This window comes from Pempheris klunzingeri, chromosome 11, assembly GCF_042242105.1.
Source record: "Pempheris klunzingeri isolate RE-2024b chromosome 11, fPemKlu1.hap1, whole genome shotgun sequence".
Taxonomy (NCBI): Eukaryota; Metazoa; Chordata; class Actinopteri; order Acropomatiformes; family Pempheridae; genus Pempheris; species Pempheris klunzingeri.
In genome coordinates, this window is record NC_092022.1 from 2,140,001 (window position 1) to 2,255,117 (window position 115,117).

At 44.2% G+C, this 115,117-nt stretch overlaps 2 protein-coding genes across 3 annotated transcripts; both read left to right on the forward strand.

Annotated features, from left to right (window-relative positions):
- Positions 1–34,772: 34,772 nt before the first annotated feature.
- Positions 34,773–48,584, forward strand: LOC139209235 (phosphatidylinositol 4,5-bisphosphate 3-kinase catalytic subunit gamma isoform). Its single transcript, XM_070838873.1, has 12 exons — positions 34,773–35,006; positions 36,371–37,563; positions 38,337–38,976; positions 42,270–42,335; positions 43,456–43,681; positions 45,022–45,116; positions 45,226–45,369; positions 45,449–45,539; positions 46,748–46,878; positions 47,366–47,477; positions 47,558–47,715; positions 48,078–48,584. Exons 1-12 carry the CDS (start codon positions 34,773–34,775, stop codon positions 48,333–48,335), a joined length of 3,348 nt encoding a protein of 1,115 aa, XP_070694974.1. The 3' UTR covers positions 48,336–48,584.
- A 21,506-nt stretch (positions 48,585–70,090) lies between these two features.
- lamb2l (laminin, beta 2-like) lies at positions 70,091–114,097 on the forward strand. Of its 2 annotated transcripts, none has more exons than XM_070838791.1 (35): positions 70,091–70,223; positions 74,718–74,773; positions 83,963–84,132; positions 88,697–88,832; positions 89,106–89,179; positions 89,427–89,615; positions 90,689–90,752; positions 91,226–91,428; positions 91,552–91,672; positions 91,767–91,955; positions 92,775–92,954; positions 93,053–93,165; positions 93,469–93,548; positions 93,690–93,846; positions 97,133–97,273; positions 98,822–98,983; positions 100,038–100,159; positions 102,950–103,070; positions 103,501–103,693; positions 103,781–103,924; positions 104,730–104,961; positions 105,046–105,209; positions 105,334–105,558; positions 105,800–106,014; positions 106,825–106,921; positions 107,882–108,254; positions 108,454–108,638; positions 108,792–109,039; positions 110,178–110,393; positions 110,507–110,651; positions 110,783–110,990; positions 111,895–112,036; positions 112,293–112,469; positions 112,586–112,751; positions 113,368–114,097. In XM_070838791.1, exons 2-35 carry the CDS (start codon positions 74,731–74,733, stop codon positions 113,502–113,504), a joined length of 5,532 nt encoding a protein of 1,843 aa, XP_070694892.1. In that variant the 5' UTR covers positions 70,091–70,223; positions 74,718–74,730; the 3' UTR covers positions 113,505–114,097. The 2 variants fall into 2 exon arrangements, with proteins under 2 accessions (XP_070694892.1, XP_070694893.1); XM_070838792.1 differs by lacking the exon at positions 70,091–70,223 and adding an exon at positions 72,773–72,793.
- The last annotated feature ends 1,020 nt before the right edge of the window (positions 114,098–115,117 follow it).

Here is a 115,117-nt window from a genome sequence, read left to right on the forward strand (position 1 = left end):
CACGGCATCTTCTCTACGATCTGGACCTCCTCCAGAAGTTTGATAGCCGGAGCATTCGGAATGGCTTCCTCCTGCTCACACGGCTTCTTCTCTGGGACGTCAACATCGGTTTCCTGTGTCATGGCCGGAGCATTCGGAATGGCTTCCTCCTGCCCGCACGGTATCTTCTCTAAGATCTCGACCTCCTCCAGAAGTTTGATAGCCGGAGCATTCGGAATGGCTTCCTCCTGCCCGCACGGCATCTTCTCTAAGATCTCGACCTCCTCCAGAAGTTTGATAGCCGGAGCATTCGGAATGGCTTCCTCCTGCTCGCACGGCATCTTCTCTGGGACGTCAACATCGGTTTCCTGTGTCATGGCCGGAGCATTCGGAATGGCTTCTTCCTGCCCGCACGGCATCTTCTCTAAGATCTCGACCTCCTCCAGAAGTTTGATAGCCGGAGCATTCGGAATGGCTTCCTCCTGCCCGCACGGCATCTTCTCTAAGATCTCGACCTCCTCCAGAAGTTTGATAGCCGGAGCATTCGGAATGGCTTCCTCCTGCTCGCACGGCTTCTTCTCTGGGACGTCAACATCAGTTTTGTGTGTCATGGCCGGAGCATTCGGAATGGCCTCCCTCTGCCCGCACGGCTCCTCCTCTGAGACCTCAGCCTCCTTCAGAGGTTTGATAGCCGGAGCATTTGGGATGGCCTCCCTCTGCCCGCACGGCCCCTCTTCTGAGACCTTCTGACGGAGGGCGTCCAGCTCAGCCCTCAAGGTCTGGATCAGACGCTGGTCCTCTGACACCCTGTCTGCGTGACACCTGATTTCCTTCTCAAGCTCACACTGACGGGTTTCAGCCTGCTGTCTGACAGTGGTCAGGACCCTTTCATAGCGGACGCTGACCTCATGGTGTGAAGCGCTCATCTTCTCCAGTTCTTCTTTGAGACGACTGATCTCCGTCTGGAGCTCAGCCGTGTACTTCTCGTAGCTAGTTATCACCAATTTAAGCTCTTTAAAATCATCTTCAAGAAGAATCTTCTTCTTATGCCGGCTGGTGTCCCTCACCTGAGCAGCAGCCTCTGCAGCGAGTACAGTTTCTTGATCGCAGCACTCCTGCAGCCTCTCTAGCTGTCTTCTGGTTTCCTTTTCCCTGTTGATATACATTTCTTTCAGGGTTTTCTGCTCGGTCAGTTTCACCTTTATGTCATCCAACTCTTGGACTCTGATTTCTTTATCACTCAAATTGCGGGCTTTCTCTCTCTCCAAGAGTTCATTAAGCCTCGCAACTTCAGAACGAAGTGAATCAGACTCCATTGGGACATCGGTTTTGTGTGTCATGGCCGGAGCATTCGGAATGGCCTCCCTCTGCCCGCACGGCACCTCTTCTGAGACATTCTGACGGAGGGTGTCCCGCTCAGCCCTCAAGGTCTGGATCAGACGCTGGTCCCTTTCATAGCGGACGCTGACCTCATGTTGTGAAGCGCTCATCCTTTCCCGTTCTTCTTTGAGACGGTTGATCTCCAGACGGAGATCAGCCGTCTTCTTATGCTGGCTGGTGTCCCTCACCTGAGCAGCAACCTCTGCAGTGCGTAGAGTTTCTTGAAGCCTCTCTAGCTCTCTTCTGGTTTCCTTTCCCCTGTTGATATACATTTCTTTCAGGGTTTTCTGCTTGGTCAGTTTCACCTTGATGTCATCCAACTCTTGGTCAAGTTGGACTCTGATTTCTTTCTCACTCAAATTGCGGGCTTTCTCTCTCTCCAAGAGTTCATTAAGCCTCGCAACTTCAGAACGAAGTGAATCAGACTCCATTGGGACGTCAACATCGGTTTTGTGTGTCATGGCCGGAGCATTCGGAATGGCCTCCCTCTGCCCGCACGGCACCTCTTCTGAGACCTTCTGACGGAGGGCGTCCTGCTCAGCCCTCAAGGTCTGGATCAGACGCTGGTCCCTTTCATAGCGGGCGCTGACCTCATGGTGTGAAGCGCTCATCCTTTCCAGTTCTTCTTTGAGACGGTTGATCTCCAGACGGAGATCAGCCGTCTTCTTATGCTGGCTGGTGTCCCTCCCCTGAGCAGCAACCTCTGCAGTGCGCAGAATTTCTTGATCGCTGCACTGCTGCAGCCTCTCTAGCTGTCTTCTGGTTTCCTTTTCCCTGTTGATATACATTTCTTTCAGGGTTTTCTGCTTGGTCAGTTTCACCTTGATGTCATCCAACTCTTGGTCAAGTTGGACTCTGATTTCTTTTTCATTCAAATTGCGGGCTTTCTCTCTCTCCAAGAGTTCATTAAGCCTCGCAACTTCAGAACGAAGTGAATCAGACTCCATCGGGACGTTGTGGCGAGACACGCCTGGGGCCTGCTGACTGGCGTCCCTGTTGTATCGCCTTGGCTCGCGTACTGGCTGCATTTCCTTTGGCTGGAAGAACCAATTTAAAAGAAATGCTGTCGTGTAAAGTTGCAGTTGGGCTCTGATGAACAGATGTCGTCTGTATCAGTGGTCTGCGTTGTCAATTCTTCCAAGATATCCTCGTCTCACAGTGCTGTTGAACGGGTTGAAATGAAATGACGTGACTGCCTGAAGAAATGTCACCTACTTATATACTCTTCAGAACCTCACGGAATTCTGTCTTTGATGATGCGAGAACATTCCATCCTGTCGGCGTGTGTCCATTCAAAATCTGCGATTCAAATGTAAATACAAGAGCTGCCCCAATAACAAGCTTCCAAACAGCTATTAATGACGCAGGAGCTAATATGGTTGCCTCTGTCAGAAGTTTAAATCTAAGACATGCACTTTGCTTTGCTCATTCACTAAATTTAGTGGTGAAGAAGTCTCTTGATGCAACTTCTGGCCTACAAGACCTACGCACAATGGCACAAAAAGTAGGCACATTCTTCTAAACCAGCACAACAGCAAAAGAGAAGCTCAGAGAAGTGCAGGAGCAGATGAATCACCCAGTGATGAAGCCTATTCAGGAGGTGGATACACGCTGGAACAGCACCTTCCTCATGCTACAACGCCTTTTCGAAGCGAGACAGTCAGAACAGACGTGACACCTCTGTCCTCTGAGGACTATGAAACAGCTGCTGCATGCCTGCCATTGCTTGCCCCCTTTTACCAGGCAACAGTACAACTGAGAAGAGAGTCTCAGGGTCAAAGGTTATCCCAATGACGAAAATGTTAATGTTATACTTGTATGACACAATGGGGAAAATAAGCCACAACACAGCTAAACTACTGGGACAGAACTTGGTGTCAGTGATGCAAAAGTTTGACACTACGGAGAACCAAACAGCACTGACCCTTTCAACGCTGCTGGATCCTAGATTCAAAACCATTGGATTCTACAATCAAGTACAGGCACAGGCATCAGTAAAATGACTGACAGCACAATGCTCACAATTGATAAGATACACACCACCTGACACACCTACAGAAGCAAGCACCAACCAGCACCAGCAAATGTTGAAAATCCATCATCCACAGGTAATGTTATTGATAAAATGCAGGACAAGATACATACAAACAAAAAAGGATACAAATTGAAACCTTTCAGTACTGATGATTACCTTTACTTTTGTCTTTTAGGTATTAACCTTTGGGAAACTCTGAACAGAGATGCTTCTGAAGCAAGGAGGACAAGGAATGCCACAGCGGATGCTACAGTGGAGGTGCAGTGACTGATCCACCGCTGGAAAGATCAGAAGACCCACTGGCTTACTGGTTGATCCATCAAAAAGTGTACCCTCATCTGTTCAAACTAGCCAGACGATTTTTATGCACGCCAGCATAAGCTGCTCCTTGTGAGCGATCCAAATTTCCAAATGTGGAGAAGTTGTGAGCAAAAAAAAAAGAAACTGGCTCAATCCAAAAACAGTTGAAAAACAAATGTACCTCAATAAAAATCTTTGAGTGTTCCCCATCCCACATAATCACCCCAATCTATGCCATATTTTCCCAGCACTCTCTCCTCAATAACACAATACACACATTCATCAATCTTTATTTGTAAATAGAACATGATACTTCAAAACCACTGCACTCGCACTTCACCAGGAGAGGTCACTGTAACTGAAGCTTCGAGTAATTAACCCATTTTCTAAACAACTGGCTCAAGTGGTTCAGTGCTTCACAAAAGCTTAATTTGCCCATCAGTACTTTGGATATCTTTTAATGTCCTTTTCCTGATTTATAAAGCTCAACTACCTTTTACTGTGCAGCTCTGGATGAAATGTGCAGGGCTCTCTCCAGATCTAAGAAACCCACTGACTATTTATACACAGACACTAATTACAATCAAACAAGTCACAGGTGTGGACACTTTCCCCTAATAGCCATTTAAACCCCTGTGTGTCAACCTGTGTGAATATCATCAGGCCAAACCTTCAAGGGTATGTAAACTTTTGATCAGGGCCATTTGGGTGATTTAAGTTATCATTATGATTTAAAAAGATAATAAATGGTTTCACCTGACCACTATCTCTACATAAAGGAAAAGTTTTCTGCATGATCAGTCATAATTTCCAAAATAAAAGCCAGGGTATGTAAACTTATGAGCACAGCCATATATGACATTGACGCAAACTCTCTAGCTGATCAATACTCAGCCGATAGTTGCCATTTCTGACGATAGACTTACCCAGTGATCAACCCCAGCGTGCTGGACACAGTCGGCCATCTAAATCTGCTGGACCTGGGTGCAGCAATTAACAAGAAAGACATTAATAGCATGTGCAGTATGGGGAACAAGCTTGACTTTACAATACTTCCTACACTACAATACAATACAATACAATACAATACTTTACTACACTGTACTACATTTTCACTATTAGCGCTGGGTTAGTACACCTACTATGTTGATTTAAATAACCATATAATGTTTTCAGCTAATATAAAAGTGTAAAAATAAAGTACAACCTCATACCCTTCTAGCCAGGCATCATTTGAACCATTTACTTTAGCTTTGTCTTTACCAGTCAGCAAAAGGTCGGTGTCACCTGTGTCCTCAGTCCGCCATAATATTAATAATAATAATAATAATAAAACACTTTTAATGCCACTTAACGTTAACAGTAGCTTTACTGCTTTCTCTAACGTTAATAATTAATACGCCAGACTCAGGACACGGTTTATGTAACGGTTAGTTAAGGCTAGCTAGCTTAGCTTAGCTTCCCTGTGTGTTGTGTGTGTGTGTTTAGCTAACGTTAGCTTAACGTAACCTACAGTTAGCTGTCACTCACCAGTTGATGCTAACCATTACCGTTAGCATCACGATGCGTTGCAAAGTTGGCGACTTTCCCGCTAAATCTGGCGACTTTCAAAATCCTCTTGGCGAGTTGTTTTTTTTTTTTTGTCAAAAGCTACTAGCGACTAATCTGGCGGCCCTTTCTGGTGTTTTTGGAGACTTTTCTGGTGTTTTGGAAACTCTGGCGTGAAAACACGTACTGCCGTGAGCTCCTCCCCCCTCCCCCGTCCCAAAGCACGGCAGGGTTGCCAGATCTGACTGACAGTTTCCGGCCCAAATCACAGCCTCTCCAGAAACTAGTGTTAAAACCGTAAAACTATGACATGATAATACTGATTTCATGATAAAGAGCACGCCATAAGCACAAAAACCTCCACAACTGCACTAAATAACCAAAGAGTGCAACCTGGCAACCAAACAGCCAACACAGGTTGCCTTCCCACTCATCCACCAACATGAAATGTGAGCAACCAAACACCTGGATCCAACTTACTGTAAAATTATGCATTTTGAATGCTCCCACCTCGCCTTGAATAATATCCGACAGGCCATCAACTCCACTGATAGACGTGTGACAGGCGACATAAGTTGCAATCCTTAGTTCATGGTGATTTAGATAATCTTTTATCGTGTTTTGACCAGCACCAGCTGTCGCTAAACGCCAACAACTCCAAGCTTGAGAGGAAAGGCCTCCGGGCCGACGCGCCTCAGTGCAGCTTGGTTGAACTCTTAGCCCCTCTCTATCTCTGATGATGATGTCAAGTTGAGCAGATTCTCTCTCATGTCAAAATAAATGAACTAATGATATGTCTGTGAAGATCATCCTGGTCCTTCGGAGTTGAGCAAAAGTCAACTGGACTTGTTGAAGACGTTTCGCCTCCCATCCACGATGACAGACTTTTGCTCAACTCCTAAGAAATAACTAATGATTTGCCACATAATGGGAACTATTTTCTTAATATTTCCTCCGGGTTATTTTCTAAAAACCCAACATGTTGTGAAAAGCAGCCAAAATTTTTATCTTCTATGTTTTCCAGCCCAACGTGTTCAAAAGAAGCCCAACTGGGCCGCCGCTGATGTAAATGTAAATATTTCTTTCAAAATAAATCATTGCATTTGACTCACACAGCCTCAGTCACTTACTCACCTCGTCCACTGTGTGTGTGTGTGTGTGTGTGTGTGTGTGTGTGTGTGTGTGACATAAGCTAAACATCTAGCTGGCTAGCTTATCATGTCTCTGCAGAAAAGGCTGCAGTCACCATGGCATTAGCTATTGGCTAAGAAACAGCAAAAATAGTAGGCTGCTACATAAACATCAAATATGATGTATGATGGTGTGGGGAATTTTATTATTACTTTTGATCACTACTTATAAAAGGCCAATTATACAATACTGAGCCTCAAATTTGTACTAACTGTGCTAAATATATATGTAACAGAGTAAGTACTAACAACATCATATATAACCAATTACAGAACACTGGATTTGAATTAACACTATTAATGTATTGATTAACGTTACCACAAACTGTATAACCTTTATTTGAACTAACTAAATGACCTGTGAGTGAACTAATAACACTATATAACCAACCATTAGAATCATTTGTGTTGCTGACATTGGAAGCTCAGTTCTTACTGACAATGTATGCTCTATGTTAATCAGCAGGGAGAGACTTATTAATGCAATGCACCGCCACAGGGAAGAGCCATACCCCATAGTTGCTAAAGAGGGGAACAAGCACTGGCCCCAGGTTCTGAAGGGTCAGACACATGACGATCAGGTGGGACATTTATGACAAGAAAGCACAAGCACGCTTACATGCACTACAATACACACCTCATAAACCACATCTCGCACCATATACTGGGAGCTCCAAGGGCAAGGTTGGTGGAAGGCCGTGATTGTAACGGGAGGATAAGATAGCAGGCAGGGGAGGATGCTCTCAGAAAGACTCCATTGTAAGAAGCTCTCACATGATAGGGAAAGGTCATTAGGGAGGATACTTCGTTTACAGGTACGGCTACTGGTCAAGGTCGTGATGCCATGAGGCTGGGACCAGCCTGTGCACCAACGAAGGGAGGGCCAAGTCTAAACCGCGGTTACTCCCCAACTAGACAACCAATCAAAAATAATTGTATTCTTGCTGGAATGTATATACTGTTACTGCACATGTGTTTCGGGGCTCACTCTGGGACCTGTTGGCTGCAGACTAACAGCTTGCTGACTGTGGTTTTCAGAGCTCAGACTGAGTCCTTGATCAAGCTCAATACTTATTCACACAGAAAATAAAACACCTTAAATGAGAGAAGTTGCCTGTCCTTCATCGAAAAAAACGAACGCGCTGACAATGGGAACTAACAGGTTTTTCACCAGACTTTTCCACTGGTGATTATCGCAGAGAAAACCACATGAAACAATAGAGAGTTTCTTTATTATTGGTAGTTTTGGCCAATATGAATTCTAGTCAGAAAATGTGTTTTGGGTTGTTCTGCAGTCAAAAGACACCAATTCTTTGGTGATGGTACTGAAAACATGATTTATGGTGTAAATCACACAAAGTTAATCACAGAAGTCTATAAGAGACTCGAAAACTAATCAGAATGATCAAATTCTTGAGGGAAACAAACTGTGAACGCTGTGATTTAACCAAACAATGGAGAAGGAGCACTGAGGAATTTTGGCTTTCAGGAAGTTGATGATAATCGAGGAAAAATGTGTAATATTGTGTTTGAGCTCTATAACTGGGCCTGAATTCTGTTTGTGCAAAAATATAAAAAGAAAATCATCTATATGTAACCCAGAGGCGCCGTCAAGGGGGGGCCAGGGGAGGCCGCGGCCACCCGTGAAAAATGCTTGCCCCCCCGCCGTGGCCCCCCCACTTCTGATAGGTCAAGTTCACATTCGAAAATTTCGGAAATTGTAACTACAGTGTCCAAATGCAAGTGAATGCAGCACTGCAGCAGCTGCTGCCCAAACTCAGAGACGGACAGTGGAAGTCATTTTCAATGGCAGCTGTTGAGACAACCAGACTACCAACAGGTAAGTCAGTCATATTGTACTTACACACGTGGACAAAATTGTTGGTACCCCTCTGTTAATGAAAGAAAAACCCACAATGGTCACTGAAATCACTTGAAACTTACAAAAGTAACAATAGATAAAAATTTACTGGAAATTAACCATTGAAAATCAGCCATTACTTTTGAATTGTGGTTCAACAGAATTATTTAAAAAAACAAACTAATGAAACAGGCCTGGACAAAAATGATGGTACCTCTATAAAAGATTGAAAATAATTTGACCAGAGGGACATGTTTAACTCAGGTGTGTCCTTTAATTGGCATCACAGGTGTCTTCAAACTCATAATCAGTCAGTCTGCCTATTTAAAGGGTGACAAATAGTCACTGTGCTGTTTGGTGACATGGTGTGTACCACACTGAACATGGACCACAGAAAGCGAAGGAGAGAGTTGTCTCAGGAGATTAGAAAGAAAATTATAGACAAGCATGTTAAAGGTAAAGGCTATAAGACCATCTCCAAGCAGCTTGATGTTCCTGTGACAACAGTGGCACATGTTATTCAGAAGTTTAAGATCCATGGGACTGTAGCCAACCTCCCTGGACATGGCCGCAAGAGGAAAATTGATGAGAAATTGAAGAGACGGATAGTTTGAATGGTATCCAAAGAGCCCAGAACAACCTCCAAAGAAATTAAAGGTGAACTCCAAGGCCAAGGTACATCAGTGTCAGATCGCACCATTCGTCGTTGTTTGAGTCAAAGTGGACTTCATGGGAGACGACCAAGGAGGACACCACTGTTGAAAGCAAATCATAAAAAAGCGAGACTGGAATTCGCGAAAATGCATATTGACAAGCCACAAAGCCTCTGGGAGAATGTCCTTTGGACAGATGAGACAAAACTGGAGCTTTTTGGTAAGGCACATCAACTCTATGTTCATAGACGCAAAAATGAAGCATACCAAGAAAAGAACACTGTCCCTACTGTGAAACATGGAGGAGGCTCGGTTATGTTCTGGGGCTGCTTTGCTGCATCTGGCACAGGGTGTCTTGAATCTGTGCAAGGTACAATGAAATCTCAAGACTATCAAGGCATTCTGGAGAGAAATGTAATGCCTAGTGTCAGAAAGCTTGGTCTCAGTCACAGGTCATGGGTCTTCCAACAGGATAACGACCCAAAACACACAGCCAAAAACACCCAAGAATGGCTAAGAGAAAAGCATTGGACTATTCTGAAGTGGCCTTCTATGAGCCCAGATCTAAATCCCATTGAACATCTGTGGAAGGAGCTGAAACATGCCATCTGGAGAAGACACCCTTCAAACCTGAGACAACTGGAGCAGTTTGCTCACGAGGAGTGGGCCAAAATACCTGTTGACAGGTGCAGAAGTCTCATTGACAGTTACAGAAATCGTTTGATTGCAGTGATTGCCTCAAAAGGTTGTGCAACAAAATATTAAGTTATGGGTACCATCATTTTTGTCCAGGCCTGTTTCATTAGTTTGTTTTTTTAAATAATTCTGTTGAACAACAATTCAAAAGTAATGGCTGATTTTGATTGTTTAATTTTCAATAAATTTTTATTTATTGTTACTTTTGTAAGTTTCAAGTGATTTCAGTGACCATTGTGGGTTTTTCTTTCATTAACAGAGGGGTACCAACAATTTTGTCCACGTGTGTACTTTTAGAACAAATAGTATGTGTTTGGTAAACTGTGTCTGTGTTGAACCTCCTGCTGGCTGCTCTCCGTTACTGAGCATCTCATTAGCTTGTGTTAAGGGCCGCTAGCATCGGATCACCAGCACCTGTGCCGTGATGCTACGGCAATTTGCAGACAATGAAGAGAAAGTCTACGGACATCTCTTCCATATGTGTGATGATACAGGCCAAGATAACACCGCCGAGCAAACCCATGAACAGACAGGGACAGAGACAGAGCAGGGCAGAGGAGCAGGTTCAGGCAGCGACAGGTCCAGAGAACAGGGAAGAAGTAAGGCAGCAGGTCAGACAGGACACAGCTGTTCATCCTACTGCTGGACCAACAGGTGAGAGAAGGTGACAGAAAGCTTCTTATTCGTGTTTACTGGTAGAAGAGTTTGAACAGTCAGAACAGAACTGACTGTGGGTCCATAATACAACTGTAATCTGGGATTACTATGGACAGCTACTCATGTTATTACTGTTGTTTTTGCTGCTGCTATTTTAAATTCAGAGTAACTTATTTTCCTCATGTTTCATCACAGATATTTCCCAGGCAAGATCAGAGGGCCCAATCAATCAATCAATCAATCAATTCAATCAATTCACCTTTATTGATCCCCCAAGGGGGGAAATTCCATTTTTACAGTGGTGGGGAAAGTGGGGGGAGAAAACAAGAGGAGAGAGAGGGGAGGAGAAAAAACATGCGACACCAGACTGTACTCATGTGGAGTGCAGTGTGGGACCGGTAAAAAAACCTCAGCACATATTTTTGCACATCACATGACAATAACAACAACAACAAACAGCTGCATCTCAAGTTTTTCCCTCGTACTCTTCAAGGGGACAGAAGACGGGGCTTCCAGAAAGACTGGTACAGTGCTCACACATGGCTCTCAGAGCTGTGGTCAAATGTCTGCTGTCAAAGACAATGCTTTAGTGGACATAGTCTGTTCCATGTTTACAGCAGAATAAAGCTATTGAAAACAATCAAAGGCCTCTGTGTGGTGCTTTTAAACTAGAGTAGACTTGTTCCCTGTAACTGTTTAGTTCATTACATGAATGTACTCCCTAATAGTAAAGCTGTATAATACAACTACCCTATTAGAACAATGACTTTCCTAACTCATAAATAAAACAACACTTAATGAAACAGGCTTGTATTAGTCCATGTACATCTAAGGAACATTAACTGTAAAATTAGAAAGTATATGAGTACGTGATTCCTTAACTCTCATATTGACACTGATCTTGACTAGCCTCAATACTTACAACAGCTTTTCTTCTTGAAATTCCGTTATTGTTTTTGGTTTTGGTGTGTCACCCCAGGATTTTCACTGGCCCTATCTGGCCCCCCCTGTGAAAAATTTCCGGGGGCGCCCCTGATGTAACCCCCATTAATTTCGCCCTATACAAATTAATTGATAGTTAAATGTGTTTTTAAGAACTATCAGCATTTATAGGGTTAATTTGGAAACATCTTCTGGCTCTTGTCGGCTCCTCTCAGCTCTCAGCACAATGTTCGTTTTCGCGCTGTTGGGAATGTGAGAGAAACTGTCTGAGAAACCCCATTGTATTTAGAGAGCATTTTTATTTGTAACCTTTATGTTTGAAAGTTGAATTGAAGTAGATTTCCAAGTAGATTTCCACTTCTGAAGAGTTGATTGACAAGAGACATCCCTGTTATTGTTTGTTTTTTCCTCTTCAAGCTCCGGTGAGTTTCATGGTCATTAGCTTAGCTTAGCCTGCTAGCTAACATCACTATGTGCTGTATTTATATTGTGTCGCTGTTGTAAGTTATGCATCCTGTTATGGCTAAAAAAAGAAACCAATCAGAGACAAACTGTATGGATGTAGTGATACATATGAGTATGGTCATGATCTTGTTTTGAGGGGAAAAAAAATACATAAATGCTGTTGAGATGTATGTAATTGATGCCATGAAAGCTAAGGTTAGCAGAGCTAGTTAGCTATATATTCAAATGCATTGAGTTCAATTACCAATTGAATTTATTCATTGTGAATAGAGGAAAACTGTAGAGAGATATAGATATTAATTTAGAAAAACAACAACAAGGTTGTTTTTTTTTGGGGGGGGGGTTAGTTTTTTTTTTTAGTGTGGACACCAGAACGGCGAGCCAGAGCCCAAAACAGTTTTGTGGAGGAGCAGAGTAGAGGACCAGCGTGCGTGGAGGACGCAACGTCCAGCTTTTGCTGTATCCAGTGCCAGAGGAAGGAGAGCACATCACTCCATAACACCCAGCTAGGGATCTTTTGGTGCAAACAAAATCATACTACCTGGGTAGATGTAATGACTGGACTGGACTGAACACACACACACACACACACACACACACACACACACACACACACACACACACTTTTCTTTTGGGACACTTTACTATTTATTTCTATAACAGTGTAATTAAATTGTTTATATTTACCTGTTCCGTTACACTGAAGGTCATTTAAATTTCAAAATAAATGTAAATATTAATTTAAACAGTTGTCCTTGTCACTATATTCTCCCTGAGCGTACCTAACGTTATCATTGCCATAAAGAAAGCCCACAGATAATTTGATTTTATTGACCATACCAGACCATATTCACTCTTTATTGCTACAAGTTAAAGTGATATCGAGTGTGGCACAGACGAAGTTTCCCCCAAACACACGACACAACTCCCCCCTATCTAATCATATAATTAACCATCCGTATACTCTTCGATTATGGGGTGCTCCGGGTGTGGTGCAGTTCCACATCTGCGCCCTCTGAACCCCGTGATGGCAGCAGGGGCAGAGGCTGTCACAGACCATATGTGTGGCCAGATGTGTGCGTATCCTGCCGTGTGCTTGGGGGGCTGGCAGGTCACAGGTGGACGGACAGAGACGCAGGAGTCGAGCGCGCCAAAGCCTCTGCGAGGACAGTGGGCGATTAGTGAAGCTACAACAGGAAGGAGAAGGAAAATGCCAACAGCACTCATGACGACGATCATGCACAACCTCACCGAGCAGTGCGCATGGCTCAGCGAGGAGAACCGGACTGAGCTGCACGTAACGGAGCGGCTGGACTCTGCCGGGTGCCTCTTTCTTTCCATACTGCCCTACGGGCGGGCAGTTTCAACTATAGTGTGGGGTTTTGTGCTGTTGACTCTCCTCTCTTTTCTGATTAACGGGCTCACCCTGTTCGGACTCAAACGGTCAGACGACCTCTCCTGGGAGCCGCGCATTGCTTTGTTTAAGAATCTGATTTTGAGCGACCTCATGCAGACCGCCTCCTTAGCTCTGGTGGTCATCCACTCACTCGTCCAGCGCCGGACGATGGCGTTCAGCACCTGGTGTTACGTCCAGTACTTTGTGGGCACCGCCAGCATTTTCTCCAGCCTGGTCACCATCACCTGCATGGCGCTGGAGCGCTACCTGTACGTGTGCCACGCCATCCACTACTTGGTCATCATCACTCAGGTGCGCCTGCGGCTCACCCTCGGCCTCATTTGGGTCTTCTCCATCTCCATCAGCACCATCAACGTGGCGTTGCTGCACACTGGGACGGGGCAAAAGAATGAGCCGGTCACCAAGGGGCTACTGTGCGAGCCGGACATGATGGAGCAGCACATGGGTTTCCCCCGTGCCTCGGCCATCTTCCGCAAAGTAACAGGCACCGTTACGCTCCTGCTGTGCCTGCTGGTCTACGCGTTCTCCTACTTGAGGATGTACCAGGACGCGCGCAACGCAGTGATCCTGTTCAACGCTGTCAACACCACAGCGCGCAGGACTGTGCTGTTCTACTGCGGGATGCTCTTCCTGCAGCTGCTGCCGCTGTTCCTCAAAACCATCTCCGACGCGCTGTGGGAGGTTGAGGGGACCGAGGCCATGATGGCACTGTCCTCTCGGTCCCAAGGCAAGGCGGCGCCGGTCCCCTCGGTGAAGGCGGCCGTGCTCCACCTGTCCTTGCTGGTCGTGCTTCTCGTGCCGCCGTGCATTAACCCGCTGGTGTACGGGCTGAGGAACGTGGAGACGAGGCGGGCGCTGTTCGGGCTGTGCCGGAGGTGGAGAAAGAGGAGAGGCGTCGGTGTGCCCGGAGTGGAGCTGAGGAGAGTTGGGAACGTGCGTCCAAGCAGCTCAGGAGTTGCAGACTGAGCTCAGAGGACAACAAGAGGAGCGGAATGAACTGTTTCTGCACAAACATTTGCTTTGTTGGTGTTTTTCTATGTGTAAAGGTAGCGGGGATTTTAGCCCGCCGTGGTGCGTGCGACGTCCGTATTGCTAAACAGACCTCACTTTGAGCGCCACCACAGATCGCTCAAGACGTGTGAGTGAGTGAGTGAGTGTGTGTGTGTGTGTGTGAGAGAGAGAGAGAGAGAGAGAGTGTGTATGTGAGTGTGAGTGAGTGTGTGTGTGTCTGAGTGTGAGTGAGTGAGTGAGTGAGTGTGTGTGTGTGTGTGAGTGAGTGAGTGAGTGTGTGTGTGTGTGAGACCAACACAAATTGAAGTTGAGGGATGTGCATATGAACAATCTGATTAAATTTATTTTGAAAAACACAGGGCATTTATTTTGAAAATCAGAGTGTCTGTGTGTGTGAGAGAGTGAGTGACAGTTCAATTTGTGTTGGTCTTCGAAATATACCACCTGATTATATCACCTGATTTCATCCAACTGAGCATGTGTGTGTGTGAGTGAGTGTGAGTATGAGTGTGTGTGTGTGTGTGTGTGTGTGTGTGTGCGTGTGTGTGCGCGCACCGTTTATGAGCACATTAATGTCCCCGCAATGTCTGTTTATAAACACATTAATGTCCCCGCAATGTCTGTTTATGAACACATTAATGTCCCTGCAATGTCCCAACTTCAATCTGTCCCAATTGTCCCAATGTCCCAACTACAATCTGTGCTGGTCTTTGACCACATTAATGTCCCCACAATGTCTGTTTGCGAGTGCACTAATGTCCCCGCAATGACTGTTTACGAGCGCACTAATGTCCCCGCAATGTCTGTTTACGAGCGCATTAATGTCCCCGCAATGTCTGTTTACGAGCGCATTAATGTCCCCGCAATGTCCGTTTATGAGCACATTAATGTCCCCGCAATGTCCGTTTATGAGCACATCAATGTCCCCATAATGTCTGTTTATGAAAAGACGAGAAGAGAGAGACAGAGAGACATAGAGAGAGTGAATGTGTGTGTGTGAGACAGTTCAATTTGTCTTCACTTCAAAGCTCTGCTGGTCAAATCACCTGATTCCCTACAACTGAGCATGTCTGTGTCTCTGTGGGGGTCAGAGGTCACTGATCATTCAATTCAACTTCAACTTCAATTTGTACAGATGTACAGATGAACAATCTGATGAAATTTATTTTGAAAAACACAGGGCTTTTATTTTGAAAATTGGACTCGGAAGAGTTCCTGTGACTGTTGTGAGTCAACATGTGTAGTTGTTTGTATGTATGTCTGTCTGTGTGAGCGAGTGTGTAAGTGTGTGTGTGCGTGTGTGAGAGAGAGTGTGTGTGTGTGTGTGAGTGTATGTGTGTGTGTGAGAGAGTGTGTGTGTGTGAGAGAGTGAGTGTGTGTGTGTGTGTGTGTGTGTGTGAGAGAGAGAGAGAGTGAGTGTATGTGTGTGTGTGTGAGAGAGAGTGAGTGAGTGTATGTGTGTGTGTGAGAGAGAGTGAGTGTGTGCGTGTGTGAGAGAGAGAGAGTGTGTGTGTGTGTGTGAGAGAGAGAGAGAGAGTGAGTGAGTCAGTGTGTGTGTGTGTATGTGAGAGAGTGAGTGAGTGTATGTGTGTGTGTGTGTGAGAGTGAGTGTGTGCGTGTGTGAGAGAGAGAGAGAGCGTGTGTGTGTGTGAGAGAGAGAGAGAGAGTGAGTGAGTGAGTGTATGTGTGTGTGTGAGAGAGAGAGAGAGAGAGTGAGTGAGTGTGACAGTTGAATTTGTTCAGTTCAAATCTCTGCTGGTCACCTGATTCCCACCAACTGAGCATGCTCAGTGTCTCTGTGGGGCTCAGAGGTCACTCATCACCTGATGGTTGCTATGGTGATGTTGCCTAATGAGCCACTCTGGGGAGACACAGCTCTTTTCATGGAGATTTGAGCTGTGATATGCCTCTGAAAATGAGGGTTTTACTTGAGTGTCATAGCTTTGGCGTGTGGACCAGTGGACAGACGAGGGTCTGCTGAACACGTACGTGTAGTTTGGAGGTCTCTAACTTGTGAGATGAGAGAGCTGGAGCAGGTTAGAAAAGTGGTTGCGTCTGCCTCCCTCCTCAGATTTGAGCTGTCAGTTTACATGGCAGTTGATGCGGCAGTTGGTCTCACTTCCCGTCGCTTGGAGGCTCGTAGCGGGTAGCTGCGTGCGTTTCTGTGTGTCCAAAGTCACACCGTTGCGACCGGCCCGAGCAGTCCTACGTTTTGATGTATGAATCATGAGTCTGAGTGACACGCTGTGGGCGTGAGCGCGAGCTTTTCACAAATTTTTCTGACAATTTTTCTGCTCCTCTCCACTCTAGCGATGACATCACCCACTCTAGCTCCTCATTGACTTTGTATGGAGCGATTTTTGGTGCGTTTTTTGTGTGTGGTGCGAAAGCTCTGGGAGGAGTAGCGTGGCAAAAAATCATACGGAAGAAATAAAAATAAGCTTGCTTGCAAGCGGCCCACTAATAATCTGGATTCCATAAAAGTGATACCTCCGATCAGGGCCGGCTCTTCCAATAGGCAATATAGGCAAATGCTAAGGGCGCCGTGGCCTCCAGGGGGCGCCTGAAAAGGACGAAAAAATACCTTAAATATAATTATATTAAAACTAGTTATTACTATTAACTCTTAAAATGGAAAAGCTCACATTGATTCAAATGTAAAGCAATGCGGCGGCGGCCGTGACGGGGGCGCCCCCCCCCCCCCCCCACTGATCGTTACCTGCTCGCTCTCTGTGGTTGGAGGGGCGAATTTATTGATGTGACCCCAGAGAACCTCGTAAACATGTCAAAACGACCGAAACTGTCCAGAGCACAGGGAAGAAAAAAAAGAAAAGAAGAAGAGGAAAAACGGGAGAAAGAAAGAGGTAAAGTAAAGATACAGTCATGACATGAAGCAGCATCAGGTGTAGCAGTTATCACAGTGTAACATCAGGTGTAGCAGTTATCACAGTGTAACATCAGGTGTAGCAGTTATCACAGGTGTAGCAGTTATCACAGTATAACATCAGGTGTAGCAGTTATCACAGGTGTAGCAGTTATCACAGTGTAACATCAGGTGTAGCAGTTATCACAGTGTAACATCAGGTGTAGCAGTTATCACAGGTGTAGCAGTTATCACAGTGTAACAGCAGGTTGTTCACTTGCTTCTGAGCGATCAGCCTCAACATCGTATGCTAATCAGTAAATAAGCAGTTTGATATCTCTGTAGCTGAGCGGCATGGAGAGGTCTTTACTGTTAGGATCATCTGGATAGATTAAACCTACTCAGTAGGTGTCTACACTGGCCTAATCTATGCTTGTTTTATTTCCATCTGGCATTCTGGCTAGCTAACGGTTTTCCTGCTTTTAATAGTCAGTCAAAATGCTGTTCCATTTTCAACCCTTCATGTATCTGATTTTTAACGCTAGTTGTTGGTTGTGTTCATATTATCTAAAGCATGTTCATTGTTTTAAACTTCCCGTCAGTCTTAAAGTACACATTATTATTATTATTATTATTATTCTTTATTCACTTATTTACAGGCTTTTATTTTGTGGTAAGGGTATTTATATTGTATTTCACATTTTTTTGTATTAATTTGTGATTTGTTAAGTATGTAAGTTTGGTGACATGTTACCTTACAAATTAAAGACAATGATAAAAGCAATGCTATTCGATTTCTTTTGTAAGTGCATGTAAATCGCTTGGAGGGGGGTGCCATCTAAAATCACCACACCCGGAGCGCCCCATAATCGAAGAGTATATGGATGGTTAATTATATGATTAGATACCATGAGGAGGGGGGAGTTGTGTCGTGTGTTTGGGGGAAACTTCGTCTATGCCACACTCGATGGAAAATATAGATGATTTTCTTTTTATATTTTTGCACAAACAGAATTCAGGCCCAGTTATAGAGCTCAAACACAATATTACACATTTTTCCTCGATTATCATCAACTTCCTGAAAGCCAAAATTCCTCAGTGCTCCTTCTCCATTGTTTGGTTAAATCACAGCGTTCACAGTTTGTTTCCCTCAAGAATTTGATCATTCTGATTAGTTTTTGAGTCTCTTATAGACTTCTGTGATTAACTTTGTGTGATTTACACCATAAATCATGTTTTCAGTACCATCACCAAAGAATTGGTGTCTTTTGACTGCAGAACAACCCAAAACACATTTTCTGACTAGAATTCATATTGGCCAAAACTACCAATAATAAAGAAACTCTCTATTGTTTCATGTGGTTTTCTCTGCGATAATCACCAGTGGAAAAGTCTGGTGAAAAACCTGTTAGTTCCCATCATACATCATATTTGATGTTTATGTAGCAGCCTACTATTTTTGCTGTTTCTTAGCCAATAGCTAATGCCATGGTGACTGCAGCCTTTTCTGCAGAGACGTGATGAGCTAGCCAGCTAGATGTTTAGCTTATGTCACACACACACACACACACACACATACACACACACACACACACACACACACACACACACACACACACACAGTGGACGAGGTGAGTAAGTGACTGAGGCTGTGTGAGTCAAATGCAATGATTTATTTTGAAAGAAATATTTACATTTACATCAGCGGCGGCCCAGTTGGGCTTCTTTTGAACACGTTGGGCTGGAAAACATAGAAGATAAAAATTTTGGCTGCTTTTCACAACATTTGTTGGGTTTTTAGAAAATAACCCGGAGGAAATATTAAGAAAATAGTTCCCATTATGTGGCAAATCATTAGTTATTTCTTAGGAGTTGAGCAAAAGTCTGTCATCGTGGATGGGAGGCGAAACGTCTTCAACAAGTCCAGTTGACTTTTGCTCAACTCCGAAGGACCAGGATGATCTTCACAGACATATCATTAGTTCATTTATTTTGACATGAGAGCGAATCTGCTCAACTTGACATCATCATCAGAGATAGAGAGGGGCTAAGAGTTCAACCAAGCTGCACTGAGGCGCATCGGCCCGGAGGCCTTTCCTCTCAAGCTTGGAGTTGTTGGCGTTTAGCGACAGCAACACGCCGAAGCGGGGAAAATACAAGAAATTATACAGGAAGGAATGGGAGACAGATCCAGCACTAAACACGTGGGTCACCCCTGTGCCAGAGGATGACTCTAAACTTAACATGGCGCTACAAAACAACATGGGTTTCATTGTGTGCCTAGTGGGATGGATGGGATCTGGTGCTGGTCAAAACACGATAAAAGATTATCTAAATCACCATGAACTAAGGATTGCAACTTATGTCGCCTGTCACACGTCTATCAGTGGAGTTGATGGCCTGTCGGATATTATTCAAGGCGAGGTGGGAGCATTCAAAATGCATAATTTTACAGTAAGTTGGATCCAGGTGTTTGGTTGCTGACATTTCATGTTGGTGGATGAGTGGGAAGGCAACCTCTGTTGGCTGTTTGGTTGCCAGGTTGCACTCTTTGGTTATTTAGTGCAGTTGTGGAGGTTTTTGTGCTTATGGCGTGCTCTTTATCATGAAATCAGTATTATCATGTCATAGTTTTACGGTTTTAACACTAGTTTCTGGAGAGGCTGTGATTTGGGCCGGAAACTGTCAGTCAGATCTGGCAACCCTGCCGTGCTTTGGGACGGGGGAGGGGGGAGGAGCTCACGGCAGTACGTGTTTTCACGCCAGAGTTTCCAAAACACCAGAAAAGTCTCCAAAAACACCAGAAAGGGCCGCCAGATTAGTCGCTAGTAGCATTTGACAAAAAAAAAACAACAACTCGCCAAGAGGATTTTGAAAGTCGCCAGATTTAGCGGGAAAGTCGCCAACTTTGCAACGCATCGTGATGCTAACGGTAATGGTTAGCATCAACTGGTGAGTGACAGCTAACTGTAGGTTACGTTAAGCTAACGTTAGCTAAACACACACACACACACACAACACACAGGGAAGCTAAGCTAAGCTAGGTAGCCTTAACTAACCGTTACATAAACCGTGTCCTGAGTCTGGCGTATTAATTATTAACGTTAGAGAAAGCAGTAAAGCTACTGTTAACGTTAAGTGGCATTAAAAGTGTTTTATTATTATTATTATTATTATTATTAATATTATGGCGGACTGAGGACACAGGTGACACCGACCTTTTGCTGACTGGTAAAGACAAAGCTAAAGTAAATGGTTCAAATGATGCCTGGCTAGAAGGGTATGAGGTTGTACTTTATTTTTACACTTTTATATTAGCTGAAAACATTATATGGTTATTTAAATCAACATAGTAGGTGTACTAACCCAGCGCTAATAGTGAAAATGTAGTACAGTGTAGTAAAGTATTGTATTGTATTGTATTGTAGTGTAGGAAGTATTGTAAAGTCAAGCTTGTTCCCCATACTGTACATGCTATTAATGTCTTTCTTGTTAATTGCTGCACCCAGGTCCAGCAGATTTAGATGGCTGACTGTGTCCAGCACGCTGGGGTTGATCACTGGGTAAGTCTATCGTCAGAAATGGCAACTATCGGCTGAGTATTGATCAGCTAGAGAGTTTGCGTCAATGTCATATATGGTTGTGCTCATAAGTTTACATACCCTGGCTTTTATTTTGGAAATTATGACTGATCATGCAGAAAACTTTTCCTTTATGTAGAGATAGTGGTCAGGTGAAGCCATTTATTATCTTTTTAAATCATAATGATAACTGAAATCACCCAAATGGCCCTGATCAAAAGTTTACATACCCTTGAAGGTTTGGCCTGATGATATTCACACAGGTTGACACACACGGGTTTAAATGGCTATTAGGGGAAAGTGTCCACACCTGTGACTTGTTTGATTGTAATTAGTGTCTGTGTATAAATAGTCAGTGGGTTTCTTAGATCTGGAGAGAGCCCTGCACATTTCATCCAGAGCTGCACAATAAAAGGTAGTTGAGCCTTATAAATCAGGAAAAGGACATTAAAAGATATCCAAAGTACTGATGGGCAAATTAAGCTTTTGTGAAGCACTGAACCACTTGAGCCAGTTGTTTAGAAAATGGGTTAATTACTCGAAGCTTCAGTTACAGTGACCTCTCCTGGCGAAGTGCGAGGCTGCAGTGGATTTGAAGTATCACGTTCTATTTACAAATAAAGATTGATGAATGTGTGTATTGTGTTATTGAGTAGAGAGTGCTGGGAAAATATGGCATAGATTGGGGTGATTATGTGGGATGGGGAACACTCAAAGATTTTTATTGAGGTACATTTGTTTTTCAACTGTTTTTGGATTGAGCCAGTTTCTTTTTTTTTGCTCACAACTTCTCCACATTTGGAAAATACTCGCTCACAAGGAGCAGATTATGCTGGCGTGCATAAAATCGTCTGGCTAGTTTGAACAGATGAGGGTACACTTTTTGATGGATCAACCAGTAAGCCAGTGGGTCTTCTGATCTTTCCAGCGGTGGATCAGTCACTGCACCTCCACTGTAGCATCCGCTGTGGCATTCCTTGTCCTCCTTGCTTCAGAAGCATCTCTGTTCAGAGTTTCCCAAAGGTTAATACCTAAAAGACAAAAGTAAAGGTAATCATCAGTACTGAAAGGTTTCAATTTGTATCCTTTTTTGTTTGTATGTATCTTGTCCTGCATTTTATCAATAACATTACCTGTGGATGATGGATTTTCAACATTTGCTGGTGCTGGTTGGTGCTTGCTTCTGTAGGTGTGTCAGGTGGTGTGTATCTTATCAATTGTGAGCATTGTGCTGTCAGTCATTTTACTGATGCCTGTGCCTGTACTTGATTGTAGAATCCAATGGTTTTGAATCTAGGATCCAGCAGCGTTGAAAGGGTCAGTGCTGTTTGGTTCTCCGTAGTGTCAAACTTGTTTTGCATCACTGACACCAAGTTCTGTCCCAGTAGTTTAGCTGTGTTTTGGCTTATTTTCCCCATTGTGTCATACAAGTATAACATTAACATTTTCGTCATTGGGATAACCTTTGACCCTGAGACTCTCTTCTCAGTTGTACTGTTGCCTGGTAAAAGGGGGCAAGCAATGGCAGGCATGCAGCAGCTGTTTCATAGTCCTCAGAGGACAGAGGTGTCACGTCTGTTCTGACTGTCTCGCTTCGAAAAGGCGTTGTAGCATGAGGAAGGTGCTGTTCCAGCGTGTATCCACCTCCTGAATAGGCTTCATCACTGGGTGATTCATCTGCTCCTGCACTTCTCTGAGCTTCTCTTTTGCTGTTGTGCTGGTTTTGAAGAATGTGACTACTTTTTGTGCCATTGTGCGTAGGTCTTGTAGGCCAGAAGCTGCATCAAGAGACTTCTTCACCACTAAATTTAGTGAATGAGCAAAGCAAAGTGCATGTCTTAGATTTAAACTTCTGACAGAGGCAGCCATATTAGCTCCTGCGTCATTAATAGCTGTTTGGAAGCTTGTTATTGGGGCAGCTCTTGTATTTACATTTGAATCGCAGATTTTGAACGGACACATGCCGACAGGATGGAATGTTCTCGCATCATCAAAGACAGAATTCCGTGAGGTTCTGAAGAGTATATAAGTAGGTGACATTTCTTCAGGCAGTCACGTCATTTCATTTCAACCCGTTCAACAGCACTGTGAGACGAGGATATCTTGGAAGAATTGACAGCGCAGACCACTGATACAGACGACATCTGTTCATCAGAGCCCAACTGCAACTTTACACGACAGCATTTCTTTTAAATTGGTTCTTCCAGCCAAAGGAAATGCAGCCAGTACGCGAGCCAAGGCGATACAACAGGGACGCCAGTCAGCAGGCCCCAGGCGTGTCTCGCCACAACGTCCCGATGGAGTCTGATTCACTTCGTTCTGAAGTTGCGAGGCTTAATGAACTCTTGGAGAGAGAGAAAGCCCGCAATTTGAATGAAAAAGAAATCAGAGTCCAACTTGACCAAGAGTTGGATGACATCAAGGTGAAACTGACCAAGCAGAAAACCCTGAAAGAAATGTATATCAACAGGGAAAAGGAAACCAGAAGACAGCTAGAGAGGCTGCAGCAGTGCAGCGATCAAGAAACTCTACGCACTGCAGAGGTTGCTGCTCAGGGGAGGGACACCAGCCAGCATAAGAAGACGGTTGATCTCCGTCTGGAGATCAGCCGTCTCAAAGAAGAACTGGAAAGGATGAGCGCTTCACACCATGAGGTCAGCGTCCGCTATGAAAGGGACCAGCATCTGATCCAGACCTTGAGGGCTGAGCAGGACGCCCTCCGTCAGAAGGTCTCAGAAGAGGTGCCGTGCGGGCAGAGGGAGGCCATTCCGAATGCTCCGGCCATGACACACAAAACCGATGTTGACGTCCCAATGGAGTCTGATTCACTTCGTTCTGAAGTTGCGAGGCTTAATGAACTCTTGGAGAGAGAGAAAGCCCGCAATTTGAGTGAGAAAGAAATCAGAGTCCAACTTGACCAAGAGTTGGATGACATCAAGGTGAAACTGACCAAGCAGAAAACCCTGAAAGAAATGTATATCAACAGGGGAAAGGAAACCAGAAGAGAGCTAGAGAGGCTTCAAGAAACTCTACGCACTGCAGAGGTTGCTGCTCAGTTGAGGGACACCAGCCAGCATAAGAAGACGGCTGATCTCCGTCTGGAGATCAACCGTCTCAAAGAAGAGCTGAAGAAGATGTGCGCTTCACACCATAAGGTCAGCATCCGCTATGAAAGGGTCCTGACCACTGTCAGACAGCAGGCTGAAACCCGTCAGTGTGAGCTTGAGAAGGAATTCAGGTGTCACGCAGACAGGGTGTCAGAGGACCAGCGTCTGATCCAGACCTTGAGGGCTGAGCTGGACACCCTCCGTCAGAAGGTCTCAGAAGAGGGGCCGTGCGGGCAGAAGGAGGCCATCCCAAATGCTCCGGCTATCAAACCTCTGGAGGAGGCTGAGGTCTCAGAGGAGGAGCCGTGCGGGCAGAGGGAGGCCATCCCAAATGCTCCGGCTATCAAACCTCTGGAGGAGGCTGAGGTCTCAGAAGAGGGGCCGTGCGGGCAGAGGGAGGCCATCCCAAATGCTCCGGCTATCAAACCTCTGGAGGAGGCTGAGGTCTCAGAGGAAGAGCCGTGCGGGCAGAGGGAGGCCATCCCAAATGCTCCGGCTATCAAACCTCTGGAGGAGGCTGAGGTCTCAGAAGATGGGCCGTGCGGGCAGAGGGAGGCCATCCCAAATGCTCCGGCTATCAAACCTCTGGAGGAGGCTGAGGTCTCAGAGGAGGAGCCGTGCGGGCAGAGGGAGGCCATCCCAAATGCTCCGGCTCTCAAACCTCTGAAGGAGGCTGAGGTCTCAGAAGATGGGCCGTGCGGGCAGAGGGAGGCCATCCCAAATGCTCCGGCTATCAAACCTCTGGAGGAGGCTGAGGTCTCAGAAGATGGGCCGTGCGGGCAGAGGGAGGCCATCCCAAATGCTCCGGCTATCAAACCTCTGGAGGAGGCTGAGGTCTCAGAGGAGGAGCCGTGCGGGCAGAGGGAGGCCATCCCAAATGCTCCGGCTCTCAAACCTCTGAAGGAGGCTGGTGTCCCAGAGAAGATGCCGTACGAGCAGGAGGAAGCCATTCCGAATGCTCCGGCCATGACACACAAAACCGATGTTGACGTCCCAGAGAAGATGCCGTGCGAGCAGGAGGAAGCCATTCCGAATGCTCCGGCTATCAAACTTCTGGAGGAGGTCGAGATCGTAGAGAAGATGCCGTGCGGGCAGGAGGAAGCCATTCCGAATGCTCCGGCTATCAAACTTCTGGAGGAGGTCGAGATCTTAGAGAAGATGCCGTGCGGGCAGGAGGAAGCCATTCCGAATGCTCCGGCTATCAAACTTCTGGAGGAGGTCGAGATCTTAGAGAAGATGCCGTGCGGGCAGGAGGAAGCCATTCCGAATGCTCCGGCCATGACACAGGAAACCGATGTTGACGTCCCAGAGAAGAAGCCGTGCGGGCAGGAGGAAGCCATTCCGAATGCTCCGGCTATCGATGCCCTGAAGAAAGCTGATGTCTCTCAGGAGAATCTCCCAGAGACGAAGCAGATTTCAGGCTGGAAAAGATTTCGGCACTTTCTGGGTTTGAGAAAACCAAAGTGCTGGAAGAAAAAGAAAGAAGAAAACGTGTCTCCATCCAACTGAGGCACCTTACCGGACTTTACCCCCCCCCCCACCTACTGAGGCCAAGAAGTCCATAGGCCCTTTTCACAGCAAACATTTTGTCTTGTCATAGTACGGCAAGCCAAAATGTCTGCAGTGAAAAAGGTTTATTTGATAACATGATGAAAACCATACACCCAAACAAGGCAACATCATGTCATTTCACATCGGCATGGAGGTGCAGTGGTCTTCCACGGAGAGAACCTGCCAAACGGCTGGTGTATTTCTGTGTGGAGGTCTTATGTTCCCCCCGTGCCTGTTGGGGTTTTCTCCGGGTGCTCCGGTTCCCCCCACACCACAATAATAATAATAATAAATAGATAATAAGATAGAATTCCTGTATATGTATTTGTGTTTTGTTGTTGCTGTCCAGTCAAGTTTTTAAAGAATCTGTTCTCCAATTTAGGGTCACGTCTCTCTTGAGGTGGGGATACGCATTACCACTGTTGACCTGATTATGAGTATAATTGCCATTCCCAATAAGCATCTGTCAGCTTAGAAATTACACGATGTACAAAGGTGCTGGTTGCCTGGAAACTAATGTCTTCAGATGTTGTACACTGTAAAAAAAAATTCGTAGATTTTACGATGAAAAACTGTCAAACCATGACAGTAAAAATCTGTAAACACTCAGTTTGATACTGTTTATACAACACTGAATCACCGTAAATAAGTTAATCAGGAAAAAAATGTATTTTTTACAGTCTTTCTCTCGAAAAAATACATTTCCCTACTCTTACACAGTTTTTTTAATGGAAAAATGCCGTAATATGTATAACATTCAATACTGTGATTTTTGCATTAATTTCTAGAAAAGAATAAAATTTTTCACAGTTAAATGAACATACTATTGTGCTAATAACGGAAACCTGCAAGTAACATGACGATTTTTGCATTTATTTTACGTAAACAATACAATTTGTACCTGTCAAATTGATCTACTTTTGTGTTAATAACGGACATTATTGTACATGATTTAATATTCATGACAGCTATAACCGCAATTTTTGCATACACGTCATGCTAAAAATACATATATTAAATGTTAAATACACTAACTGTTGTGCTGATAATGGAAAAATGCTGTAATATTTACAACAGGTCACATTGCAGTTTTTACATTCATTTCTTGTAAAGAATGCAGTTTGTAACTACTATTCTACTATACTATTGTGCAGATAACAGAACTATGCCATAATAAACTCAGCAAAAATTGTCTGAAAACTTCTATTTTGTAGATTATTTCTCTGTTGTTATAATGCTAATTGTCATTGTTTTTCATACGGTTGGAGAGCATGTTTATTTGCCTTTACAATGAATTACATTAACAATTTCCATCCTAAAAAATAAAATATTGCCTTAAATGTTGTTTAAATTCATATCTTGAAAGTAACTCTCATACGTGAATCTCTCATGAACTTTTGGAATTAAAGCATGCATACATTTTGCAATTTTTTGTTGGTGTCAGGTTATTCAACTTCTGTGTAGACTCCATTGTTCCCGTGGAGACTGTTCACTGTTACCCAAACAACAAGCCGTGGGTAACAAAGGACATCAAGGCCCTCCTGAATGATAAGAAGAGGGATTTCAGGGCTGGCAACAAGGAGGAGATGAGAATCACACAGAGACACCTGAAGTACAAGATCAGAGAGGCTAAGGAGGAATATAGGAAGAAGTTGGAGCGGAAACTCCAACAAAATAACAACAGAGAGGTCTGGAGAGGGATGAGAACAATCACTGGTTTTAAGTCAGCTGGCAACAGTGGAGTTGAAGGCAGTGTGGAATGGGCCAATGAACTTAATCTGTTCTTCAACAGATTTGATGCCCAGGCCCCTGCACTCCCTATAGACACTAACATCAACACCTCGATTATTCTGCCCCCAACAACACCTACTCCACTCTCTCCCCCTCACCCTCTTTACAGCCTCTCATCTTCAAGGGAAGGCCACTCTCTCACGTCTAACCCCACCCCCCCACCCCCATCTTCAGTGACTATCACAGCTGAAGATGTTAGAAGACAGCTGGGGAAACTTCACTCTGGCAAGGCTGCAGGTCCTGATGGTATCAGCCCCAGGGTGCTCAAAACCTGTGCCATCCAGCTCTGTGGAGTTCTTCAGCACGTCTTCAGCATGAGTTTGAGTCTGCGGAGGGTCCCGGTGATGTGGAAGACGTCCTGCCTAGTTCCTGTGCCAAAGAAGCCGCGCCCCGGTGACTCTAAAGACTACAGACCTGTGGCGCTGACCTCCCACATCATGAAGACCCTGGAGAGACTCATCTTGGAGCAGCTCCGGCCCATGGTCAAATCATTTTTGGACCCCCTACAGTTCTGTCCTCTCTCCTTTCCTCTTCACCCTCTACACCACAGACTTCAACTACTGCACAGAGACCTGTCATCTCCAGAAGTTTTCTGATGACTCGGTGGTGGTTGGATGTATCAGCAAGGGTGATGAGGTCGAGTACAGGGCTGTTGTGGACAACTTTGTCACATGGTGTGAGCAGATCTACAGCTCACAGACCATCTACAGCTCAATGTGACAAAGACAAAGGAACTGGTGGTGGATCTGAGGAGGACCAAGGTGCCGGTGTCCCCTGTTTTCATTCAGGGGGTCAGTGTGGACATTGTTGAGTATTATAAGTACTTGGGGGTACACATTGATAACAAACTGGACTGGGGGAGGAACATTGATGCCCTTTATAGGAAGGGCCAGAGCCATCTCTATTTTCTGAGGCGGTTGAGGTCCTTCAACATCTGCAGGACTATGCTCAGGATGTTCTATGAGTCTGTGGTAGCCAATGCTATCTTCTATGCTGTGGTATGCTGGGGCAGCAGGCTGAGGGTAGAGGATGTCAATAGACTGAACAGACTGATCGGCAGGGCCAGTGACATTGTAGGAGTGAAGCTCGACTCTCTGACGGTGGTGTCAGAGAGGAGAATGCTTCACAAAGTGGGAGCTATTTTGGACAATGTGTCCAACCCACTCCATGAAGTGCTGGTTAGATATAGGAGTTCTTTCAGTGCCAGACTAATTGTACCACGATGCACTAAAGAGCGCCACAGGAAATCATTCCTGCCTGTGGCCATCAATCTATACAACTCCTCACTCTGTGTGTACATGTTGTTGTATGTTATTACTATTATTATTATTATTATTATCATTATTATTATTATATGATTCAGCTCCTCACTCTGTGTGTACATGTTGTTGTCCATCCGTCCATCCATTTTCTATACCGCTTATCCGTCAGGGTCGCAGGGGGAGCTGGAGCCTATCCCAGCTGACTTCGGGCGAGAGGCGGGGTACACCCTGGACTGGTCGCCAGCCAATCACAGGGCCACATACAGAGACAGAGACAGACAGACAACCTTTCACTCTCACACTCACACCTACGGGCAATTTAGAATTACCAATTAACCTAATGTGCATGTCTTTGGATTGTGGGAGGAAGCCGGAGTACCCGGAGAGAACCCACGCTAGCATGGGGAGAACATGCAAACTCCACACAGAAACACCACCATGCTGCCTACATGTTGTTGTATATATTATATTATTATTATTATCATTATTATTATTATTATTATCATTATTATTATAATTTATATAATACATCTCCTCATTCTGAGTGTACATGTTATATATTATTGTTGGTAATAGTAGTAGTAGTAGTAGTATTAGTATTATATAACACATCTCCTCACTCTGAAGGTACATGTTGTTATATATTATTATTAGTAGTAGTGGTATTATTTGTATCATTATTATTATTATTATAATATGGTACAGCGCCTCACTCTGACTGTACATGTTGTTATGTGTTATTGCTGGTGGTAGTAGTAGTAGTGGTAGTATTATTAGTATTATATAATACATCTTCTCACTCTGAGTGTACATGTTGTTATGTGTTATTGCTGGTGGTAGTAGTAGTAGTGGTAGTATTATTAGTATTATATAATACATCTTCTCACTCTGAGTGTACATGTTGTTATGTGTTATTGTTGGTGGTAGTAGTAGTTGTGGTAGTATTATTAGTATTATATAATACATCTTCTCACTCTGAGTGTACATGTTGTTATATATTATTGTTGGTAGTAGTAGTAGTGGTAGTAGTATTATTGGTATTATATAGTACAGCGCCTTACTATGATTGATGGTTGTGCATGTTATATATTTTTATTAGTATTATTATTATTATTATTAGTAGTAGTAGTGGTATTATTAATATTATTATTCTAAGACTCTGGACTCACCTGGTGCAGTAATTTACCTCTGTGTAATAATTTGTATATATTTGTAATAATAATTTTTAATACATCTTTTTTTTAATTCATACTTTTATATATTTATATTTTACTCTGTGTTTGAAGTGTATTCTTATTCTTATTCTTATTCTTTTGGAGCTGTGTGTAACAAAAAGCAATTTCCCCCTGGGGATTATTAAAGTAATTCTGATTCTGATTCTGATAAAAGTCTCACCATGCAGCACTACAGTACATCTAGTACACAAAAACTGCCACAAATACACTTGCAGTGTGCACTTAAGTATCAGAGAAGACCAACGGACCTTTGATCTTACAGCTCCCTCCTGTCATATCTGCAGCAGAGGAGTCAACTAAAAGAAAGCAGCACAGGACCTTGAAGAGTTAACACAGAAATAAAATACTTTCCAGCGCCGCTCGGTCGAACCCTGTGTGACTCTGCCACAGTCAGAGAAATCCAATAAATCACACTGTAAATCGATGCTACTTCCTGACTGTGACTTTGAGTTCTAGTTTTATTTCTTCCACAGTTCCTGCACCTCGGAGTGAATGTTTTACCTTTACTCTAATTCAGTTAGTGATTTACTTTGTCACTGATGTTGGCTTTCAGCAACCCCAAGAGACCGGGGCGGAGATCTCTCAGGTCAGAGCAGTAGTAATACTAACATAAATAAATAAAGGATTTAATTGCCCTGAAAAACTGGCATCAGAAGCGTTAAGCGTATGTTAATAGATTTTATTTTATACTGCTCTTTCTCCCGGTACTTCTTTTTATATTTTCTATATTTAATCTATATATTTATCGTGGCTTAAACCGGGACCTGAGAACGTAATTTCGTACCTCCCCATGTGTAAATGTGTGTATGACAAATAAAGTTCCTTGAATCCTTGAATCCTTGCTCCGCATTCATAGTTAAAATTTCCAAAAAAAAACAAGAGCGGAAAAGGACAAACAGAGGTGTAAAGTTTTCTGGAAGCCAGAGGCGTCACAAGCTTCCTTCACCTTAAAGTTCTGAGCCACTCATTTATACAAAATATAGCAGCCGTCACCTGTTAGAGTCGCTGAGAAAACAAGACATCATATACATTTATAGAAATCCTCATTTAAGAATATTGACGCTGCTACCGAGCGTCAGGTGCACGACCACTGATTGATTATGTGTTAGAGTCTGTCGCATGTATGTCTGTGAGTGACAGGATGGTCAACAGTAGCTGATTCTAACTGAAACAACCTGCTCATTGATCTTTTTTCAATTTTTTTTTACCATATATATTAGTTTTGACACAGCCTCTTATTACATGCTAAAGGTATTAGTGGGTTAACTAATGATGATGGAAAATATCAAATTATTAATAATAATAGCAGATTTTGTTGTAAAAGTTATACTTAGACTACGTTAAACAACAGAAAGACGTCCATTAGGGCAAAAGTGGAACAACAAACAACATATCACCAGATACGCTGAAAATGATGATGACACAAATTAGAGTTAAATTAGCTCCACAGTTCCCCAGAGGCAGAACTCGTAGACAGGAAGAAAGGAGCAAAAGAGACAGAGGGCGCAGCGGTAATCAGTCGCTCTCGTCAGCGTGCTGCAAACAAGGGCTTGATTTATATCAGAGGACGAGATCATGAGCGTCTCGGCCTGCAGAGGCCCCGACGGAGGATCGTATATCAAAGACACACTCGTAGAGCGCAAGGTGGCTGACGGCAGCGAGGAGACTTTGCAGAGGCCTCCTGATCTGCAGACTACACACACACACACACACACACACCAACCTGACCTCTGTGTTTGCCCACCTTCTCAACACCCGTGTGCTTACAACCATTTCCTGGGTGGTGTCATTCTCCCACCTCCTACCTGCCTGAGGCCCACTGGCTTCTGCTCAGAGTTCACTGGGGAGGAAGAGGTGCTGCGGAGACTCTGCAGCTTCATCATCATCATCATCATCAGCCACAACACGAGCCTCTAGAGCTAGAAGAGTTGTGACACAACGACTAACCATGAGTGTCTTTGCTCTGGTATGGCGGTCAGCTCGGCTTCACTCCAGGGCCGCAGACCAATTAGGTTCTATCACACTTCTTTGTTTCTGTGTGGTTTTAACTATAAATTAGTTTGCCCATGTGTTTCCCATTCTTTGTCCACTGTGACGGTCATCACTATAAACTGTATAGAAGAAGTCTGAAAAGTGGAGCCAATCCCTAAAGCCAGTCAAACATTTTCCTGACGAGTTCATGGTCGCAGTCGCTAGTTTGCAGCAGGACGTCCACGGTGCCATTTAGAGTAAAATATATAGGCATAAAGCAGGGTAAGCAATCAATGCATCTCTTCTGGCTCCAAAACCAAGATGGCGATTTTGAAAATGCCAAACTCGAGGCTTCAAAACCAACATGCGACATCAACCTTGGCCATGTCCGCTTTTTATCTAACCTGTCTTATGTTCATCATGACATCAAAATCAATATATTGGTCAATCTATAATCAGTTGATAGAGGGGAGAAGCTGCCACCCACCAGTGCCCCCCCCCCCTCTCCCAGCTCTACCAGTCGGGGTCGGACCTACTCGTGGGTCCTCTTAACCCTTCAGGTTAGAGTTGATCTCAGCGGAGGGGCGAGAGGCCAGGTCCTTGAGCTGATTAAAGCTAGACTAAGCCTATAAGGGCCATGGGAACATGCACCTCCAAACACACACACACACACACACACACACACACACACACGTCTAAATACCCTGACAAGCTGGTGAAAAGAATGAATGAGGATACAGCGTTCTTAAATTGAAGGGAGAGAAACAAAAAAAAGCAAGAATGCTCCAACCAGAAATAGAGATGTGCACTTTTCTGGGGGCGGCGCTCAACTAAAGAGCACCAGTTAGGAGAAGATGCTTTTCAGGGTTAAACTTATTGGTGTTTATTGGAATCTGACTTGAGTCAAAACGACCGAAAACTGTCCGGAGCACAGGGAAGAAAAAAAAGAAAAGAAGAAGAGGAAAAACGGGAGAAAGAAAGAAGTAAAGTAAAGATACAGTCATGACATGAAGCAGCATCAGGTGTAGCAGTTATCACAGGTGTAGCAGTTATCACAGTGTAACATCAGGTGTAGCAGTTATCACAGTCAGCATCAGGTGTAGCAGTTATCACAGTGTAACAGCAGGTGTAGCAGTTATCACAGTGTAACATCAGGTGTAGCATCAGGTGTAGCAGTTATCACAGTGTAACATCAGGTGTAGCAGTTATCACAGGTGTAGCAGTTATCACAGTGTAACATCAGGTGTAGCAGTTATCACAGGTGTAGCAGTTATCACAGTGTAACAGCAGGTGTAGCAGTTATCACAGTGTAACAGCAGGTGTAGCAGTTATCACAGGTGTAGCAGTTATCACAGTGTAACATCAGGTGTAGCATCAGGTGTAGCAGTTATCACAGTTATCACAGGTGTAGCAGTTATCACAGTGTAACAGCAGGTGTAGCAGTTATCACAGGTGTAGCAGTTATCACAGTGTAACAGCAGGTTGTTCACTTGCTTCTGAGCGATCAGCCACAACATCGTATGCTAATCAGTAAATAAGCAGCAGCGGCATGGAGAGGTCTTTACTGTTAGGATCATCTGGATAGATTAAACCTACTCAGTAGGTGTCTACACTGGCCTAATCTATGCTTGTTTTATTTCCATCTGGCATTCTGGCTAGCTAACGGTTTTCCTGCTTTTAATAGTCAGTCAAAATGCTGTTCCATTTTCAACCCTTCATGTATCTGATTTTTAACGCTAGTTGTTGGTTGTGTTCATATTATCTAAAGCATGTTCATTGTTTTAAACTTCCCGTCAGTCTTAAAGTACACATTATTATTATTATTATTATTATTCTTTATTCACTTATTTACAGGCTTTTATTTTGTGGTAAGGGTATTTATGTATTTCAGATTTTTTTGTATTAATTTGTGATTTGTTAAGTATGTAAGTTTGGTGACATGTTACCTTACAAATTAAAGACAATGATAAAAGCAATGCTATTCGATTTCTTTTGTAAGTGCATGTAAATCGCCGATGGAGGGGGGCACCATCTAAAATCTCGCCTAGGGCGCCACATTGGGTAGAGCTGGCTCTGCTCTGCACTGAATGTTAAACAACATTTTTGGCCATTTTCTTGCTGTGCTGAAGATGCAAAGACAGCAAATGGAGAGAGAGAAATGAAATGGAATTTAAAAAAAGTAGGTGGGAACACGTGTTGTGTTTTCATTCCATGAGGTGGAAACTTCAACTTTCCTCAACCAGTGCTGCTGTTTATCCTGAAAATGCCAGTCCCACAACAGTGGCCGTGTGATGACAGAGAAAGATCTGCTTTAGTGCCTGAGCAGGTATCAATAACACCTCAATGATTCAAACAAACATCAGGTATCTCAATATATTATGACACAGGTAGAAATCAGAAACACAAGAACAGACCGACAACTATCAAAGGAGAACTACAGAACTTCCTCTTCTCGGTTATACTAATATTATCATACAGCACAAAGCCTCCACTAAAAGTGTACTTCCCTTTGATTCAACTCACAGAAAAGGCAAAGATCATTATAAATGTAATATTGACTTACTGTTCTGCCAATTTGAAACTTTACTTCATTTGTTTTCACTACAGTTTCTGCTCTACTAGACTAAATCCTGATTAAACTTCTTCATGGTTATGTTTAAGCCCTCACAAAAAGTGATTCATGACTTCACACACAGAAAGGGTTTACTTTATAAGATTTAACCTAAATCTTTCCCCAGCTGTCACCAAAAATTAACCTTTCACCTAAAAACAGGTGACTTTAAGCTGCATCCACATTCCTCTCTTCAGTGCCTTTGCAAGCAAAAACACCCAGACAGGTTTGAGCTTTCTGGTGAGACACACTGCTCCCTTTTCACTGTAATGATTATGAATTAAAATACCGTAATGATGTTTTCCACTATCCTATTGTGAAGCGTTAACAGTGAGAATATCAGAAAAAATCTCACAGAAGTTTGTTATCTAAGTGCAAGAAGGGAACAAGGAAGTCAAACCTTTTCCAATGTCAGTAAACGCTTTCTTATTGTCTATCTCTCTGCTGGCGTTTGACAACTGTAGTATAAAAGAATGAGGAAGTCCCCAAACAATCAAAAAGAAAAAAAACAGGAAGCACATAGTTTCACACGGCCAAACAGGTACAGACTCACATGGACTCCACCTGAGACTGTTTTCTGACTGATTTGCTCTGTTAGCGCACAACATCTGCTGTGTACCTCACAGAAACGTATCACAGTTCAGGTTTTTCTCTCCCAAAGTCCACATGGATCCTGCTTTGCTCTTGAATCTGCCTGCTGTGGACTGTCTGTCTGGGATATCGACTCAAAGCTGCTCCGAGAACAACCTGAAGTTCATCTGTGAGTTTCAGCCGGGGCCTGGTCCACCGCAGGTGTCCGCTGATGAGGGTTACAGTGTCAGTGTGGACTGTGAGTCGGTGTCAGTCATCCTCCCGGCGCAGTGCAGCGTTTACCAGCTGCGGCTACGCATCTGTATGCAGGTAGGAAAACCCCTATTGGACGGGGTAATGCTCAAAAGTCTGATTCAATTTTTTGTTTTTATGCATGCTTTAATATTTATATACGCTTTATAGATGAAGTCTTTGCTACTTGAACATTTACTAAAGCACACACACACACACACACACACACACACAGATTGTATAAACAACCTGATCCTGAAAAGTAAAACATATGTGGCCTAAACATGGATTCCCTCAAATGTCCAGCAGGGGGCGACTCCACTGATGTATGAAAGTCTATGAGACAATGAGCCGACTTCCCACTTGGTTTATTACCTCAGTAAATATCTTCCTGATGACGTTTTGTTTAAAGTCCTCTTCAACACATCATGATGTTCATTTTCTACAGTGTGGTCCCATTTAGAGTAAAATAGACAATGGGTGTGACCACCCAACCATTGGCAGGTCATGCCTAAGCCTAACCAATCAAAAAAATGTCATCTGCCTCCAAAACCAACATGGCAACAGCAGTAAAACCAAGATGCTGATTTTGTAAATGACAAACTTCCACTCCTTATATACATTCTGTGAGCACATAAAGCATTTTGGTCAGGTTGGGTTGGAGGTTAGGAACAGAGAGAGGAGACAGGACCTTGTGACGCTAGCAGTGGCTTAACGTACAGCAACGACCACATTTGTTACAACCAGAAGCACAAACAGGAGGCTAAACAAATAGATACTAACCTGACTAGACTCGAGAAACTCTCCCTAACTCTGACTAAAGACGCTGGAAAATAAACACAAGGATGACAAGATGATCTGGCACAGGACGGGGGAAAACACAGACAATATATACACCAGTGGAGGTGGAAACAATCAGGGCGGGGCAGATAATCACAGGAGCAGGAAACACACAAGGGCAGAAAGTCAAGGGGCCTGAAATGAGAAGGGAAAAGCTGAACGCCACAATAAAACAGGAAGCAACAAAAAACACAAGAACTAAACTTAACAAACTTGACGACTTTGTACCAAACTAAAATGTTGCATGAATTCTTTTGACATAAAAATATTTATTGTACCCATTACAGATCCAGGGTACCCATAAAAATGTTTACCTTTAGGGACCTGAGGTTGACATTTGTGGTTTTTGGTCTAACTTTTCATTTAATCCATCATCAGTTTAATGTTTTTATTTGTTTAATACTTGGTTACTCACAAATACAGCTAACAACATTCCCATCAGCCTCAGCTGTGTGTACTGCTAATTAGCAAATGTTAGCATGCTAACACGCTGAGCTAAGATGGTAAACATGGTAAACATTACACTTGTGAGACATCAGCATGCCATGATATTTAATCATGCTGCAACAGCAGTTTTTAAATATTTATCTCAATGCTTTCAGGCCCAGGGACAGAATTGCCATCCGGACCCACTTGCAGTACTGGACCCAGAGAAATACTCTCTGCTTTATGCCAGGGGGGAGGACTGGTATGAGGCCTATGATGACTGTCAGGTTATCAGGACGTTAGACATTCCCTGGTTGTGCGACGACTCTGGCCGTCTGTCGGCACATATAGTGGTAAAACCACTCGTGGCGGTTGTTTCAGAGGAAGAGAGGAAACAACAGCAACTCCTCTCCCACCTGATTGGACACAACCTGCAGAAAGAGGCGTCTGACAGACTTGGCGAGCTCACGTTCACCCGCAGGAAACTGGCAGCTCCGAGGAGACAAGAGCTCAGGAAACGGGACGACAAGCTGTACGCCACAGAGCCTTGGATCACATGCGCCCCCATTCCAAACGACCTACAGGAACAGCTACACAGAAAGTTCCCCATCACCCTCCATTACATGAACATGATCAGCTTCAGCATACAAGTCAATTTCAGCACCAAGCCAGACATTCTTGTTAAGGTTTTTAAAAGAGTGATGGTGGATCAGGGGCTTGAATATGACACTGCTGATGATCTGGTTTTGAAAGTCTGCGGGAGGGAAGAGTTTTTATCTGGAGACCACTCCCTCACCGATTTCTCCTGGGTTCGACACTGCTTGAAAACCAACCAAGACCTCCACCTCTCTGTGGTTCCCGCGTCACAGCTTCTTGATGAGACCGTCAAGTTCGTGGACTGGCCGCTTGTCGACGGTTTCAGTGGCCAGTTCAGCTACCAAGATGATCTCCGCCTGGAAGGGAAGGATCTGGAAGACATCTTCATGGTATCCTTGTGGGACTGCAACAGAAGACTCAGAGTCAAACTGCTTGGCTTTGACATCCCAAAACTTCCGAGCAAATGCCCTCAGGCCGTTTACGTTACAGCCTCCATACTTTATGGCAACAAGGTTTTCTCCTCAGTGTCCTCCCCTCCCAAACCCTTCGCAGATGAAGTGCTGTGGAACGAGTGGCTGGACTTTGATGTTCTCCTCAGGGATCTGCCACGTGGAGCCAAGCTGGGCTTCACCATTAATGCTGTTGGCGGCGACACCTCCCCAGTTAGCAAAGACTCAAAGCTGTCATCGTCTTCAGTCAACAAAGCACCAGACCTGCAGAAGGGGAAGGGGAAAGTGCTCTACTTTGTCAATCTTCTCCTCATAGACCACAGGTCAGATCTTAAATATAATTCAAGTATATATATACAGTGCTTATCAAATTTATCAGACCACCTGTCATAAAAACGAGAAAACACAAATATTTTAGAAATCTGTCAAAAACTTGTTTCAAATGAAACATTGTATTATTATTTATTAGGCAAATAACAAACTAGAACAACTAAATAGTCCTTATTCACATATTTTAACCAAAAATCTTGATATCTAGTTTGACCTCCTTTGGCCCTGATTGTTTTCATGGACTTTTCGAGCGTCTCTTTTGTTATTGAGCTCCAAATAGTTCCTAGCTGTTCCCAGAGACTTGCTTTGGATTAAATTTGTGTGTGATCTATTTTTTTAATTCAATAAATCCCAGATCTGTTCAGTCCATCAGTTCCTCTACTCCAGATTCCTTTTACATCATTTCAAATACATAATTGTGATTAAAGAGCTGCACATACTGGCGGGTTAACCATTACAGAAACTAAAAAAATATTCTGGTGATCAGCAATACTGTTAATTTAGGGCAGGGGAGGCAAACACCTTCCACTGGGTGGTGGTCTAATACATTTGTTAAGCATTGTATATATTTTAGCTTATATTCAATTTTATCTTATTCTGTTCTAAATTTAATTATCTGTATATACATTATGTTGCACAGTGTGTGTGTAGCATGAAGGGTGAGTGTTTTTATGAGTCTAAAACACAAAAACACAGAAATAAAATACCATAACTGTAAAGTAGAATTCATCAGTATATCAGTAATTAATCATAAATGCCCTTGCAGGTCCATCCTTAGCCAGGGCCCCTGCACCCTGCACATGTGGTCCTACCCTGACCTGGAGGACGAGGCCATCACCTACCAGGCAGACAAACTGTCCTCTGCTACCAACCCAGACGTAGCTGACTCCATGGCCATCAGCTTCCTCTTAGACCGCTACAGCTTCCCTGTGGTTCTCCCAAACAGCTTCAGCCCACCTGACTGCTCCAACAGTCCCGACTCCAGCTCCAAGTCTACTGCTTCCTCCCATCCGCGCTCCTCCTCACCCTCCCCACCCAGGACAGAGCCCTCTTGTCTGCATCTGAAACCTCTCCAGGACCGATCGACTGACAGCGTAACTATCAGAGACCCGTCTCCAGTCGCCAGCACCCGCAAGGTTTGCCTCAAAAGGTTCCGGGAGGAGAGCATCCGCTACGCCTCCAATCTACCACACTACCTGCGCAATGTTGATTGGATGAACCGCCGAGTGGTTGAGGACGTCCACTGGCTGCTGGGAAACTGGGATCCAGGAGAACTGGATATAACAGTTGCCCTGGAGCTGTTAAGCATGGACTTTGCTGACGTGACGGTCAGGAGGCTGGCAGTCCAGAGGTTGGAGAGCCTGTCCAATGATGATGTATTGAAGTATCTGCTGCAGCTGGTGCAGGTTTGTGTGTGTGTCTGAATAAAAGTGTGTGCAGCTGATTTGCAGCTGACAATCAGTAGACCAACAAACTGTATTTGTGGAGCAGATTTTTGAACATATTCTTTTATTGGAAGCTTTGACTAATACTAAACAGTCCTGACACTCATGAGCTCAAAAGTTAAAAATGTTCACCCATAGCTGGATTACCGCTCCTCCTGTTAGTGGATTGTCTCACATTTCTGTTTGCAGTCTCTGAGAGCTGCTGGAGGGTGGAGCTGGGAGTGTCGCCTTGTCTCCTACCCATCTGGGTGTGGCCTCCAGAAAGGATAAAGGTCCCGCCTTCCTGGGAGCTCAGTTTCTCTCAGCTAGGCCAGCAACCACCAGCACAGCCTGTCTTCTCTTTGTTTGGTTTGCTGCAGCTATCCAACATCAACTACGCACATTTCCAGCCATCCACACACTGCTGACACAATTGATTCCCTGCTGTCTTCCACACTCCATCTCGGTATCATTATGTGGGAGGATTTATGTTAAATAAATCGTGTTCTTTTACAGCCTTAGCTGTATGTTGCTCCCCTTCTTGTTATCATCTGTGAGCCAGGTGGTAACAAATGGGGGCTTGTTCACGATTTCGTTCCCTTGTTTGTTGTTCAGTGGAAGTTGGTGCTGGGAACAGTTGAGGTGTAAAGGGCAGCATTGCACACAGGTTGTTTACTCTGGTGGTTGTTGTGTACAGAGGCTGGCTGTTTTCTCATCAGTTGGTGAAGGCTGTGGTGTTTGGAACCCATATTCCTGTGAGGTACAAGCAATGAAGGGCACAAGTGGTCCTCATTTACCCTTTTAGTTTAGTTTTAGTTTGTTTTGTTTGTGCAGCAGGTGGTTAGCACAGATGCTAGTGTGCACTCATGACTGTCTAGGTTACTTTTATCTTGCTGGAAGTCAACTGGGCTACAGTGTATTGCTATTCAAAAGCTGTTTTCTTGTATATGCATGAGTTTTGATGGCATAGTTGCACATCAGCCACTACAGTGGATGCTATTGCATCATCTCATACACTGCTACCCAGTGGGAAGCCATTGCAAGTGAAAAAGAGTGAAAGATGGCCGACAGGCAGCCAAGAACACAAAGTTGCTCTTTTTTTTTTCTGTTCAAACCTTCTATAAAAAGAGACCCTTGCAGGTAAGAAAAATATGGGGACCTCAAGTAACATCTAAGGAGTCATGCAATTGGTACATTTTCCAACTACTGATTTTAAATTGGGAGGAAATGATTAAGCACTGAATTGTACATCAACATGAATCACTAGCTATATTTCAACTACTGGACATGTAAATATATTTTTATAAAATACTTCATTGCCCAAAGATGAATAAAAAAACACTTAGTAAAAAAATCCTGACTGAGGTCATCATAACTCATGCATGAAAGGGTTAATTTATCCTGCCGTTGGCCTGCATGAAGACTAAGGGTGAGAGAGACGGCTAGTATTGGTTAGGCAGTTAACCAGAGGGATATGGTTCCATAGTTTTGTTAAAACAGCCGTTCATCATCTTGATGGTGTGAAAATTGTGGCTTGTTGAGCTGGTCTCTTTAGTGTAAGTAAAGGAATCAATACTGGTAAGTAAAATGTGACGTGGCCTCTATTGAGGAGTTTGTTCGGTTCCCCAGCAAAAGCCTGCCTAACATTCACAAAGAAGAGCAGCTCTTGAAGGTAGTTGACCATTTTGAGGATGAAATTTCCAGGAAGTTGGGCAAAGATGACTTACTGGTCACATTAAAGGAGCAGTTAGTGAAAACATATCTTGCCTGTAGCGAGTGCAAAGGCCCCAGTGGTGAGTTTTAGCAGAGAAGGTGCCCACTGTTGCTCCTGGTTTGGCTGGGTTTGGTTCTGGATTGTCATTTGAGCAGCGAAAAGCTTGTTTTGGAGTTGGAGAAGTTGAGACATGAAGCTGAATTGGCTCGGGCCAGACAGCAGGTTGAGGTGGAGAAGCTGGAGTTTAAGAGTCAGGACAAGCTTCAGGGATTTCCTCCCACACCGTCCTTTGACGTTGCTGATAGCTTGAGGTTGGTTCCAAAGTTTAAAGAGACCCTGATATTTTATTTGTGCTTTTTGAATGTTTAGCAGAGGCTCAAAACTGGTCTGACAATGAGCGGACACTGCTGCTGCAATGTGTATAGAGGATGTTGGATATCTGCGGCAAACCAAACAAAGAAGACGGGCGGTGCTGGTGGGTGCTGGCCTAGCTCAGAGAGAGTGAGCTCCTGGGAAGGCGGGCCCTTTAATCCCCTCTGGAGGCCACACCCAGATGGGTAGGAGACAAGGCGACACTCCCAGCTCCACCCTCCAACAGCTCCCAGAGACTGCAAAACAGAAAATTGAGACGATCCACAAACGGGAGGCGCAGGAGTCGTCGCACCCTTTAAAAGGTCCCGTGCGTTTAGCTAAACTCTGTCCACCTTAATTATTGTCGTACCTGTCGAAACAATGGCTCCTTTCTCTCAGACAGAGATGGATGAAAGCAGGTTTGTCACAAATTATTGGATGAATACCAGTAAAATGGGACACTGTCTGCTAATTTACCTTCTCATCCAAATGTCTTATATTCTTGATACTCTACTATACAGAGGACAAAAGGAAAAACATTGAACACAGGCTGGATGACTCTTCCTCAAACACACTTTGACCCAAAACCACTTTTTGGGACACTTAAAACACGTCTGGTGAATTAAGTACACAATCATAATACAAACAACACTTCCCCCCCCCCAGTCATGGATTCAATTTATATTATATAAATCTTAATTTAAAAAGAGTAACCTCCATGAACATCTCTCCTCTTTGTATGAATGAGGCCTTTGTAGCTCGATATAAGCAGTTTAAAGCTGCAGTGGGCAATGTTTCATTATAATGTTGGTTTAAATAACTTGATTTTGATCCTTGCTTGCAAATGGAAACGCAGAGGTGATTGACGAGTTAACGAATCTGCATTTCAGAGATTCATAATCATGCAAATCCCTTCAATCAGGTGTGAATAGATGCTTTCAGTTTGTTTAACACGCCGTTTTCCACAAGCGCTGCGTTAGATGTTTTGGACGTGTGAAACGTGTGAAACTAAAATGAAAAAGGTGTTAAGACACGCGCAAGAAAAGACTTCTGCTGTGCTAAAGAAGGTGATAATGAGGAGCAAGAGTATCCTGGTTTAACTAATTGTGTCTGTAAAGACAAAGTATGTTATGAAGAGGAGGCAGAGGAGGATTGAGGGGATGTATTGTGAGGTTGACACTAATTTTTGCCGTCCCGTTTGTCCAAACAGACCCTCAAAGTGGAACCATACCATGACAGTTTCCTCGCTCGGTACCTCATTCAAAGAGCTCTGCGGGTGAGTCATGCACCATCCTAATATTCACTGCACAACATGTCATATTTACAACATGCATCAGGATGTTGGAGGTGCATCATTTCACCCACTTTACAGAATATTCTCAATGTTTTGTTCACTTTAAGTTTGTCATGTTTTGGCTCAGGGTTTTATTCATTTATCTAATAATGATTTCATGTTTACTGGCAGATTAAACTGCATAAATGAGTTACTATCATCAGTGGCACAGGCTATTTTAAGATTTCAGTAATGATGAAAATATTTGGATCGTACCAGCTGCAGACATGAGCTTGGTAAAGTTTTGCCCTCCGGCCCGTGGAGCGGCCTAGCGTCTAGTGTTTAATGATGGCACTGCCCGTTTCAGACTAAGTGATAATTGGGGAAATTTTTTTTTATCAATATCATCAACATTCATTGTTTGCAGAGTGGGAGTGTGCAGGACAATTACAGTAAATACACATTTTAAAAAAAGGAGGAAATATCCCTGGTAAAACTAATAATATATGTTCAGGGTTCTTTCTTATGAAGAAAGAAAACTAAACATTGCAAAGAAACACATAGTTAAAACATAAACGCAGACATTTAATGGCAAGTGACTCATTTAAAGGACTTCTTGTCCCCCCCCCGGATGAGCACGTTTCAGCTCTCTGAAGGAGAGTTAACCACAGGAGCAGGATTTTGGATTCACTTCTGTGTGCCAACTTACATAAATTAACTTTAAGTTTTCCAAAAATAATGATTTGTGAGTGATTTGCACGACTTTAGAAGCTGCACTCATCTTTGTGTTAAGTGTTTGTCACAGCAGGTTTTAATACACTCAGTAGAATATGACTGCTTTTAACTACAAAGTGTTGATTGAATGCGTCCTAATTTAAAACTTTTCTCTGTACTGCTTCATTGCATAACTTAAGTCACATACAGTACATCTACAGTGCATCTAGTATTTCTGCATTTACAACTCCCATTAACATCCAGTCAAACCAGAAACACATTTACAGTGTCATGTCAGTGTCAATAGTCATGTAAGGGTGTTAGTTGCTACTTTAAGGATTAATTAAATTAACAGTTTTATTGATGTTTGCATGTCCCCTTCCTTCGATTCTCTCCTCCCTCTTTGCAGAGCAAGAGAATTGGCCACTTCTTCTTCTGGTATGTCCGCAGTGAGGTGGCAGGGTGTCCGTACTTCCGGCAGCGCATGTCCGTGATTCTGGAGGCCTACCTGCTGGGCTGCGGTCAGGCCATGTTGGACAGCTTCACCCTGCAGGTCCAGGCTGTGGAGGCCCTGCAGGAGGTTGCTGTGCTGATCAAGAACATCTACCCCGACAAGACTGATCTCCCTCCTACAGGTGGGACACGTCTGAGAAAAACATTCTTATGGATGTGCATGCTGTAGTTATACTTCTGCAGAATGATAGAATAAGGTGTTACTTATTTATTGTATTGTTTTACATAACAATAACCTAAACAATTAGGTTACAGCACATTTTAAAGATCACTCCAACACCTCCAGGCAGCAGTTTGATGTCTCTCCTCGTGCTCATCTATACTTATGTGGTTGGCTAAAAACAGAGGGAGACATCTGATTCAAATCAAATTCCCTTTGCTGCTTTTATTTCTTCTGCATTTTTAAAAACAACGTATAGAATATCTACATGTGCAACTGAGGACTGTGAAGGGAATCTTCTGAGGAAATTCTCGCTGGAAACTTTAATATCTTGCACAGTAATGTTTACTGATGCTCGGCCGAGGATCGGTCTTTTATCCCTGCTAGACGTGCTAAAATTACTCCATGCCCAAATTGTGGTCATTCTACATGTGTGAGTGGTCTATGGCCTCTCTGAAATCTAAACAAGGAACTATGACCATCCAGATCACACTGTATGAATCTCCAGGTCACCGCCAGCACGTTTCTCCAACAGGAGATGGTCTGTCCTGCGATGTCAGGACCAGCCAACCCCAACAATCAGAGCTTTCTGTTTTCATATTTGGATTTTTTTTTTTTGACATTTATACACAACAATAACTATTCGTATATAAATCACAGAACACATTTGTGAATCTTTCTGTGCATAATCATCAATATCGAGACCAATGTGATTCCACAGTCAACGGTTCCACTTTATAAACCACCATGAATCCCTTATACGGGTTGTGTTATTGTAGTCAGTTTATTAATAAGGCTCTTGACACATTATAAATCATTGATAAGATGTGACACATGCCATATTTATCCCTACTGTTAGACTCTTATTTTCCCCTTTCGAAGATTTCCGAGATTAAATGATTAATTTTTTTGTATCCACTAGAGAAAATGTTCATCGACAGAAAACAACAGAACATTAGAAATAAAAAAAATTATTCATATGGGCTTCAATACAAAAATTGTGTGTTTTGTCACCAAAATAAGTCTAAGTCCCTCCACTCCTCTAGCCATCAGTGGCTAATCAGCACCAGGTGTGCAGATCCATTAATATCCACAAAGAAATCCAATCTACCGAGAGCTGGTGTAGCTGGTTGTGTTTCCTTATGTGCTTTAGTGTAAGTGGTGCTGCAGACCTGCAGCTCATCAGCTCGTGTTTATCAGCACAACTGGTTCGTCTCTCCTCAAACTTTGGCAAATTTAGTTTAGTTTTGCACCAAATGGCGTCTCTGTCTAATTGTGCCTCTGCGTTGCTGCTGATTTAAGCTCCTCTGAGGCTTCAGGAGCTTCTGCAAAGCTGTAATCTGCCAAATGAGTTCCTGCTGCCCTTTGACCCCCGCATCAAAGTTGGAATGATCCTGGTAAGCCTCCCCAATGCTTTACGTTCACATGCGTGCAAATGCTAGCGAGTTGGTGTCGAATGAATGATGAGCGTGTTTTTAATTGTTGTTGTCTTTGTCTCTCGTCCAGCTGGACAAATGCAAAGTGATGGCGTCTAAGAAGAAGCCGCTGTGGCTGGAGTTCTCTCCCATGCCGTCGCCCACCTGTCCCACACCTGTCGGGATAATCTTCAAACAAGGGGACGACCTCAGACAGGACATGCTGGTCATCCAGGTCAGAGAATAACTTATCTTACTGCCTGAACAATGTTTTCCTGCTAAAGTCACACCTGACTGCATGTCTTCCCGTTTAGACGCTGATGGTGATGGACTCTATCTGGCAGGAGAAGTCTCTGGACCTTAACCTTGTCCCGTATGGCTGCATCTCCACGGGACACAACATAGGTATCGACAGAAATACAGACGTCAGGGGTCCAATGGTTGTTTTTCAGGCAGCTTTCTGAACTTGTTGAAACATTATAGACCCGTAAATCATCATATTTACTTCAGTGCTGTAGTTAAGTACATGTTTTGAGTACTTTTTTGGAAACTTGTGACTTTTATTCCACTACGTTTCTATGAAGGTTCCCCACACCTCTCTCTTTAAAACGCAGCTTTGAAGCCAACTTTCTTTTCTTTTCTAAACTCCAGAAGGCTGTGCACAGAAAAAATAAAATCCCAGTAAACTGCTCCATCCTACACTGCCAGTCCTGCGCACGTGCAACCCTCACCAGAACTGAGAAAGGAGAGAAGAGACGGCTCACTCGTTATTTACCTCCATCGGATCCACAAAAAAACAACCACGATAGTTCAGACTATAGTTCAGCATTAGTGCAAACACTCAGCTAAACAATATCAGTGCATGCAAAATGAATTTAATGATACAAATGAACATAAATATGTAAATAAACATATTCTAAAAGCTGTTTGTTCTGCAGGTGAGTCAGTGGGTTGTTTCACTTTTGACTACTTTTCATTTTTAAAAGCAAGTTCTCCAGTACTTTAACTCAAACAAAGATGTGAGTGAACAACTTTCACTGGCACTGGAGTAAAATTTGATGAGGAGTATCTATACTTTGTCCACCACTGCATAAGGCCTAAAAACTCACAGCTGATAAAAAGAGGAGGACGCAGGTAGATACACACCAGGTAAGCAGGCAGGGTGAAGGGAAATGTGCTCAGACAATGGCCTGAAACAGTCACGACAGGTGAGGGGGGGAGTCAGGTGACCTGGACAGGTGAATATTCAAGCATAGTAATTCCCCAAAGCCATGCACATTAGTCTAATTGGTTACTCTAAGACCTGGCATTAATATGAATCTCCACATGTCTCCACCTGTGATCAGATCTCACTTCCAATATGTAAACAGTGGTGCCAAATAATTCACAATAACAATATTATAGCAATATCTAAAGACATTTTCAGAAAGATAATAAATCAGTCAAATTCATCTTTAACTTTGTTTGTAGAGCGTTTTGTCTCTTTTTTTTTGGCAAAATGGAGAGCGTCAGTCCCCATATGTGCACTAAAGCAAACACATTTAATGTGTTAATGGTGTTGGAACATAATTAAGAGATAAAGAGTGAATAAGTCGTGAATTTCTCTTCAACAGGCATGATTGAGATTGTAAGAAATGCAGCAACCATCGCTGCAGTCCAGAGGAACCACGGAGGAACAAATGGAGCCTTCAGAAACGATGCTCTGTTTGAGTGGCTCAAATCCAAGTGTCCACTCCAGGAAATTGTAAGTAATATGGAAAAGATTTGGCGTCACGATGGGCGGCAGGCAGATCATCGAGGAGTTTAATAGGGGAAAACATAATAATACAAAACCAACCAATGACGACAAAGCTTTAGGGGAGGCTAACGAGGGAAGTGAAGACGGGTGGATCAAACCAGGAACAGGTGTAGACGATCACAAGGACAGGAAGTGAGGGATGACAACTTCAAAATAAAACAGGAAACAATGACTGGATGAAACAAAAAATGGAGGTGGGAAACAGATCGTGACATTTGGACAGAAATTAACTTGTAATACTTACTTTTACACTGTAAATCAGTCATTTCTCCTTTTTGACTGTTCATATCGTGAAAACTGCCTCTGGGCACGTTTATCTCTTTACTATCCTCTCACTTTTACCCACCAACGAAAAATCTCTGCCAGCTTTTGTCTGGGAAAAAAAAAAAAAAAGACTGTGCACTGTTGTCTCTGTGATCTCGTTTGACTGCAGCACTTCCAGACTGTGGAGAGATTCGTGAAGTCCTGCGCTGGCTACTGCGTGGCCACCTATGTGCTGGGAATAGGAGATCGACACAACGACAACATCATGATCTCAGACCAAGGTATGCATCGTGTTCATTCATTCACGCAGAGCTGTGGCTGACACGACCCTCAACACTGCTCTGTTTGCCGGGCCTCTCAGGGAACCTGTTTCACATCGACTTCGGTCACATCCTGGGCAACAGGAAGCACTTCCTCGGCGTGAAGAGGGAGCGCGTCCCATTCGTCCTCACACCTGACTTCCTGTTCGTCATGGGAAGGGTCAGAGGACGCAACAGCCTCTACTTTCAGCGGTTCAGGGTGAGAAAACCTGGTTGTGTGATTGTAAATGTTTAGTTCAATGGTACTAAAACATTAAAGGATAAAGCAGGAGATTTATTTATTTCTTCCTGTCAGCATTGTAACCAACATTTCACTACCACGTCTGTCAGTACGTTCCAACCATGGGTTCCTATTAAATATATAAAACTACATGAAAACAAGTGCACTCTGGGAGCCCAGGACTTCACTGTGGTGCAGTCAGAGGTGAAACACGTAACTCTTAACTTTGAACCAGAGAGGGTAGCGACATATTATTTCTCATGTCTGTGTTATCTCCTGTCCTTATTTCCTCATGTTTGGTCCTATGTCTGTTTTCTTTCTTTCTCACCTGCTCGTATCAGGACACGTGCACCCAAGCGTACCTCTCCCTGCGCTCGCACTCCCGCCTGCTGGTCACCCTTTTCTCCCTCATGCTGCTGACGGGCATCCCAGAGCTGAGTGCTGCAGAAGACATGCGCTACCTGCGTGACGCCCTCCAGGAGGACCAGGGCGAGGCCGAGGCCAAGGAGCATTTCCTTCAGCAGATCTCTGTGTGCGAGCAGCTGGGCTGGACCGTGCAGGCTAACTGGTGGATCCACATGGTGGCAGGCATCAGGTAGACTGGCGGAGATTTGAAATTTGGATTCATGACGCGACGGGACTGAAGGTGGGGAAGTGGCCACGGCTCCAACATGTTGTTTATTCATTGTTTATTCTTTATTTTCATGTATTCTTATCATATTCTTGTAGCTCTGCCCACCTCTCTATATACTATAGTAGCAGCATGACTCATCCAGAGGTGAGAAATGGGCTGGTGGTGTGGAGGCCAGGGTGATCTGACCCATAGCATTATGTGTGTGTGTGTGTGTGTGTGTGTGTGTGTATATATATATGTAACAGGGTCAATTATACAGCAATGTGTACATATATTATAGATTTGTTATTGTTTAATTACACAAAATCTGTGTTACATTAAGTTTATTTTACTTATATTCATTTTAGTTAACACCTGACAGGTTGGCCTCCGAGTCGGTATGTGGAACTATTGTGCAACAGTTTTAGTTGGTACCCCTACGTTCTGGTTGTAATGTGACACACCCCGGAAGACAAGGGTTCCGGAATTTTTACCTCGTGCTCGGTTTGTTTTTGGTCTCCGTGGGAGAGGGGCATGCATCTGAAAAGACTGACCGGAGGATTTTGTACACGTTGCTGTTGTCAGGAGCTGCAAATAAAGCAGATAAGGCTTTCAAAAGTTATCGGCGCCCGAGTCTCTGTCCCACACACAACGCAGAGTCAGACACCACCGGTTACACTTGGTGCCGTTACGACCCGTTGCATCCCCGATCAGCGCCCGTCTGGTTCCCGGGGTACGGCTGCTGACACCTGGTTCCTGGCTCCTGGCTCCTGGCTCCTGTTCGTCAGTCCTGCCTATTTGTCGCTTCTGCTCCGCGGCGTCGGAGAACTGTGCTTGCTCCCGCGGGTGCGCGAGGTTTGCTGGCTGATTGAAAGCTCGTCAAAGAGACTCCGGACCACTGCTTTGGAGTGTGTGACTTTTGTTTTTTCGTCCTCCCTTTCTCCCGTGATTTTATTTCATGTTGGTTTATGCTGGTGATACTACTATGACCCGCCAGTGCATTAAAGGACAAAAAAGGTGAAGACATTTAACAGCAGGAACAGGACAAACCTGAGAGGGCATATTATAACTGATGACAGGTTGATGGGCTCATAATTTATATTGGTCGAGTTTTTGAACTGAGCCTTTTTGTTTTACATCAGTTTTGGATCATTTCATTTTTTTTCTTGATCTCTTATATGTGGTCATGCATATGAGGATTTAAGTTACATTTTGGGGGATTTTATGCTCTTTATTTGTACTCATACTGTTGGTTTGTGCATAACTGTCACAGTTTTTCTTTTCTGCCAATATTGCACTCATATTGTGATATTAGCATAGCTCTTTGTGGTGCCAGGGGTAGATTTTTTTTTGTGGTTCATAATATGGATAGACATTTGCATGATGTCACATTTGGAGTGGGGAGGGGCAGATGGGTTGCTGGAAGGGGTCGGTTCATGTCCCCCAGTGTTCCAGAATACACAGCTGATCAGACAGTTAACCCACTTCTGACCCCCACTGCTAGTTCCACGCCAATTACCCAGTCAAACCCCAAGCCCACACAAGTCATATCAGTTGATGATTTTGGAGACATGATTGCAAGTTTGGCTAAACAAATTGGAGAAAACATCTCAGCCAGCCTTAACACCATTCACCAACCCAGTACTGTCCAACCTCAGTCTCCCACTAAAAGTGAGTCATCCAGCAATGCAGGTTTGTCTCAGTTGAAGGTTGTTGTGCAGTCAGACACCAAAGCTCCACCTTACTTCAGGGGTGATCATGCTGATGTGTTCTCTGTTCATGAATGGGAGGACATGATGAGATGTTACCTGAATAGGGTGAAATGTGACACTCCTGCTGAAATGTTTGACCTGATAATGTCGAGACTGACAGGCAAAGCTAGGGATGTGGTGAAGGTGTCGCTCCGCAGCCGCCCTAAACTGAGTACAGCCGACCAGCTCACAGCTGTGTTTGACATATTGAAAGGTAACTTCAGTGAGCTCACATACTCAAACTTACCCATGAAAGATTTCTACAGCACCATTCCCCGTGTTGGTGAGAATGCTATGGACTATTGGATTCGCCTTAACAAGTCCATCGACGCCGCTGACGAATGTCTGCGGAGGCGGGGTAAATCTGTGGAGGACCCCGGTGCTGAAGTGGTCTTAATGTTCATTAATCATTGTCCTGACCCCAGGCTTGCCATGTCATTCCAACTGAAGGCACCGGAGCAGTGGACTACAGCGGAGGTTCAGGAGCGTCTGGATGCTCACATGAGACATTTGAGGAAGACAGCAGCCCAATCCCAGCACACAGTGGGTTTGTCGGCCTACAGTCAGAGCCCCGTGGCTGATTCTTTCCACCCTCCTGATCTTAGCACGTCCCAGGCTGCTTTAGTAGCACACCAACCAAAGACACCTTCTAACTCTCTACTGGCCTCTGCCCTGGCCTGCAGTCAGCCCCAGTCAGACAATGTTGTAGTAAGCCCACGTGAGCCTGCTTCTCTGTCTCCGCCTCCTTCTGCCGTCTCTGACCCTGCTCATGCTGCCGTTGACTCACCTACTACCAACCTTGGTGTTCAACAGGTTGTGGCAATGTTTGACAAAGTTCTGTCCTTGTGCAACGCTTCCCTTGCAACCACTCAAAGGCCAGTCAGCCGACAGCAGGGCAACCGTCAACCAGCCCACCATCGAACTGGTCAACCCCGTAACCCACTGCCTTCTGAGCCTCTTGCATGCAAGGTTTGTGGCTCCAGGGATCACTCTACCCATGCACACTGTAGGCTGTACAGATTGTGCCTCAACTGCTTCAGTCCCGGTCACATAAAGAGTCAGTGCCAGCTGGCCTCCCCTTCTCCAGCCATGCCACTGCCTTCTCCCTCCAGTGCTGATTTAAACTAGGCCGCCTGTGTAAGGAGAGGGGTAACATGGGCGGTACTGGTGACACCCTCAGTAAGGAAAATGACTTGCAATCAATCTACGTGAACTGCTGTAGTGGTCTCCCTGATGACAAAAAAGTTATTGTTGTGGGTTCACATAGAGTGGAAGGAGCTAGTGACCTGTTTTATGCTCCAGTGTCTGTCGGGGGTCAGTCTACTTTGAGAGGGATGCTTGATTCAGGGAGCATGTCATGCACGCTCAGTGTGGAGGCGGAGTCCAAGCTTAGAGCTGCTGGTGTTCTCCCTGATCGTCAGCTTGTGCCTGAGAAGGTAGTCCTTGTCGGCTGTGGCGGCCTTACAACACAACCCAGTTGTATCTATGACCTGGAAATTGAGCTTTATGGGTCCAAATTCATTGTGCCGACTTTCCTTGTCCCGGGGCAGAGAGACGAGCTCATCGTTGGAAGCAACGTCATTAGGCCCATAATACAGAGGATGAAGTCCGATGAGAAGTACTGGGAGCTCATCCACTCCAGCACCTCGGACCCTGATTGTGAGCAATTTCTTCAGTTGCTCAGTTGCATTACTCGTTGGTCTGGTCCTGAACTGCCTGATAAAGTTGGAACAGTCAGACTGCGGCAGGCTATCACTCTTGCACCACAGGGGGAGCATCTGGTGTGGGGAAAGCTACCCAGTAGTGCTCCTGTGTCTCCTGGGAGCACTGTCATTGTGGAGCCCACCTCTTCCCGTTCAGCCCCTAAAGATATCATCATTGGGAGGGTTGTGACACCCATGTGGGGAGATCGTTGGGTCCCAATGAAGATCCTTAACCCAACAATGAAACCTGTGACACTGCGCCGCAATGCAAAAGTGGCAGACGTGTTTCCTTGTGTGGCAGTGGAGGACCTCCCTCTCTCCCAGGGTGTGAGTAGGCCACACACCAGTCAGACTGACCCTAACCCCAACTCAGGCGCCACCCCTAACCTCTTTCAGCGGCTTAAGGACTGTGGATTGGCGGACATCAACCTTGAAGACTGTGAGGTGTCGGGTGAGTGGAAACAGCGGCTCGGTGAACTTGTGCTCGCTTACCAAGATGTCTTCTCCAAAGACAAGTTGGACTGTGGGGAAGCGAAGGAGTTTGTCCATCGAATACACCTCACTGATGATCGTCCCTTCAGACTGCCCTATCGCCGTGTCCCTCCAGCTCACTATCATAAACTGAGAGAGGTGCTGTCTGAGATGGAGTTGAAAGGTATCATCAGTAAGTCAGTCAGCGAATATGCTTCGCCGCTGGTCCTTGTCTGGAAGAAGTCAGGAGAACTAAGGATCTGTACTGACTTTCGCTGGCTTAATGCAAAGACCGTCAAGGACGCCCACCCACTGCCTCACCAGGCCGACTGTCTTGCCGCCCTTGGTGGTAATGCCTTTTTCAGCACCATGGATCTCACATCAGGATTCTACAACATCCCCCTCCATGAGTCTGACAGGCGGTACACGGCCTTCACGACACCCTTGGGCCTGTACGAGTATAATAGACTTCCCCAGGGCTTGTGCAACAGTCCCGCATCATTCATGCGGATGATGATCAGTGTGTTCGGGGATTTGAACTTCTCCAGCCTCCTCTGTTATCTGGACGATCTTCTCGTCTTCGCTCCATCTGAGGAGGAAGCCCTGAAACGGCTGGAGGCTGTCTTCTCACGTCTCAGAGCCAACAACCTGAAGCTAGCACAGAGGAAGTGCTACTTCCTGCGCAGGTCTGTGAGGTTTCTTGGGCATGTGGTGGACTGTGGTGGTGTCTCAGTCGACGAGGAGAAAGTGAGGGCCATCTCAGCTTTCAAGCGGGAGGACCTCATGAACGATGACGGCTGCACCCCATCTCAGCGGCGGGTCAAATCTTTCCTTGGGATGGTCCTGTATTATCAGCATTTCATCCCTGGCTGTTCTTCCATTGCAAAGCCACTCTACACCTTGACTGCAGGACAGAAGAGGAGAGCTAAAGGCTCCTTTGGTCGGAGACGGGCTGGCACCTTTCGAGAACTGACTCCCCAGGATTGGACCCCTGCCTGTGATAAAGCATTTGAGGATCTGAAAAGCGCACTCCTCAACAGTGTGATGTTGGCTCACCCGGATTTTGATAGGCCTTTTGTTCTCTCCACCGATGCTTCCCTTGACGGTCTCGGTGCTGTTCTATCTCAGGTGCCTGCCGGTGAGGAGAAGGCGAGACCCATTGCCTTTGCAAGCAAGACTCTCAGTCGCAGTCAAGCCAACTATCCTGCCCACAGACTGGAATTCTTGGCTCTGAAGTGGGCAGTTTGTGATAAGTTTAGCCACTGGCTCAAGGGTCACAGATTTACTGTCTGGTCTGACAACAATCCGCTCACATACATCTTGACCAAGCCGAAACTTGATGCTTGTGAGCAGCGGTGGGTCTCTAAGCTGGCTCCGTATTGCTTTGAGATCAAGCACATCCCTGGCAGGCTAAACGTGGTGGCAGATGCCCTCAGCAGAGACCCATTTGTGAGGCCTCTGAGGCAGCGGCTGCTGTGTGAACCTTACTCTGAACTGCTGGACCAAGTATGTGATGTCAGTGATGGATGCGTGCAGGATGCCTTCCGCCTCACGTGCCAGCCACAGTCACTGGGGAGTGCCTCTCACTCTGCTGCTATTGAGGGCTCAATGTCTGAAGATGATGTCTCCTCCCTCCTCTCTTCATTGGACGAGTGGGACTCTGCCCCCAGGCAGCGGGCGGCCTCCGCAGCTGACCATCTCACCACCCTCAGACTTCCTGACCAGGATATGTTGCCTTCATTGTCTCCTGCTGAGCTTCAGTCACATCAGCAGCAGGACCCGGTTATCTCGAGGGTCGCTCACTATGTTGACAGGAAGCGCAGACCTTCCAGACGTGAACGCTGCAATGAGAGTCAGCCAACTCTGAGAGTCCTGAAGCAATGGGATAAGCTAACGCTCCTGAACGGCATCCTCTATAGGGTAACAAAGGATCCCTTGACCAAACAGAAGAGGTTCCAGTTTGTTGTGCCTGAGTCCCTGAAGGAGGATGCGTTGATGGGTGTTCATGATCGTGCTGGTCATCAAGGTCAGCCCCGCACACTTTCCCTGGCCCGCCAGCGTTTCTTCTGGTACGACATGGAGAAGGATATCCGCAGTCATGTGAAGCACTGCCACAGGTGTGTTCTCAGCAAGACTCCCGAGCCTTCTGCAAGAGCCCCACTGGAGAGCATCAAGACCTCCGTCCCTCTTGAGCTTGTGTGCATTGACTTTTGGTCAGCTGAGGACAACCACAACAAGGCAGTGGATGTTCTTGTAGTGACTGATCACTTCACGAAGTTGGCACACGCGTTTCCCTGTCAGGATCAAACTGCCAAGAGGGTGGCCAAGAAGCTGTGGGACAACTTCTTCTGCATCTACGGTTTCCCCCAACGCCTCCATTCTGACCAGGGAGCAAACTTCGAAAGTGAGCTGATCGCTGAGCTCTTGGAGTTGTCGGGGGTTGGCAAGTCCCACACCTCACCTTACCATCCTATGGGGAACGGCAGCACGGAGAGGTTTAACCGCACCTTAGGCAACATGTTGAGATCTCTACCCCTTCGCTCCAAACAGAAGTGGCCACAAATGATCCAGACCATGACCTTTGTATACAATTGCACTGTTCATGAGACCACAGGGTTCGCGCCCTTCTACTTGATGTTCGGAAGAGTCCCTAGGTTGCCGGTTGACCTTCTCTTCAAGAACGTGCTTCATGATTTGACTGTGGGTGACTATGGTGCTTATGTGAAATCCCTTCTGGAAGACCTGCACTGCGCCATGGCACTGGCTCAGAAGAACTGCACAGCTGAGCAGAGACATCAGTGTGACCAGTACAATAAACGGGTCAAAGGTCAGCCTCTGTCTCTCGGTGACCAAGTGCTGCTGGCGAACAAAGGCGTTAAGGGGAAACGTAAGCTCTCTGACAAGTGGTTGCCTGTTGTGTTTACGGTGGTGGCCTCGAAGCCTGCCCTGCATATCTACCGGATCAGGGATCCAAAGGGACATGAACGTGTCGTTCACCGGAACCTGCTGCTTCAGGTCAACTTCCTTCCGCTGGAGGAAGCTGTGGATGATGATGCTCCCATGTCCATGGCCGCCACCGGTATGGCCAATGACCCCCCTGGATCTGGTTGGCATGAGGCGGATGTGTCTGATTTGGACACTGCAGCTGCAACGGCTGAGCCATCCCTTGCTGACTCTCTCTCAAGTGTTGGTGACTGGGATGATGGCCGCACTGCCTCATGGGTCCGTGAGCGGTCCTCCATTGATGGGCTCCCTAATCCAGACTGTCAACCACTTCCTCCTGTAGCAGCCTCGCTTGCTGCTGGTGGCCCTGCCACTGCCCTGGATCCCCCGACGGCTCTCCCGGACTCCCTACCGCAACCACCGCCTGCCAGCCCGCCTCAGGCATCTGGTGCAGACGGCCTACTTACCTCACGGTTCGGCAGGATCATCAAACCGGTGTGCCGCTTTATCGAGTCCATGGCACAACTTGATTCCATGCTAGGGGTTCAGTTAGATACCCGTCCTGCTGTTCTTCATGTGTAAAATGTGTGAATCAGGGTGGCGTGTTATATGAGCTGCTCTTGTTGTTGTAATGGTTACATGTTGCTGTGTAGGACCTTGAGTTGTATTTTTTTGTGCTCACCCACATCGTTGGCCTGTGTGTGTGGTGTATAAGGCACCTCATCTTGTCTATGGAGTACTGTGAGTTCTTGCTAGGCGCCAAGCAGATCTCTTGTTCTCTTATCCTTTTAATAGGAAGCTCATATTGCTGGTTCATGTCATTTGGTTGTTTTCTTAATGGCCAGTGTGTTTGCGTGGATTGTTTCGCTACCCAGAATTTTGTGTAATTCTAGGGGGGTGAGTGTAACAGGGTCAATTATACAGCAATGTGTACATATATTATAGATTTGTTATTGTTTAATTACACAAAATCTGTGTTACATTAAGTTTATTTTACTTATATTCATTTTAGTTAACACCTGACAGGTTGGCCTCCGAGTCGGTATGTGGAACTATTGTGCAACAGTTTTAGTTGGTACCCCTACGTTCTGGTTGTAATGTGACACACCCCGGAAGACAAGGGTTCCGGAATTTTTACCTCGTGCTCGGTTTGTTTTTGGTCTCCGTGGGAGAGGGGCATGCATCTGAAAAGACTGACCGGAGGATTTTGTACACGTTGCTGTTGTCAGGAGCTGCAAATAAAGCAGATAAGGCTTTCAAAAGTTATCGGCGCCCGAGTCTCTGTCCCACACACAACGCAGAGTCAGACACCACCGGTTACATATATATATATATATATTTACTAAATAAGATAATTCACAGCTTATTTTACCTCTGAAACAACCTGATGCAACTCCTCCAATCTATACTTATCAATAGTTTAAGCTGTGGTAAAGTGAATTTAGACTTAACTGCACACATCTGTCCACAGTTGGCTTAATCGGGGGAAGTGTTATTGGCAGCCTTGTTGTTGTGATAACAGGCTTGTTTCAGATTGGTTTTGCTCCAGCTGAAAAAGTGGATCAGGTAGATGCAGCAGTGATGGCGAGGTTTATTGATAAAGCGAAGACCAAGACAGCATGAATAAAAACATTTTGAAAGGAGATAAAATGAAATGCATACAATCAAATACGGTTACAGGGCACTAATACAATACAGGAAGGCAAAGTGCAGTAGAGAGAGAGTTTTTATTTTAGATTTGAAAGTGGTTGTATTTGTGGCTTATTGTTGATCATGTTTGACTCCATCTATGTGCAGAAAAGCATCTAAATTAGCCAAAAAGACAGAAGAAGAACTCTGGTATTAGTGGGTATAAGTAATGGCAGAAATCCAAATTCAGATATTAGAACTAAAAAGTTTAAAAAGTCTGACGTAAGTTGTGTTCATGCCTCTTAAAGCTGTTATAACTGAATAAAATCCTGTATGTTGTGACGTGTCCTAACTGTTCTTAATTCAACCTTGTTCGTTTCGACCTTCGCTCGACAAAAACCATCATCATTATTTTTCTCTCTCAGCAGGAGCTCCTTTTCATCTCACCCCCCCTCCTTCGCTCCTGCGCCCGTTGTCTTTCATTTAGGTAATAAGACACAAAGACGTGGAGTGATCGACCCTGATTATGAGAGATATGAGGCCTGATCGAAAGCCTCGCTGCACATTTAACCACGTCGTCAGACCCACTTGGCTACAAATATCCTACATTTTTAAACACTTTGAGTATTTAGGCAGCAGCCAAACATACAAATTCTCAAGAGCCGGAAAATGTACTGAACAGAAATCTGAACAGCCTTTTTGTTGACATATTAGAGCCAAAGGTTTTCACAGAGGGATATTTGGATAACAATAAAATAAAACTATTTTCATCATGTTTTTAGGAATAAGATTAAGAAAACAGTCTTCAAATATTTGAATTTAGGAGAAAGACACAAAGTGCAGTAAAATAAAGACCTAAACGTTTACTGTGGATGTTTTATTTCCTCTTGTCTGGAAGAAGACACGATAAGGCCGCAAAAAAGATTAAAAATCTCAAAACCAGAGCATGAAAAGAAAATGTCTTTGCCTGTTTTGTGTCTCCTAACAGCCAACTGAAGCTCACAGTTAATGATTTGTTGGTAAAAGCAGATTAAACCCTGTCTGCTGGATATTAATACACTCTAAATGTTTACAGCATCGCTGTCCCACTGTGGAATTACAGCAGTTCATCCACTGCCTTCATACGATCGTTCTGCTTTGTGTGTGTGTGTGTGTGTGTGTGTGTGTGTGTGTGTGTGTGTGTGTGTGTGTGTGTGTGTGTGTGTGTGTGTGTGTGTGTGTGTGTGTGTGTGTGTGTGTGTGTGTGTGTGTGTGTGTGTGTGTGTGTGTGTGTGTGTGTGTGTGTGTGTGTGTGTGTGTGTGTGTGTGTGTGTGTGTGTGTGTGTGTAGTTTCATTTATTCATTATCTAAGTTTATTGGCAGAAATCTCCTTTTGTCCGTGCTGCACTGAAGCAACGTTACCTGGCTGTGGTTCTCGGCTGAGGCACGTGGAGGTGGAGCTGTTTTCTCACTAGAGGGCAGACCTTGATCATTATGTCTGCTGTGGTACTGAAAGCTATTTTACCATCTAATCAAGCCACACTCCTCACTGTAATTACATTTTAGACACCCTACCTTCATCTCTCCTACAGACAAACTTCTATTCTCACTAGTCGGTGCAGTAATTAAAGATATTCACACTAACATTCTTAATTACAGATATTATATGTCCAGATACAGCTTTTGATTATACTAAATCTAGGTTATTTTTCAAATCCTTAACAGGTATAAGTGGCTGTTTTAATGTTTAACAGATGGACTGGATGTGAGTTGCTGATATCCACAATTAAAATCTTCAAAATCAAAAGGAACATTTCAGGTAACATCTACAACCATTTTTATAGCAGCAGTTGAGTCCTTACGAGGAAAAACATTTCAGAAGTCTGCACTCAGAACTGAAGTGAGACCCCACAGGGGACAGTACTCTCCCCCTTCCTCTTCACCCTGTACACCTCGGACTTCAGTTACAACTCTGGGAGCTGTCACCTCCAGAAGTTCTCCGATGACACAGCCATCGTAGGTTGTGTGTCAGAGGGGGACGAACAGGAGTACCGGGAGGTCGTCTCCAGCTTCGTTGACTGGTGTGAGCTAAACCATCTTCAGCTCAACACCAGCAAGACAAAGGAGATGGTGATTGACTTCCGCAGGAAGACATCCCAGACTGCACCGGTGAACATCCAGGGACTGGACATTGAGAGGGTGGAGACCCTCAAATACCTGGGTGTTCACCTCAACAACAAACTGGACTGGTCTCACAACACAGACGTCCTGTACAAGAAGGGCCAAAGTCGTCTCCACCTGCTGAGGAGACTGAGGTCCTTTGGAGTGTGCAGGACTCTACTCAGGACTTTTTATGACTCTGTGGTGGCGTCTGCAGTCCTCTATGCAGTGGTCTGCTGGGGAGGAGGGAGCACAGAGAGGGACAGAAAGAGACTGAACAGGCTGGTCAGGAGGGCCGCTTCTGTCCTGGACTGCTCCCTGGACTCCATAGAGGAGGTGGGTGAGAGGAGGACTCTAACAAAACTCAAGTCCATCATGGAAAACCCCTCTCACCCCCTGCATGAGACTGTGGGGGCCCTCAGCAGCTCTTTCAGCAGCAGGCTGAGGCACCCACCCTGCAAGAAGGAACGCTACCGCAGGTCATTTCTCCCATCAGCCATCAGACTCTTTAACACCAGCATCACTGGCTGATGTTAATATACTGCCTACCATCCATGCCATTCCATTCCTGTAAATATCCTATGGTGTAAATATTTATTTCATTTCATCACAATCCATATATTTATATCTATATTTATATTTATATTTCTATTTATATTTGCTATCTTTTGTCTTTTCTATTGCTTTGTTTCTTTCACTGTCCCTGTTTATATTGTTGCTGCTGTAACAAGAAAATTTCCCCCTATGGGGGATAAAATAAAATAAAGAAGTCTAAAGTCTAAAGTCTAAAGTCTAAAGTCTAAAGTTTTGACATCTATTAACTTTTTGATATTCAGAATTAGAATAAACATATTTGTTGATATATTATTGTTTCTTGTCATAAATTTAATTGTAGATGCGTAAAATCTATTTTTTACTGATCATAATGCCAACTGTGGATATCAGTAATGACATTTTACTAATCACACTGTATTTTGGATATTAAAAAAACCATCTGGAGTATTTCTTCATCTTGGATAAAAATGTCATCACTGAATATCCACAGCTGACATTATAGCTAGTGCAAATGAAATTTCAGATATCTAAAATTAGACTTATGACCCAAAAAAAAAGATAACGAAGTGCCAAAATGACTCATTTCTGTTTCAACTCGTAACAAATGGTTTCTCCTGGTAAGAAATCTACTGCAGGTTTCCAGAATATTTATTCTAGATACCAAAAATTACATCATGTAGATATCAGAAATGTTCTTTTTGATACCTGCAATATACATCCAGTTTAGTTATCAAATATTAAAACCCAATTAACAACATTTCAAAACACCAAAGTCACACAATAACACAAACAAACTGGCAACTGTTATTTTAAATCACTGTTTTTGTCAATGGAGTCTGGTGGCTTTGAACTGGCTGTTTCTGGCTTTAAAAAAAGGATCTTGCAGGTCTCTCTCTGTAGGGATCCTTTCTGTGATGTTGTCGAACACTTCAAATAACAATCTGAACCTAAAACAAACACTTTTAGTGGACGTATTTAGATCGGGCCCCAAAGGATCCGAATCAGTAACGCTTCTGGATGTGCGTCCGACTGTGTTCACATTTGCATTATATATTGTACGTGCAGACAATAAGGGATCAGTTTTAATGATCTCCAAGCTGATTTACATTCATCTCGTTGTTCCCGGTGTTTACGGTATGCAGATTTAAAAAAGATGCAGCCTAAACATCACTTCGGGCTGCAGATTTCAGCCATCTGGCAGCTTCTCAAACTGACACTGACACAAGCAAGCAAGACCAGGTGACAAAAACAAATTCAAACACAAAACAGCTTTCAGAGCTGGTTTCTTCAAAACTAAATTGTCCACACACACCAGCATGCACACACACACAGAGAAGATTACCCAAAAGCACGTGTAGAATGAAAAAAAGAGGGTAACTGTGGTTTTCAACTGTTCATTTTCGCTTTCTGAGTGTGTGTAGCAATCAGGTAAAGCACCCCCCCATCCAGATGTTGTCCCCTCCAAAGAGCATAGTGCTGCACAAATTACAGCCTCTGCCTCCAACCAGAAGTCTCACTGTTTCTCAGTATTTTTTTTGTCTCTGCTGTTCTGTCAACATTTCTTAATTTCCACAATTCAGTTTATCACTCGGTTGCCGTCTGCTTCTGTGTTTCTGTCTGTCGCTGAATCGCTGCTCACCCCTTTGTGTGTGCGTCTGTTGATCACTGTCCTCGGTGCGTCAGTGCTGCACTTCAGGCCCATATTAGATTACAGGCTACAGACATATGTGCAGCTTTTGAGCTTTACGTTCACGTTTGTGTCGCAGGATGATACGGCTGCTCGTTGATAATTATGGATTCCAGCCATTCCTGGGCTTCACCTTGCACAACCTCCTCCTGTCCTGCCGTCTCTCTCTCTCTTTTTTTTTTAAATTTTCCTCCCATTCACTCATTCAGCCCAACCCTGTGCTGGTGTAAACACCTTGTCCCTGTTTCCATCTTCATCCATCTCATTAGCAGCCTAATATATTGATCGTGTGGCCAAAGATCACACCAGGCCTAAACACACACACACACACACATCAACTCTTTGCAACGAAGGCTGTCCTTGTATTATGCTGCTGCTGCTGCTGCTGCTTGGGGACATGTGATAGGTATCAGTTGACTTTGCTGGCACCACATAATGGGCCTGGCGAAGGAGATTGTCATCATCTCTTGATAATTCCCAAGGTACAAATCCTGTCAGCGATGAGCTTTCCTATCTTCCCCCCCCCCCATGAAACAAGAGGGGCAGTAATTTCCACCTCTCTTAGCAGCACTACATTTTCCTCTACCGCCGCTTTCATAAGGGACGGACCAGCATGAGTCAAGAGAAGTAACCACAAACAGACTCACTGACTCACATCATTACAGATGTAAAATCACGCTGCGTCCACTTGAAGAACTGTATGTAGAAAAGCAGCAGGCCCCAGACAGTAAGGGTCCCTAAAGGCAAAATGTAACATTAAGGCAAGGCAAATTTATTTATATCGCACCTGTCAGACACGAGGCAATTCAAAGTGCTTTACAGGGACATAAAACACAATAAAAACATGACACAGAAGCATCAAATTGCATGTAAAAGATGATAAAAGCACCTGAAAATTAATAGTTAAAGCTTAAGAGAAGATGCATTAACAGACAATATAAGCGTGTGGATAAATAGTTACAAATGAAAAGAAAGTTAATTATTAGAAAGCCTCAGTAAACGGTGATGCTTTCAGGCCTGATTTAAGTGCGTTGACGGTTTAAGCAGAGCTCAGGTGTTCAGGAAGCTTCTTCCACAGGTGGGAGCGCTGAGGAGACCTGCACCAGGTGACCTGAGGGGTCTGGACGCCTCTGACCTTTATGAGTAAATCTGTTTATTGCTTTGTACGCAAGTAATTGGATTTTAAAAGCTCCACCTTCCTCTTAAGATGCATTTTGTGTCTTTCCATTTGTTATTATATGCCGGACGGACCTGTTTGTTTAACCAGAAACAGACGTTAAATCGTGCTATTCAAGCGTGGCAGTACAAATACTGTGTTGGATCCGAAATCAGCCTTTAAAGTCACACAATAACACAAACAAACCGATCAAGATAGCAGAAGACCAGCAACTCCCATGTAAAATGTCTGTTTTTGTCAATGGAGTCTGGTAGCTGTGAACTGGGTGATATAACAGCTGTTTCTGGTTCCAAACAAAGGATCCTACAGGTCTGTTTCTGTAGAGATCCTCTCTGTAATGTTGTCAGACACTTAGAATAACAATCTGAACCTGTCATTTGCCATTACAGCCCATTTTCCAGCCCGATCTCGACTGCTGGCTGAGGCGATCCACTGGATTAATAAAAATCTTTGTACCTGCCAGTCATTCTCAACCCCAAATATGTGAAAAAAACACTGAATATGTTATAAGAAGTATATTGAACAGCCATGCATGACCACAATGTGTGTGTGGGTAAAAAAACAACAACATGGACGGGCCTGTGGATGAATGAAAAGTATGTGCAGCATTTATAATACACAGAATTACAATAGGCCTTTTTCACAGGAGACATTTTGACATGTCACAGCAGGAAAAGCTTGGATGGAAATAAAAAATGGCTGAATTCCTTGTAGCTGCTTCAGGTTTTGTGCGTGCCGGCTGACTGTCCCGCTGTCGGGACTCACTGGGACACTTGAACAGACGGGAATCATCATGAATGCAATCAGTAACAGCTCCTGCTATCAAATTGTAATGTTTGCGGTGGAAAAAAAGACCCTTGAAGGCATCATTTAGCTTTCATCGAAGAAGACACATACACATATAGCATCCACATAGAGAATAAGACTGAAGGTCCGAGCTCCCTGCAGTGTGTTGGGGAAGCAGGGTGAAGGCACCTCATCAGGACAGCAGGCTCTGTTAGAGGTGGAGTCACATCCACAGTCACAGAGTCACAGGAGGTCTTTTCTACCAGCGTTCATCGAACTAAAGATAAAGATAAACGTTTTATTGATCCCCACAGTGGGGGGGGCAGCTCCAGGATGGACATAAAAGCAAAACAACTGAAGAAAGAGAAATTTAAATAAACAGAAACATTATGTACAGAGACATTACATGCACAATAATACAACAGTTAGAAAGTGACATCACCATAGTAGTACTAACTAACTGTCATCAAACCAAACCTACAGCACAGCTTCAATACATCTTTTACCATCATGCAGAATTAGCTACTTTTTTTTGTGCCACCTGACTCTGACTCTTCTATTCTTTTGTGTCTCCACTTTTACTGTTACACTCTTTTAATGTCACTAACTTTCACTTTGCAGTGAACTGAGGGAGTCTGACTGTGATCCGGCACCAGTGGGCTCGGCCTGGAAGGGCTGGGTGGGGTGGGGGGGTGCGGCACTGCGGAAGGACCCGTACCTGCCCCTGCTGTCCCGGGACAGTGAGCGAGTGAGCTGCCGGTGACACCCGGAGCTCCACCTCCCTCCCGCCGGGCAGAGCCCTCCGCTGGACCGAGCTCACACTGACTGACTGACTGAGAGAGACAGACAGACAGACAGACAGACAGACAGACGGATAGAGGGATAGAGGGATAGAGGAAGACGGATACAGAGAGAGAGGAGTCCCAGAAAACTACCGAGCAGGTGAGCGCTCCATCTTATCCTTCCGCCTCGACTAACATTTCTGCAAATAATCCCCGCAGCACCGTTTATTTCAGTGATATTCCTGCAGCGAGTGTCTGCTGCTCAAGTTCATCTGTTGTCCCTGAACTTGTTCCTCATGTTACTGCTGTAAAACCTCCTCAGACAGGAGAGTTGTAAGGGACTTTGTGGTGTTTTAAACCTTTTCTGGGTTGGTACTGAACCTTAAACACTGTTTAGTTCAGTATTATGAGTGAGTGTTCACCACAAACTTCACAGCAGTGAAGTATGGCTGCTCTGAGGACCTGTATGGTCATTATGAGCATTTTAACATTCACTGGGTAGTTAATGGAGAAGGCACCAGGAATAGTGGTGGTTTTTATTATTATGCAGTTTGAATCTCACAAAAAAAAAAGTTTCTTTTTGTCCCTTTATTTGGATGTTTGAGCTCCAAGGATTCAAGGATTCAGTTTTTATGTGGAACATTTTGTGAAGCCAATCACAAATGAGCTGCACAAACAATTAGGAGCCAAATTATTATTCAAAGGGGTCAATTTTTATGTCTTTAAACAGAGTTTTTCCCCCCAAATGACTCATTTTAGGCCAAATTTAAGAAAAGAGTGAAAGTATAAAACATGAAGTTACCAGAAGTTGTCTGTGTTAAGACTTGTGGTGAAGAAACTAGAATTGAGATTAAAAATTGGATGACGTCATGACTTGCAGAGAGTGTGTGTGTGTGTGTGTTGTCTCTCTCTCTCTCTTTCTTCCTTCTTGCTTCTCTCTTCTCTCTCTCACCAACATCGGCGGGTCGCTCATGGCCTGGAGGCAGATTTGTGACACTGCTGCACACATTCCTGCCAGATTAAGCAGCAGTGCAGATTAATGGAGTGCACAGCTCAGGTTCACTGTGCAATGAACGATATTCAGATTTGGGCTGCAGGTGAATAACAGCCAGCTTCTCTGACACGGCGCCGTGCTGTTATCTCCAAAGCTCACGTCAGGTACCAATAAACACCAAGTTTAACCCTGAAAAGCATCTTCTCCTAACTGGTGCTCTTTAGTTGAGCGCAGCCCCCAGAAAAGTGCACATCTCTATTTCTGGTTGGAGCATTCTTGCTTTTTTTTGTTTCTCTCCCTTCAATTTAAGAACGCTGTATCCTCATTCATTCTTTTCACCAGCTTGTCAGGGTATTTAGACGTGTGTGTGTGTGTGTGTGTGTGTGTGTGTTTGGAGGTGCATGTTCCCATGGCCCTTATAGGCTTAGTCTAGCTTTAATCAGCTCAAGGACCTGGCCTCTCGCCCCTCCGCTGAGATCAACTCTAACCTGAAGGGTTAAGAGGACCCACGAGTAGGTCCGACCCCGACTGGTAGAGCTGGGAGAGGGGGGGGGCACTGGTGGGTGGCAGCTTCTCCCCTCTATCAACTGATTATAGATTGACCAGTATATTGATTTTGATGTCATGATGAACATAAGACAGGTTAGATAAAAAGCGGACATGGCCAAGGTTGATGTCGCATGTTGGTTTTGAAGCCTCGAGTTTGGCATTTTCAAAATCGCCATCTTGGTTTTGGAGCCAGAAGAGATGCATTGATTGCTTACCCTGCTTTATGCCTATATATTTTACTCTAAATGGCACCGTGGACGTCCTGCTGCAAACTTGCGACTGCGACCATGAACTCGTCAGGAAAATGTTTGACTGGCTTTAGGGACTGGCTCCACTTTTCAGACTTCTTCTATACAGTTTATAGTGATGACCGTCACAGTGGACAAAGAATGGGAAACACATGGGCAAACTAATTTATAGTTAAAACCACACAGAAACAAAGAAGTGTGATAGAACCTAATTGGTCTGCGGCCCTGGAGTGAAGCCGAGCTGACCGCCATACCAGAGCAAAGACACTCATGGTTAGTCGTCGTGTTACAACTCTTCTAGCTCTAGAGGCTCGTGTTGTGGCTGATGATGATGATGATGATGAAGCTGCAGAGTCTCCGCAGCACCTCTTCCTCCCCAGTGAACTCTGAGCAGAAGCCAGTGGGCCTCAGGCAGGTAGGAGGTGGGAGAATGACACCACCCAGGAAATGGTTGTAAGCACACGGGTGTTGAGAAGGTGGGCAAACACAGAGGTCAGGTTAGTGTGTGTGTGTGTGTGTGTGTGTGTAGTCTGCAGATCAGGAGGCCTCTGCAAAGTCTCCTCGCTGCCGTCAGCCACCTTGCGCTCTACGAGTGTGTCTTTGATATACGATCCTCCGTCGGGGCCTCTGCAGGCCGAGACGCTCATAATCTCGTCCTCTGATATAAATCAAACCCTTGTTTGCAGCACGCTGACGAGAGCGACTGATTATCGCTGCGCCCTCTGTCTCTTTTGCTCCTTTCTTCCTGTCTACGAGTTCTGCCTCTGGGGAACTGTCGAGCTAATTTAACTCTAATTTGTGTCATCATCATTTTCAGCGTATCTGGTGATATGTTGTTTGTTGTTCCACTTATGCCCTAATGGACGTCTTTCTGTTGTTTAACGTAGTCTAAGTATAACTTTTACAACAAAATCTGCTATTATTATTAATAATTTGATATTTTCCATCATCATTAGTTAACCCACTAATACCTTTAGCATGTAATAAGAGGCTGTGTCAAAACTAATATATATGGTAAAAAAAAAATTGAAAAAAGATCAATGAGCAGGTTGTTTCAGTTAGAATCAGCTACTGTTGACCATCCTGTCACTCACAGACATACATGCGACAGACTCTAACACATAATCAATCAGTGGTCGTGCACCTGACGCTCAGTAGCAGCATCAATATTCTTAAATGAGGATTTCTATAAATGTATATGATGTCTTGTTTTCTCAGCGACTCTAACAGGTGACGGCTGCTATATTTTGTATAAATGAGTGGCTCAGAACTTTAAGGTGAAGGAAGCTTGTGACGCCTCTGGCTTCCAGAAAACTTTACACCTCTGTTTGTCCTTTTCCGCTCTCGTGCACACACAGAGTGGAAGTTCCCACTGGAAATGGCTGATGTCTTACAAATTGCACCACAGATTGTCTCATCAATAACAGGAAATGCAATTTCCTCGTAAAAAATCCGCCTGCCTGTGTTTTACATAAGCAGGAAACTTCTCCAAGCACTGATTAGTCCTCCACTTTTTAGATGAATAGTTACTTTTGTTTTATGTCCTCTCAAATTGGGTCAATTCACTGAACGTTATGTGATAAATGCAATCAGGGAAACAGGCCTGCACTAAATGTTTAAATGTTTAAATGATGCACACACACAAACCAGTCACTGATAGCTTATCAGGAGATCAACAACAAGATGTTTTTGTATCATAAACTAGAGGAATTGGAAATCAATGAGTGGAAAATGTCCCACAAGGTTGCGCAGAGTTAAGAATTAGATATTAGCACCTTCAGATCTGGGCACAGCTCCATACTTCAATAAGGTGGTGGATAGTTTTGCACAGAAACGAGAGAGGAGGAAAGGCCTGTTTTAGGGTCAAATTAACTCATCATTTAACAGCCAAATGATGAACACTAATCAGGCTCTATGATCAGGTATTTTCCTGGCTTTGAAATTGGCTGTGTGGTGTTTGGGTGCACAGGCAGGAGGTTCATCCAGTTGTTGGTATTCTGGTGAGATTGGACGTGCGCTGAGAATAGACGTCTGAGAACCACACCCTCCGATCTACCGTCACCTTCACCCCCAGCTCTTTTGTACTTTGCACTGCTGCACCCACTTGAACCAAAATAGCAGGTGTGTTAGGAGACGCCCACACACAGAATCGCACCGTTGCACGATTTTAAATAGGTCCCATAGTTTCTTATCAGTGGAGCTTTGCCTCTATACACATCTGAGCTTTAGCACTAGCATAAGACATCTGCAGAATATCTAATGCCTCCTTGTAGATCCTTACCAACGAGTGGTGTGTAGTAAAAGAAGTTTTGGAGTGAGAGGGTAAGCGTCACGTACGAATTCACCTCCAAGCACTAATTCTTCTCGTTTCCAGCCTGTATATAAGCAGAGTCAAGCGCCGCTGCTGCACTTTCATTTTGGGAGATGATTTACCTGGGGTGTGGCCTCTGCACGGCCATTCTGCACTTTGCTGACCTCTCCGCAGGTCTGACTCATAAACCCAGTTTCCCTGCTCACCTCCACCTCTCACCTGCCGATTCTCTTGGCTTCTAGTCCAAACATGAATGTGGTGATTGTGCCGGTTGGTGTGCGTCTGCACTGAATTTAATCACCTCAAAGGTTCCGCGCCGGCTGACGTCTGGTCGTGCCCTTTGCATGATCTTTTCTGTCGGTGTCTCGGGTGTGTGCCCCCCCCCCCTCCCCCCCCGAGTTCAGTTAAAGATGAATTTCTGAGATAAAAGACCCGCAACGAAATCTGATAGAGTGCTGTTGTCAGATTTAAGAAGCAAAGTGCACTGTTGTGTGTGTGAACAGGAATGCACACACACACACACACACACACACACACACACCTTCTGTGTGTACATAGGTGGTGTGGAACAAAGGCTAAGTAAGGAAGCCCAGCGTGGTGCTCAGTGCGCTTTATTTGAGGTCAATAGCAGTAAAAATCTGCTATGAATCTCACACTGGCAGATTTAACCCTCTCCCTGCAAACCAGAAATGGAGAATTATCTTGTGACTGCGTTCTTTCTTTCTTTCATCATTCATTAAGATGAATGATGATGATGATGATGATGATTATGAGATTTCCTTCGGCTCCACCCGCGATGTTCTGACGATGTTTGTATCAGGAGGGAAGCGGTTAAATGAAATCCCTTTTAATTGAAGATGTTGAGTTTGGGTGGTCTGTTTCCATCAAGTGTTGATTCTTGGGATTCAGTGTCTGCTTTCCTTGTCGATTTCAGTTCCTAATGTTTCTTCAGGGTTTCATAAATCCACCAGAGTAGACCAGGACCAGCTCCTTATCCACAAGAGCCATTAAGAATCATTAGCACGGAGACATTGTTGTGAATATTGCTTTCACAGCTCTTTACATGCATTTGTAATGTATTGAATTTTCAGCATACTATATTAAATAATATTATAAATAATACTATATTCATAAAGTCTGTGTTTTTGCTCCATGTAATTTCATAAAGGCTTTCTCTTAGTTTAATTCAGGGAGACACACTCAGTGCAGCTTCAAGGTGTGTTACAGTAATTTACGACTGCTGAGTCTTTTTTTTTGCAATTTAATTTGAAGCGCCAATGTGCAATTATTCACCTGGAGTCTCAGAAGAACTGAGTCATTATGATGAATGTAGACATCAAGAAGGATGTTCTTCTTTTTGGACTAGACGGAGAATAAAAGACGAAGTTTTGCAAGCAAACTTCTCTAAACTTGCATCAATATGGCTGCAAACACATCTGAGAGTAAGAAACGCACCTCAAAACACTACCAGGTATCTGCGAAGTATCCTACACTTACATTTTTGTAATTGCATGTAAACATTTTTTGGAAATCTTAACTATGAATGCGGAGCAAGGATTCAAGGATTCAAGGAACTTTATTTGTCATACCAACACACATTTACACATGGGGAGGTACGAAATTACGTTCTCAGGTCCCGGTTTAAGCCACGATAAATATATAGATTAAATATAGAAAATATAAAAAGAAGTACCGGGAGAAAGAGCAGTATAAAATAAAATCTATTAACATACGCTTAACGCTTCTGATGCCAGTTTTTCAGGGCAATTAAATCCTTTATTTATTTATGTTAGTATTACTACTGCTCTGACCTGAGAGATCTCCGCCCCGGTCTCTTGGGGTTGCTGAAAGCCAACATCAGTGACAAAGTAAATCACTAACTGAATTAGAGTAAAGGTAAAACATTCACTCCGAGGTGCAGGAACTGTGGAAGAAATAAAACTAGAACTCAAAGTCACAGTCAGGAAGTAGCATCGATTTACAGTGTGATTTATTGGATTTCTCTGACTGTGGCAGAGTCACACAGGGTTCGACCGAGCGGCGCTGGAAAGTATTTTATTTCTGTGTTAACTCTTCAAGGTCCTGTGCTGCTTTCTTTTAGTTGACTCTTCTGCTGCAGATATGACTGGAGGGAGCTGTAAGATCAAAGGTCCGTTGGTCTTCTCTGATACTTAAGTGCACACTGCAAGTGTATTTGTGGCAGTTTTTGTGTACTAGATGTACTGTAGTGCTGCATGGTGAGACTTTTATCATTTACTGTGTGCAGAGTTTCTCCTTTCTGTTTAAATGTTTACTATTTTTGTCCTTTATTCCTAATTATTCATGTGTTGTGTTGTGATACCTTCAGGGGTAGTTGCCCCCCGGAGGGTCAGACTGACACATCAGTTAAGTGATCTGTATTTCCCCTGCAGTGTTGCAGGTAGCAGCAGCTCTAAATATAGAATCACCTGCCTGTTTGAGGAGAGCAGACTTCCTCCATGAGCTCATCTGAAGGATCTGATCCCGTTTCCAGCCCGGCCTTGTTTTACAATACTTAAACAACCGCCTGGAGCTGCAGCGAGCCGGCCGTGTGTTGGGTAGCTCAGACCGAAGCCCTTCATCTGATGTGTACACAAACTCAGGCACACACAGAGTCGGGCTTATCGTGTTTTTGAGTTCAAGGATATAGGAGCCTGGGATTGTTTGGATTAGCGTCTCGAGATTTCTCGGCTACACAGAAGTTATAGTGGTGGCACCGAACCCTCTGCAGGCTTCTTATCTTGCTGTCGTTATTATGTGTGTGTGGGTGTGTGTGTGTGTGTGTTCCTCAAGGTCTAGGCTAACTAGGTAAAAAGTGACTTTTCTCCTCGATTTGATTTATTTTACTGTGCTGTACTTTTTAAACACCTGGATGCCTGCGTGCTCGTGAAAGGGGACGGATTACAGTATGAATGTGGATAAACTGTGGGTGCAGCCTGGATTTCCTGATGATGCATTTGAAATCATGCACTGCTTTTTATCTTCAGGTCTGTGACAGCAGTGCTTGCAGTGTTGCATTGACTCAGTTGCAAGTACAAAAGACAGCGAATGAGCGTTCAGTGACTCAAACAACTTCTAAAGGAGGAAGGTTGGTGAAAACCTCCATAAGAATGATTCCTGCAGCGCCTGCATGGGGCCATCGGGCCCACAGCTTGCACCAGTAGCTGCAGTTGCCATGTGACATGTTGAATCTGCCTCTCCATCTCACTCTTCAGCACAGGTCAGAGGTCACGTCAGCAGAGAGCCGTGAATGTGAAAGCCGCTTTGTTCTCTCCTGCAGTTTTTTATTCGTCTAGCCTGAATCACACACATGCATGCATCTTACATGGACAGGCACAAAGGCACTCCTATCTCTGTTTCTCTTTTGTAGTTATAGCACCAGTCGCTTCAACCTTTTTGGATTTTTTGAATAGAGTTGCCCTCCAGTGCCTCCAGTCCGATGCCTCAGCCCAGTTGAGTCACATCCCATGTTTTTTTTTTTTTTTTTAGCCTAACCAGAGAAAACAATGATGAAACTTCACCTTGCTCCCATGCTGGATACAATTCAGTGAAATTCCACTGAATTGCAGCCCATGTAACTCTCTAGTAGATTGCATTTTGGGAAATATGCCTTTTTCGCTGTCTTGCAGAGAGTTGGATGAGAAGATCGATACCTCTCCCGTGTCTAAATACAAAGCTAAAGCCAGCAGACAGTTAAAATAGCTTTGCACAGAACAGGAAAGTAATAAAATTCGCCCACCAGCACTTAAATACACACTAATTTGTTTTATTTTTTATGTAGGCGATCTGACAGTTTCTCCGCTGAGACAAGTAACTTCCTGGAGTCTCTCGTGGTTGCCTGGCAACTGCTTCGAGGAGAAAAAAAAAAAAAAAAATCTCTACAGAAAATTGTGCAGCACTTGTTCTGAGCTCTCTGAGCCCCGCTGCAGTGTGGAGAAACTTCCTCCTGAAAGCAGAACTTGCTTTCAGGCTGCTCGGCTCCTCTCGCTTCAAGTGCCGTGAAAGTGGTGTCATGTGGTGCACTGAAGCTCGGTGGCCTACTTTACCCCACAGAGCCAAAATGTCTCCCCGTCCTCGTCAGCGTCACCCTTCTCCCTCCTTCTTTCCAGTTGGTTTTCCACTTGCTCCATCTCTCTGTCTCTCTCTCTCTCTCTTTCTCTGTGGCCTCCCCTCTGCCTCTCTCGCCCTTCACTTTCCCCCAGTGTCCAGAAGAAAGGGGTGGTACATTCCAAAAGCCTGGAGACCATTCCCCTCTTTCAGCCAGTGGCCCACAGAGTGACAGAGGCATTAGAATAAGAATAGCTGCCCATTCACCCCAGTGCCCCAGTGACGAGCTGGAGGGAGCAAGGGAGGGCGAAACGGAGGGAGCCGGAGGGAGGAGAGGAGCGAATGGGGTGGGGTTGGGGGGGGGTCCCACACACACTGGGTTGCCATTGGCCGGCGGCGTTCCCTCTGTTTTTACATCGCTGCCGTCAGTTGTGCTTTCAAGTTTGTTTTACACATTCTGGTGCACATACACTCCACACATGTGCATGCACGCGTAAACACACACATCGGGGTCCGGGGCCGGCACACGTGCACACTGGAACTGGGAATCTACACAGACACACATACACACTGTCAGACGGCATCGGCCTCCAGAGGCAGAGCGAGCAGCTCTGACCACGCAGTGCAGAGGGGAGTGAGGTGACCTGTGGCTGTGTGAGTATGAAGCTAGATTCAGCTCCTGCTGACGCTATATATATATATATATATATATATATATATATATATTCATATATATGTATATAACACTGTTGCTGCGTTGCTTTTCTGCTTTACGTGTTTCCATAACATCATCTGAGGTGCTTTCTATATCCTCTTGTGTTTTCGGTGGATTAGTGGTTCAGATTAAAGTGTGACCTTGTGCTGTCACCACCGCTGTAGGTCGCCTGTGGCTAAACTGTAAACTTAAAGTGTTAACAGTAGTTTTAACAGTGGAGAAGGTGGCTTTAACACATGGCCTGTGGAATAATACGCAGTTGATTTAGAGAAATGTAAGTATAATTGTGATGATTAGTGATAATTGCTCTGGGCAGTTTTAAGATCTTAAGCGTTCCTTGCAGCTACATATTATGTGCTGGTGTTGGACGGAGAGATGGATCTGTACCCTCCACTTAGATATAATATGAATTATAACCAATTTTACTACCATGTTTAAAAAAAAAGCACACTTTAACAGGTTCAAATCTTGTGCTGCTCACGTGTCTCCTCATTGTGCCCCCTCATTTTTTATTTTTCTTTAAATCTTACATCTTTTTTTTTCTCGTGTTTCTTTTTCCACTTTTGCATCCCGTGCTCGCGTCTCTCCGTCCTCCCCTTTCCAGAAGCATAAAAAGCCTCTGCTTTAAAAATCTGACAATGCTTGAAGCAGCATTTTAACCTGCACAGATTTAGTTACAGCAGTTTGTCTAATGAGTGTGAATGAATGAATGTAATGAGCTGAGATCCATCAACCATCAAGCATTAAGATCAAAGATCAAAGATGTTTAGCGTGTCGCTGTTGTTTGTGAAAAAACATGTAACTCCTCAACTTTAACATGTCAACTTCTCTCAAAAAGACAAACGCCTCGCTCTCTAATGGATTTTTAAACAATATGTTCAGTTATCTTCCGTTTTTTCTGAAAACTTTAAATCATTAAAACGCCTGGTTTACCTTCGACTGCGATAATAGGCTTTCACCTTTTCATATCTTGCTCACGTACTAATGCCCCTGTAGGGTGAGGGTGCACGAGCAGCATAATCCGGATATTAGCAAGTAAAACTAATTTATTCTGAATAGTGATGAGGCAAAAACGTATTGCCGTCCCTCCAGTTTGAAGGAAATAATGGCACACATGAGCTGTTTTACATGCGGCGACGGGGTCCGAGTGTATTCAGGCCGTCATGTGGTATTTGCAGCTCATTGTTATGGAAACGGTCAACAACTTAATACACATGTAAATCTGTTGAGCCGAGCGTCGAGGTCCCTCCTCTGAGCCTTTGACAGTGTGAGCGCGGGGGGCCACGTGGAACTTCTTATTGCCGACCTGAGTGTGAAAAATGCTTTCCAACCGAGCCCTGCTTTAGTCCGCAGATGTGGATTAGCGAGGGAGGTCAAGTTATTTCTTTAAAACTGAAGACTGTTTGATTTGTGGGACAACAAAGCCGCTCCCACAATCGGACTCAAACGGTTCGTTTAGGCTGCAAAAGCGTTGGCGTGCTGTGAAACGCTCCCTAAAACGAGTCCTCTTGCCCTCCTGTAGCTACTTTTGCTCGTCTCGGAGGTCAGACTGGTGCAGTGTGTGACATGAATGATGTGCCCACACACACACACACACACACACACACACACACAGAGCAGATCTCTATGTTTGTGGAGCCTGAGTACACTTTCTGTGTCACAACACAGTCAAAACCCTACATTATATTTGCATTTAAAGCTGCTTTTCGTGGCGTTCAAACCAGCATGAATATGAATAAAGGCTCTCACCATCTATCTGAGTCACTTTTCCTCTGGAAGTCTGGAGTTTTCTACACGTTTTATTGATGTTTTACTGATGTCTTTGTCTCTCTCACATTATTTGTGTCTGTCTGTTTGTTACAGCCTGGTGTCCACGATGATGTCCGCCATGGCTGTGTGTCTAAGCCTCCTCATGCTGGGTGAGTACAAGTCACATGTCGGTTTTGGCGCAAAAAACAAACCAAAAAGTGTTAAAAGCTTTGATTCGGATGCCGCAGGACTTTGGTGCAGTTTGAAACTTGTTTTAGCGTTTGGTAATCTTGGCAACCTGCATGATTATCAGTTAAAACAGCAGCGTCTTGTGCTCGTGTCCTGCTCCACGCACACCATGTGGTTTCGCAACGAGCGTTAGCGATTCCACAGTAAGTACACGGCGCAGGACTCTTCCATTTTGTCCTGTCTCTACTTGTCTGTTATTATTTATTACTTCACCCCTTTTATCTAGGAGGACCTGTTGTAGTCCTGACTAGTAATGTGCACAATGAGCTCTTTGTGTCACAAGGAAACAATGAACACATACGGCTCAGTTACTCGCTGCATTGAACGGCTGTCAGACCAATAAACCAATAAACTGGCCAAGTGGGTATCTCAGACGATATCTGACGTTGTGGCAGATAAACAGTATGTCTGGCCTAGCGACCCTTCAACCCCGTCCTGTGTGTTGTTGTTGTTGTTTTGGCCTCAGTAGAGTCGCAGTCTCTGTACGCTGTCATTAGGGTCTGATCCATCGTCATTTCATGCACGTTAATCACAGGATTGAGTCGTAACCGCAGGTGTTTGCACTGGATTGTGTTTACTTCAGGGAACAGGAAGTGAAGAGCTTAAGTGAGAATTTAACTCTCCTTCGCTGAGTTGTTGAAGGGTAACGATGATATTTAGGAATAGTGTGTGTGGGTTGGTTTTAGACAACATTTCAGCACTGTGTTTTTTTTTTTTTATATGTGTTATACAAACACAATAAGCAAACCAAAAGGTCTGTAGTTACATTGTCAGGAGACATACCTCAATAGAAAGTGATAAATTACACTGTGGAAGCGAAGAGTTTCGCAGTGGGTGGTGCAGAGTGGGAGCAGAGCACCACGCCGTCAAACCCTCAGTGCTCCCTCTCACTTCAATATAACGAGCGAGCTGCACTTAAATACAACGTGAAGTGAGTTTTCTGCTGGTGTCTGTGTGGCAGCTCACACTGAGCCACTTTAAAGCTCCAACTTCCTCTCACGTCCGCCCGTGTCGCTGCACAGGTCAGACAACTCCAGACAAATGCACATTTTCAAAAAGTCTTTGCTTTAGTTCGTGGAGCCTGGAGGCAAAAAATCCACTAAACTCTAAACTCTAAATATTGCCTCATGTTGTCTAAAGCAACATTTAGGCGCTGCGGTTAATGACCAACTGATGGAGACCGTCGGTTCTTCATGTTTATTTGTTCTCTATGTCCGAATCTTCAAGAAAATAAGGCCGGTGATATTCTAGCTTATATTCACGTTAACGATGAAGCTCTATGACACAGAGCAGTAAGATGGATCACTTGTTAGTAGGATCAACTCCACAAAACATTTCCACCAGGAGACACCATGCCAATTCATAAACACCTCAAAGTCAAAGTAGAGGACTATATAGGAAGTAGTAACTGATTTGGTACACAGCTCTCTTCTCTGTGCTTGTGTTGCATCTCTTTTTGGCTGCACATTTCTGTTGCTGCTGCTGTTGTTGTTGCTGTTATGGATTTCCCCATGTGTTTCCCCAAGTGGGCGTTGATTCAGAAGCTGCAGCATGGAAATGCTTTAGGCGTATGAAGTGTGTGCCTGGACTCTCCTCTTCTGTCTGTAAGGATTCGGCGATTCTATCAATTAAGAGCTTTTCCCTTCATATGAGGGAGAAGTGTGAGACCTGAGCTTAAAGTTCTCACAACACTTCTTTCACTGTAATCGAATTTCAGTATGCTGTAGCTCCTGTTGGTCTCCTCTATGTACCATCTTATGTCTCTGGCTCCAGTGGACACGTAGAGTCAAGTTTATTAGTTCAGTTTGTGGGATTTGGAAACTGTGTGAGAATCCGGGGTATTTGTGGAATGTGTGGTAAATGATGGGCTACTGACAGCAGCGCGGGATCGGAGGCAGAATGGGTCCTCGCAGGGTTAATTGGTGACTGAGGGGCATTTTTGAAAAAGGCCACACACACACACACACACACACACACACACACACACACACACACACACACACACACACCCTTGGTGTTCCTGTGTTTGTGTTTCTCAGGAGACTTAACAATGAATTTATCAGAAATTCTCGTCTTAAACTTCAGCTGTCCACACAGTGAAACGGGGACTGATTGAGTATATTATTCGTGCCTTCTCGCTCTCCTGCACGCAGATATCAGGGTCAGTCTTTATGTTAATCATTAACTGGAAGAAGACCGTAGTCATGTGTGTGAATACAGCCAGCTTAAGTAAGGGTGCACTTGGGTTAGCTGAAGTTCTGCAATACATATTAATGAACGAATAAAAGATGAATGACTGAATGGATGAATATCTTCAGTAGTTGTTTTTTTCTACCAAAAATAGACATGTAATCATGAATTTTCCATTTTTAAAGAAGTATTCTTAAAAGTGTTATAGACCAATAGAATATTTGAAGAAAACAGAAGAAGAAATCATTTTGAAAACATTATTTCTGCCTGATAAAATCCAGATAAGACAGAAGAAGTGAAGGCTGGGTGTGAGTTTAAAGGAATAATGCGTGTGATGAATTATTGATATAACATATAGTGGTGTAGTGGTGTAACTGTGGTCGTGATTCAGCCCGTATGCACGTCGTCACAGGGCATGATAGATTTGATGTTGCATTAACTGATCGGTTAGAAATATCAATGAACTCTTTGCAACGTTGGCTTCATTTTACTCCAAAGACACGACGGACGCGTGATCTCTGACGGCAGAAACTCCACTTCTCAGCAAAGATGGAGACGGAACAAAAAAACAAAAACCCTGGATCTCAGAGCGTGAAACGTCTTAATCGACACTGAGTTTACATGTGTGCATTCCCGCCGCTCTTCTGCTGCCAGCAGGAATGTTGTATTTCTAATTATCTATCAGTGTAAATAGATGATCCACTGTCCTCGCACACAACTCTGAAGCTGTACGCCTGAGCTGCCACTTTCTTTTTAATAAAAATGTAGCCGAGGGAGTCAGTTTAGCTCATGTTGTGTTGCTTCTATCATCAGTCAGCACTCTTCTATCTTTGAGGAGGTAGATTCTTTGGTTTGTTGCTTTTGCCCGTGTTCACCCTGAACTCTTTGCTTCCTATTAAGTCGGAACGTCTTGCTGTAATAAACTTTCTAACTTGATTTGATAACAGTTGTTTCTGTCCTTGGTTTGAGGACATAGAGGAGCAAAAGAAGCCAGAAAATATTCACATTTAGAAATGTAGAGTAAAAGATTTTGAGCTCAAACCCGTTGAGCAATTATCAAAATAGCTGGAATTGATTAGATTGTTGACAACTAATCGATTGAACGTTGCAGCTCTGTCCTGCATCCTGTTTTCATGCAGAACTCGAGTGTGTGTTTGCACCACCTGCTGACACCTGGAGTGTTTTCTCTAATGAATAACATTTTCCTCTCCGTCAACGCATTCCTGCCATATTCACGTATACAAGTACACCCCAGGGTGTGTTTACCTGTCACTCTTCCCGTCTGTTTATCCAGTGTGTACGTTACTTCGCCACGTGCTCCGCGCTAATGACACGCTGGTAAACCAGCTGGTGTCCAACGACGTCTGTATGACTGCCTTTACCTGAAGTCACACTCTTGCATGTCAGCCTTTGTTTCTTTTTGACCTGCTGTGGAACACAGACGCTGTTTTTGTGTCCGTCTGGGACATTTAGTGGTTTGTTTGGTAAAACGGGAACCTGGTGGGAATGTTTCAGACAGACGGCTGCTCGGTGAGGGAAAGCACCTCGAAATTAAGAAAGAAATCAACGCGTGGCTGCTGTTATGATCATGTTACTGGCAGTTCTGTGGGTGGTTTTTGTAGCCTGAACCTGGCAATTTGCATTTTTCACATTGCATTGCGCAGTCACAAACAAAACCCTGAAAATAATGACATCAGTGTGTGACTGCATGCACCATTTACGTGATACAATGCACACATGCCAGCATCACATTCTGGTGATCTCCACGCTAGTCGGGGCAGGCGGAGACCCGGCGAAGGGCATGTTCCTTGCGGCCCACACACAGATGGAGGGAGATGAGCCCGCTGTCACGTCTCAGGTGTCAGAAGCATCTTTTGTAAGATGAAGCCCTCTCGCATGTAGAGTGAGCGCCCAGATGACGGCTCTGCCTTGTAATTATCGACGCTAACGACGTTGTTTTTCTGCCTCAGCGCAGTCTGACAGATCTGGGGAAAGCCATTAGAGAGAGAGAATGCCTTTCTGAATTGGAGACAATTGGTCTGTTTCAAAACACAACGTCAGTCATTAATTGAGACTGAGGGTAATTTATGACTACTGAGGGTTATGTGCCTCGACAGAGTGTCCGGAGAGGATGTCATAACACATCGGGATACTGCCTCTATCTCCTGTGCATGTCAGTGTGGGATGATCTTTAGTGCATTTATTTCATGCTGCAAAGAAAATAATGGTGTTGTGCTCAAACCGTATATCCTTTGAAAATACTCTGACAATCTGAAACATCATAAGAAGAAACTTTGACTCCGTTTTAGGGCAAATTTACAACAAAAAAAAGTCGTTACATGTTTAGATTACTTTTTAATATTCCGTCGTAGGAAACACATTAAACTGGAGACACAAATCTTGGCACATTTGTCAGTTATTTGAAGTGAATTCGTGTAAATCTGCAGCAAGAAGACGTGAGAATAAAACCTGTGTAAAGGTTGTAAATCAAGTTGGACTCTAAAGTCTGGAGGGAACTTGTTTAACTCTTAATTTCTCATTTTGAGTGACAATCCAAAGCCAGATGATGATGATGATGATGATGATGATGAAGACTTCCACTCGTGCCTCATCTCAGCCGGGTTATTTGACCAGCGGGTGAAGCCAATGTGAAATGTCATACCGGTAAAGTGAGGTCAGGTTAAACCTCCGTCAGAACCACGGGGTCTTATTTTCATCTTTAGGGACGTCACAGTTTTCCACACATAGTTTTTCTACCTCTATACATTCTTTAGCTTTCCCCCGCTATCATATGTTAATCTCTTTCATGCACAGTCTTGTATTTGTGCATTGTATCTTTGAGTTTCAGTGTTGCAGCACTGCCTTGTGTGTCTGATGTTTGGCCAGGGTGCATTCGATCTTTATCTACAGTCCACAGGTTTGCCTTCTAACCCACTTATGTGCAGTTCTGCATGTAAACACCAAACATGCGAGCGCCTGCCCACGCAGTGTGCACACACATTTGTCTCATTTTACTGTAAACCTTCTTTACATTTGCCACAGAAAACTTAAATGCAGTGGAATAACGTTACAGGCTGACAATGTGCTGTGTTTCCTGGCAGGTTTGTCAGTAGGATTGCTCAGAGTGTCAGTCAGCCATTGTTAATGCCTCACAGGAATTCAGAAAATCTGCCCCTGTTAAATCTTTTACTTGAACTGGAGCCAAGACATTTATACACACATAGACATTGTGTGTGTGTGTGTGTGTGTGTGGGTACAGAAGGAACTGTAGTCTTTAGGGCAACCAGTGGTGGATTTTTAAAGGCCACTATGATAACAATAGACAATTAATTAGCTGATATCTGATGTAATATTTGTATATTTGTATTTCTGTCTGTATGTGTGTGTGCTGTAAGTATCTGGATCATTTCATATGGACCCCAGGAAGATTCCAAAAGCTACTAAGGATCAAGAGTCCACCTGTCTTTGTATGTAGAAGGGGTGCAGTGAACTTAAGACTTGAAACTAGACGAACCAAACAGACTTTATCACCCACGGCACAAGATGGAAACGGCCCCTGTGGTAACAGTGCACATTATCACAACACAATAAGAGCATGTTATTCTTCACTTTACACAGAACACTCAACACTTACATTCATTGTCCTCCATATTTGCAGTCCACACATGCCATATGGACTGCAGCACCCACTGGACATACTTACCTGAGTGTAGATGCACCCATTTACAGAAAAGGTGTAAATCTCCAATATGGACATAAATGTGAAGAAGCCGTTGTTTTCCCGTTTGTGTGATCGAAGGAGTGCCGAGCTGCTTTTCTGATCCCTGATCAGTTCAATCACTGAGTGATGTGTGAGCAGAGCTCCTGAACACTGAAGACAGTAAAACATTTGTCTCTTTCATAGTTCATGAATGCAAACAAAGCGACCCAAAGAGCTGTACAGTCAGAATAGCAAATAGCTTTTACGTCTGTTTTTTTAACACCATGAGAAGTGCTACCTGGATTTTTCGTTGTTTGCTCGACTTACAATGACAAGAAAGAAATTGAAATTGAAATAGCAAAAACCAACAAAGTAGAAACACGAGAAGTTTGTAAAAGACAGAAAGGGCAGGGTTTCATCAGCTTGTGGATGGATTTTAACTGGCTACATAAACTCTCATTGTTAAAAAAACGCCAAAACAAGAATAACTTTTAACTAACTTTTAATTTAGCAGTTTATTTTTGACAGTAATCTGTGCTGTCAAAAAGCTGTGAAGGTTAATTGTGAAGGTTAAGTGTGAAAGAGGCCTTTCTAAGTGTTCTTGCATCCTGCGTGCCTGCAGAAGGTCCACGACTGAAACCTTGCGTATAAAATTAGCGTGCAGATTCTTGTGTGATGCGAGTTGTTGTTTTCCTTTTAAACTCTGGGAGCAGTGAGCCCTTGAGTCCTTACTACGTATGTTGAACGATAAATCATCCTAGTTAGATGCTAATAATTCCAGTGGGGCTGCTCGGGGGACAAATCTGTGGGGCACGATGCATGCGCAGGTAAATCTCACTGGAAAAACAAAAGATTATATTTTAATTTGCCCCCTCATTAACGAGTGCATTACATCCTCCAATGTAAACAATTATGTTTCACTAGCACCACTAATGTTACAGTCACTCCACACACTGGTTCGGTATATAATGATAATATAAAAAGCTCTCCGCCATCAGAGAGTCGAGTGTTTGGTGCAGATATCTTTTTTTTTTTTTTTTACGAGGATGCTTATGATTCCATCTAAAACCGTCCATGACTTTCCCATCATGCCTCGACACGTTGCCGCCCCGTTGTTTTCTCAGGATCCACAGGATGAAAGCCCCCCCTCGGATATCTCTGTCAACATCTCTCACCCCAACCCCACCATCACAGTGTGTGCTGCTGGTTATGGAGCCTCGGGCACAGAAGTTGTTTTATTGTCACGCTCCGTACGACCACGTCTTTCCTCCGGCACCAGGCCGCTCATATAAACAGTGTCAACACAGAAACAAGAGCCTCTTTGGACTTGGACTCACAAATATCGGTATTCGTACGTTGTGGTTCTTGTTTTTTAAGTGCAGTCTCTTATTGAACTCTCCTTATTAAGTGTTTTTGATGTGTTAGTTAAACACATGATAGTTTGTGTTGATCCCTCCACAGGACATTTCAAATCAAGTCAGTGGATGGACTTTTCTTTAGCTGCTTCGCAAAAACAATGCCGGGGACTGAGTGGGTGAATTATGGAAGAAAAAAAATACGAAAAGAGTAGGAGAAACATTTGGATTCGGCCTCAGGTGGGGGGACGACTCAAAGGCCGTGTGCAGATTCTGTAAGAGTGAAATAAATGCAACGTCTTTGCTCTCATTTATTCATTTTTTTGTTGGCCAGATGGTTTCGTTTAACTTCTTTAGTGTTAAAAAGAACAATATCAAATGTATGTTTTCAAGTGATTCTTCTTTCAGGCTTGTTTCCATCGACCTGGTATCTTTCATGAGATCTTGCACCACCAGCTTTGTTACTGCTACGTGATCCCTGACTGCTTCCCAACATATTCACCTCCTTCCAGCTCCGTAGTCTTCTGCAACAGTCAGACAACATTTCTAGTTCTTGGTTTGTGAGCAGCCGGTGTTTAACAAAAGGTTAAAACTCTTAATGACTCTGAACTCCTCTTAGTTTTCTTTGTATGAAATCGGTCCAACCACATCTTTCAGTTTTTGTTTTACCATAATTTATCTCGCTGTCCTCCCACCCCCCCAAACCCTCCACTGCTGCTGCCTGTCTCTCGCCTGACGAGGCCTGTTATTCAGAGTCAGCGATGCAGACAGAGTGTTTACACTGTGACGGAGAGAGTTTGAGGGATCAGGACCAGAACTTTTGTAGAGAGACGTAATTAATGTGCTTTTTTTCTTGGACACCAAGTCCATTAAGACAATTACTTTCGTGGATGTCAAGAAGTGTCTAAATCGTTAAAACCACAACAGAGATCTTACTTTTTATAATCCGCCGTGTTTCTGTGGAGCCAGACAAGCTGTTTATGATTTAAGTATTTACTGTGGATGCTGAGGTACCAGGCAGAGAGGCCAGAGAGGCTCAGACACCACAGAGCCTCATGTACATCCTTACTACTTCCTCTTGTCAGTTATTTATTCATTTAAGAGCAGGTCCGGCCTTCCTGTGCACCTGTTTTCTTAGCCAAGATCTCTTACAGCGAAAAACATTAATGAAATGAAAAGCAGATGTTCATTAAATTCACTCTAAATACACTTTGTGTTGCATTTTAGGTTTAGGTTTTTTATAACGCTCAGATAGTAACAAAGACGAAAAGATAAAATAAGAATGATGAATCATGTTTCTTCTGTCCTGTCAGGTTTATTGTAACAATTTTTTTTTTAGTTTTGCTGCTTTAATCCACAATATTTGCACAATAAATTACAAAACTCTCACACATTAATGCAGCACACAGTACAGAATGTTTTCGCTGCTCACCATAATTAAAAACGGCAGTATAGCCTGCAGGGACTGGTGGTGGAGCAGGGTCCCTAAGTCAGAGAAAATGATTCCTTGTGGATGATTTACGCCTACATCATTACTCTGAATTATTTCATCGGCCACAGCGTTGTGCTAGAACCAGCAGCCTCACGGCTGCTGTTGGACAATCTGAAGGGATGCGGTTGACTATGTGCACTTGAAGGACTCTACATCCTCTATTTGACGTCATACTTATTAAGAATGGTTATTCAGGGAGAAACAGACGGGGGGAGTTCTGGGAACACAGACACCGTGACATTATTACCACTTTGCTAAAATAAATGACTAATTTGTAGGCTAGGATGACACGTTAATATGAGATGTTCTTCCATCATCAGAATAATCAGTGCCTCCTTTGTTTTTTTTCTGCCCTCCGTCGCTCCACTTCCAGCTCTCAGCGTGTTCGGACAGAAGCTCCCATCAGGCCCCCACGGCTGCACGGACGGAAGCTGTTACCCTGCGACGGGAAACCTTCTGATCGGACGGGCCGTCAACCTGTCCTCCACCTCCACCTGCGGCCTGGACGGGCCGGAGCACTACTGCATCGTCAGCCATCTGCAGGTCAGGACACACGTTAACGTCACAGTTTCATCTTCAGAATGAATAAAGACGTCAGCATTTGCACAAAAATGGGAACAGCTGGTATGATGGTTATGATTTTCCAGACCTTATCGCCAAAGAAAGGCCAATCATGTTAATTCTGTTCCGTCATTTGCACCCTGCATCGCATTAGCTGCTGCAATTCAAAGTGGTCATAATATATATTTGGTATTTTCAGTAGCTGCTTTTATAAAATCTTCAATTTTCGCTGCTTCTCACTCAGTTTGACTGCCACAAACCCCCTTTGACTGAACAAAGAAAAGGACAACTGGCTTGTTTGTTCCCTTTTTCATGCGTCCATTCATCTCCATCCTTCAGTGTCCGCTCCTCCATCTTCATTTGTTCACCTGTCTGTTTGTTTGTAGCCCGGTTTCCATGAGCAGGGTCCCCCAGCAGAACGCAGCCCGTCAGTGTCAGGTGTAGACACACAAGTCAGCCACGCCTTATGCACACACACACACACACACACACACACACACACAACCTCCATCTCTCTCTCTGTCTCTGCATCTTTTTCTCAGTCGCTGTCTTGATCACAGTGTTTTCACCCTGCTGTTCTCTGGCTGTCGACTCGTCACAGCACCAAAGACACTTTAGGATGTTTTCCTGTGTGTCTTCAGGACTCAAACCTCTTGACCTCTGATGCAGCCAGGAGGCTTGAATCTGTGTAAATAAAGCTATATGTACATATAGATGTAGATATAGATAGATAGATAGATAGATAGATAGATAGATAGATAGATAGATAGATAGATAGATAGATAGATAGATAGATATAGATAGATCTTAAAAAAACAAAACAAAAAAACTACTACTGTAGCTGTACATATTTTTTATCTCCTCGTGTCTGCTGTCATGGGATTAATAAATGAATGTGTCATCTCATCTTATCTTTTGTCTGTACATTGTTAACAGGAAGTGGTAGTAATGAAAGCAGAATAATGTTTTTTTTTTCTTTTTTACCTCATTGTTTAATACTAAGTGGCACTCAAAGAATCATGCAAAGTGCTTTTTAGATTTTAATCAACGGCCCACTTCAAACCAACTCTACTCCTCCAATTCTATAAACAGTCTTTTTAAAGGGAAATTCATACAAAAAGGGAACAATGCAGTTCTTACTATTAACTACACTCGTTTCTGATCTGGTCAATTCTGCAGCCTCTTGTTTCTGTATAGGAGGCTGTTGCTATGGACACAGAAGCAGCAGAAGCAGATTAAAGTATTTTAAAATCTTTTGTGTCAGGTTATTAATTTCTTCAGTGAAGGTTCGTTTAGCCATGATGACCTCGCAAATGTCTCGCTCGTCTCTAACACAAATCCTCCTCTTATAATTCCACTATTTATTTCCATCCTGACAATCTTCTGCTGCATACTGTAAGTTTTTTTTTTGGAACAAGTGTTTAAGCACAAATCGTGCTTTATGATATGATTCACTTGACAGATTATTTCCTGTATTTTATGTGCAGCTAATCTTAAACACTCACAGTATTTTTGTGGCGTATAAACGGCAGCCGAAACGATGAAATACAGCCATGATTTCTCTGAACTTCTGCTGTAGGCCCCGTCTACTTCTGGCATGAATCCCTGCAGGTATTTTTGTGGAATAAACTGTCGATGCAGGCAGCAGGTTTATGTTACACCCTTCGTCCACACCTGTGAACTAGCTGTTCCAGCCTCTCCCTCACTCCCTACGCAGCTCTTGTTTTTCCTCTCTGTCCTCATAAATCGTGACATCATGTTGACGTTCGGCTCTCCTCATCCACACACTTCATGTGTTTCCGTGCGCCTACATGTATGTGCCTGCACTTCCACTGCCTCCGGGCACGACGATCCAACAGTGTCGACTTCCAGGTGAACATGATTGACATTCTCTGATTGGTGAGAGGCCCGATACCGCAGTGAGGGAGAGGAGTCGCACCGTTAATCCAGACGTGGGCGATTGTCTCTCTGCCCTTTAAAATGTTCACAACCTCATCAATCATTTGTGTTTGACACTGGCTCTTTTTGTTCCCAGTGAGAGATCGGATTGCAGTTATTATGCACAGTTGTTGCCAAGCCAGTCGTGTTGAAGTGTTTTTTAAAGACGGGAACAAAAACCTTAATTTTAGACGAGCTCCCGTGGCAGGAAGAAGGAGAAAAAAGTATGATGCAGATGCAAAGAATTGAAAGAAAGAGTGAGAAACTGTATTAACAGCGGGGAAATATGACTTTCAGAGTCGTAACTGAGGTGGAAAGGAAGCTGAATGAGGGAGGCGGGATGTACTCGTTTTTGAAAAGCCACCATGGCAGTGTGACAAAGACGTGTTTTCAAATCAGCATCAGACTTACATCAGTGTGTTGTTGGTGCAGAAAGCCTGATAGCTGAGCTGACCAGCCTTGACTAATGGGAGATAAATAAGAGCTCAGAGGAGGGACGGGTGGAGGAGGAGAGGGTGGGCGGCGGTGGCCACACAAGTTTAGACCAAGCACCAAAATGAAACACTGAAGAGGGAAGATGGAAACCTGAAACTTGTTTGAACACCAGAACCACACACTTAAAAGTCTGCAGATTATTTCAGAAGCACTTTTTGTGATATTGGTTGAAATTCTCATAACAACGTAACAAAAAAAAAGGAAAATGCCGACAAGTTACTCGCACCAGAATGGCAGAGGAAGTGCAGCCATTTGTTAGACTAAGAGAGGTGAACAGATGAGGGAGCTGTCGGCGGCGGCGGTCGGCCTTCTCATCGTCCTCCAGCTGTAGCATTAGTCAGGCAGTGTGTGTGTGTGTGTGTGTGTGTGTGTGTGTGTGTGGAGGAAAGCCTGGTGGGATATTTTTGGTGCTTTGATACTTTCAAAATCAGCTACTCTCGCTAGTTTCTCTAACACGGCCAACTCTGCCTTTACATAATCAGACCAAATGCTGTTTGGTGAAGTATTTTTTTTTTTACTGTTTTTTTCACTGTTGGACTTTAAAACCACAAAGCTCCAGCAAATGCTCTCTAATGACGGCACCCTGCATCAAGAGGGACCACGGGGACCACTGTGCAGAAAATAATGCCCTTTTTTTAGCAGCGGGGGCTCTGCAGCGAGGGACTGAGGAGATTTATGGTGGGATTAGAGAGGGCAGGTGAAGAAGGCAAGCGTGCATGTAAAAAAAACCACACTCATTTACATGTACACATGTTCAGCAGGGCGTGTGTGCACATGTGGTCACGCACACACACACACACACACACACACACACACACACACACACACACACACACACACACACACACACATGCTTTCCTTTTCAATTCTCAGCTGAGTCTCTTTAACAGCCATGTTGTTGTTAGCAGCTTAATCACCCTTGACAACAACCCAATTAAGAGACGCTGCCCTGGAATCCACTGCTCCTCTGTGCCAACTTACCCTCATCTGCCCGGTCCCCCCCTCTTCATGGCCTCCTCTCAAATGTACCCCCCCTTTTTACCCTCTCTCAGCGTCTCCCTCGCTCTCTGCGGGCCCCCTTCTTTGTCCTTCCCCCCTGCTGTGCCGTTTGAGACCCCCCCTCTCCACCGCATACCCACTTCTCTCACCTGCACCTTCCTTTCTCTACGTCTTCGAGCTCAGCCCTTCACTCTAGCTCTTTGCTCGTTGGTCCCCACATTCTTCTATCGTTCCCATGCCCTCTGACTTCAGCCTCTTCCTCCTCATCCTCCTCATCCTCTGCCTTCTGCCTCGCCAACGACAGCTTTTCACCATCTAACTACATTTTCCTCTCCATCCTCCTTCATCCTCCCTTTCCCTCTCCATATATATCACTGCCTCACTCTATACTTTTGCATTTCTTTCATAATCCTCATCTTCATCGTAGATCAGGCAGTCCCACAAATATCATCACTGACTGATGAGGTTTACATTTTTGGTAAACCTTTTTTCTAGAACCATCATCAGGTCAAAGTCTTTACTTATCTGCCAAAATATCTCAACATCTACTCCAAAGTTTGTACAGATGTTTATCGTCCGAAGACGATGAAGCCTGTTGACTTTGGTGATCCTCTATAACTGACTTTTCCTTCTGCATCTGTGGTCTTGAAGTGTCAAATATTGGATGCCATGAACTTTGACATATCTATACTTTTACATTCAAATGTGAGAACTTTTATTTTATATTTCTAATTCTTTCACTAAGAGGGTGAAATGTTGAACATTAAACCTACAGCATGTTGGCATGCTGAAATTAGCATTTAGCTTAAAGCTCGCTGTGCCTAAGTACAGCCGACCGCTGTAGAGTCAAAGTCTTGTTTTTTTTTTGCTCTTTATCCTCCATCTCTCCCATTGTCTTCCTCTCATATGTCTCTCCTTGGAGGCGGAGGCACAGTCCAGTCCCTTTTGTCTCGTTCACACTGGTTCTGGCACACAAGTGAACCTTTCACGCATTATTGCAGCTTGACAGATGAAAGCCCTAATCTGTGGAAACAGCTCTGTCACAGAGGAATGACTGACGTTGACTTGCTGACCTATCTATCAAGATTGTAAATTGTGTTTTCCTCCTCCACAGGAGTCAGACAAGTGTTTTGAGTGTAACTCCCAGCATCCCTACGACCGGTACCACCACAGAAACAGCCACCGCATCGAAAGCGTAATCTACCTCACGGATAGAAACGGAGACAACACCTGGTGGCAGTCTGTCAACGGTGTGTGTGTGTGTGTGTATTTAATCTATAACAGTACAACATGTCCTCCCACATGTATGAGAGTAAATGCAATGTTTGTTCTTTTTGGGTTGTTGAGAGACAAATCTTCTGGTCGCTGTTGAGAGAAGAAAAAGAGAAAATACTGTAGTTTAAATCTAAAAAGTCTTAAGAGGTAATATCAGGACAAAAAAAAAGCAAAGTCTAGCAGACAGTGACTTCAGGAGACGTGAATCGTGCTGTTATGACACTGAGTGACAGTTGTTTCCTCCACAGGACAGGAAAATGTCAGCATCAGACTGAACCTGGAGGCTGAATTCCACTTCACACATCTCATCATGAAGTTCAAGGTATGCACATATGTGGGTGCCAGTGTGTACATGTGTGTACACTGTATGTGCTCGAGCATGTCAGAGTGCGTACTCCACCCAGCTCAGTCCTATTCAGTCGGCTTTGTTGGCCGGAAAGTTTTAGAAACAATGTTCCCAAAGCAGCCTCACCATAATCCCCGTGTGCTGTTTCAAAAAATCACCACATAACACCAAAAAATAGAAAAGACCGTGTGCAGATGATGCTAAAACCTCTTTTCCCTCTCAGACTTTCCGACCGGCGGCTATGATCATCGAGCGCTCGGCTGATTTCGGCCGCACGTGGCGCCCCTACCGCTACTTTGCCTCAAACTGCACCAAGACTTTTCCCCAAATCCCTGCCAACGGCCTGCAGCACATCAACGACATCGTCTGCGAGGAGCGTTACTCTGACATCGAACCCTCCACCAACGGAGAGGTAGGAAGCAGACGTCGCGCTGGCAGCAGTTATACTAGAGAGTCAAAAGACGAGGCTGACAATACTTTTGTTGTTGTAAAGAAACAAATCCCATTAAAGAACCAAAACCAATACTTCTTAATACTTTACCCTGCCTGTGACTCATTGGTTCCTACTGAAGGCGTAAATCTTTAAAAACTTCTCACAGATATACTGGTTTCATTTCATGAAAGGACCAGGTTTTTTATAGTTCATTGGTGGCTTTTGTTTTTTTTCTTGGGGTTTGTTGACAATAAGAAAAATACAGGATATCACCAGATTATTCTTTCAGGTGCAACTGAGGATTTTTGCAGGATAATTTGCTGTTGCAGGGAGGAAGAGTTGAGATGAACTCACAGAACCAAAATAAAATACATTTTACGGGTACGATCAAGGTGAGAGCAGTTCGACAGATAATGATGGATTTGATTTGTTAGATTAGAGTGTTCTTGCAGACATTAGACGGATGCTGTCACCTTTCAGTCCTCTGTGATCCGGCGACATGCACCCGTTACCGTACTTGGTAACAACAAGCATGGTTTAAGTCTCCCAGTGCAGCAGCTGATGAATCCGTTTACAGTGCAGCCAAACAAACAGCTGTGATTTGCCGGTGCACGCGCTGCGTTCCCTGTGACGGCTTCACGGCAAAAGCCGCCATTTGAAAGGCGTCAGTCTGATGTCAGTGACAAATTAGAAAGATTAACACTTGATTACGATGCCGCACGGTTTCATTTAATAAAGTAAATACATTAAATGGCTGTTGCTGAAAATCACAGATCATAAATAGTGAAAAAAAGATATTAAGGATTATAACTTTAAAGAATAATTTATGGAGTCACCACAAAATAAGTGTAAATACATATTTTCAGAATTATCTAAGATCATTTTCATAAAAGCAAAGTGAAGGATTGTGACTGAATTGACAATAATAGCTGTTTAACTGCTTAAATAACTAATTTATTCTGGCTCAGATCTCCCTTTGTCTGTTATAGCTGGATGTGGTCGTCGTCGGTGTCTCTCTTTCTCTTGTTGAATCATTTTGTTCTGTTTTCAAGGTCATTTACAAAGTCTTGGACCCTGCCATTCATGTGAAAGACCCCTACAGTTTGGACATTCAAGGTCAGCGCACCCTGTAAACTGAATATTGTCTACTAACACCATCAGTAGCATCACAACATGACGTGCCTCTTGCCTTTGCTAGATAAAAAAAAGAAAAAAAAGAAAGACTGTGTGCAGCAGAAAATGGTTTTGAAACTCGATTTGTATTCCGACAAACTTCTGCTGCAGATAAAAACTCAAGGCTTTTCCTCCTGTCCCTGACATGAGCACTGAACCTCCACACACTACTTCACACTTATTACTTTTATTCAGAATATTTCATAAACGTAATAGTGTTTGAATGTAAGACCGTAAAGTCAGTGGCAACTTTTGGTACTCAGATAGTATAAGTTGTAATAAAATGCTGCTTCCCAGAGGAATGAATAACAATAAAGCTCGTAAAGAAAAGAGGAAATAATGGATATAAACTAAAGCACCTGAACATATTTAAATACACAAATCAAACCAAATGAATCTGTTTTTCTCCTTGATAGAGCTTCTGCGTATCACCAACCTGCGTATCAACTTCACCAAGCTCAATACTCTGGGAGACGACCTGCTGGACCGGCGCTTCGATGTCCTGCAGAAATATTACTACGCCATCTATGAGCTGGTGGTCAGAGGGAGCTGCTTCTGCTACGGACACGCCTCGGAGTGCGCCCCGGTGCCGGGCGTCGACATCCGGGAGAGCGGCATGGTGAGCCGGTGGACTTCGTCACAAGAATAATCATTTATTACTATGATGTGCACCGTATGTGCTGCAGGACCAAAGAGAAGACAAGAGTGCTCACACTAACTTTTTTGCCCATCACTTGGCCAGATCCACGGTCGCTGTGTGTGTAAACACAATACAGAGGGTCTGAACTGTGAGCGCTGCCGAGATTTCCACAACGACCTGCCGTGGAGACCAGCGGAGGCGGAGAACCCACACACCTGCAGAGGTGGAAACACACACGTGAATGCATGAATGTTTTCGAAGGTTTGGAAATGTCCCCGTGTTTCTTCATTTGTTCATTTACTGGCTTGTTTCTCCAGAGTGTAACTGTAACGGCCACTCAAACCAGTGCCACTTTGACATGGCGGTGTATTTGGCCACCGGCAACATCAGCGGAGGAGTGTGTGACGACTGTCTGCACAACTCCATGGGGCGCAACTGTGAGATGTGCAAACCTTTCTACTACCAAGACCCTAATAAGGATATCAGGGACCCACGGGTGTGTGTTGGTGAGTCGTCTCTATCTGAATTAAGTCCAGTATTGAGTATAAAACATTTTTGTTAGTAAAAACATTTGCTAGTGTGCTGATATGAATTAATTTGTTTCCTGTGCAAGCACATTTGTCTCAAGGATGTTCTTATTCATTACTACTGCAGTGACCGGCCTTGTTTGTCTGAAATCCTTGAGACTGCATCGAAAACAGCAGCAGTTATCTCAACTCTTTGGCACAATGTTTCATTTTGTTTTAAAGGTCTCGTATTCATTCTCGTGTTTAGAGGTCCCACCAGAACATGTTTACTTGGTTTAATGTTCGAAAAACATCTCATTTTTCTCATAGCAGCTGTTTGAATGCTCTGTTTTAGAAGAACGGACCAGACACTTAGTTCGTCTTCGTGTTGCCAGCAGCTCGTGTTAGGGAGGAAAAAACAGTGAGGTGGATTCAGGAGGTTTTTCGGTTGAGCGGGGCCAGTTGGCCTGCTGAAGGGCTGGAGGAGGTCACATGATCCCCTTATGGCATCAAAAAGCAAGGAGACAAAGAGAGAGGACGGTCTTTTCTCCCAGTCTGAGGGTCTACAGGGGCACCAGGGGCAAACGTTTATGTTGAAAAGACATTAAAAAGCACATTTTGGGTAATAGGGGACCTTAAAATCACATAAATGTGTTAAAGTTAACACCTTAACAGGTAACACTTCGAACATAACATGTCTGCACACACACTCTTTTATGAATCAAAATAATTTCCTCTCTCTATTCAAGGTCCCTTTGTTTCTGCCTCTCAGTCTTTTCCTCCTTTACTCACGCTCTCCGTCTGCCCTCTGCCCTCCAGCCTGTGACTGCGACCCGGTCGGGTCACTGGAGGGAGGAGTGTGTGACAGCCACACCGACCTGGACATGGGGATGATCTCAGGGCAGTGCCGCTGCAAAGCCAACGTCAAAGGCACTCGCTGCGACGACTGCAAGGAAGGTTATTTCGGACTGAGCCAGAACGACCCGCTGGGCTGTCAGCGTATGTAAACTAACAACACTTTGTGTCCAAAGAGAAGGAATATAAAAACCCCACGATCTGCATTTAAGATCTGTAAATAACATCTGCGTCTCCATCAGCTTGCAACTGCGACCCTCGAGGTATCATCATGATGGGAGCGCCCTGCGACCAGATCAGCGGCGACTGCTCCTGCAAAAGATACGTCACTGGCCGCTACTGCAACCAGTGTCTGGTGAGTAACGACTGCCGTCCTAACTCTGTCAAAGGATCTCATGCATGAGTAGCGCTATCAGGTTCAAGCATATTTAAAGAAGAAAACTTCCTAACTTCTAAAACTTGTTGCACAATTAAGCCTGAACTGTTTTACTTTGTTACACCTGCAAAACAATGACTCAATACTGAGGCAGAGATTTTCTTTTCACCAACAAGGGAGAGCAAATAAATGTGTCAGTGACGCTTTGAAATGAACACATTGCATCATAACAACTGTGCAAGCTGCTCGAGGAGGTTTTGAGGTTTATTTCCATCCCTGCAGCCTGAATACTGGGGGCTCAGCAACGACCTGGCCGGCTGCAGACCGTGTGACTGTGACTTCGGTGGAGCCTTCAACAACAGGTTTAGATGTTCCAAATGTTTTCTATATATTTGAACATATGCCGTAGAGAAAGAGACATCTGCACCTGAGAGAAGAGAGCGTACGGGAATGAAGAAGTCGATGAACTTCCCTTTTAAGCTTTTCCTTTCCTTCTTCTTCAGGTGCATGATGGAGAACGGCCAGTGTGACTGCAGGAAGCATCTGGTTGGTCGACAGTGTTCAGACGTCCAGCTTGGGTACTTCTGTGCCCCGCTGGACTACTATAAATACGAGGCCGAAGACGCCGCCGGACACTCCCCTGGTGACGCTGCACTACCGGTGAGCACATGACTACGATTCAGTGTCGCTCACTAATTCACATTTCAGGTCGTTATAGTTCACACCGACAACAGACCCTCAGAGAAAGAGTGGAAGTGGCTGCGTTGGTGCCACAAAGTGCTGAGAAGAAGCTGAAATATAAGATTTGTTCGAAGGCTCATTGGAATCATTGCCACCGTCATGTCTGACCTGATCTCAGTCTTTATGCTAAGCTAACTGTCTCCTGGCTCTAGCTTCATTACTTATGGCACAAACACTTGAGTGGTATGTTCAGCTTGTAGCATCCTAAAAAACCTGTTCTTCAACTAACCGGCACTCTTCTTTTTTTAAAACTGTTTTTAGCCTCTTTTGTTTCTTTATTATTATTATATATTATTTGATCGCTTGGTTCTATTTCGCTTCTTTTAATCTCTGATTTTATTTATTCTCTTGATTCTTCGCTTCTTTGAGCTACACCCCCAGGATGGATGGTGCAATATGACTAAATATATTGTATATCTACAACAAGGCCGTCTCCTGTGTCCTTGGACCAGTGAGCTGTGTGACCCAGTCTTTGTCCTCAGGAAGTAACTAGAAAAAGGTCACAGACCGCAGAGCTCTGCATGGATGAGACAAGTCTCAACACTTCCTCGTCTAATCTTCTTAAGTCCATCTGCTGTACGTCGCACACGCCGTGCAGCTTCAGGTCAAACATGGAGCCTTGGGCTGTGTTTTGACTGCAGTGGAGGGAGATTTCCTGTCGATCTGACTCCACCAAGGTCGTCTTTGTGAGGGGAGTTCAAGTGTGGCCTTGTTTGGATGCTTCATTCATTCATTTTAAATCTTGAGGAAATGATGTCGAAAATAATTAACAAGAAATAGGAGACAACAAAATGTCACATTCAAGACCACAAGGTACAACGTTTGAATGTGTTCAGATGAAAGTGTGCAGAACAAAAACCAAAGGCAGTTTTTCCAAATGTGGTGTTTCACATGCAGAACTCTGCGCATCACGAGTGACTACAGGAGCAGTTTAATAAAATACGAAGGCCATTAAGAGCTACTGTCACATATCCAGATATTTAGATGCAGTGATGATTTACAATTTCCCAGTCTGGGATCAATAAAGTACATCTATCATCCATCTTCCTACGAATCGTCAAGAAGCTTCATAATTGAGTTTTCAAAGTCCTGAGCAGTTAAAACAAACAACTTAAACATTGCTGTTTTTCTGCTTCGTTAGTTAAACACTAAACTAAGATCACAAATCACGACTGCACAACGTTACCCTCAATGAACTGTTGACACACACACACACACACACACACACACACACACACACATTGATTTGTGCATTTATTAGGTTTATCCGACAGTCTGCAGTCAAGAGGCGGACAGGAGAGAGAAAAGGGGGGTGATTTAAAACACAGGTCAAACTGCAGAGGCTCCCTCTTAACGATATTTAACGTCATGCCATTACAGATACAATTTATTCCTTAATTACAGTTCATGAATTCACTCTTCAGTTCATTCGTCCACATCATGTCATTAATAACCTGAATTCAATCCAAAAGCCAGCGCAGAAATAATTGATTTAACGATACAGATCAGTTACTTTGAATTAGTTCCCTTCAGATTTGACTAACTTTTAATTCCATATTTCTTCATAATTATCATTTTTCTTGCTTCTTTTTTTGATAACATCGTCTCTTAGGATCTAATTTAAGCACGATCATCACTGCAACACCCGTGAATAATACATTTGCCAATATTTGTTTCAGTTGCGCGTTAAATAATTAACCCTTTAAAGCCTGAACCATGAAATGAATCTTATTTGTTTGAGACTGGAGTGTTTATTGAACCTTTTGACACATTTTTTGAAGTTTAAAAAGTTTTAATTTATATATTTTGTGCTACATCCGCCATTTTTGTGCAATTTATTGCTCACAGTTTGTTTGTCTTGAGCAAACAAAGCGTATAAAACACAGATAAAATACAAAAAACACAAAACTAATGATGTAGAGGTGTATGAATCAAATACAATACACGTGGCGTTAAAGGGTTAAATGATATCTCTGCTTCTCCTGCTGCTGCATTGGTTTTAATGTTCATTTAAGAGTCCATAATGAGGCTGAAACTGTCAAAAAGGTGCATTTCTGAATTCATAAACTCAAAAACATCAGTTTTTTATCACAGAGCAGCCGCAGGGAACGTGTATTTTCCCCTTTACCACCAGTAGAGATAATGTTTCTCACACTTTGAATTACATCACACAACATTTCACAGAGTAAACAGGTTATTTTTTTTCTTGTTAATTCAGTAAAGGGAAATTTACACAACATTGAAGTGTGTTAATATGTGAGAGGCCTCCTCCTGCTGTCACTCACTCATCTTACCCACCTCTCAGCCTCACCTCTCTCCCCTATGCCTCCTCCTCTATCCTCCTCCATCTCTGCCCGCCCGCTTTCTCGCATTCCTCGCCGTCTCCTTCACCGCCCTCCACCCACCTCCGTCCTCTTCCGCTCTAAGGAGACCCTCTGCCTCCTCCACTCCACCCCCCCTTCCTCCTCCTCCTCCTCCTCCTCCTCCTCCTCCCTTCGGGGGCAAGCTCAGACACTCCACAGTTACAACATCCGCGTGAAAGGAATGTGGGGAAAAAATGGCAAGTATTGACTTCATACTGTTTGGAGATATGTGTGCTATTGTCTGTGGTGCTGGATGGAAAGTCAGCGTTCGTGCTGAAGGTCAGAAAAGAGCTACAGAACATGCAGGATACAGTCAAAGATACCTGCGTTTCTGTGTGAAACACCAGACGGTAGCACAGATACCAACCTGTCACAGCTGATTATCACCGTACAGCACACACACACACACACACACACACACACACACACACACACACACACACACACACACACACACACCGAAAATCACACTCTCTGCCTCACGTTCTTTGTTTCTCCCCCGTTACGCTACAACAATTTCAGCTGTGCAGGATGAGCACCCAGACTGTGGCTGTCTGGTTGTTCCCAGAATGAGATCAGGAGCTGGTGAAGGTGCTTTTAGTGAAAACGTGACTGTTTTCTCGGGCTTGAACTGTGTTAGTGTGTGGGTGTTGTGGGCATGTATAAAAATATGTCTTAGTTTACTTGATGTCTCTTTTTAAAGGTCAAGCTCTCTGAGTTTCTCTTGTGCTCTATAAATAAAGCTGCCTTACCTGTTGCTTATAAGAAGTTTTGCTGTAAAAAGTTCTACGTATGATGGATGCTAGCATGAACCCTCTTCCTCCTCCTCTTCCTCCCCGCAGGGTAAAGTTCGTCCTCAGGCAGAGACCGACTGTGTTCAGCACCTCAGCAACCAGCTGAGGAGGCACCGGCGTCACCGGCGCATCGCCAACTCGCAGCAACACCGGGCGGCGCTGAGACGCATCCGCCAGCTTCAGCAAACAGTAGGATGGCACACACACAAGAACCCAAGGGTTGGGATGTTAAAGAAATGTGAGAAACCCTTAAAACAGCTCAGTGTTTTTGGAAATCAAACAATTATCGAACAAAGAACTGGATATCGTAGGTTAGTGGTTCCAAAGTACATCTTCTCCTCACTGTCCTTTTGTGTCAGGAGCTATTAGGGGATATTTCTCCTTTTTGAAATTGCCTCCTTTTATCCAGAACAGGTGATAAGAATCAGTGTTCAGAGGCCTGAAAGAGTAAAAGTATATGGTACTTCACATATTTTAGGGATAATTAGAGGCATTAACCCTCCAGAGTCTTGGGGTAAAATGGCCGTTTTTTACTACTTTTCATTTTACCTTTGTGTTTCCCATTAAAACTGTTTAGCTTGCTTTCTTTGTGTTTGTGTCTTTGGCGCCGACGGGCGGTCCGAGACTCTGAAGAGTTAAGGGATAAAGGAATCCCGTAGGGCAGTTTATCCCAGTAGGGATGTTCTAAAAGCCGTAGCAAGCTGAATGACGTACTCATGATGTTCTCCAGAAATTAATGGTGGTCATTACATTCGAGCGAATCTTTCCGCCCACAGTAGCTAATAAAGGGCCATGGCGAGGCTGTGAGTGGTGATCATGTGAGGCATTAAAAGACGCCTGACGGTGATAGAAGCCCACATGTCGACACGCACGGCTCAAAAACTTCTGCTTCATTTTTCGCAATTAAATGCTTGGCTGTCAAATTAATTTAATCATTTCAAATATTAAATCAAGTGGGAAAAAAAGACCTTTTGAGTGTGTGTAAATGTTGCAGTGGTGGCTAGTAACACCTTACATTCAGTTAGCATCAGTTTGCGATTGAATAAATGCACTTCTACACACTTCTCGCTACTTTTACTGGTACATTTAGGGCGTAAGGTGTGCGTGGCGAGTGAGTGGTGGTTGCAGTAATTCAGTTTGTTAAGAATTAATAATCTTTACACAACAATTAAAGACTTCAGCCTCCCAAGAACAACGTAAAGCTCCCATGTGTCATTTTATCAAAAACTACTGGGAAAGTGATGGAGGTTAGGAGGTAGGAATCAACCTCAGCCCAAACTAATCATCACTTAATGCACTTACACACACACACACACACACACACACACATATATATATATGTGTATATATATATATATATATATATATATATATATATATATATATATATATATACACACACACTGCAGGCTGTGGCAAAGCAAGCAAGAGTAGCACAGATCATGTTTATCTATCTGCATCAATCATTTGTCTTTAACAGCATGAAACCTGCACTTTAATTATCAAAAAACGTCCCTTCAAACGTCATGATTTTATAGTATGACACTGAAAAAAAGTCACTACGAGAAGTTTGATTTCAAAATGATACGATGATGTTAGGCTTTCTATTCAGGGCCCCTTATGGTGCAGAGCCACGGAAAGAGCCGAAAGGTGACGCTTACTAAGAGGAAGCAGAGAGCGTCGTAAAGTAGAGCTGGTAATTGTACAAAAAGGAAATTATTTGTTGGTGTCTTTCAGCCGGACGTGAGGACCGTTCACAGAGAGCGCACTCCCAGCCACATGGTGTCGTGGACGGGACCTGGTTTCGCTCGGGTCAAAGATGGTGCCGGCCTGGTGTTCACCATCGATAACATCCCCTACGCCATGGAGTACGACATCATGATCCGCTACGAACCTGAGGTTTGTCTCTAAGTGGACCTTGATCTAGTTAAAGACGAATTCTACTGCAAATCTGGGCCCAGATTTTACATAGTGTTGGTTCAAAGTGATTGGAAGGTACAAAATGATTGGCTGTAATGGGTTATTTTAAAAAGCATGTCCACTAAAAGTGCTTGTTTTCCCCACTAACAGGTTGAAATTGTTATTTTAAGTGTCTGACAACATTACAGAAAGGATCCTTACAGAGACAGACCTGCCAGAAACAGCCGTTATATTCCTCTATTCAAACCCACCAGACTCCATTCACAAAAACAGTAATTTTACCTGGCCTCTCTCAGCCGCATGTCTACTGCTGCTGTGATCGGTTAGTTTGCATATGTGTGACTTTGGTGTTTTAAACAATATTTTTTTAAAAATATCTGTGTAAAATACAAAAACGCTAACGAGCTAACCGATCAAGGCATCAGCACACCAGGCACTCGTGTTCTGCATCGTAAAATTACTGTTTTTATCAATGGAGTCTGGTGGGTTTTGTATAACAGTAATTTTACGATCTGTAGGGATCCTTTTGATAATTTTGTCACACTCTTAATTGCACTTTCGTTGCAGCCTTTGCACTGTAGCTTGTACTGGAGTCTCCACCAGTTGCCTGCTCAGAGATAGACGCATGAAAGAGTAACATCACTCCTCTCATCTAACTTTAGTACGTCCCAGAACATCAAACCTTTTCTTTAACATGTCACTGATGTGTTTCCACTCCTTTCTGTGTGGAGTTTGCACGTTCCAGGTTAATTGGCGACTCTGAATTGCCCGTAGGTGTGAGTGAGTGGTCTGTCTCTATGTGTCGGCCCTGTGATTGTCTGGCGACCAGCCCAGGGTGGTGCTGCCTCTCGCCTAATACCCCCCCCCCGACGACCCTAAAAGGATAAGACAATAGAGGATAGTGCAGACAGTGGATGGATAGGCATTTCAAACCCAAAATATATCAGAACAGGCTCCAGCTTTTACAATACTGGAGGTGAAGGTCTTCTGAACCAACCCGTGTGTGTATTTGTATGTGTGTTTGTGTGTGTAGTCCACAGAGGACTGGGAGGCCATAGTCAGTATAACGTCTGTCCTGCTGCCGTCCAGCCTCCGGTGTGGAAACCTCCTGCCAACTGAACAGCTGTACACAGTGACCCTGCCGCACCGCAACAGGTACCAACACTTGTATGAGTGTGTGTGTGTGTGTGTGTGTGTGTGTGTGTGTGTGTGTGTGTGTGTGTGTGCACTCCGTATGTTTACTCACCTCTCCCAGGTGTTTTGACATAGTTTGTGTTGTTTTATAGCTCGGGAAAGAATTGCATCACCACACTTTTTCACTGAAACCTGCGCTGGCTTGTACGTCTGTGTGAATAAGGCTGCTGTGTGTATTCTTATTTCTCCGAGACGTGCTGTATTTCTTACTATTGATTCGCCGGTAGGACGGCAAACATACCAGAGTACATAACCCTGTGTGAGAATGAGCTACAGTGATATATGAAAGGAATGCAGCGGCTTTGTTTACCGCGGTTTAGATTGTGGAAAAATGTGAATCTGTCGGAGACGAGCAGAGAGCGGTACAGTCTGGCAGGGAGGTCGTACATCCAGCTGGAGCAGCTGTATTTACCTTCTCCTGGCATTAGTTCCCCCCTCTATTTTTAAAAATAAAAGATAAACGAGATTATAACACGTCATCTACTTGACTGAGAGATTTCAATATGAAGTTTTTATCTTGGGTCTTAATGAGCGCATTGACAAATGACCTCTACGTCTACGTAGTGATTATTTCTGGCAGAAAATCGCTGTCAGGCCACTGAGGATGACGCTCCGGTGTGGTGAGAGAGAGAAAGCAGACACCTACGCTCTCTCCTCACTGGGAACAGGTGAAAAAAAGATGCTAGTTTAGATGTTTTTAAGGCTCCGCTGAGCTCAAACCACAGTTGGTAAAGTTGCTGATCCTCAAAGTGAAGACACAAACTCCGAGACTTAAGACTTGATAGCAGGATGATAATCAACCTGAAATGATCTAAATACACTTTTTTTTGGACATATACAGTTTTATTTTTCATCTGTTCATCTATTTACATTTGATTGTCCTCCTGTTAGTCTAAAGGCCCATTAAAGGCCTCATATTAAATGTTTCCAGGGTAATATTTACATCATATTGCTGTGAAAAGCTCATTGCACTGCTGTAAAGTCAACACATTAGACAGATTACTGCAGATCAGACTAGATTAGGTGTTAATTATCCCTGGAAAGAAATCAAGGAAGCAACAGAAAAATAGGATGTAGGATGAAAACAGGGCAAAGCTTGACACTAAGACTGTTTAGTCTCAACCCGCTGAAAAGCCTTTCAGAGTCTGAACTCATCTGGAACTAAGAGGTCGGGTCCTGCCCGGATCTGGCCGCCTCGGCCGACCGAAGCTCGCCTTCCGTTCCATCCTGCGGTCGCTCCGTCAGCCAAAACCAATTAGCAAAGTGAGCCGAAAAACACAGACGGAGGGGTGGAGGCTGAACGCAGGTAGAGAGCAGATGGAGTGGAAACAGGCGTGGAGGCAGGAAAACGGCACCAAAGCGTCACAGTCAACATGTACTGAGCTGAAATGTTACATGTACTGTAGAAACACGTACAAAACAGATAGATCACACAAACAGAAGTGTAAAAAGTCTAATTAAGTAGAAACTAAAACATTTTCACTACAATAATAGAAAAGTTATTGGTAAAAATATCGAAATTAGTCCAGTTACACTTGCAAGTGTGGAACTTTTTCCTTTTTTTGTTTGTTTGTGGGACTTTTATATATATATATAATATTATATACATGACAAACATGAATAAACAAAGTAAAGAAGTATGTCTTCTGTGGGGGATTAATGAAAATATAACGAACATCACAAACACCGACGTGACAGGAATTTTCATGTATCCAACATAATCTTTCAGTTTTTAAGAGCATGTCACAGTGAAGGGGGGGGGGTCGGTCGCCGCGGATGAAGGGAGGAGGACAAACATGGGCAGGTCTTCAGAGGCTTTACTGCAAAAAAATAAAATAAAATAAAGCTGGCAGGAGAACAGAGAACAGGAACTAAAGAACACAGGAGTTAACCACAAGGACGAAAACCAACCGGACACTGATGACAAACTGAAAACACACAAGGGGAGGAAACAGGGGAAAACAAGACAAGACTACTACAAAATAAAACAGGAAAGAATGAAAACTAAGTACTAAAAGTCCTTAAAATAATAATCAAACCTCGGCTGAATGCAGTCATGATATCAGACTTATATTATTTATCACAATATCCATAGAAAATATGAATATAGTAATAATAATAATAATGCTATCCATCAAATTCATCTTTGCTTTTATTTTGCTTTTTGTCTCTTTCTTGGTAAATGTTCTACACTCATAAAACGAGTATAAGGAGGTGGAATAAAAAAGCCTTTAGCCATAACTGTGCAAAGGTGCACGAGAGTTCAACCACTCTGTGATTTAACGTCCACTGGCCGCGTCCTTAAGTGCCCTCACACACTTTGTCCTCTCTGTCTGGAACAAAGTGTTAGTGTTAGTATATATTTTCAGATCCTTGCCACATGTGTTATTAACATGATTTAACATGTTTTATTTTTGAACAGCCGTCACTATCTCCACACCCCTAGTTCTGACATCAGCCCATAAAAAGTGCTGCAGGAGCTGCGGATTATTCAGCGTCAGGCAAAAGTTACCGAAAGCCGACACATTTTCAACTTTGCTGGATTCACTGTAAGCCCTGTGAATGTCACCCCCCAGGCGAGGTGGCATGACGTCTGCAGAGTGTTCAGCCCATTAGTTAAAAGAGAAAAAGTAAGAGAAAGAGAGCAGGAAGAGAGAGACGGTGTAGAATAGAGAGCAGTAGAGTCAGACAGACTGTATGTGGATGAATATGTGTGCATCCATCTGTTTCATGTGCTTCTGTGTTCTGCAGGTACATCCAGATGCCCCGGCCGTTCTGTTTCGAGCCCAGCAACCGCTACGTGGTTTCGATCAGGTTCCAGCGTCACGGGGTCTCACACAGACATCTCACCGCCTTCATTCTCATTGACTCGGTGAGCTGAGGCGCCCACCACCCTCATTATCCATCCCCAAGTCTGCTCAAAGGCTCGCAGTACTCTTGGACATCACCGTGAGGTTAAGAGCCCAGACTCACAGCGGCAGAAACATGAGGTGTCCCCCTAGTGGTGGGATGATGTAAATGTAGAATTTATCTACGCTTAGAATGAACTTTTTGAGACTTTTAAAGACTTAAAACAGCATTTAACTGTTCCTTTTAGTGGCCATTATCATTTCCTAGCAATATAAATCTCATTTATAGAAAAATCTTGACAAAACTCTGGCTTTTAGAGCTTTTTGCTGTCTGTGAGATGCATTTTATATCTTTTCTGCACTATGAAAGTTGACTTTACTGCAGCTGTAATAAAGCCTATTTACACACTACAGTGTAATACTCTCTGTTTTACCCTTTATTTTCCCTCATAGCTGGTCCTGACCCCCAAATACACCGAGCTTCCTGGCTTCCAAGGTACCGAGCCGGAGGCAGAGCAGCGGCGGGAGGAGATGATTCGCTACATGTGCCTGGACTCCTTCATGATCACGCCGATGCCCGCCCTGGCAGAGATGTGCTCCAAACTCATCTGCAGTATCTCATCCATCATCCACGACGGCGCTCTGCGTAAGTAGACACACAAACAAGAACACATTTAGAGCATCTTGTTTGGAAACTTGTTGAATGACTTGAATATTTTGTGCTGGTGTGCAGCCTGTCAGTGCGACCCTCAGGGCTCCCTCAGTGGCGAGTGTGATAAGGTGGGAGGTCAGTGCCGCTGTAAGCCCAACGTGATGGGGCGGCGCTGCGACCAGTGTGCGCCGGGAACCTACGGCTTTGGCGTGAGTGGCTGCACCGGTGAGTCTGCTCTATGATAACACCTTCGTTCATGCCTCAAAAAATATTAAGAAAGCAGAGAAGTCTGCCACAGACTATATACCCATGAAGATGAGGCAAACTAGTCGGCTGATGTATGAGGAGAGCAGCGTTAACAAGAAGAAAGCAGGAAATTAGAGAAATAAAATGTTATTTTCTGATCATTTCAGGGCAGCTATGTTTTAAAATACAACTAAACACGTTCATACCTCCACACAAGCCTGCAGGAAGGCGTCACAAAGCGAATCCTGTCCGCCGTCGGGTCGGTTTAGTGTGAGTGTAGCTCAGACCTGCAGCTCTACACAGGCTCTGTGCAGATGCAGACACACACTTCTAGTAGGTCTGAGGTGAAGAAAATAAAACAAGATGCGGCAACTGATTAACTCATCAGAAATGTTCTCTGGAAAAGCACTTACCCACCTTTCTCTGGAGGTAAAATAATCTCCCTGGAACTTCTTTATTCAGACGCTAGTCTCTTCAGTGGAAACGCACCAAGCAGCTCATATGACTCATCCATCATGTGTGCTCGTACATTAACAAGGTTCCCTCTTTGGTTTTTGTTTATTTCTGTTTAATAAGTACGATACTGTAAGTTGGTAAGACAGATCCCCTTTAATATGTTTAATAAGCAAAAATAAATATTATAGAATATATAGAACCTGTACAACACACACTCTCAAATAATTCTGTATATTTTTGTCCCTGATTCTGGTAAGAAGCACAAGCAGTGTTTGGCAGTAGAAAACAGTGAATAACCCTTTAAATGCCTTCCCTCCCCCCTGTCCAGCCTGTGACTGCCATTCGGAGGGCTCCCTGAGCCACCAGTGTGACCCAGTTACGGGACAGTGCCAGTGCAGGCAGGGTGCCACCGGGCGTCAGTGCTCAGACTGCCAGCCGGGCCAGTGGGGCTTCCCCAGCTGCAGCCCCTGCCAGTGTAACGGCCACGCAGACCTCTGTGACCCCCGCACCGGGGAGTGTAGGGACTGCAGGGACTACACGGCGGGACACTTCTGTGAACGGTACGGATGAGTCGGCGTCAGACGTTAGTAAACTTCTTCCGGGGTTGTCAGACTGATTGTAAATGTTTCTCTCACGTGTCGCAGTTGTGTGGACGGGTTCTTTGGAAACCCGGTGCTCGGCTCAGGGGAGCACTGCCGGCCCTGCCCGTGCCCTGGTAACCCCGGCTCGGATCACTTTAACGGGCATTCCTGTGCAGCCGACCACGCCTCCAACCAGATCATCTGTAACTGCAGACAAGGATACGCTGGTAGGAAACTGTCCTCAACTCACCGATAGAGTACAAAACTGTGATGCTGCGGTGAAACACACAAAACTCGACCCTCTGCTGGAGCCTGACAGTGAAAAGACACGTTCCTAATTTACCCCCACAGGGTCCCGCTGTGACCAATGTGCCCCCGGTTACTACGGCAACCCAGAGCAGCCTGGCGGGCAGTGCCTCCCGTGCCGGTGCAACGACAACATCGACACCCAGGACCCCGAGGCGTGTGACCCCAGGACCGGCAAATGCCTCAAGTGCCTGTACCACACCGACGGGCCGACCTGCGCCCACTGCCAGCACGGTTACTATGGCAACGCCTTGGCCCACGACTGCAGACGTAAGTGACGACAGTAAACGTTAAAGTGCATTTTAACCACTAACAGAGCTCAAAGTGTATTATCTTACCCCCAGCGTTTGGCTTCCTGTAATTTCTGAATCTGAATCTGACTTTTATTATCATTAGTATTGTTATTATTATTATTATTATCATCATCATCATCATTGTTGTTATTGTTATTATTATTGTTATTATCATTATTATTATTATTGTCTCTCTGCATGTGATTCTCTGCGCTCAGGCTGCACCTGTGTGACTGCCGGCACCATCCAGTCTGCCTGCAGCGACGGACAGTGTCACTGTGACCGGGTGACCGGAGCCTGCCCCTGCAGGGAGAACGTGGCCGGCCATAACTGTGACCAGTGCGCTCCCAACCACTGGAACTACGGACAGCAACGAGGCTGTGAGCCCTGCGGCTGCGACCCGCAGCACGCCCTGGGAGCCCACTGCAACATGGTGAGGAAGCCTGAAGATGGAGAGTACTGCGTCACATTAACCCATAGGAGCCCTTTTCTCCTCTACGTAAAATGATGGGGGATATAAAACAGACTAAATGGACCACGAGGAACTTATTTCTGAACTTATTTTTCAATTCAATTCAATTCAATTTTATTTGTATAGCCCAATATCACAACAGAGTGTCTCATAGTGCTTTACAAAGTTCACTGAAATAAACAAGTGTGTTAATTTTTGAGATACTAAGATATCTGATATCTGATCAAAGCTGTTTCATATCAACTTCTTCGTAAAATACAGTCAGGACAGGTTAACTGTAATCTAGGACAGTGTTAGAGTTGTTAGATTGTTTGAAACTCACCTTTTATTAACAAAAACAAGCTGTTTAAAATCAGGTAGTTGTGTCAGAGGTTTTAATTAGGAAGTCCTGGGAACACAAATTGACGCTGGGTCACATGACTGCACCAGGAAGTCGCTGTCATGTTAGTTAAATTTAAGGATAAAGCTTCAGGGAGTGATTGCGTTGAGGTGCAAAAGAATGAAAATGGTTACAGGAAATGTAATGTGGTCAGAGGGAAATCAGATAAATTCAGGGAACACTTTTATGCAATTCCTTCAAAGTTATCAGGCTCAAATTAATAAGAAAACTTATATTATTTAACTTATATAGTTATATTACTATAAAAAAGTACTATACCTCTTTTTGTTTTTCCCCTGATTGGTGGATGTTGAGTCTTTGTTCTTTCGCACCCAAAAGGTACGAATATAATGTTAAAAAAAAGAAAACTGTCTTTCGATCTGTGTCCACAGTTCACCGGCCAGTGCTACTGCCAAACGGGCTTTGGAGGTAAACAGTGCACCGAGTGTGAGCAGTTCCACTGGGGAGACCCACGGGTGCAGTGTCAAGGTAACTCACCTCCGTCTAGTCCATGTTAATTAGTCTGTCTTCACATTTACACGTTCTAATGTACATCTTTTATGTTCTGTGCTTTCTTGCTATGTGCTGTTTATTCTTGTGAGGCTGTCTTGGACATGTCTTCCCTGAAAAAGAGATTGTTAATCTCTTAAAACAGGTTAAATAAAAAATACAATAAAGAAATTATGAAGAATCATTAAGAAGTATTGCTGACTGCTGCTGAGTAGATGTTTTCTTGTATCTGCTACTGTCAAAAGACTTCTTCTTTAGATAGAGGAGATTGGAGCCAGCTTGTGAATTATAACAAAGTTTTAATCTTGCATGCAAGAGGAGCGTTCAACAGTGCAACAACATCACAGAGGCTACAGAGTAAAAGGCTCCCCTGGTGAGCATATCCAGTTAGGTTTTATAATGGGCGTTGTGATCATCTACTGGCGTAAGAACTTCTTCTTGTCCTTGTAGATATGAGGCTTCACACCGTTGCAGAGCACACCCTCGATTGCCACTCTGTCTGGCAATTCGTGAGCATGTCCTTGGATGGCAATTCTCATAACAGCTACAAACTTGGCTTATAAGTTGTAAAGGTTAATTGATTTGTGTAGTGTGAACTTCAGGAGCTATTTGGGGTTCGGCATCTTTCCCAACGATGCTTCAACATGCAGATTTTAGGAGCCGGGATCAAACCACACCTTCTAATTAGTGGATGGCCCCTTTGTAACAAGAGGGAGTCCACACAAAGTCAAAAGATGCACAGGCAAAGTCATTTATTTGTTGGAGGTACGATGAGAGTGAGATGTCCGCTGACCCATCTTCGCTCCTGCAAGATGAAATCAGAGCATGAAGCCGGACGGGTGGGCCGTCAGCTTTAAAGTTGTGTTTTCCTCTCTGTCGTCTCCACCTGTGCCCTCCTTCCTACCTTTCTCCCCTCCCCTCATCCCTCCTTCCATGCAGAGTGTAACTGCCACCTGTTGGGCTCAGAGATCTCCCAGTGCGACCGAATAACGGGGGCGTGCAAGTGCAGGGAAGGAGCGGCGGGGAAGCACTGTGATGAATGTGCCCGCGGCTTCACCGGCGCCTTCCCCAAGTGTGTCCAGTGTCACCCGTGCTTCCAGCTGTGGGACGACGCGGTGTGCCAGATCAGAAGGGACCTGGAACACATCCAGTACGCCGTGGAGAAGATCCTGGACAGCGGGGTCCCGTCGGGGGTCGGGGACACGCGCATCAAGGAGCTGGAGAAGAAGCTGAAGCAGGTGCAGGATCTGGTCAGCACAGAGGACAGCGACAGGATCCACCAGCTGATCGGACAGAGCATCGATGACCTGAGGTGACGTCACAGAGCGTTTGGAAGTCCATATTATATAAAGGCAGATGCTATTTGCACCCACGTCTTTAATGTACACCAAACAATGATCTTTTAGTAGTTTGGGTGCCTAAACTTAACCAAACTGAAAACTGATAACAACAAGAGAAACCTTTATATATTTGCGCCTCTTATGTGAAATATCCTGCTGTGCGTCTTCCAGGGCTGAGATCGCCATGACCGACGGGCGTCTGATGAGCGTCTCCAGAGAGCTAAATACAGCAGCACAGGAAGAGGAGGCGCTGAGACGCACACTGAGTGCAGTAGAGAGAGAGCTGAGGGACGTCAACACCACCGTGGCTCAGAAACAACGACTGCTGGACGACTTCCTCACTGCAGGCTTTTCAGGTGTGTGCGAGAAAAACCTCAAGACTGCAAACAAATAACAGACCATAAAGCAGTAAAGTGTCCACAATTAAATGCAGTTAATGTCAATGAAGCTGCTGTAAAACATTGTGAAAAAGCTGGAAATTAAAGGACTTTGCTCCCGTTTCCTCACAGATCAGTTTGAGAAGGTGAAGAGGTACTACCGGGAGTCACTGCAGGCTGAGGGGAAATGCAACGCTTCAGTGTCGGGTCCTTCCAGTCCTGTGGGGCAGTCCACAGAAACCCGCTCACTCACCGAGGACCTGCTGGACGCCAGTAAGGACAAGTTCCTCCGCGCTCTGGCTGCTCAGAACAAGTCGCTAGACGAGCTGCAGCAGAAAGCTCACGACCTGGATAAGAAGGTCCATCACCTCAGTCACAAGGTAGGCAGCGCGTTCGGTCATTTCCATTTTCATTTCTAGGTGGATGATATGATAATTTAATAATATGATTTGCTTTTAAGGTAAATTTTAATTCATTTTAAGTGATTTTTCTGAGGAGACGAATCCTGATCTTCACTGTCGGGTTCAGCAGTAAGGAAAGAGTGACCAAAATGCATTAAACCGGCCAGAAATAATGCTTGTGGTTAATCATTTAAGTGCAGATTAAAAGTTTGTAGTTCTCTGATACCATGACTGTGGCTTTATGACGAGACGAAGCTCTTGTTTTCTCTCATTACTGTTAATTAGTTTGACATGCTTGTGCTCTTACAGTGACATCTAGTGGCCACATCAGGTCCATAAGTAACTAACGGAGCTCTTTCTAAATCGCAGCCATCCGTACAAACATGACACATGGGACTAACTCTTATCCCCCCCCCCCTCTAAAAAAAGGGGAAATGTGTAAATTATTTCTGTGTAGCTTCTTTAGGCTATCTGGTGAACCCCATAGTGAAGGTTAGTAGATTCAAGGTTGATTATTTTTAATAAGATTTGATTGTTTTTATTATTGTAAATATTATTTATTGTCACTCTCTGGATGTACGCTTGTGGTGAAATTCTGCGGCTCTGTATAAGATAAGGAAAATAGATTTTTTTAAAAAGATCAAACTATGTAGGACAAATGGATATAAAAACAGAATGTCAGGCTATCAAGTGTAACAGCATTTAAAGTTCGAAATGCAATAAAGATGTACATGTAATCTCAGCCACATTACCAAGAAGCACATATAAAAACAGAATAACTAAAAGCTGTTTTAATCAATAAAAGGTCACAGTATTTGTCATTAGTTGTACAACAAAAAGGTTTTATTGGTTATTAGATTCATCACCTCGAGATAAAAACAGGCCTCAAAAACAGAAAATTACACATTGATTTTCAAACTAAAGGACGTAATTGACTAAAGATAATAATAGATATATTATACACAGACCATATTGATCATTGTTGATGATTAATGATAATTATTATCACCCCTTACAGAAGAACAAGAGCAGCTTCAATCCATAAAAATAGTTTTTGCTTCCACTTGCTTCTGAATGTGTTTTGACCTCTGACCCCCGTGCCGTCGCCCCCCTCCAGGTGTGCGGCGGTCACAGCAACACCGCTGTCAACGGCAGCTGCTCAGACAGCCGGTGCGGCGGTGCCGGTTGCCGTGACGATCAGGGCAACCGAGTGTGTGGAGGAGAGGGATGCAACGGGACGGCGAGCGCTTCTGTCGTGGCGCTGAATCTCGCCAGGAACGCCAGCGACAGTCTCAACGCGGCCAACGAGGAGATGCAGAACGTGGCGAGAAAGGTGCTGAGAGCTTCTCTTTGTTTTTTATAGTGTCAGAGAGACTCTGTCTGCCGTGACTCCGGTCCATAAAGTGAGCAGTTTCTCTGAGTTTCTCTTTGGTTTCCTGTGTCCAGCTCCAGGACATCGCCGCTCTGACACAGGATGTGAAGAACCAGGCGATGAACACGCTGGAGAAAGCTCAGAAGAAGAAGGACTACTTTGAAAATAACAACAAGAAGCTGAAAGATTTCATTAAGAAGATCAAAGACTTCCTCACTGGTATGTTCATGTTCTCTGTCTTTGCTGTCACTCGAAAAGTTTAGATGATTCTTATTTTTTGTATTTGCTCTGATATGTTTGTCCGTGTTTTGCATTTATTTCCTCTCCGTCCTCCCTTTCTTGGCGTCCAGAGGAGGGGGCAGATCCAGAGAGCATAGAGAAGGTGGCTCTGCAGGTCCTGGCCATCACGCTGCCGGTCAACAGGACCGGTCTGGACAAAATGATCATGCAGATAAAGAACAGCATCTCCAACCTCACCAACGTCGAGGGGATCGTCAACGAAACCTCGCGGTACATCGGCAAAGCCAAGGAGCTGCTCGACAAAGCTAAAGATGCCAAGTCAGTAACAAACTGAACACTCGTGCTGCCCAGACAAGAATAAGGTCAAATCAAAGGCCACAACATCAGCAGTTGATAAAAACAGGCTGTGGAGGTTATAGAGACACACACAGAACATGCATACTGTAAACTAACCTTATAATCAGCAGGTTAACACAATCAAACTAACTGATCGAGGCAGACGAAGGCCAGCCGCTCACTCGTTCTGCAAGGTTAAATGACTGTTTTTGTCAATGGAGTCTGGTGGAGTTGCAGTTTCCTCAAACGATTTTGTTGCAGCCTTTGTAGATTCAAGATTTAAGATTCCTTTATTGTCATTGCCTTATATATACTTTATCAATATATATATAAATATATATATGTATATACACAACAAACTTCAGGTGCACTGCCTGAAGTGATGCTTGAAAAATACTTAAAAAGAGAACCATTCATACACACATGCACGTATGCATGAAAATATATAAATATGTTCTAAAACATGTATATAAATACTGCTGTGATAACAGTTTTAAACTGTGTTCATTGCACAGATTAAAGGTCAGAGAGACAAACATGAGAGAAACATCAAGCTTTTGCTTTAATATGTCACTGTTGTGTTTAAACTTGTTTCCATTGTCCTCAAGTGGCCAGTTAACATATTTTAAATGATTATATCTAAGTTTTACAGCACTATAATATTTTGATTGATTTGTAATATTTCTCTGTCACTTGGTGTCGTGTTTTAAAGATGTTTATCTTGAGGGGAAAGCCATCGAGACTTTTTTTTCTTTAGATTTTTGAGTTGACTTTTATTGTTGCCATTGTTGATTTTAATCTAATTCACTACATTGATCACAACATGTGGTCATTACTGAGGACGACCTGTCCAAACATCTGTCTGGTTTCTGGTGTCGCTGTGCAGGAGCCGAGCAGAGGGAGTGAAGGATACAGCCAATAATACCAGACAGGCGCTGGAAGCGTCTGAGGAGGCCATAGAGAAAGCCAGAACAGCCCTGAAGGAGGCCAGCGACAACCTGAACAGCACCAGGAACGCCACAGCTCAGGTGTGTTTGTGTCGGATAATATGTGGAGGTGTGTAAGGAGCACCTGCCTGTAGAGCACTTTACTGTAAGTGCTGATTTTTCTTTCCAGCACGTTATGTCTCCACTAGCCCACTTGATAACAATAATAATGCATTTTATTCATAATGCACTTTATATCTGACAGTATCAGACATTTTAAAAACAGATAAAACAACATAAAAACAGATAAAACAACATAAAAGCAGATTAACTCTTCATGTGTCGTTTTCCTTTCCAGGTGGATGAGAGGCTGTCGCAGCTGGAGGACAAGCAGATGGATGTCCTGATGCGTTTAAAAAACCTCTCCATCGGGGTGGAGGCTCTGAGGAACAAGACGGAGCAGAACAGGCAGATGGCGAAGGACGCCACAGCACAGGCTAACAACGCCACGCGCCTAGCATCCTCACTGGAGCAGGTGAGTCGTGTCTGTGCTTTTATTTTGAAACGCCGCACATGGCATGAAAGCACCGGGGCTTTTGTTAACGGTGAATAATGCAAGATCATAACTGAGGATGCTGTGTCGTCGCTCAGAGCCTCAACGACACTGAGAAAAAGTACCAGGACCTGCGGGTGAAGGTGGACTCTCTCGGTGGGGAGTCTGGAGGTCTGGGCAGTGTCAACCAGAAGGCCAAGGATATCAAGAAGGAGGCAGAGGACCTCCTCAACAAAGCCAGCAAGGGGATAGAACAACTCAGGAGTGAGTAGATGAAGCATGTGGGCTGCATACAGACAGGAAACATGTGTACAGTTTAGCATGACTCCGTATAAGGTGGTGTGATAAAACAGTAAATGGTTTGCTGTGAGAATATGGTGACATCTGAAATAGAGCGTGGAGGAAAGTGGAGGAAATTGTTATCTTGTGATTAAATACTGACTCTACGTTTCCTCGTAGCCACAGTCAGTCATGAGTCACTGATGACTGATGAATCAGGCTCTGAATGACTAATAAACCCCCCTTTTGTAAAAACCTTCAGAACAATGAGAGTTTGGAGTATGGAAGTGCCACTGAAGTAGATATTTCTGCCTCCGGCTCAGAGGAAATGATCATTTCGAGAAAATGGCCCAGATATAAATGTCGGAATAATCTGCAGACAAATTGCCATTAAAAAAAATCCTAAATGGGTATTTTTGACATTTTCTTTCCATTTTTTCTGAAAGAAATCTCAAAATTTTGCCCGTAGAGTCTCAGAGCCAAATAGGACTACTGCTTTGCTACGTGTTGGATATATCTGGGATAGTAGAAATGAGCCTTGTTTGGCGCTGAGCTGCAGACGTTCCCCACGCTGACCCCGTCTCGCTCCCTGTGGTTGCAGAACTGGAGAAAAAGTTCAAGAGCAACGAGCAGCGGATGCAGAAGCAGCGCATGGAGCTGGACGAGCTGAAGGAAAACGCCACGGTGGTGCGGGACGAGATCCGGGAGCAAGTGCAGAAGTACAGCAACTGTGTGTGAGGGACGCTAGAGCGGAGTTACAACTGATGCTGTGACTGGGACAGAAAAATAAAACCTTTGGTACCTCCATTCATTCATTCACTGGTATATCAAGTTTTACACATTACCTGTCAAGTGTTATATCACCGAAATGCCTCCTGTACTGTACCGCTCTCTGACTCCCAACACCATCCTGTATACGGTGTCCTGTAAGTCTCAAAGCTATTACAAGTGGGTGACCTGTGGAGATATTTGTTTCATTGTGTAGGCCCAGATTTCATCAACAATAATAATAATAACAGAAGAAATATATCAGTATGTTATCAGAAATGTGTTATTTTGTTATTTTGACCAAAAGTGCTGCAATCTGACCACATAAGTATGGTATTTACACTACGACATTCCTATTAAGAAACATGTGGGGGAAGTGATGTGATTTTTGAAATTATATTTTGTTTATTTTTTATTACAAAAGAAATAAAAATTAAATACACAGTATGAATGCACACACACACACACACACACACACACACACACACACGTATTCTTATAAGCAAGATTCAGTCTGAGGTGTGATGATGGAGACAAAATAAATTTGATACGCTTGATGTAAATTGTGTGTCCTGTTTTGCCTTAAATGCAGCATTCACACGTGGTAGTGTTTTACAGGCGTGTTGTCATGGATACGCTGTTTCAATTAATCGTCAAAAGGGGGCGCCACGCGCTCAACTCTGTCCTCGCGGAGAGACAAACCCCCCCCCTGTCAGCTCAGCTCAGTCTGACGTGTTGCAGCAGAAAAAAAGGTGCAATTAATGACGGCCGCATTCCATTTAGGTGGGCCGGCTCCTCGGCCCTGCTGGCTCACTAGTGTGGCTCATGGGGACGCTAAAGGGAACATCATGAAGGTTATAAGGTGCAGAGCTTTCACTGATGAGGCTTCTTCAGTGGTTTAGTTCAGGTGATAAACCTGAGGGGTCGTGAGATGATGGATCAGGGAGGAGAAGAGGAGAACACAAAGCGTCTGTTGTATCAAATTTGTGACGTATTGGATCATTTGACCTCTTTGGGCCTCAGACTCAGAGTTTGGGAACCAATGGTTTCATCTTTAATAATATAGTTGTATCTTATAAACTCCCCGTGATGTATTTTTATGTCAAATCTGAAGAAGAAACTAGATACTGTGGTTGTCAAAGAAGTGGAGAGGAATGTTTCTGTGTCTCTAAACTAGACTAAAAGCATCACTGGAGTAAATCAGCTGCTTACACCTCTTCTCTCTGTGTGGGGAGTGTGTAGGTTGGTGGCCTCTGCTCACCTGGAAGCACCTGTGCTGTATGTAAGTGTTCTGTACGGGGCACATGTGCTCCATTCACCCCTCTGTGTGCCTCCATTCACACGCCTGCCGTCCTCCGTACGAAGCTCCTCTCCGTTGGCTCCTGGCTCTGGATCCTGGGCTCGAACAAAGACGGGCTGTCCTCCGGGCCGCACAGGGAATGTGTAATATGACAGAGATTTACAGCAGGCTTTGTTCAGGAGCACACAGGCTGCCAGCAGAGAGGCTCCAACACCTGTACACAGCAGACACGCTGCACTGCAGAGGGGGAACGGGACGGATTGCATTTCGTGTGTTCAGTGGA

Excerpts from the sequence above, each read along its gene's own strand:
- LOC139209235 (XM_070838873.1), top strand. The coding sequence starts at position 34,773 with ATGGATCCTGCTTTGCTCTTGAATCTGCCTGCTGTGGACTGTCTGTCT. Across the intron at positions 35,007-36,370 it reads GGCTACGCATCTGTATGCAG|GCCCAGGGACAGAATTGCCA; the intron begins GTAGGAAAACCC and ends CAATGCTTTCAG. Across the intron at positions 45,370-45,448 it reads AGGACATGCTGGTCATCCAG|ACGCTGATGGTGATGGACTC; the intron begins GTCAGAGAATAA and ends CTTCCCGTTTAG.
- lamb2l (XM_070838791.1), top strand. The coding sequence starts at position 74,731 with ATGATGTCCGCCATGGCTGTGTGTCTAAGCCTCCTCATGCTGG. Across the intron at positions 91,956-92,774 it reads GGACCCACGGGTGTGTGTTG|CCTGTGACTGCGACCCGGTC; the intron begins GTGAGTCGTCTC and ends TCTGCCCTCCAG. Across the intron at positions 100,160-102,949 it reads ACCCTGCCGCACCGCAACAG|GTACATCCAGATGCCCCGGC; the intron begins GTACCAACACTT and ends TGTGTTCTGCAG.